The sequence below is a fragment of the Barbatula barbatula genome, assembly GCF_947034865.1.
Source record: "Barbatula barbatula genome assembly, chromosome: 1".
Lineage (NCBI taxonomy): Eukaryota > Metazoa > Chordata > Actinopteri > Cypriniformes > Nemacheilidae > Barbatula > Barbatula barbatula.
The window spans coordinates 2236776-2355789 of NC_136766.1; the positions used below are offsets into that span (position 1 = coordinate 2236776).

Sequence of the window (119014 nt, forward strand, 5' to 3'; positions counted from 1 at the left end):
TAACAATGTAAACAAAGATGGTCACAGATGTACCCGAATAGTGAACCACCTCCACTGTAAACATATGTATTGCGGCATTGTCTACTCTAATACGTCTCCATATGAAAACACATCTTTTTCTCTGCGGCTGTATATCTTAATTATTTTATTTCTTGCTTTTTAATTTGCACGTCGAAGCGTCTTATGTTTTCAATGAGTATAAGCAGCGTTTTAAAAACGTTTAAAACACTTTATTGTGGATGAGAAGAGTTTTTAAAGGTGCACTTTGTAACTTTTTTGCAGTCAAATATCCCAAAACCACAAGGCCAGTGTTTGTTCAGTATATTTGATAATTTGAAAAAGAAATGCTGTTTTAACCAGTGACACGAGCAGTGACTGACAGCGGTTTGTCAATGGCGTCATATCCACGTTTCCAAAGACACGAGATGGAAAGCCTGTAACCTTCAGCAGAATGCAGGATTGGCTGAGGTGCCTCACGTGATTCGTATAAGCCATTTCGCTTTCTCCACACTTTGCTAAGGACTTTGGTATAATTCCCTTTTTACGCATAAGAGGGCATACCATTTGTCATCAGAATAGCACGCATGTACTCTACAGGCACTGGCGAAATCTTGCTTCCTCATTTACAATGTACGCCCCGGTCGCGCATGCGCTTTACATTTCTTGCGGTAATGAGTTTAACCACCAGGTTGCAACAGTGTTCTGGTAGCATCGATTCAAGGTAGAAAACCCGACCCCTGTAGGCCTGGAGAGGTATTGCAATATTTCGTAATGCGCATGCGTCAAAACCTGTGTGTACGCGTATGAGTGGAAAGCAAGTACACTTTGCAATGCTGTGTGTTCGGCTGTACGCGTACGCTCGCGTACACTTAAAAGAAGAAGTGTGCCACAGGCTTAATAAAATAGTCTCTGGCGTTACCCTCGGGTTCTGCTTTTCCTGCCTTAGAAACCATAACAACACAGTCTCATGGACAAATGTGAAAACATTCGTTTGTAGCGTCTATCAAGCAACTATCTTGTTTTGCGCAGTCGTTATGAAGCACAATAATTCTTCACTGTTTGCAACTGGTTCTGTCAACAAAAGACATATGGGTAAACCAAATGACCCAAGAAGAAATAATCGAGGGAGATCAAACTAGGATCAATATAGGTGTGATATTTCCTAGATCAAAACAGCTGCGCAACAAAATTTTAACTAGACAGAGACGTTGATCTCGCATGTGTTTTACTGGACAGGTGAGCAACTGTTTAGATTTACAGACAAAACCCTGACGTATGATTATTATATCGAGCAACGATGTTAGTCTCATTCTTTAAATGTCTTTTTCATACTTTGGCAAAAGTGTCATGTATTTATTTACTAAACAAGCAGTAATCGTGACTAAATAGTAACAGATTAATTGTATGAATTACATCTAATTCGATGTAATGAAATAAAATGTCATCACACGCAACATTTAATAAAACTTTGTTACTTTACATCAACCATAAACGTGATTTCTCATTCACGTCAGATTGATTATAACACCGCATCCCAGCCAAACGTGATGCGATGAGATTCCTGCGATAAGCAATTTCTTTGTCCAGACCGAATGTGAAAAAGGGGCGGGACGCAACAACCAATCACAAAACACAGCCAATCAGAACAGTTTTTGTCTGTCCACGCACCCTCTCACGCCACAGCTGCAGAATGCACATGCAGCGAGACGCGTCCTGTTCTCATGACTTCAGTGATGCCTCACCAGACGCTATGCTAGAACTTCAGAATCTAAAGGTATGTAAGCGATTGCATAAAGCCATCATCATCCATGTTTGATGATTAATATTCATGAGGTGCAGAATTTACATGGAATGAGATTGTTGTGTGGGAGGAGCTGTTAGGTGTGACGTCACAGAAATCCTCGTCACGCAGCCCTGTCGCCGCTGGTTAGGACTAAACCTCTGATTAACATCATCGTGTGTCTCGTGTTTGGTTAGGACGCGGTGTTAGTGGTGGAGTTGAAGACGACAGTTCCCATTATTCCACGCTCCTTCACAGCGTCATCATATCATTTTTAACATATCGGTTTTGATTTAACAAAAAATCCGAATTAGCGCAGACTTTGTCTTTTTCATTAGATTTTTATAAGACTGTACGTGAGAAGAACACAAATAAGCACAGAGTTTAAAAGTAGATGAATCAGGCAGCACATGCAAACAAATATGATGCTTCGGTCTTCTTCGGAAGATCTACCTAACAATGATAAACCTCATCAATCACTTTCTGAACTAAAGGATTCTTCAGCACTGGTTTAATGTTTTATCACAATGGTACAGAGTTTCTTCTGGACGGTCGGACGTGTGTCTGCTGTTATTGTGTATGTAAACATTTCTCGAGCACAGCGTTTGTTTGTTAGTCATATTCAGGCTTTAGTTTTGGTTTGGTTATGAGAACAGTACAAGGTGACATTCATTGTTGACCTGTAAACTGGTTTAAACATATTCCGTATCTGCCTCACTGCTTTTTTTTTGACAAACATGACATTAAGGCATGCCAACAAGATAAAGATCTGTAGTTTTTACAGTTTCTATTCAACTAGAACTTCGAAATGAAAATGCTCTTCTATTCTACGGTGGCCGGATTAGAGAAGTAAATATCATTGCACACACGAGCGCTGACCTTTGCTCATTTGAATTCGCGTCACAGTGGGCGGAGCTCCAGAAATCCTCGGTTTCCGGCGATAAGCAGTACGTGGATGATTTACGGCAGGTGAGCGGAGCTCTAAGGCATGCACGAGCGTCCAGACTTTAATCGCTGGACACGTGATTATCATTCAGTAGAGTGTGCCAGCGCTCGATCTTCTTGTCTTTGTTCTTCAGGCATTCGTACCAGTGTTTCAAACACTCGCCTTTGGCAGTGATACCCAGCTGACATCCACCTGAAATGAATCAGTCATTATCCAAATCAATTAGTTGAAGAAAGTAGTATCATTTCAAGCCTTTTATTTTCAATTACCTATATAATCATTGCATTTGCCCATGTCATAGTCCCATACGGAGATATCCAGAGTCTTTTTGGCCAGTTCTGCGTGTTTAATCTCGTAACTGAATTCCTGCAGTAGAACGAGTTCACAGAGGAGAGCGTGTGAAATGAACGTACATGTTAAATGTGTTTGAATTGAGATTTCAGAGCTTTTCGTCACCGAATCGAAATCAATGTAAAGTTAAAGAGGAAAACTGCATACAAATGTTTCATATTCCTCAGATTCATACCTCATTAAACTCCGGGTTAAGGGTTTTCTTCTTGATCTGTGTCTTGTTCTTTGCTTTCTTCCCCATGTCAGGTTTCAAACATCTGTATCCATAAAAACATTTGATAGATCATAAACTCATGTGTTGTGGATGATTTGCACATTTATTCAGTTGTTCTTCCTCTCGCTTTAATCTGGAGATAAAATATGAGCATCTGACATGAGGCTGTAATGTATTCTTAGATTCAAATGCAAAACTTGTTTTTATTTGATCTCACTGAATCAATGTTACCTCACTGATGTATTTTTGTAGGCTAACCTGGAAGTAAGCACCGTTCTAGCTCGCTCGTAGGCATTTGAAGGATCGCAAACGTGAAGCTCTGTGATTATAAAAGGTTGATGCTGTTCACACGTTTTGTCTATCGAGATAATCTTTGCAAATGAACACATTTGTTACCTTTGAAGTCGAAATAAAATCGGCAGAAGTAAAAGCTAACACGACGCTATGAACAGAGGTCGCTCGATATCAACGTCTCCACCACCAACTCTTTCAAACTTTATTAAACATGTTTTCCCTGGTTAGTCCGTGAATGAATCCGCATCTACGCTTGAAGAGATTTGTGCATCATTGTTTATGAGCTTTACGTGTGATGACGTCTAACGTCCCCGCCAAAGGAAGTAGTCGCTGTTAGCAACTTTTTAACACCATTTTTAAGACAAAATCAGGCTTTTAAAAATCACGAGTTATAACTGGTGTGTTTTATGTCATCAAAAATACGTCATCTCTAAGGTACTCAATTGATTTACTGACACACAGATCATAAATTTATTCAGAGAAGTCCAAATATAAATTAAAAACTAATGTCAATGTAAATCAGGGCTGTCAACGTTAACGCATGCAAAAAAAAACGTATTTAAATAAAATATTTAACGCAATTTGCCTATTTCACAATACAAAGGGAGCGATTCATGTAAAGGCCTTAAAACCATTTAAGCGCTATTTGAAACAGTAGCTTCTAACTGTGGGATGCGGCTCAATGCATCACGACAGCGGTCCACGGTGTATATACAGTCACAGGTTAAAAATCAGTCAGTGAATCTCTTTTCTCTTTCCTGCTTGAATGACTAGAAACACAACATTCTACCAGAAAGCCAGTTTTGTCTAGTAATTTCGTGAGCACAAAATTCAACGTGTTAAATAAAATCCTAAATGAATGCAAAGAGTCATGAAAAAGGGAAGCTCTTAAAGGGGCGGCATTCTTAAACATGTATCCTGTAACTAATGCTCATCAAAGAACCAAAGAAAAGAGGAATCCAATGTGTTTTGTAGCTTTAATTGTGCATTTAATTTAGAATTTACCATTGAGGACTGTGAAGTGTTTGAGAAATTCATTCTGTACCTTTTAGACATGATAGCTCTTAATTATACTGTACTTCAATGTTAAAATAAAGAAAAATCATCAATTTAATAGACACATCCGTTGCAGTACTAATATCAGAATGTCGGCTTTCATTCATAAAATGATAAGGTTAAAGAAATCTATTATTTCTACATTAATTTGGAGATTAAATGTGAAATGATTAGAATGTCGAAGTGCATTATAAACCATTAAAGTTATGTGTGATTAATCAGATTAATTGTTTTATACGATTGACAGCATTAATGTAAAGCAAATATGTGTTATGAATGATGACATATAACAATTGATTGATTCATCAAAGACATGTGTGGATTAAACACAATTGTGCATTGACAATTTTTGCACAAGCTTCTAAAATATGAATTCAAAATCAATTAGAAAGTGATTCTATTAAAATACATTTCATTTAATCAATAAATATTTCAAAAGTATATACAGAGGAATCTGCCAAATGTAGAAATGAAATAAATACATCAACCATTAACCTCAAAATAATAAAATCTATGAAATGTATTCTGTAATAAAAACAATAACAAATGTTGGTTTGATAGAGAGAGACTCACATTTTAACGAAAGGATCCGAGTATCCATTAGCATCCATGGCTGCGAGATGAACGCAGCGTACGACGCCGATGATGAGCCGACTCTGTTGACTGTTGAACATGAGTGATATCAGAATACGACCTCTCTCCTCCGACTCAACTCCATCTTTCCCGGTCTGGACAGAGAAACAAAGTATTGGAGTTCAAAAGCTTAAAATAACAATAAGTGTGAACTCCACAACTGACGGTCATTTAACTGAAATACACCATTCTGCGGAAATGACAACACATCCACCAGTGACAAACACAACTGCTGTTAACGTTATTGTAAATGATGAATGTAAAGTTTTACCTCGTCCTCATAGAGAGACATTCCTCGTGCACCACCGGCCGTGGACGTTCTCTTTGTCTATAGAAAGAGATCTACATTAACATGATTCATACGATTATATATTCAGTGATGGTTGTGTGACTATGTGAAGGAGTCACCTGAACAACTCTCTCCAGACACACGCTAAAGTTCTTCCTCTGATTAAACTTCAGTTTCTTCAGAGCGACCCGCGTTTCTCCGATAAACTCATTGTGGCCAAACTTATCCTCGTCACACACAGATATTCTGCACCAACAAATATAATAACACCGTTTAATACAAGCATCGCTGAACAATGAACGTTACATCAAACACAGCGCTTAAAATGTAGAAATCTGCACTTTTTCAAGAATAAAAAAACTCAAAGAGTAGAATGTTAGAAGAATGTTTTAAGATTGAAGAAAAAATGTAATTGGATGAGTATTGATCATGTGAAGTGTTTGTGATCGTGTTAAATGAAGAAGAATGAAACCTGAGGGTCTTGCGCTGCATGTCTTCATCTGTCAGCCCGTGATACACCAGCGTCTCGTTCCAGGTCGGGTTGCGAGTGTTCCGTAGCGTCTTGGTGCGCAATTTATTTGACTGCATTGACGGAAAAGATAAACTATCATCAATTAACCAGAGTCAAAATGCTGAGGTGTACGTGACATAAAACACTTCAATGTCACATACAAGTTTAAAACAACCCATTCTCATCGATTGCGTATAAATAACAACCTGTTGCAAGATTGGTGTAATATGTGGTGAGGAAGGCGGGACGAGAGCCGTGACGCGGGGCCGGTGGCGTCAGTGATAAGTGCAAGCAACTGTGCGCGCACCAGTCCCGCATCTTATCACAGCTCTCGTCCCGCCTTCCTCACCACAAATACGTACACCAAAGTTACATTTTGCATGCAAATGATATGCCAATATTTGCATATAGTGCATTGCGTTTGGTGCATCATATACTACAATTTTGCAACAGTGTGTAATTTATACACAGATCGATGAGAACAGTTAGGTTTTAAACTATATTCTGCTAATATAAATATCTTACTAAATGTATACATAAATACTTCTCTTTTATCTCTAATATAACAATCAGGGTCATCTCACATTTGCAAATCCAATGACTGATGCTTAGATAATTCAAGTCATTACATCCAATGATAAATGTATTCGAATGTTGGACTTTTATGGCATCACTAAAAGCAACACAGAATGAGCATAACATCACATTTCACATTTGCAAAATGATGACATGAATTAAACAATTCTCACAAAATAACAATGATCTGATTAGTCATAATTTGTTTGTTTATTTACACATAGATGCAGATGTCAGGGTCAGTGTTCGTGAACACAAATGGTGAGATGTGGGTCATGAGAGGATCCAGTCTTAAAGTGACAGAACGCAACAAAAGCACCTAAACTAAAAAGCGCTGTTTGTATCTGTATCTTAACGCCGTGTCTATTTGTTCTATTGTCTTAAGTTGACTCGTTCTTGTTTTAATTCTGACTATTCACGCATGTACTGGGGCTCATTTTATCTATATTAAGCAACCATTTCTAGTATCCCAATTATAAAAAAAAACATTGCACAAACTACCACCACAAAAGTCATTTTCAATGAAAATAAATGACAATAATAGAAACATCCTGGTTTTATACACATGACAGCGTACAGCTCTTACCTTACTGGCACCGGGTAACAGATGAAGCTTCACATACGGGTCTGCCAGTCCATTAGAATCCATTGGCTTTAAACCCTGAAAGAACAAATCAGGAACACGGCAAAGTTGTAATTTGGCATCAGACACACAGGTCATGGCATTGGGAGAGCTTAGACTCTCAGAGAGAAGATGTAAGACGCAAGTCTAAAGTGAACTTGCCTTTCCTCTGATGATGTTACACTGAAGACTGTTGTTCTGTTGATCATACAGTAAAGTGAACTCCAGAGCGCCCAGAGTAGCTGAAACAAACACAATCATTACACATCATATCCACATGCATAAAATAGAAAAAACATCATGTTAATCATGATGCATATGACGGTGTCACTTCATGTATTTCTAAAATCCACATTTGTGGCCGTGAAAAAATATTTTGACTGACTTGATCTTAACGCATAACCCATTTAAACAAATCAAATTAAGAAACCACGACTCTCAAAGGCGCCTCCATTACGTGACATTATGCACTGCGATTGGATGCATTTCCATTGCTGCGTTTCCCCATATGAGAAAGGAAAATTCAGGCTGTGCGAGTGTTTCATCAGGTGTCGTTTGGAGGGGTTTGTGTCTGTAATAACATAACTGAGACTTGTTGAATGCGTCTGTGTGATGTTTCTTTGAGTTATATTTGCGGAAGGCAGAGAGCCGCAACTATAGATGCGTGCATCATCCGCACTCGCGGCGCTTGCTTGTGCATCCAATGTCCAAGCACAAAAACACATAAACCAATGAACAAGTCACATTTTTAATCAATAATTAAGCCAATCAACAATTTTGAAGTGTAATGCACTGCAAAAGCCAAGTGACCTTCCCCAAATGACAGTTTGAGAACCACATAGTGTGAGAGCTGGAGTTGATAATCTTAGTATAGCCAACAGACCGCCAACTATATATGATAAATATTTACAACAAGTTATTACAGAAACAATTGATTAAAGTGCTGCGTCTGATCTTCCTCTTTTGTTGCAGTTTGAGAGCTGGATGCAAGACACAACGAGACTAATGTGCAATTTGATTTTGTTGTTGGTGAATCCCAAATCAAATGTTATTAATTAGACATATGTAGATTTCATATATTATAAAGATTCCCTGCGTGTATTCTGTGGTGGACCGTAGGCTGCAGTATAATAACATTATTCAGTTACACTTGGAGCAGTGATATGAAACTGTAATGTGTTGACAGATCTGGAACTACTTTATAGGTGCGCTTCATGAAAAACATTGGAAACCCCCTTAGAATGTTGGCCAGCCAATCACAAGGAAGCATTCAACAGCCCCCTTGGTATGATCAATTATAACCAAAAAGCTTAGTTTATCATTTTTGTGCGTGCTATACTGTGCCAAATTCATGTTTCTTTAAAAACAACTTCAATTGACTCTGCTATCACAAGTGCTCCTAAAAAAATAAGTTAGGCCGTGTTCAGACTTTTTCAAACGCTCGCGGTTTTTGGTTAAAAATAGCAGCGAACGCCATGACTTGGGAGGCAGCGTAACGGAAGTTATTTGAATGATAAAGAGAGAGCCTATTTGCAAAATCACATAATTAAAAACTACAATACTAATTTCTCGCTAGAAATGCAATCAGAAAATGTTGATTTATTTCTTCGAGCTTGAGCTTTTTCGACCAATAACGTTCCTCGCATGTTGTTATGGAAAAAACGACAGGTCTCTGTCATCGGTTAGCTGTGAAATCTGAGTTTGAAGTTTTCAATTTACAAATACGCTCTGAGCTACAGATAAAGCGCTCAGGACGTTTTTTGAAAACACGCTTCACTCCGTAGGATTATAATGTTCTGACCACACGTCTAATGGACTTTTACGAATCATAAAATACGAGCCAATGTTCTGGTTTGGAGGACATTCTCTCTGTTATTATACCATCGGTTCAAACAGGTCAGTTTTAAGGCATGACAAACATGTTCAATGTCACGTGTATCTGCAGTGAATATTTATTTCAATCAATCACAGATTCATTTGTGTAATGAAGTTTCTCTGCATACACCAGTACAGTCACAGACTCAACCGTGCAAGGAAACTGCTGAAGATTTATTGTTGATGTCTCTCTGGCCTCTTTCTATTATATAAACCCTGGAGAGGGTTTCTCAAATGATTAACCGCCAACAAAACACATTATACTTATTAGTTTACTAGGCGCTTTATCCAAAGTGACTTACAAAAGACGAATGTTACCTCTCAAGAGTAATACTACTATACTGGCAGGATAGTTGACGATCATATGATGAAATGTCTCCAGTGTTCACACTACAAATGCATTCAAATTCAGTGACGATAAACGCCAAACAATGAAAACTCTTGAACCCTACTGTGTATTTCCAAACATACACAAAAACACAACACATGCTGTATTAATATAGCATATACTGGATAATATCATGTAGTGGATTAACACTAAAACTTACATTGAACAGATAACGTCACAACCTTACAGAACTGCGAATAAAAGACTGTGAATAGCTTCTGTCTGCATTCGTTTTGGCGTCAGAATTTCTCCACGAGTTCACATGATGTGAACATTTTCATTTAAATTTACATTTACGCTTTTATCCAAAGTGAGAGTTCAGAGATCAGATGTTGTGAAAGATATGTAAAATACATATCCTCAACACAACTGTAAATGTTTCCAGGTATTCAAGAAACAGTACGCACGAACACATGTTCTTCTCTATATATATATGACGAAAGATATCTCACAGACGCCAGTGCACAAAGAAAAAAACTAGTGAATATCATGAAAGCCAAGTTATTTACAGCTGCAGATTAAAAGCCAGAAACAACTGAGAGAAAATCAACAAATATGACGACTGATGCCATTGATAGGAAATAAATTCTAAAGACTAGAAATGGATTCAATATTTAAAACACTGTCTTACTTGCTTCATCAGAGTCATAGCTGTTGGTTTCCTCCTCCTCGTCCGCCGGTGGAGCGCTCTGATGTTGGTTATGAACAGTGCTCCTCCGCTCCTCCGGCTCAACAGGGGGCGCTCTCTGCTGCACAACATTGGATTGATAGTTTCCTTTCTCTGCATCTGCTTGAGACAAACACAGCATCATTTTATAGTCTTCTAATCTTAGATATAAATAACTATACATATCATTTGATATCAACGATGAAAGCTCATCAGATGAAGAAGAGGCTGAATGTGGGCATTAATAGGTCACATTGCAAGAAATGCAGCCGTTACACCTGCAGATTTAGACGAATTTGAAAAACCAGACTTCAAAGTAACACTGTGCGGTAAATGGTGTGGGCTGTGAATTGTATTAAATAGCAGCTGGTACGCTCTATATTGACGTCCAACTACATCAACAAATCCCACATGAATTCAGTTTTGCTGGACTCCATTAGAAACTGTAAAGGTCTTTGCGTTCAGCTGCACTTTGCCTAGAGGAAAGAAGGGTAATGGACAGCATAAGCAAGACTCGTTTGAAATAGAGAGAGACGAAAATGGTACAAAATATCTCACGATGACTTTTTAACATTTTTAAGTTCTACATTTAGAACAGGGTGTACAGGGATAGGGTGCATAAACTCAAAACACTTAACTGAATTAGCAGTCCGCACAATTTGACATGTTTAATATATAATAAAGTCGCAAAAAAAGCTTTAAATAACAGAAGCGCATTCTATTACAATGGGATTTTTATCTGTAAGGGAAGTTGCTTTATCCTGCGGTGATGTAGTTGCATTAAGATGCCTCATTCAAGCGCTCCAGGCACATAGACGCGCCCGCCATCTTGGAACAGTCCTCGGATGTCACTCACAGTTTGCTAGAATGCCACAACACTGCATGGCTGTGCATTTCAATTAAAGGCCTACTGCAATGCCTTGGAACACGCAGCATTATTTGATACACGAAACATATCGAGTGGCCGGTTCAGATACGTTTAGTTTTCTCAACAGCTTTGCGCGTACGATCGACTGATATGATCAGCTCTGAGCTATATGCAAGTTCGTCATTTTAAATTTATATGCGCAATAAGCACGCTCAAATTGAGAGCGACGTGTTCGTGACACGCATGCAGTGTGATGTGTCGGCGCCACATGGAGATGAAAATATTTCAACTTTCCAAAATGCAGCGAGCACACCGCATGGCATGTGACAAGAACCAACCAATCAGCTTCACCTTTTGTGGACCCAATATAGAAAAGCTGAACGAAGATGGAGGCGCAGATGATCGAAGCATTAATACATCTAATAGCAGAGTTATTGCATGGTACTTTCAGTGTATATAATCCACATAACCTTTGTAAATACCTCCTCGTTTAAACAGCCCATGGTTGCTTAGCAACGGCAGAAGCCGGGAGAGCGTGAGCTTCCAAACGAATGTTTGGCCCCTTACAAAAGGATTAAATTGACACTAATAATTTTCACCTGTGTTCTTTCCATCTGTGGCAATCTAGTTATTCATAACATTATACAAAGCCAAGCATACGGAAACAAAAGACTTGACTGGTGTTTAAAAACGCCAAGAGAAAACAAGAGAAATGCAGATTTGTTTTTACCCGGCTGGGCTGCGGCAGATGTAATGGGTCGGGCTGCATTCACATTCACCATTTTCTTCATCGCTACAGGACTGTTCTGAACACTTCCGTCCGACTCTGATGAACAGCGAGACTGAAGACCCACGGGTTTTAGACCCACGGGCGGTTTCGGAGACATCGGTGGATTTCTTTTTGTCTCTGAACCTATACAACAGCGGTACATAAATAAAAATGAGCAACTTTAGATTCAAATAGATAACTTGTGAGCATATTTGTTTTTTAGCGACAGGATATTTAGTGTAATACAAACTGAACAAAATTATAAACAACTCTTGTTTTTGCCCCATTTTTCATGAGCTTAACTCAAAGATCTAAGACTTTCTATGCACACAAAAGGCATATTTCTCTCAAATATTGTTCACAAATCTGTGCTAGTGAGCACTTCTCCTTTGCCGAGATAATCCATCCACCTCACAGGTGTGGCATATCAAGATGCTGATTGGACTGCACAGGTGTGCCTTAGGCTGGCCACAATAAAAGGCCACTCTAAAATGTACAGCCTTTTCTGTGGGGGGTCCGGGGGGTCCGAAAACCAGTCAGTATCTGGTGTGACCACCATTTGCCTCACGCAGTGCAACACATCTCCTTCACATAGAGCTGATCACGTTGTTGATGTTTGCCTGTGGAATGTTGGTCTACTCCTCTTCAAAGGCTGTGCGAAGTTGCTGGATATTTGCAGGAACTGGAACACGCTGTCGTATACGCCGATCCAGAGCATCCCAAACATGCTCAATGGGAGACATGTCCGGTGAGTGTGCTGGCCATGCAAGAACTGAGATGTTTTCAGCTTCCAGGAATTGTGTACAGATCCTTGCAACATGAGGAGATGGTCGTGGATGAATGGCACAGCAATGGGCCTCAGTATCTCGTCACAGTGTCTCTGCGTATTCAAAATGCCCTCAATGAAATGCACCTGTGTTTATTGTCCATAACAAATGTCTGCCCATACCATAACCCCAACGCCACCATGGGCCACTTGATCCACAGCGTTGACATTAGCAAACCGCTCAACCACACGACACCATACATGCTGTCTGCCATCTGCCCTGTACAGTGAAAACCGGGGTTCATCCGTGAAGAGAACACCCCTCCAAAGTGCCAGAAGCCATCGAATGTGATCATTTGCCCACTCAAGCTGGTTACGGCGATGAACTGCAATCAGGTCGAGATCCAGATGAGGACGACAAGCATGCAGATGAGCTTCCCTGAGACGGTTTCTGACAGTTTGGGCAAAAATAAATTGGTTATGCAAACCAAATTTTGCAGCAGCTGTCCGGGTGGCTGGTCTCAGACGATCTTGGAGGTGAAGATGCTGGATGTTTCTTGTACATACAGAATGTTTAGCCCATGAAAAACTAAAACATTTGTTTATAATTTTGTTCAGTGTAAAAGGAATTGTATACTTATATACAATATATTTGTTTATCATTTCAACCAAACCTTTCTTTATTTTTAAAGTAAGTAATGGATACATGTATTGTATAGTGGAAATGTGCTTGTGGACGGAAAAAAGAAAGCTTGAGGTGGTTTAAAGTCCCCGTGAACCGGAATTTGCGATTTGCGACTTCCGAATGATTAAGAAAAATAGTAAGCATGGCTTTCGTCTTTCTCTAGGATTTGATTGGATGTATAAAAACAGCCGTTGCATTTTGAAATGGAACTGGCAGCAGACTGACAGTTGAAGGGGAGGAAATGACGTAAGTCATCAAGATGGATAGTCATTACAGGACAGAAGTGCATTTTCAGATTTTAACTTTAGATTATGAAGGCACAGACATTTTTTTAAAGAAAACAATAAACGCTGCAATATTTCATGAAAAATAAGGCATTGTAATTTTTTATTTCACTGGGACTTTAAATCTCGGAGCTCTTACTTGTAGCCTTTGACTCTGCATCAGGTGGGTGACTCTCTACTGGACCTGAAGAACATATCATGAAAGTGAAGGATTTGAGGTGGACCAGAACAACAAACAATGATTATAAAAGTGTAAGATGAGTGGCGGTCCAGCTGACCTGCGACCCGTCCTTGAGACTGCTCAACAGCTGGCCGTACAGCAGGGGTCCGTTGAGGACTGGGGTCTTTGGCTCTAGAGATGGGAATGGGTGAGGGTAAGAACTGTTTCGGGAGGCCTTTGAAGAACCAGGCTCCAGATCGTTTCCACACCTTTAATAAAAACGTGAAAAAACCATCAGAGTCGTGAAGTACAGCTAGAGTTTAGTTCTGCGTATGATAATGCTTGCCCACCTCTCTCTGTTCGCTGCAGATCTTGCAGAGCCAGACAGAGCGCGGTCGAGAGTTCGCCTGCACTCCACACTTAGTACACATGTTCTGAGGAGGAGAACATCGTCAATTCTCATCACGCTGGTCCAGGAGCACTTCCCCTTTCTGTTTTTATTTTTTATTTAACTTTTTTAATCCAGTATTAAAGATGTGTGATTCAGCTCTACACCTTCATGTTTACATTTGTTGGCATCAGCTGATCTTTAGCATCTACGGGCTCTTGGCTGTATAATGTTTCTCACCTTCTTGCAGTCCTCGCACACCACAGAGCTCACACCCGGAGTTCCCAGCTGTTCTCCACACAACAGACAGCGTGACACTCCATCACCACACACTGTTTTCTTCATGTTATCCAGACGATTTACCAGACGCCTGCCGATCAAACAAAACACAGACCTTTTCAACTCTGCCCATCACATATGCTGTTAAAACACTGATTATGCTTCATAAGCTGATAACAAGTAAGGTCATGTAAATGCGTGAACGGTTTGCCTTTGACGGGGAAAGCTCATAAACGGAGCAAGCAAATCCAGCTCAATGAAAGAATCGAGTCATGCAGTCGGCGTAGAAACGGTACAATGTAAAACTATTGTTGCATATATGTACTGCGGACATGAGAAGACATATAATCATAACATCATAGAGGCCATCATGGCGGAGATGCAAGATGGCTGCTTTCCTTTGATTTTTTTAAAGTGTTCTTTTAGAAATCAAACTTAATATCTGCCGTCATATCTTTTTTTTATGGAATTATGGTTTTGGATAATAACAAGAAATTTTATCTTGACTCTATTTTAAGACCGGACTTTTATTGGATATATATTTTTGAATGGGCTGTTTGTCCTCTACCAAATTGGAATGGAGACTACAAGGAGAGTGACATAAACAACTTTTACGGACTCTCAGGAAATATGCTTCATGTTTGCCATCTCAAATTAGGCAGAAGCTCCTGGAAAACCACATTTTGTGTCGGAGGAAAGTGGAGTCAGAGGCGGTCAAGGTAAGCAAAGACTGATTCACACTGTTATTGGACACACGCCTCATGGGATACACTATACAGAACTTTTTAATATAATTTAATAGAAGTAAAAACGTCCACAGACATAACTACATATGATCTACTACCAGCGTCGACCCTAGACGTCTGGGGCCCTAAGCAAACCATTGTGGGGCCCTTGTCAGTTAAATTTAGATAAACATAACTGTAAACTATAAGAAATAATATATCAATTAACACTCTTGAATAAAAACTGACAGTTAGAACAATTTAGTATAAAATGTAATTCACATTTTGATTCACATGTAAATAATTTACCTAAAGTAACGCTTGGCTCTGGCACCATCTAGCTGTAGAAAAAAACTTTTACACACAAATGCGGTGTGTTTTACTAACCAAATGAGTGATTTACAAAAATAAAACAGTATAAATATAGTTTACTCAAAAAAGCTAAGCATACGTAAACACATCAATCATAATTTATTTAAGTATTGAAAAGGACATTTCTAAATGAATCCTGTATAGTTGATTCATTGCTCCAGTCGGTTCAAGTCTTCACTGCTCAGTGTTGATGGTTCCATCAGAAAAAAAAACTTTCAAGAAAAGGGGAATATACAGTAGATTGGGTCGATGTGTTCCAAAGAAGGAAGAGAAGCATTTGCATAGTTTATGGCCATTACAGGATGGTCTCCTGTGTATGAAGCTGAGGAAATTTAGATTTTTAATACTCATATCCGGACAGCTCTGCAAATATGCATGCCACTGCAAAGGAAAGCAATAACATATGGCAAACCTCGGATGACTGGAAATGTGCCATAAAACGTTGACAGAAAATGTACCAAAAACATGGGAAAGCTACAAAAATGGAAGAAAGAAACATTGTCCAATGGAGGATCAAACAAGCAAAAAATAAATAGTATGCAAATAATACAATCAAAAATGTAAAGAGCTGAGACAGTGGTGGGATTTCATCGACAATGAGGACAAATAAAACAAGCCCTTGTAAGATTAGACACACAGAAAGCAAGTGGCCCTGATGATACTTCCTTGGCTTCACTGGGACCACGCAGAAGATTTGACACCAGTTAAAGCATCTCCGATCAATACCTGTGGGTGGGAATTTTACCAACTGCATGGAAAGAAGCTTATATATGTCCAGTCCCAAAGGTTGCACGACCAAATGAAAAATCTGAACGGAGACCAATCTCCTTAACTTCCTGCATTGGTAAAATACAAGAGAGGTTTGTGTTGAAGTACCTTATGCCGACAGTTCTGAATGAAGGCAACAATCCGTATGCTTATTTGCCTAAACACAGCTCGACAAATGCTTTGGTTAAGAACATGCACACATGTCTAAGGGAGGCAGATTCTCAACAACCAACTATGTCCGTGGATTATTGGCAGATATGTCAAAAGCTTTTGATCGAGTTGACCATGCAAGGCTTTTTCAGCATTTAATAGCTCTTAACCTCTGTCCACAGCTGTTGTCTTGGTTGTTTAGCTGCACCACAGGAAGCAACAAAGAATGGTTGCAAAGGGTAAAAGCACTTAATGGAAGGTTGTGACATCAGGGGTTCCAAACGGTGGAGTTGTGTCTCCTTATCTGTTTTTACTTCATATGTCAACTTGTGAAGTCATTTTTGGCGATACACTGGATACAGTTTATGCAGGCGATATTGGTATATGACCACGAGAGCTTTCTCTGTTGCAGCACCCAGGTTATGGAACGCACTTCCTCTCTCTGTTAAAGATGCTCCTACATTAACCCGTTTCAAGAAGGTGTTAAAAACACATCTTTTTAAAATTGCTTATGATTAGTATTTTACTGTGTTGTACTGTAATGATTATTTTGTATTACTCTTGTACTTCTTTATTTTACTTGTTTTATTTTCTGTAGTTTGGCCATTCCTTTTGGTATTAGACTGCTCATTGAATGTAAAGTGGATGCTTAGGGTCCCCATCTTTTATACTTTTTAAGGCTCTATGTGCGGTGAATGGATGCATGTTTCATATCTCTACTATTGTTTTTATATCTTATTTTTAATATTATATTTGTATAATTAATTTTCTGCTATAATCCAGTCAATAAACTTCAAACTTCTAGAACATAAAAATACAGCTTTTGAACGATCCTGCAGCATTTTTAATGACAGATTATCGTGGACTTCCATGTAAACACGGTTTTCTGCTCAGCCGATTTATTACTGTGCATGTAAACACGTGGAAACATGTTTCTGATAGATATCCCTTTATTCTGTGCATGTAAATGCACTCATTGATCATTTCTTGTAAGACATTTTTGACATGTTTTGATTGCATAAAAGTTCTGTTTGTGTCTCCTTTATCATTTGTCCTCTTTTGCGTATTCTGTTATATTTCGTCGTCTGCAGTTTATTATTTCTCGTGCCTTTCTAGACCATCTGTTTAACAGAAGGAGTGAACAAAAAAGTAATGTCATTGCATCAAAGTACTGAAGAAAATAAAGACAAATGACAAACCTTGTGCTGTTCAAGATGGAAGTTTGAAGAAACATAAAATAAAATTAGATGTTCTGTTCAAACGTCCTCGAATATTATAACTATTCTTTATTTATTTGCCTTTTTATACCCAGGTGACCTGGTATGATTTGTTTTTACTGAAACTCGAGTCTCCTGAAGCACTACTGCTTAATAAGTTATGACAACACAAGAAAATATTTGTGTCTGTCATCATCTCACCCGATCCTCTCCTGCTCCATCGCCTCCATTTTCTCAGCCCGGGCGATGACGCTGTTGATGATCTCCTTTTCTTCATCGGTGAGCTCAGCACCGGCGCACGGTCCAGACGACACGTGGACACCTTTAGTGGCCATCACAGCATCTGTCATTGTGAGCCGTTCACTGACACCTGTGATGAGAAAGACAACGATAAACATACTGTAAGAACGTGTTGTGTATTATTCAGAAATTGAAATGGTTTGCTACGTATGATAATGATGTTTTATTTAAAGTCTATATTCTTAAAATGTAATCATTTCAATTTCATGGGGTGTCTTCTGGCCCTGTTTTCAGTTTCATTCATTAAAATTCTAAATGATTTCTGCATCAAACCGAGCCGACATTTAACTGATGGGAAAAGAAAGCCACATGTTAACAGACATTTCATTATTTATGGGTTAACGACAGATGTTGAAAAGACATAACAATGTAAAATATCACAAGATTAATAGTTGATCTGTGATGAATCTTAAATAATGTTCACATTTCTGCTCAACATCAGACCGCAGATGGCTTTACATTTATCATCTGGATTGATTTTTGAAAACAGAAGACAGAAAATCTTTGCCGACAAAGTGACTAAGATTAAAAATGACAAGGAAAGATCCTGCTGCATGCGGAAACAAAAAAGAGTCCTGCACAATTTATTGTGCACTTCAGTGATGACATCTTCATTATTTGAATTCTCTTTCAGCCTTAGACACTGACACAACTGGATTTGCTTAGTACTTTTGCGAAAATGATTTAATGTGCTTCACTTTCCTCGAGTAAGGTTTCACTTCTGTCTCGGCGAGCACCAGCACACTGAAGATCTCGACACAGCAGCTGTACGTCTGAAAGCTCCGAGAGCCACGGGATTAATAAAACCAATGAAAGACTGACATACAGAATCACAGCCGCTACAGCTCAACAACACCACACGAGAGACTCAAATCTCTCATGGAAAGAGTCCTTGATAACTTCTGAAGAGCTAGGAAGACATTTTATTTGATAGTTAAACTGTGAATATATGACGGTATAAATGTCATTGTGTAGTACGTTCCTCATACACAAGCGCTTAAAAATCCTATAATAGTTATTAGATTGAAATCTGACTTGGAAAGGGTAAATTCACCAATATCAAAACGTATAAAACATCAAATTCATGTTTGTTCAAACTGAACGTGCACTTTGAAGATATAAACAAGCATCTTGCAAAGTTTCACATCATTGTGAAGTTTCAAATCTGTTCATGAGGATTCAGTCCTGAGGTCAATGCTGAGAAGAACTAATGGATCCTGTACTTTGCGAAATGCCTTTATTTCTTTACCGCATGCCTGTCACTGATGTTTGTCCTCTTGGCCGATGTCTAATACGAGGAGGTGTATAACACCTGGACACAGCTCTCTCTCATCATCCTCGTTCATCTCAATATTGCTAATGTGCAAAAACAGATCCAGAAACATTTTTGGAGCCAATCAACTGTCAGTAAAAGCTGACTAATCACTTCGTCTCATCTTTCCATGATACATTCATAATTAGTAAACCTGTCTCAAGATACAATCTCACTATTCTCGTCACAATGTCTTTCCAAAACACTGCCCCCAGTGGAACAGGACATAATGCTTCTTCTATGGCACAAGGTGTCAGATCTCATTTTTGCAGTTTGCTTAGACTATGTTGTAAGAACTATGACTTGAGGTAAAGCCAATCGTTCATAGTGTCATTTAAACTCCACTGTGCAGCCCAGCAGAATCACAAAACATGAAGGGCTTCTTTTCCGCAACGTCTCTGCGTGTGTGGGGATGCCTTTGAAAGTAAACGTCCATTCATGTTTAGTCGCCATGGAAAACGAACTCCTCTGTGGTCTAGTCAAGTGTTATTGATTCTACACGGAAAAGGTTGGGATGCAGGGATGCTGCGCAACAATGGTCCAGCCCACAGGCGCTCGCGCAACGTATGTGGTTCGAGTGAACGCGCGCCGCATTGACATGACACACCTTACACTTGTCATGTTCTGACCAACAAACCAAAACGCTCTCGTATATTTCCATCTTAAACAACAGATGCACATGCTTCACAGCGCAACGTCATTCGTCCGTGCACGTTTTCATTCATGCGCGTTTATGCTTGCAGAATAAATCCGTACAGAGTTCACCGGTTCATATCTAACGGAGGCTTTACGATTCAACGATTGCGAGCTCACGTTGCACCAGAATCATAAATGAATCCATTTCGTCATAAAGCGTTTGCAATTCAGTCATGCAATTAATCGTTTCACGATCTGTGCGAGACGCAAACGTCCGCCCGCAACATTACAAAGACCTGTCGTTGTTTTACGCGTTAGGCTACAAACCCGGAATATTAATAACACAAGGAGGCAAAAACATTCCTGAGAAAACGTGTGCATGTTCTCACCTGCTGCCAACAGCTCACTGTATGAAGGCGACTGCACACAATGCGGAGTGTTTCAGCGCGCGACTGCGCATACAGAAGAGCGCGACTGCGCACACAGAGGCGCGCGGATCTACCGGAGGAGGCTCGTGGTCGTTATGATCGCTCCCGTCAAATCCACGTCAAGTCTTATTTTTCCTCCCTCGTGCCCGTGATGCTTTGCTGTGGAAACCCCAACGCTGGCCGTCATGGAAAGGACGAAACCCAGCGAATGATGAAAGTTACAATCCGTCTTGGGACTGTTCTTGGAAGATGCCGTCGTTGAAGCCATGGAAACTGTCAGACTTCATCATGAAGGCATTGTTGAATTAATTCACTGAAAAGGCCATTAAAAGCTCTCAGTGGGTTGACGACATAAGTAAAACGTACATCAATATCATTTTAAAGATCTCATAAATTTGCCAGAAAATGTTTATGTCTTATCTGTGAATTAATTGCATTGTGTTTCATTTCAATGAATTGTCCTCTACATTATGAGGCTGAACTGTTTCCCCTTGCATTTCCCCCATTTACATCCCTGATTTATTGACAAACATTAATTATTTGCAGTCATGTTAAAATGTTATCGTAAACAAATGTTAGACGTGAATCAAATTTAAAAAATAAACATTGCCAGGACCCTAATGCTATGGGAAGCAATTGAAACTGCAAATGTCATGAGCTAAGAATATCCTTCTGTATGATGACGAGAGCAATCTTCAGCCAGAGCTTTTGAGTGCCTGAGTAAAAGTGAGTTTTCTGAGAGTTTTGTCCTTCACAGTCTTTCCTGCTTGTTTTACTGTGTGTCCTGTTATATTGGTAATAGAGGGAACAGTGGACCTGCTGAAATAAAGCCTGTGAGTGTTCTGCACATGAGGTTGGCATTTTAATTTCAAACTAAACCTCTGAGGTCTAAACGCCACTGCAGTCCGTCCCTATGGTTACAGGTGTTAGTCACAGATGCTGCAAAAATAGCAAAGGGGCTTGACAGCAGTTATCTGTTCATGCAGACATGTATCCACTCATCACTGTAAGCTGTTGTAAGTGGAGTCACGCCTGCTAATAAATACAGTTAGTGTGTAAAATAAAGAACTAACAATAATCTTACCCGTGAAGACTCTGTCCGTGTTTTTGTTTACAACTTGTTTAAAACAAACGGCCCTCCGTGGTCCGGGATATCATGAAGGGATTTAGACATGCATCTATAGTCTGCTGGGAGCGCTATGCGCATGCTCATCTCTTAATTGCAATCAATTTAATATATATATATATATATATATATATATATATTTATCCTACAGAACCTTATGTCTACTGAAGAACTGATTAGTGTGTCTGTGTTCAGTTTGGCTGCCTGTGCTTGCAACCATTTCACGTCATCGAAAAAGAACATGGCGGCCTTCTTAGGTTAAAATGAGTATTACATTTAGGCTTTTTAAAGAATTGAATTTTTGATGTGTTTCTTACGACAAATGCTAGTAGTGTAAGGCTATTACAACGTATTAAGCCATACATCTCTCTATACCCCCAGTTCCCTTTAAAGTCTTCTCTATTTTGTTTTTTATATATATATAAATTAATAAATATGCGTTGTTTTTGGTTAAACTTCAGTGGCCCTTTGTTTTTCCCACTTTAACCTAATGTTTTTGCATATTTGCGTTGGTGTATTTGCCTTGAATCCTAATCCCTCCTTCACCTCAAGTCTCCATGAGTAGGTGGGGATCCAGTTAATCTCGAGTCGTGACGTTTTAACTCGGTATACAAGTTTTAACACGTAACTCAGTTTCCGTGACTTCAGTGAACGGGCGAATGCGCATGGGCTGTATGTCAATCTATGCACAGGTAATGAACGCGCAGTTTATCCTCAGATTGATGCTGGTTTGCTGATGAAGATTTTTCATTGAAATCACCATTGACCTCTTCGCTACAATGTCACAACATCGCCACTTTATGAGAATCTGGAGTTTATTTCGTACCGGAATTATAATAGTCTTGTGCTATTGCAATACCTCGGTTATTTGCGGGGATAAAACTCAATTTTGCCACAGCATAAAATTGGAACACGGGGGCTTTGAGGTGAGTTTTCTGACCAATCAGCTGGACTCATCGCGTCGCTTTTACTGGAGCAGGTGGACATCAGAGCGAAGCGTTGACGATTGTTTCACAAGTACCGACGCGACTTTGATCGCGCGTTATCTGTCGCTGTGCGGAGAACGCGCGCCGGACGCTGCGGAGAAACTGCTTCAATTCAACTTAAGCTCGATCCTGGAAGACGATAGCTTGTGCAAATTCAATTCTAATCTGTTGAGCGGTTTAGGTTCACAAAAAGACCTAAAGAAAAGACAGCAGGTAGACTTGAGCGTCAAAAGTCGACAGAAACGCGCATTGTTGCTTTTACCGGGAACCCTTTGGTGCGGCAGAGGCACCAGCGCTGACAGCTATGAGCAGCTGGGTAAGTTCTCATTCATAAAAACTGAACATATCATTGCCTAGGGCATTTCATTGCTGAGAGAGGCTGTGTTTTCACAAAATTGTAAGCCATCTAACGTTTAGCCTATATCATTTAAAAAAATCACTTTTACAAAACCTTAATAAATATAAATTAAATAAACAATGCAGCATTAAGAAGATTGTTTACATCGGAATATAAAAATGAACCGTGTTTAACTATATGATCGGTTGAAGTTGTTTGATATGCGTGATATTCATTTTTCCCATTGCTATTTAGGAATGTTCCAGAATGCAGACAGATGCTGCAGACAACACGATCACTGTGAGCACATCATTCGAGCCTTCTCTGTCAACTTTGGTGTCTTCAACCCCACCCTGTTCACTATCTCCCACTGTGACTGTGACCACAGGTGAGCACTGAGAGCTGTGGGCTACATCACATTCCACAGTTCACGTCCTCAGGGGAGACTCATAATAGTCATAACTCATCCTTTTTCTCTGCATCTCTCTCTCGCTCTCTGATGTCGTTTAAGGGCGATTCCAGAATAAAAAAGGAAAAGTATTGTATACAGTTCTGGGATGTTTCTGCTTATACAAATCTGATATGAATGAATGAAGGTTTATTCGGTTACTAAAACATAGGACAAAATATATGTACAGAAAATTTATTACAAACAAAGATGGTAACCGAAAAGGTGTAGGCTGAAGCCGTGGCTTATTGCGCCTACCCTATTTACAAAACAACATCTACCCATCAAATTTAAGCATAAACAATACCTGCATAAACATATAGGTACATATATACTTATGTATATATATATACATACATACATAAACACATTGCTTGCGTTGTTTTAATTAATGCACAACAAACATAAACTTATCTTAGACAATTTTTCTTAAATATCAATATATTTGTCAAAAATTAAGTTTTTAAACTGTTTTTTAAAATAATAAATGGAATTGCTCCTCTTAAGATCAATCGGTGAGACCATTCCACAAGTCGACCCCTTTTATGCAGAAGCATATTTGGGTTTTAACTAATATTGAGCAAACAATGATTGATTCTTGTATGTAATCAAATTTTCTTTGTGTCTTATATTTTCCTTTCTCTATTAGATTTAAACGGTGTCTTCTCGCAGGTAATGACACTATCTCCAACATGGTGGGCTACAGTTTCTTCAACGCTCTTAAAATCCGTTGCTTCGAGTTGAACCAAAGGAAACGATGCACCCAGTTCAACTGGTTTGGAATGTAAGTGTGAAGCAAAAAAGTAAATTTTCAAGTGTTTGAAGCTACTTGCTAGCTACCAAACAGCATCATGTTTGATTTGGTAACAGCAGTGGACAGCACAGTTATCGGTCAAGAAACTGAAACTGTCTTAGACCATTTTATCATCTGACAGAGATACAGTATATTTACATTAGTGATGATGGATGTTAGCTGCTATACTGTGATAGTTTCACAGAGTCACAAGCAGGTAGGTCTTTGAGCAAATTCTCAAGTTGCAGTTCACAAAATTAAACAAGACAAGTCAAGTCTACCGCTCACTCAAGCAAGTCAAGTCGGGTCCTGCTGGGAGAGTCACGGTACTAAGCAGAGTGTTTGTTTTTACAATAGTTTACCAACTTGAATTATGCATATCTAAGATAACATATACATGATTGTCTCTTGTTCTATATATATATATTTTCCCCTTGCAATAGAATGGGACACAGCAGGTGGCATTTGAATCTGTGCAACTGAACTCAAGGTGTTTGGGTCACGTATGCTCCTGCTAATCGAATGTCAAATCTTGATTGTCAAATGGATTTATGGTTGATAGACCTGTCACTCTTCTCTTCTTTGTGCATGCAATGTGAAGATTCTCATTCGTGGCATCAGGGGCTCACCCCTTGTGTATTTATTTGTAGTTGCATTTTTTCCATTTTGTTTGTGTGTTTAAGTAAATTATCATTTTAAAGGCTACAAGACATTCATATATGAGAAGCCACTCATTTTAAACCCAAGTTAAGTCAATGTGAAGTCGCATGACTTTATTATGATTTAAAAGCATTTGGAACATTTACATGGTTTTACCATTTGTCTGTTTGATCTGTTTCTGCAGGTGCACATCATTTCAGGAGGCACCTGTAGCGGTACTGAAAGATTCCACACCGTACAATTCAACAATTGGGAATAATGAAAGCCGTGATATCACTGACCCGTCATGCAAAGAAGAGCTACTGAAATCATCACATAAAAACAAACAAAGAAGTTCTAAATCCAAACAAATGAGGCTGCAGAAGAGCTGTGTTTCAGTCAAACCTGCGAAGCAAGACGCTTTTCAGCTCAGTCAAAAGTCAGTTAAGAAAAGTGATAAAAAGAAGAAAATACAAGCGGCTAAACTTGGAAAAACTGTGCGGTCAAACTCACCCATCACCTTCACACCGTCACCCCAAACTCACACGTCCACGATAAAGCAGAGGACATCTCTGAAAAACAAACTGAAAAGGAAAAACATTGAGAGAAAGCCAAGCGTCACTCCTTCATCTGTATCTGTAAGAAAATCACTCCTGATTCGAAAGACATCTACCACCGCTCCGTCAAAACTAAATCGAGTCTTCAAAGCAAGAAAAACAAGAAAACATCTCACAGCAGAAGTGCAGTAAAATCTAGAAAATCAAAGAAATGTGCCACTAAACACGGCCCTTTTCAGACTTCGAGAGGAGATCATTACCAGCAAAACATCACAGAGGCAAGAATACTTCCAAAAGATGAGACGTCCTCATTCAGTCTAAAACTCCCGTGTGGCACGCTCATGTTCCTCTTTATCAACAGAAGAGTTTTGTAGGTCATGAAATTATATCACTTTTCTTTAAAGAATTAACATTTTCAGGGTTGTTGTCATGTTAAAACAATGTAAGGCAGCACTCTTACACTTCTACCAGAGGTCAAATAATACAAATGCGAAATGCTCCCCTGATTAATCAGATTGTTGTTTAATCTGTTTTATTGTGTCCGGCTGCATGAACAACACAACCGTGTAAGACATGAATTCAGATTCTGGTGGGCTGGATTTGGGCAGCGTTCCTAACAAGAATCGCTGACATGATGTATTTTTAAATTCAATGTTTATGTCTTGCCCAGAATATCTTGGCTCAGTTATGCAACTAATATTCTGATGATTTAAGAGATGGTGCAGTGGAAAGTTTTCATGTTCAAATGCAGCGACTGGACGTCTGCAGTCTTATCTAACAAACTTTTCGTATCTAAACATCCAGTAAATGAGTGCGATGCATCTGTATGGGAGTTTATCCTTACAGATTACTGCTACAGTCATGGAATTTGCATTTTTGTGTGTTTTAAATGACTAACCAAGTACTGATTTCTCAAACAACTGCAGTCTTGAATAAGGTTTGGATTTGCAGACAATGAAAAGATTGCACAAAAAGAGATTATAATGGTAAACATAATTGTGGTCGTTGTTTGTAATATTCACAGAAGCCTTTTTTGAGGATTTCATTTAATAAACACATATTTATAAACCCAGAGACTGTTGAGTGTGTTGATGTTATACGCTGAATGGCATTGTTGGTTTGAATAATTTTTTGATCTGACTTTAGTTTATTCCTCTGATAACCTCACATGCTTAAGGAGCACTGTCAGGATTTCAGGATTCTGAATTCAGAGTATTTTGTTATAAATACATGAATGTAATGAAAGCACATGTTAATTTAGACAAGGCTATTTTCTGAAATATGTTGTTAGATTCAAGTAGTTTCAGATAACATGCAAATGTATACAATTAAAGTATCAGTGTTGATGCACTTTGATATAATTTGATACTTTGTTGGTTTTTTGGTTAATACTTCTTCTCCTTTTGTGTCTTGTAAAAGTGATACTTCACCCAAAAATGACAATTTACATTCAAATGTGTATAAATGTCTTTGTTCTGATAAATATCTGAGAGATATTTGGAAAAATGCTCATAACCCAATTTTGCCCCCCATTGACTCCCATAGTAGGAAAAAATACAATGGTCGTCAAAAGTTCCCCAGAACTGTTTGCTGTCATTCATTCTTCAAAATGTCTTCTTTTGAGTTCAACAGAAAAATAAAAAGAGAAAATATTTTTCCTACTATGAGAGTCAATGGGGGACAAGATCTGTTTATCTTTCTCTGTGTTCGTCAGCATAAAGACACTTATCCTCAGACAGTCTCCATAAAGGTGACTCCGGTTCCTGTTGTGACAACTAACCCCCTATCAACAACACAAGCGCATATTTATACATGCGTGTGAATGTCATTTATGTTGCTGTACATGTACATGCAGACAATTGAACTCGAGGGCAGATTTTTGTGTTCACTGTTATTTACACAGCTTTACACCTGAGACGTGTTTGTCTCTTCCTGTAGCTGGAAGGTAAATTCATTCAAATTAGTGAGTTACTTGACTTCTTGAGATCAAATGATATTTCTTTGTGATCATCACTCAATGTAATGAATAATCTGTCAATGAAGCATACAATTATACTGATCTAGTGATAAAGTCATCTGAGGTTGTGCTATACAAAGGAGGTGGCTTAACACCAAACATGATGTTTGTTAATGCATTAGATAAAAGGTATCAAAGTAGCAAAAAAACGATGTGCCTTTTATGACGTTGTTTAGATCTCTTCTATAAAGATCAGGCTACACCCCCGAAGCAATTTCCAGCTGCTATTGTTTTGTTGGTTTAAATATGATGTATCCGAGACAGAAACTTGGCTCAAGCTGGATTCCTGTAAGTAAAGCGTTCATGCAAAGGTGTCAATCACACGGCAGGTCCAGGGTAAACAGAGAAGTGCCTGAAGACAGATTTAGCTTCAGGACCGGATTCTACCTCAGATCAAAAAGCAACACGGCACAATGCTCGAAATGTGTATAGTTATGGGAATTGATAATGTTAGGGATAGTTCGGGCAAAAATGAAAATTCTTTCAGTTATTCCAAACCTGTATGATTTTCTTCTGCAGAAATGTTTATAATCAAACGACATCCATTGAATGCAAAACCACATTTCTCAAAATATCTTCTTTTGCGTTGTATCGGATGCACAGCCTTTAAACCACATGATCTGTGCTCTCTTAAACGTTTTTAAACATGTTTGACTTTTCTGCATGTTTAAATGAATTGATGTATTTTATTCTTTAATTATTGCATTGTTTTATCATCATTGGCACACCTGTCATCTTTCTGCTATTTTGCATGTAGGCCTAAATGAATCTGCACTGTCTGACTGGAGGCAAGTAATGCAAGGAATGCCACATGGTTTTAGATCATAGAAAGTTCTTGATTATTGTCTGTACACGCTCCAGCTGATATTAATGTGGAAATGTGGAATTTGGCTCTGGTTCATAATCTGACACAAAGTTTATTGCAGTCAACTTCAGTGGGTGGACCGCCAGACAGCCTAATAAACCATTTAACACTTTTGATTATTTTGTTTATATTGAGAATCACATCACACGTGCTATCAGGAACATTTATGTAATTGATCTTTTCTCGCTTTATCCTCTAATATCTTTATTTATCTCTCCCGCCGCATGAAGATCAGCAAACACGTGCTTATTTTAACAACACTAGTGCAGACAAATGGACACACAACAGTAAACAACATGCAGCGAATATTAAAGCATTTGTATCCGTCAGTCTGTTTACTGTTTACTATATGTCTCCAACCTTTCATTTGTGATATTTTATTAACCATAACGTTCTTATCTCCATTTAGCATTAGCATTATTAGTCAGCAGGTAAACATGTGTGACCCTGTGAAAACCCAGACTAACATCTCATAATAGAATTGATTATTATAACAAGCATCAAAGATTAATGTCAAGCACTTTCACTAAGATTTTGGTATTATTCAGTCAATATTGAAGATATTATTATATTTTCAGGATGATATTATGAAGGACTTGTGCTGTGTTTTCACAAGCAGGTTTATATTTTGTTATGAACAATGTTTTAATTGGGAAATTATTCAAAGATAGAAGAAGTTCTGTTATGAAAGAGAAAATGTGACAATGGCACGGAAAGGCTAATTTAGTTTTAATTGATAAATTGCATTTAAATTGCTACATTACATTTGCTGTTTGCATGTTGTCAGTAGTTTTTTTAATTTATTTACAAATATTAATAATCAGACTTCTGAGAACTTTCCCCTAAAACCACAGAGCCTATACATAAATACATATATATCATTTACATATATGAAATAAATGGCCTGATAAAAGATCACATCTTTTACACGGTATATCCCACTGTGCATAACTGATTAAATATTTATTTATTTTCAAAAAACATATTGACCTCCGTTTGGAAGAAAGAAAATATAAAGACCGGATACCTCTGATTTACTGCAAAGCAGAACCCTTTCTTTCTTTCCCTCCTGTGGTCATTTTGTCCACCTCGAGGAACCTTTAATGCAACAGAAAGGCTTTTGCAGCTGTCATTGAGATCGATGTGTGGATGTGTCCGTGTTAAACGAGCCTGTGGCTATGGAAGGCCAATAGGGTCAAAAACGCGCGAATTTTAACACGTCAACAACACGTAAAGTACGTGTACTTTACGCGTACTTTACGTGTACTTTACGCGTGAAAAATTAACGTGTACTTTACGTGTATTTAACACGTACTCAACGTGTTAAATACACGTCAAGTACACGTAAAATACACGTAAACAACGCGTGATTCAGACACCGGTTTCCAGTTTAAACGGGTCAATATCATTGGCTGCCTACGAATTGGGTCAAACCATTTCTGCACACCTGGGGGGTCCTATAGACTCTGTGCTACCAACATTAAACATGCTATGGACACTTCTATTTATTTGTCTTTTCTTGTCTCTTATTTATTATTGTTATGTAGATAAACTAATATGATTGCTGTACAAAATGAAAATGATCTGCTTTTACTCCACTCAAGCCTTTTTCTTAAATAAACACAGTAGTAAAAAAAATTATATATTTGTGTGGGAAAACAGTACAGCAGAGGTACTTAATTAAGATAGTTATAGGATAAAGCACATTGTAGTACATATAGGTCTTTGTAAAACAAGGTGAGCTTTTTGTGCCAACAATTATAACCAGCAGGTGGTGATTGTTAAAACATTTCTGTTTCAGAGATTTTGCACTTAAACACATGTGATATAATTAAAAATTAATTAAAAGACTTTCAGGATTGGGATGAGCGCTTGTACCTAATTTTATGGGTGAATAATAACATGAAAGAGTGACATCTGCGCCCAACAACCAAATCGTATAGTGGTACTGGCAGCTGATAAAGACCAAATATAATTAAAAGTTATTTGAACCTTTATAAGGGTGAAACAAATAAAGAAAAGACACTTTCTGTGTGCATTGATAGAAACTTGGAACTTAGAAACTTAGCATGGAGGTAAATGCACAGAGCTTTTCTTTATTGTATTGAATGTGAACATAAATTACTGTCCCCTTCTTGAGGAAACTGAAGCCTCTACATTCAGTTTCTACAAGAGAAATATAAAAAAAACATCTTTAATTCTTGTATATAAATTAAAGTCAGTCCTATGCTATGAACGAATGCCACGTTCTCAGAATTAAATGACGTATCTAAACTAACATTTGTTTGTAAAACTTTGTCAGGGCCTTTTAAGAACCCTGTGACCCTCTCAGTGCCCTTTTAAGGTGCTGGATTGTTAATTAATGAAACAACATTAAGACGTAACAGGTGGAAAACAGATGTCAGTATGTAAACTCATATAATTAAGCAGCCATATGAACACTATACATATGTATTAATGTAGACTTTACTTCCTCTATTTAGCCATTTAACAAACAATATAAAAATTGGAGTGTCAGTTTGCATTTAAAGTGACAAAGTATATTGATGTCATTGATGGCTGGTCCCAGCTGAATGGTCAACTGAATCATACAATTTTAATACTTTGGGTCATAACCATCCTGACACTGGTTTGAGTGAGGCCACACTAAAGTGGTTCTGTGGTCAAAGCAGAGACCTCTGCAAAAACATCTGCATATGGCTATCTGCCACAAACAGGCCATTAATCGCCCTGTCTTAGTGCAAAAGAGGGAAAATTGTATATAGGGTTTCTTTGCCACAATCCAAGTGTTCTGTTTTGTTCCCATACTTTACCTCTCAAGCACTGACAGAACACAGATCCATGCACTGAGCCAGGCAAGTTGACATCCACGCTTAAGTTGGTCAGCTTAATTCAAGGTTTTTTTTCTAATATTTCGGTCAAATGGATTAAATGAGTGCATACAATGTACCTATGAATACAGAGAGAAGCATTTTTTTTATTTCTGCTCCTAAAACTGCCAGAGCACACTGAACACTGTGAGTGTGTGTTAGAAATCGGTAATGGTGCAATAACATAGTTCTTGGTATGTTTTTGTCTTTAAACCAAACTTTTAGTTCTTTAACCTGCAAAATTTAAATCCTATCAGGCTAATGCAAGTCCCAGAATGTTAATGGATTTTGTCCAAAGGCAGAGAGCAGGCAGTCTCTTTTGACTGTTTGAACGCATTCAACCACATGAGTATCTTTACCACGAACACAATCCGGTCAAATGCAATTAGACTATCTCTTAAATTGGCCAAAAGTGGTTTCATATGTTACCATAGCAAATTGGGGGTCTCTAACTTAAACCCTCTTGCGCTATGTCACGGTGTGTGGACAGAACCCAAACGCAGGCAGCAGAGTTAAATAATAAAAACTTTATTTAAACAAAAAATCCTCGATGGGGAGAACATGAACTAACAAGACAAAAGTGTAACTAAAACTTCCCACATGGGGAACAAAACAAACAAAGTCCTTTGAATAATAAATCAACAAAATCCACAAACTTAGAACAGGAACAAACACGATAATCCATAGACAGGAATAATCCAACAAGGTGACGTGAGGAGGTACGAAAATGACGAAATGACAATGAACCGACAAGGGACAGAGGGAAAACTGGGGCTTGATAAAGGGAAACACTAACAAGGACAGATGACACAGGGAGAGTGGCCACAGGTGACAAGGATGAAACACTAAGGGAAAGCTAACAGGAGGATTGCACGAGGCAGGTGAGGGGACTGAAACACTAAGGGAAGGATGGATCAGGGCTGGAGACAAGACTAACACTAATGGACTGCAAACAGGGAAACAAGGGGGCGGGGCTAAAGGACGAGACACTGGAGAGAGAGCATGGCTTCTTAAACCAAAACAATGCTCTTTCTCCACACAAAACACATGGGACTGACATGATCCTGCCACAAGACTCGAAAACCAAGACAAGGAGAGGCAGGATCATGACAGAGCGCCCGCCTTAAAGAACTCCTCCAGGAGTTCTTCAAGATCACACTAAACATGACAAGACTGACAGACAGGAGGACAGACACCATAAACACAGAACAGAACACACTAGGGGCAGGGCTGACATGACTAGAAAGGGATTGGGGTTGGACAATAAAATAAACATCAATGGGAAGGGGGGAGGCGGAATTGGTGGGAAAAACTTGGGAACATAACTGGGTGGGGACTTAGGAGGGACAGGAACCTGCTTCCTAGAGCTGGGCGGAGGGGTGGGATAGGAAGGCCGGGGCATGGTAGGGATACCTTTCACGGAGTGGGAGGAACTAGAAGGGGTAGGGCATGACAGGACGGCCGTAGTAGGGAACGGCTGGGGCAAGGCTGACTGGGTTGTAGGTTGGAGGGCCGGCTGAGACGGACTGGGTGCAGGAAGGACCACCGGACTTGGGACCACCGGACTTGGGACCACCGGACTTGGGACCACCGGACTTGGGACCACCGGACTTGGGACCACCGGACTTGGGACCACCGGACTTGGGACCACCGGACTGGACGGGACCACCGGACTTGGGACCACCGGACTTGGGACCACCGGACTGGACGGGACCACCGGACTGGACGGGACCACCGGACTGGACGGGACCACCGGACTGGACGGGACCACCGGACTGGACGGGACCACCGGACTGGACGGGACCACCGGACTGGACGGGACCACCGGACTGGACGGGACCACCGGACTGGACGGGACCACCGGACTGGACGGGACCACCGGACTGGACGGGACCACCGGACTGGACGGGACCACCGGACTGGACGGGACCACCGGACTGGACGGGACCACCGGACTGGACGGGACCACCGGACTGGACGGGACCACCGGACTGGACGGGACCACCGGACTGGACGCCTGGGCAGGGCTGGATACCGGCTGCTGGGCTGGACAGGATGGTGCAGCTCTCCTCTGCTTCTTCCTCTTTGACCGGCTCACAGGACGTGTGGCCGGCTGCAGAGTAGCGGTGGGGGACCCCACTATCTCTGTGCTGGATGAGTCGGACGGGGAGTCCCACGACTCCCGCCGTCCACGCCTACCACGGAGGCTAGCTGGTGGTGGAGCAGAGGGTGAGGAGAGGCCCACGGCCCCGATTTGCAGGGTATGGCCCTCGGGGATGGCGGCCAGCGGGGTGGAAAAACTGGGCTGGACTGAGACACTGGGCTCCGGCCGATTCATGGCATACCTGATCAGGTCTGTGAAGCCCAGCGGTCTCAGCATCTGCATCTCCCACCCCGCTAGTGGTTGGTTGAGGCCGCCATTGAACAGGACCATCTGTTCCTGCTCACTGTGGACCATCTCCCCTGCCACCTCAAAGAAGTGGTCCGCGAACTCCAATACATCACAGTGCCCCTGGCGTAAACGGAGGAGGCGACGAGCCTGGGTCGCTCGTCTTGCCTCCATCTTGCCTGCTGGGTTCGAAGTTGGTCGGTTCATTCTGTCACGGTGTGTGGACAGAACCCAAACGCAGGCAGCAGAGTTAAATAATAAAAACTTTATTTAAACAAAAGACCCTCGATGGGGAGAACATGAACTAAAACAAGACAAAAGTGTAAACTAAAACTTCCCACATGGGGAACAAAACAAACAAAGTCCTTTGAATAATAAATCAACAAAATCCACAAACTTAGAACAGGAACAAACACGATAATCCATAGACAGGAATAATCCAACAAGGTGACGTGAGGAGGTACGAAAATGACGAAATGACAATGAACCGACAAGGGACAGAGGGAAAACTGGGGCTTGATAAAGGGAAACACTAACAAGGACAGATGACACAGGGAGAGTGGCCACAGGTGACAAGGATGAAACACTAAGGGAAAGCTAACAGGAGGATTGCACGAGGCAGGTGAGGGGACTGAAACACTAAGGGAAGGATGGATCAGGGCTGGAGACAAGACTAACACTAATGGACTGCAAACAGGGAAACAAGGGGGCGGGGCTAAAGGACGAGACACTGGAGAGAGAGCATGGCTTCTTAAACCAAAACAATGCTCTTTCTCCACACAAAACACATGGGACTGACATGATCCTGCCACAAGACTCGAAAACCAAGACAAGGAGAGGCAGGATCATGACACGCTACAACAGTCCAAAATGTCAAAACTTTTTTGCTCATAAAATTTACCCTGGAATCATTGGCTCTTGACATCATTATCTCTCATTAATAAAGTGTCACACCATCAAGCTGCCATCCTCAGGATCTCAGGGACAATCGCTAGGAGTTATGTGGAGATGTTATCCTTCTGTCTGTTGGACACTAGTCTGCACTTCATACACAAATTATAGTGGTGATATACATTATTTGCCTAATTCTGTACTTATGGTCATTTTGGCAGGGTTAGGATTTAACAGCAGTTTTTCATGTTTGTTTCTGATATTCAACTGAAGCTCACACATATTGTCTTGTCTTTTTTCTTTATAGTTATTCTACATTTTATGTCATTTTTGTCCTGCTTAAACTCAAACTTAATTATCTTACATGTCCCGTAAGGTCAGGGGAGAGCAGGTTGTGCATTCAGCTAAAATTATTTGCACACACAACCTTCAGGTGGATGCTGTATGCGTAGAAACAAAATTTTGAAGTCCACCTTATTGTATCTTACAGTCTTCCTGTAGCGCTGAATCTCTCCCCTACAAGTTGGTAGCATTATCCCACTGCCACAGTTTCTGCAGCTATATTTTTTATTGTAATTTGGAAATAAAACTAAATATTCTTATTGGTTTGTTGACTGTTTTTCTTACAGGTACAACTGTTAAGGTGTTTTTTTTCGTTACAGACTTAACATAACATAGCCTTATATTTATATTTAAGCCTTATCATAACATAGACTATATCTATTTTGAAACCAGTTAATGTATTTATATCATATTTCTATTTGTTGTACATTTGGCCACGGTACCATTTCTCAAGAAATAAAAGCATATCTCAGAAATAAGATTACTTGTAAACATATTCTACTGTTAAAACTATACAGTTGAAAACGTGGAGTAAAGCTGAGCATTGCAGTTTAATTTTTTTGCAGTGATATAAGTGTCTTATATAAATCATGAGTATGACCTGGGATGGGCTATTACAGAAAAAAACATGTGTCAGTATCTTATTTCATTGATATCTATTGTGATTTGATTTCGATCCTGTAATATGGCACTTCTACATTTACATTTACATTTATTCATTTGGCTTCTGTGGTATTTTGGGTGCACCCTACTGGTCATAGCAGCAACTTTATCTCAGTCTTTAAAAGTTTGTTGTTTACCAAAAATCGAAATTCATTACAATGGATTGTATCAGAATTATAAAGAACCACATTTGTAACTTTTTGTTAGAAAACTGAATTTCTAGATAACTTTTATCTTATCTTAATAAACTTAATTTTTACTATACGTGTGGGCTTCACAAGAAAATTACAAATAAACAAAAGGATCTTTCATGGTGGTAGCATGTAGCCTATGAGCAGCAGGCAACCCCCCAAGTGTGCAGAAATGGTTTGACCCAATTCGTAGGCAGCCAATGATATTAGGCTTGTTTGAGATGAACAAAATCTGCGCAGAACCGATCACCGGTGATCACCGTGAGATGCATGACGGTTAGAAAAGTGTCCGAGTTACGTCCGCCTTGCTCTGACCTCATGCTGACGTGTGCCCAAAAACTCTCGCGACAGCGAGGCGGCTGTGTCGGATTGAGCAGTCGAGCGCAGTTGCTCTCCACCGACTGCACTACTCAAAAGCATGATGGGAAACGACTGACTGACGACACAGCTTCGTGCTCATTGGCAGAGAATGTCAGCTGATATTTTTTTCCCCTTAATTCTAAGAAGTCCATTACCTATAGCCTAATACGATTTACTTTTTCTATAGTACTTAGTAATTAGGACATGTTTTATTTTTATTTTCTTGGTTTGAAGTGAAGTCCTGTTTGTTTTTTATTTTCTCTTTATTGAGAGATGTGTATTCTCTTTATACATTGACATTTTTGTACAACATTATTCCATTAAATAAATTAGTCAATCCATCAATACATGCATACATCTAATGTGACTGTTTTACAATTAGGCCTCATGTTTGTGTTTTTATTCGATATCTTTATTTGGATATGTCTGATTCCAGGAGTGCAATAAACAAAACCCACACATGCTCATTTCTTAATTTAGAATGTGTTCATATTATTTTTTAAGAATAATTTGCAGCACACACTTTTCCTAATCATTAAACATGAATTGAAACTTACATTAAGGTGACAAACAATTGTGTAATATATTTATATGGAATATTTGTCATGTAAAAAAGGGATAGTTCACCCAAATAACTTTAATAATAATAAAAACAATTTTCTTTGGTGCTGAATTATCTGCAGTCAGGACTGTTTATTTTTTACTCGACATTAATTTCATTAGATGCAAGTTGCAATACCACTCTAGATCAGATAGATTTATATCCCTACCATTTACTGAATAAGCCATTTTAAGTAATGAGCACTGTTCACCTTCGGTGATTCTCCTCATCATAACCATCTTCGTGTAAAAACAGTGGTATTTCAACTGCATCAACTTCGTCTGCGATAAAGAACGCGAACGCGATCTCTTCCATTGTTGACGTTTGCAGTCCACAACACAGCGAGATTCAGGAAGTGTCCGGCTTGCCTGCACTTTTTTTCACTCCTCCCCTCACTGTAGCCGCCTACTCTCACCTATATTTCAGGCGAGGCAAGGCGCATCTCAAACAAGCCTAACGACCCGTTTAAACTGAAAACCGGCGTCTGAATCATGCGTTGTTTACGTGTATTCTACGTGTACTTGACGTGTATTTAACACGTTGAGTACGTCTTAAATACACGTAAAGTACACGTTAATTTTTCACGCGTAAAGTACACGTAAAGTACACGTACTTAACGTGTTGTTGACGTGTTAAAATTCGCGCGTTTTTGACCCTATTGGCCTTCCATATGTGGCTGGCAGTTTGAAAGCAAACGTGTCGCAAAACAATATTATCATGTATTCTTATAGTGTCCTCCTGTTAACAAATGCAATCTCCACACGTAACAAATGCTGAAAATAAGATTAAACCTGTATGGAAGGCCATTAAGGCAGAAATGTCTTTAGACGTAACGCGTACAGACGCGTTATTGCGCCTAAAGACGTAATTCCGTGTACAGACGTTAGACGCGTCGATGCGTAATTGCGTGTAGACGCGTAAACCCACAACTTCCGCTGTCAAACTAAAAGTCACTTCAAGAAATGTAGCCCTTACCATATTTCATTTTAGCTATTATTATATAAATAATTAAATTTATAATTACTAAACATAGTATTTTGTGGAAAAAACTCTGTTTTGTGTACTAGTCAACCAATATCATATGCTGCATTGAGTTTGCATTTCAAAACATACATTTTAACAAAACATATTATTCACAATGGAAAACTCAGTATGAGTACACTTATAAAACAAGAAGGCATAGGTCAAGCACCAAGAGAACATGATCAAACACAAATAGGGCAAGACTCACAAACCAGCAACGAGGCAATGAATTGCCCTGGCAATGGATTTTTTGACACTTTCGTCACTTTTCTTAAAAATATTTTTTATGTTTAGGGAAATACCAATAGATGTCACACTATACAAGCGAGATGAGAATTATGCTAAGTGACACTTACGCACGCATGTTGTTTGTAGACTTCAGCTCTGCTTTCAATACCGTCATCCCTTCCAAGCTTATCATCAAACTTGGAAACCTAGGCATTAACAACTCTACCTGCAACTGGATTATAGACTTCCTGACGAACAGGCCTCAGCTTATTAGGTTAGGCCCCATCTGCTCCACCACCACCACCCTCAACACTGGTGTACCACAGGGCTGTGTACTGAGCCCCTTTCTCTACTCCCTTTTCACACTCGACTGCAGGCCTGTGAACGGATCTAACTCCTTCATCAAGTTTGCAGACGATACAACAGTGATTGGTCTCATCAGCAACTACGATGAGACTGCATACAGGGAGGAGGTCCGGCACCTGGCCACATGGTGCTCAGACAACAACCTGCTCCTTAACACCTCCAAGACAAACGAGATCATCGTTCAGGAAGGCGAAAGGAGGCACACACGGGTCCACATTAATGGGATGGCTGTTGAACGTGTTTCCAGTTTTAAGTTCCTGTGGACTCGGAGGACCTGTCCTGGACCACCAACACCTCGTGCCTGGTCAAGAAGGCTCACCAGCGTCTCTTCTTTCTGAGGACACTGAAGAAGAACCAACTGTCTTCAACTATCCTGGTGAACTTCTATCGCTTGCCCGCTAGAGAGCATCCTGACCAACTGTGTCACAGTCTGGTACGGGAACTGTTCTGTTGCTGAGCGCAAGGCCCTGCAGTGGGTGGTGAAAACAGCCCAGCGCATCACAGGGACTACACTTTCTCCCATTGAGGACATCCAGAATAAGCGCTGTCTGCGTCGAGCTCACAGCATTCTCAAGGACTCCTTTCACCCCGCTCATAGACTGTTTACTCTCCTGCCTTCCGGTGCCTCCGGACAAGAACCAGCAGACTAAGAAACAGCTTTTTTCCCAGAGCTGTTTCATTATTGAACTCTGCCCCCCACTGATTCCACTACCTCTCTTACCTTTAACTCCAATGCTGCTATAACATTGTTTACATTGCACTACAGGGCTGCATGCATGACTGAACTGTACACACCAGTACTTCATGTATCTGCTCTATCGGACTGTTTACACACACACAGCATCATTTGCACTCTATACTGCTCACTTGCACATCTGAAATATGCTAATTTGCACTAATGGACCACTTTCATAACTGCACTAACTTATCTACTGCACTGTATCTCTATTAACTGCATCTACTCATCTATTGCACTGTAACCTCAATAACTGCATTAACTAATCTCCTGGACTGCAACCTATTATTAACTCTTATACTGCACCGTAACTTTAATAACCGCATTAACTCATCCACTGCACTGTTACTTCAACAACCGCATTAACTCACCTATTGCATTGCAACTTTAACAGCTAATGTCAATAATCTATGCACACTTAAATCACTGCACTATTGTTTAGTCTAAATTATTATCTGTTCATATCCACCTGTACATTAATGTTCATAGTATATAGCCATCTGTATATATTGTTCATAGTATATACCTACTGTCATATTTTCATAGTACATACCTACTGTCATATTTTCATAGAACATACCTACTGTAAAATATTTTTATAGTCCATGCCCACTGTATTATATTCTCTCATATTGTATTCTGTATTTATTCTAACTGTATATCCTGCGCTTGCTAACTGCACTTCTGGTTAGACCTAAAATAATTTCGTTACACTGTACTTGTATATGTGGAATGACAATAAAGTTGAATCTAATCTAATCTAAGTGGGAACACTGTGAGGAGTAGCAGATCACTTGGCTGTTAAGGGGAAAAAACCTCCACATTATCTGACATGCAAAGATGTACACATTCTTGAAAAACGCATCTGCAATTGTTAAGAAAATTTCGCAAAGCCATTGCTTTTCCTTGTCTACTTCTACCGCTTGTATTTTGAAATGCTCTCTTTTTCCTTGTCCTAAAATTACGTTTGCTGACGCATCCGGAACGTATCCGGAACTAGGACCATATGCAATGCCACGCATAAGGGCACGTCACGTTTAAATGCATTATTCATGAATGCCATGTGGCTACGTGAACGATGACGCCACGGCTATATGTTTAATCAATTTTATGCAAATCCTTCCGTTTTGGGGCTTACCATTGGCTAAACCAAAACGTCTGTACGCGAAATTACGTCTTTAGGCGCAATAACGCCTACACGCGTTATAGCGTCTGTACACGTTTCGTTCTAAAGACATTTCTGCCTAAATGGCCTTCCATAAACCTGTCACGCCGGAGAGAAAGGGTTAACGCGGCGCGGCCTCGCATGGGCGTCGTTCATCTGACGCGCACTGATGATGCGTTGTGCTGCTGGTGGCAGCTGAATGTCCGTCGCCGGCTCGGACTCAGATCGGACTCTATCGTACGCCGAATTTGATGTTTGATCGCTGTGATCTGATGTTTGATCATGAGCTCGAGCGCTGTGGATTCTTCACAGTGGCTGTCGGTGAAGGAGGAGACGATCTTCCTGCACGACGGGCTCATTCGGGTCACGGACCTCGCCGAGCTGCCCAGCGAAATCGGAGCCTCTGAACAAGCAGAATGCGAGCAGGAGGTGTGTAATTGTGCTGTTTGTCAAATAAACATGTGCGTTTATTATTTAGACGCGATGTTGTCGATGTGTCATTAAGTATAAACTTGTCTCGAGCGAATCGTTCGTGCGGTTATGTTAACTCGGTTCCGTGACCGGGTCGTGTTCGGGCCAGGACAGTGTCGTTAATTTGCATTTTGTTGGTATTTCTTCAACAAACTGTGTTTGGTTGTTTTAAGCGATGCCGTGACGTTCACCTCAGTTTGTTTACGAGCTCGCGCTGCGTGTTGTCAAACGCGTTATTCGGTCATTTATTCTCGGACAGAACTGCTGGTTAACGGTTAACACATTTGCCTGGGTAATGTTTACGTGTTTATTTGCATGACAACAGGTGTTAATGTTGTTTTGAAAAGCTGGTCAGGTTTTGTGTATATGTTCGACGTGCTAGCATAGCGGCTAGCATGAGGAGTTAAATGTCTGCAGGCTTCACGGTACAATTTGTGATGAAATAACGTTTGTTTAACAGATGACATGCTGTTATCGTTTTTAATTGTAATATGTCCCAAATACTAGACGTTTTGTATGTCAAAAGTACGCGATGGCTTGATATCAACGTTGTAAACATCCGATAGAGGAGTCTAGCCTACACACTGTCCGACATGTACGTATGACCATCACGTTTATGAGTAAAGTTGATCTTTATAAGACTTATTAACCATTTTCAGAAACGTCACTATTTCTTCTCAGTACTGTCTGTACTGTAGGCTTTTTGTTTTCATGTTGAGATTCATTTTATAAACAGTATAGATAGGGCATGTACCTTACAAGTAATACACATCCAAATTGATCTCAACTGAACGAAAATAACTATATTGAATAAAATTGAAACGCAACAAAACTGCTGAGAAACTGAACACATGATCCCTCAGAAGTGTACTGTTTAACTCTGCCTAACAAGACTGCTATCAAGTTCTGCATACAGGTTTATAATAAATGTCATGTGACCGATCCCTCTGGAGCCGTACGAATCCGTCCTGATGTCACTGAATGAATCACAAACGCACGAACAATCCCGAACCCTTCAAAGACAGCGGGCAGACGAACAATCCCGAACCCTTCTAAGACAGCGGGCAGACGAACAATCCCGAACCCTTCTAAGACAGCGGGCAGACGAACAATCCCGAACCCTTCTAAGACAGCGGGCAGACGAACAATCCCGAACCCTTCTAAGACAGCGGGCAGACGAACAATCCCGAACCCTTCTAAGACAGCGGGCAGACGAACAATCCCGAACCCTTCTAAGACAGCGGGCAGACGAACAATCCCGAACCCTTCTAAGACAGCGGGCAGACGAACAATCCCGAACCCTTCTAAGACAGCGGGCAGACGAACAATCCCGAACCCTTCTAAGACAGCGGGCAGACGAACAATCCCGAACCCTTCTAAGACAGCGGGCAGACGAACAATCCCGAACCCTTCTAAGACAGCGGGCAGACGAACAATCCCGAACCCTTCTAAGACAGCGGGCAGACGAACAATCCCGAACCCTTCTAAGACAGCGAGCAGACGAACAATCCCGAACCCTTCTAAGACAGCGGGCAGACGAACAATCCCGAACCCTTCTAAGACAGCGAGCAGACGAACAATCCCGAACCCTTCTAAGACAGCGGGCAGACGAACAATCCCGAACCCTTCTAAGACAGCGGGCAGACGAACAATCCCGAACCCTTCTAAGACAGCGGGCAGACGAACAATCCCGAACCCTTCTAAGACAGCGGGCAGACGAACAATCCCGAACCCTTCTAAGACAGCGGGCAGACGAACAATCCCGAACCCTTCTAAGACAGCGGGCAGACGAACAATCCCGAACCCTTCTAAGACAGCGGGCAGACGAACAATCCCGAACCCTTCTAAGACAGCGGGCAGACGAACAATCCCGAACCCTTCTAAGACAGCGGGCAGACGAACAATCCCGAACCCTTCTAAGACAGCGGGCAGACGAACAATCCCGAACCCTTCTAAGACAGCGGGCAGACGAACAATCCCGAACCCTTCTAAGACAGCGGGCAGACGAACAATCCCGAACCCTTCTAAGACAGCGGGCAGACGAACAATCCCGAACCCTTCAAAGACAGCGGACAGACGAACAATCCCGAACCCTTCTAAGACAGCGGGCAGACGAACAATCCCGAACCCTTCTAAGACAGCGGGCAGACGAACAATCCCGAACCCTTCTAAAACAGCGGGCAGACGAACAATCCCGAACCCTTCTAAGACAGCGGGCAGACGAACAATCCCGAACCCTTCTAAGACAGCGGGCAGACGAACAATCCCGAACCCTTCTAAGACAGCGGGCAGACGAACAATCCCGAACCCTTCTAAGACAGCGGGCAGACGAACAATCCCGAACCCTTCTAAGACAGCGGGCAGACGAACAATCCCGAACCCTTCTAAGACAGCGGGCAGACGAACAATCCCGAACCCTTCTAAGACAGCGGGCAGACCTGTTAATTGTTAGGGCACAATGCTGTTTATGTGGTGAGCAGTTCATCTGTGCAAGTCGTGTCTTTCATTAAAGTCTAATAATGAGCTGGGGATTCTTCTATGATGATGTCAGTTTGATGGATTGGGCAGAGCATCTGTAAACTGACTCCCAGCCAATGAGAGAGAGAGTCACCTTGACTCCAATGGAAGCGTTTCTTCACAGCAATGGCGGTTCATGGACGCACTCAATAGTTCCCTGAAGTTTCTTGTAACGCACGGAGCTGCGACTAAACAGACCAACTGAGGTCAACTTCAAACCCTTGTAAAGTTCTTAACTTGAGTTCTTAACATTGTTTGTTCCTACTCTGGTCCATGGAGTGTCCAACAAGATGTAAAAACACTTGCATTTTCTAATAATAGGCATTTATTGTTACCTTACCTGACTTGAATGATTCGTTTGGCAATTCATCTGCCTAATCCCCTCCTTTCTGTCAGCCTACTCTTATCTGATTGGTCAGATGGTCTAGTCTGCTGTGATTGGTCTACCGCGTGCAGGGCCGGATTATCCAATGGGCATCGTGGTGGGCCCATGATGCCTGGGCGGCCCTGGGGCACGCTTGGGGCCCAAGCGAGGGGAAGCATATTTGACATAAAAGTGATTCTGCTATATTCATTCTGCCATACACGTATGTAATGTGACTAATAAAGCAGAATTTCAAACATAAAATGACATTTATCATTGGACACAAGGACATCATTACAAGCCAAACCCTTAGAGAGAACTTCTTGTTGCACTGTGTGTAGATGCTGGGTGAATCCAATAGGATTAAACAGACGTTAGTAAAACAAATCTTTCCAGTTCTGCAAGACATATTGTATTTTTTTGTATCATGATGTATCGTTGCACCCCTAATATCCCATCGCTCTCATATAATGACATGTAAATTATACGTTGAAACACGTTCATGTAATCAGAATATCCAGATATTTCTACTAGAGAGGTTATGATGCTGTGTGGTGTAGTTATGGCATCTACAGAAGAGGTTGACCGTGCCAACCGGCCAAACCTTGATCTCGTAATCAAGTCCCTGTAATGCAATGAAAGCCATTAACTCAAAAGTGTCCGCTAAAAATCATCTTGTGTTCGGGTCTATCATCATAACATATTACATAGGCTCATATTTTCTTGCGCATTCCTATTAAAAAAAGCATCTACTAATATACATAAGCGAAACCAAACTATAACATTACATTTAAGTATGTGAACTTTGCTTCCCTTCACTGCCTGCAGTCTGATGCATTTGCAATCTGATCTTCTCTCAGATGTGGTTTGTAACTCAGTCAGACCACTGTATCATCCCGCTGTAAATTAGTGGTGATCCAGAGATGCCTGAAGAAAAAGGTACTCGTATAGACTATTTCTATTTATGTTTATTAGTTTAGCAGATTTCTATTCCCTTAATGGCATACAAATGAGGAGAGTTGTGTGGAACAGAATTAATATTAAATCTGATAGAGTTGTGTGCATATAAAACCACAATAGGCTGTGAATTCATTTGTTAAAGATCGCGTTTTTGAACAACTTGACCATACTAGACATGAGAAGCCAGCACGTTTGACAGTGCATGACAAAGCATGATACCCGATCTTTAGATATACAGTTTGCATGTTGCCTACTTGCTCTCCACCCGCATGTCACGATCAAGATTGGGTGTTTTCACACCGTTCACAAAAATGTGAAAGTAACACATGATTTTCATCTCGGTGCTTCAAATTCAGTCTGTGTGCTTCGCTTTAAACAAAACTCTTTGACACAAAGTGTCTGCTAAACAGAAGTCTGAGCTTCAGTTTGATTTTGTGCCTTTTGTCTCTATTGGTCTTAGGGCTGTCAAACGATGAATCGCGATTAATCGCACTGGGAGTAAAAGTTTGTGTTTGTTTACATCATTTATGTCTGTATGTCTGTACACAACATGTATTTGTATGTTTTGTGTTTATAAATACAAAATTAATATGCACAGTACACAGACATCTATTATGTTAACAATCTTTTGTTCTGGATGTGAATAATGGCGATTCATTTTTCGACAGCCTTATTGGTTTAGATCAGTGGTTCTCAACCGGGGGGACGCAGAGCTACTGAAGGAGGGCCGCGCGACTGTTCTCCGATGAGTTCAGAGTGCGTGTGAAGGGAGTGGCGTGTAAATAAAGTGCCCTTTTATAAATTTCTGAACTTGGACGGTTGTTTAAAGCTGTTGACAGTTATTAAAGATGTGAAGCGCTATTTTCCACAGGCAAATTACACCACACTGCGAATAAACCTGTTAAAATCATGAAACACGTTAAAAAGCAGGTGTATGAACTTAAATAGAATTTACTATAAGTCATATTAAATATAATTGTTATTTTATGTTATTCTCGTATTATAATATTATGAATAATAGATCATATAATAATGTAGTGTCATTGTAATGATTATAATATTATTAACATTTATTTAATGTAATATAAAGAAAATAATTCTGCTCAAAATAATTAGTTTTATTCAGATTGGTATTTATTTGGTGGTTATTTGATGGCTTTATGTATGGTGACGGGACGGCACCTCGCTCTAATGTTTATCCAGTGTTTTGTTCAAATATTGTTGCGCACTCAAACAACAAACAACATGTTTGAATTCTGTGCTTCCACAGATCTTGACTTTTGAGACCAAAAACCCAGCGGAACTGTCCGAGCGCCTGCGAGCCGTCTGTGGCAACCAGAGCAATGCCTACGCAAGACTCTTGGAGTACCGTCTCAACGCGCTGCGAGGACTGTGGGGCGCGCAGCGGCAGCTTGCCCTGGAGGAACAACAGGATCATGAGGGGGTTTCAGGGAGTCACGGAGGGGCCGATGACGAGACCATGACCCTGCTGAAACGACAGGGCTTCCTACAACATCACCACCACCCGCCCATGCCCAGTGGCAGCGATCAGGCGCCCTTTACATCGCGGGTCGGTCTCCTTTTGGTCTTTCCGCTTTTGCAGTCGCAAACCCGGCACGACCCTTCGCTGTGTGGCGTCACGGCGGAGGTCCTGCTCACTTGCCTGCGGGACTGCCAGCCGCTCAGCCTCGGCAAGGAACCCGCGGACTGCCTGAACGGCCTGGAGAGATTACTGTGCTCCTGGCTGGAGGGAGGAAGCGATGCAGAGGGTTCTACACAGGGGCACCCGCTGCTCACCCAGCATCAGAGACAGAACGCCGCTGCTGCGCTGGTGGCTCTAGCATGTGCCAGGTACATGCCGCAGAGATTACTTGGTGATACTGCTGAGGAACTGAAGCTTTTTGAAGTGTTTGTTTAGCCAAAAATAAATTTTAAATAACACTGAACTTTTGTGAATGTCTTTGATTGCCTGTGATTGTAGGGGGTCTTTGAAAACATTCATTCACACGGTCCACCTGCTGCAGAAACAGACAGACCTCGGTCAGCTGCCTGTAGCTGATGTTCTCTATAGGTGAGATGTTATGGCATTTTCTCATTTCTGTGACTGTCACGTGTTATATTTTACGTGGTGACCTAATGGAATAACCTTAACATAACATGGCAGAATTTAAGTCTATCGTGTATTTATAGTGTAGCTTCAGGCTTTAATTACAATTTCAGCTGTTCTCTCACAGACTGTTGCTGCTGGAGGGGGGTCCAGGCTCTCCCTCCTGTTTATTAGGAGGAAAACACAGTGTGTCCTGGGGCTTTGAGGACATGTTGCCCACCCCAGAGAGCAGTGCTAGTGGATCCGACAGTAAAGGTGAGGATGAGTGAAAGATACGACAGCGTCCAGATGATGACCAAAAGTGATGACTGGAGGTCATATTTGCACTATATTTTAAACAACCCTCAGGTTTTAACCAACTAAACCATAAAAATATAAGGTGTGTGGTACAAAATAAAGAAAATTTCACTTGGTTGAGGTTATATTTGAATGAGAAAAATAATAATTTGGCAATTAACATCAGTAAATATGGGTTTATTCTTAATATGTAAAACGCATATAACACTATAAAGCAATCGATCAGTTGTTATATTTTGTGTTTTTGACTACAGTTGTTACACCATGTCTCCACCACATGCCGTGTAGACAATAGAAGACATTAGAACCCATTATCAATAAAAATTTTGTCCACACTGACTGGATGCCACGTGACAATCCCAAGCGCGTGTCTTGTCGCGTGTGTCCGGTGAAGACATGGTGTCTTTCTCCTGTATAATCTCAATCACTCAATAAACTTTGCTTGCATGTTGTGTTATTTTTGGCCAAAGCTCCATAAAATCTTCTCAAGGCTGAGCTTTAGTTTACACACCAAACATAAATACTGTATACAACATGCATAAAAATGGGATGAATACGTTCATTTTCCAACATTAGACATGGCATTTGGCCACTACTGTACATGGTTAGATGTAAAAATAATCAATAAATAAAAGCTGTGCTGAAAGGAAACAAAATACACTTAATTCTTCAAACAAGCACACTATTTAGGGACAATACATTTCAGGCTTTTCCACCTACCAAGAGGATTTAGAGTGATTGAAACAACTTTTTCATGAAACAATAGGAAATGTTGGTTAACAATATACTAACATCTAGAAAGATTTTACACACGAGTGCTTGAGCATGACCGACCTGTCCATCTCTTTCTTTCCTTCTCTCGGCTCTCTCTGATTGGCTGTCTCAGACACAGACCTGGGCCGCAGTCTGGCTACAGATGGTTTCTATCTGTACACAACAAACTCTTTTGGAAAGGGCTTAAGCAAGCTGGGCTCTGGGCTGCATGGGACATTGAGGTAACACTAGAGTACGGTACATAACCCCGACTGATCTGTTTACACCTGTCACCTCGTGTTCCTGCTCCTCTCAGTCTCTTCCGTTTCTCCTCTCATTTCTGCTCCGTCAGTCATCTGTCTGTTTGAATTTTGTTTCTTTCCTCTTCCATAATTCCTTTGTAAACTTCTCTCTCAATCTTGCTTTGCAGTTTTGTACATTTACAAAACTGCATCTTATCATGTAAGCGTATGTTTTTTGTTCATGAACAAATCCAGTATCATCTGCATGTGTGCAGTACTTGTTTTGCTAAATATTGTATAAAGCTGTGTGTCATTATTCTTATTCTACAATAAAACAACAGCTTGCTTGACGTTTATTTTCTCTTTTTGTTCTCCCAGGGGATTCGTGTACTGTCGGAATGAGGAACTTGAGGCCGGGTGGGTCGCGCACAGCAGTGGCTGTTTATTGCACCGACCCGCGACCTTTGACACAAAACCTCATCAGCTGTGTCAGGTCATCGACCCTTTCACACTGCAGGTACATCCGGCTCCATGCCTGTTGTACCACTCAAGAACAAAGAGGATAGTGAAACTGTACGATTTTGTCTGTGTCAGATTTCACAGGTGGTAGCGATGCCCCCTCATCATTTCCCAGCGGGCGGCAGTCTGACCACCCTGCGTCTGTGCTCGGACGGCACGTACCTCTACTGGGTTTGGTCACCTGTCGGTCTCAACGAGAAGACTCAGAAAGGTCACTCTGTCTTCATGGATGTCTTCCAGCTGACGGTATGAACCCAACATGATCAAATGTGATTCTATCCTTTGCGGGAACAGCAGAATTTTTTTGAGGAGTCAAAATGGTGGCTTTACCCAGAAAACTAGATGTTTGTAATGCGGTTCCTGTACTAGTTTTATTGTAATTGGATGTTGACTAAAGCGTGTGTTTTCCAGACGGAGTCTGATGCGTGTGTGGCCAGTCCCATACAAGATCGAGTCATCCTCTCGCGGAAGGAAGGCGAGTCGTCCAAGTGTTTGAACGAATTACTTCTGAGTCGCATGTCTCGCTTTCGAGCGTCTCACTCGTCCACGCTTGCGGCGCTCACCGGCACGGCCATCACAAACCCTGTCAAAGAGGAGCAGTCTGGTAATGATGCTGTATGTTGTTTGTGCCTCAGCTGAGCTTTATTTTAGTTATAGTTTGCTTTTTCATCTGCTGTTATCATCATCAAAATGATTCAAAACTCAGTTTGGTTTCTTTTGTGCATCTTCGGTGAGATCAATGTTAGAAATAAAACAACATTTCTTGATTCAAGAAATCTTAGGAAAACTGTTTTATTTGTTGATTTGTATTTGTGTGTTGATTCAGTGGTGAACACCAGCTGTGGTCTGCCTATAAAAACACTGAGGAAGAGTCCCATGTATGTGTGTGGAAGTTATCTGGTGATATTGGGACCTGCTCCGGGTGTTGCTGGTGGTTCTGCCACTCGCTCGCTGTTCGGCGGCTCCAGCGGCCTTTCATCTCTGAAGAGTAAGTCAACTCAGACCTTCACATTTAACGTCACACTTTTTATTTAAGTGTGTTTGTGCTCATGAATAGTTCTCCGATATGCCATGTGGCGTTCACACCGCCAGCGACACCCAGCGATGGAGTGAGGCGATGTCATTCATTTTAATGGAGGCAACACGAATGAAGTGTCCGTTGGCGATAGCAAGTGGGCTCAACTTTTTTGCTCAACTTCATGCGAACGATGATTTTCGGGAGCGACTACCAATAGGAGTAAATCATGAGAGCTCACGTCATCTCGTCAGTTATGGGCAGAGTTTGTTTATAAATGTTACTAGAGCAACCAAAGCTAGGAACGCCTTCTGACAACCTCGTAGCAAGAGACTAGCAACACCTAGCGAGTCGCTGGCAGTGTGAATGCACAGTTAGATGTAGCTGTTTTTCTTTTTCATAACTTGATGCATCACTCCATATGATATTCAATATTTATGCACGATTTATTCGGTTCGTAAGTGGTGACGTTAGGAATACCGTTTCCGGGTCCTAGTATCTATTCATTTCAAGTGGGGCTACAGCTTATACAGCTGTTTATGAGCACTGTTTCCTCACATCCCATATTTAAGCGGAGCATTTATCATCTCACAGTATACACTACAGTCTCCGGGCTTAAAGAATCTCCGATATCAATATTTGAATAAATTATGAAAATGAATCATTGAACAATCAGACTAAACAACCGAATATTCACAGTAAACATTGATGCTCTACAGTGTTTTATATTAAAACCTTTTTACACTTCAACCTCTCCCTCTCTTGTGTTCACTAGTCTTGGCATCTAGTTTAGTCTTTAACTTGGCTGATGGTCAGTTTAGCAACCGTGCAGACCTCATCGACGCTCCAGGAAGTTCTCTGGGCCGAGGAGCTCAGGTGGCAGGACTGGGTAAGAATCTGAATCCGAGCCCACAGCTCTGACTGTATGTCACCTTTAACAAATACAAAATGAGTAAGTGTGAAATCTTTTTGAATGATATTCATTTATGTTGACACGGTTTGTCTTTAGGAGCGTGCTACGATGCTCTCAACAACCTGATCTGGACGTGCTCTGGTGACTACATGGACCAGTGGTGTAACCCTGGCAACCAGGCCTTCCATCATGTGTGCCAGCGACTCGGCGTCAGTCACGTCATCACACAGCCAAAAGGTTTGACTAATTAAATATATCTCGCTGTAGAACGATACTGAATACAGCATGAAAAATTACTCATTTAGCAATGTTTTGGTCAGTTTACCCAGTAACAGGGCAAATACATTTTATATGTGTATCGTGCATATGTGCATTAGTTAATGGATTTGTTATCTAGTGATGTGTAGGGATGCACCGATATGTACATTTTGACCGATAACCGATGTGGCGAAATGATCACGACAGAAAGACAGTATTGTACTGTATTTTAAGCGTGCAACTGAAGGAGTTTAACTACAGGAAGTTATCAGCCTAAATTTTATAATCGTCCGATACCAATAACTTAAAAAATGACCATTTATCGTCCGATACCGTTATGGGCGATAATTTATCGTGCATCCCATTAAGGGATAATGGATTCATTTTGAGATCATTACTTGCTAATTTGACATTTGTGGTCATTTAAGGTGGAGTAAGTGATCGAACATTTTGTGATATTTGGTAGATGACTGTTTGGTGTGTGTGTTGGGAAAAAATGGTGATAAATAAAGCGAGTCATTCTTCTCCTACTATAAGACCTGATCTCCTCGCATGATCTGTATGTTGACAGAGGAGATGATTGACACGTCTGAAGTGATAAACCAGCTCCTCCATCACGTGGGTGCGATGTGTATCCATCAGCTGAACGCGCTGGCGTCCAGCAGCGCTTTACACCTCAACACCTTCATCGGGAAACAGCCCATGGAGTCGTGTCACTTCAGCTCCATCTGTGACGTCATGGAGAAGGCCATGGTGAAGGGAGACACCTGCATCATCCGCTGCATTCTGGTCGTCTTTCAGGTAAATGTCTCTTCAGTGGCCGTTTAATGTGCGGACACAGCTCATTGAGCCGTTGGGAGGTTGATTCTATTGGTTGTATTTTCATAAGCGGTTATTGAATAAAACTCTCCTGTGTTCCTGCAGGTGGTCTTCCAGTTTTTCAATCTGAACTCTGAACAGAACCGTGAGAGCATCAGACGCTCTGGACTCTTGCTCTGGCAGTTACTCATGGCCCCTCTGGATCAGATTCAAGCAGAAATCCAAAGAGAAGTGTGTCTCGCAATCAGGTACAATATTGATATCATTCAGCATTCACAAATGTCATTCATAATTATGTCATCTACATTTGAACAAATTCACTTCAATTCCAGCCTGTCGTAGCGTGTACAGAATCAGCACTGTACTCTTGTCCATTTTTAAGTTAGATGGAGGAAAAATGTTGGGATGTTGCTCTAAGTTCGTTTTCAAATCGTATTATCTTGTTTATTTTTAGAACTGTTGTTTGCAGATTTATCAAATCTGAAGTCTAACCCTAACAAGTGTTTAACATTTTTTCTCATCAGCTCAGGTTTGAGCACCCTATACCAGAGCGAGACAGAACTGAACAATTTACTGAAATTAGTTTTCACTGAAGGTAAATGTTCAAATACACACAGATTACAGATTTCATCTTCAATGTGACCTATGATCTACAGTGACGATATTTGCTTCGCAGGCGAGAGAAACACGGGTTTGTCTCAGTTACGCGACGTGATATTAAACAACCTTTCTAACCAGCTCCAGAAGAACCGCTTCTGTTGTGAAGATGAAGATCACTACAGGTAATGACTTCAGCTGTCATAGTCTTACACACAGCTCAACCCTCCACTTGTGCGTCACCGTATGTTCTTTCCTGCAGACTGAAAGATGAACTGTTGCAGTGTATCCTGAAGACCGTCGTACGAGAATCATGTCTCCTCATCACCAAATGTCAAACCGTTTCTAAAGAAGACCTCCAGAAGCTTCTCTCCACGGTGCCTGTATGTCCCTTCCACATGATTTCATTTTACACTAAATAACCTGACGATAACATTTAAGTTTCTTATAGATCCTATCTTTTGCATGTGTCATCTCTTGCGTTGCACACTAAACAGGTGGCGTCTCCGAGCTTGCTATATTTAATGGCTGTTCAGAATCATTTGCTCAGTAACACAGTCCTGCTCCACCCTGATGATGGAGATGACAGCGACAGCTCTTTACAGGGTGAAACAATGAAGGTACAGGTAAACATAACCTTTAAAACTATCACACAAACACAGAAGCGTCTTTAACACTAAAACTCTTTTGGCCTTTGTTTGTAACAAGAATGAGACAAATACAAATACAAAATTCAATTGTGTGTTGAATGTGTGTGTTGTGTCAGGAGCTGCAGGCGAGTATTCTCTCTTTGGCATCTAAAGTTCTGGTTGGATGCGATGAGGTGCTGGAGACTCTTCAGCAGGTCACGAACGCTCTGATTAACAGCACCATCAGTGATCGTGAGGCCAGGTGTGTGTTCATATGTCACTCACACACGTGTTCACAACATCTCCACGTGTGTGTTTTCTTTACACGGCTCTTGTCGTTCTGTGTTTAGACTGAGAGGACTCGAGCAGGTGACAAAAGCCACGATGTTGGGTCACCTGCTGCCGGTTCTGTTGACGTCACTGATGCACCCCAACCTGCAGACGCTCACGCTAGCGGACGCTCTGATGCCTCAGCTGGTTCAGCTGGTCCTCTACACCAGTCAGGTGTGTGCTTATTACAAATGAGCAGAAAAGCATTTTGTGTTTGTTTAAATAAATATAACAGGACATAGTACTGTGTTTTAAAGAAGAGGTAACACACGCAGTATCTGCCAATCTCATATTAAACTTGAGAAGCTATACAGTTGCATTGCACACAAGGCCGATCACCCGCTTAAATCTGGACGACAGAACCTGGAGCAGTAATTTATCAGCAGATCTTAGGTTTCTTACTGGTTTATATAGAGTAACCATATCTAACAGATACGCTGGTGAGAGGCCGTTCAGGATTTAAGAATATCATTACTAGTAACTTAAAAATCCTATAAATCACCGGCAGCCATTGTAGGTTAAAATTTGGGTTATTCTATCACTTCTCATTCCAGTCAATAATCTGGCAGCTGCATATTGAACTGTAATCTATGTACCACTGACTGAGACAATCCTAAATACAAGGTGTGATAATATGTATTAATGTATTAACATGTTTTACAAGGTTCAAGTCTGAGTAAAAAAAACACCCAAGTTTTTTGGGTCATTGCCAATAAAATACTTTGTATTAAACCAATAACACAAGTTCTTAAATCCTGACACAGACGGCTTTACTACTGAAGACACATTCACCGGTGTTTGTTGAAGATTCCCCTGTTAACCAGACCTCCAAACTACCACCATCACACGACAGGTACAATCATCTTATAAAAGCCAAAAGTCATCTTTGCACACTCATTTTCAGAATGTAAAAAAGGAACATCCATAAAACAAATTACAATTAATTTAAAAGCAAATGTATATTTTATACTGGAAATGCGATTCATTGTTTTCAAAGGAGACATTTTACATTAATTTTGTCGTACCCCAAAATATTCCGTTTTTTATATTTATATAAAAAGATCAATGTTTCTTAAATGCTGTGGATCATGTTTAAAGTTTGCAAATGAAAAAGGTAAATTTGAATGATTCACTTGATACAGAGTAGAGTTACACTGCCTCTTTGCTTCTTTTGTTTTAAAATCACGTTTTTGTTCATTCTTTGCAATATTTACATTTGCGGTATTTCATTTCAAAGCATCTTGTTGCCCTATTGCATGTTTTAAAGTGCATCTATCCATTATCATTCTGGAAAAATAACGGATCACATTTGAACAAACATTGATGAACATTTGATGATTGAACAAATGTGGTTGTCATAAATGTAGTTTCCAGATTCTGGATGAGAGGGAGGAGCCAGGCTTTCTGACCGGCCTGAAGATTCCAGCCCCATGGGCTGCTGGGAAGACGGTAGAAACTCTTCATCCAGTGAGAGATAACTACAAATTTAAAGACACAGTACACATCCCCGGAGCTCGCTGTCTGTATCTGCGCTTTGACCCGCGCTGCTCCTCCCAATACGACTATGACAAGGTTTTTATTTTAATAGTCAAATTCTAGAAACTAAAGGCCGCTGTCATTGTGAAATAAGATACTGAATTATTAACTTTGTTGATCACAGCTGGTGATTTACGCCGGACCCAACACAAACAGCCGCAAAGTGAGCGAGTATGGAGGAAACACGATGGGTTATGGAAGCCGCAGTGTCTTGGGTACCGGCTGGCCCAAAGATCTGGTCAAGGTGAAGAACACGTTTCTGCACACGATCAGATATATACATCTATGAAGCAGTATATTTGTATTGGTGTCATAACATAGTTACCAAAATAATTACACAATGACGTCTGACAAAGTTTCTGTATTAATGATAAATGATGTGTAATGTGCTTCAGGTGGAAGGAGATACGGTGACCTTCTCTTTTGAGATGAGAAGCGGTCGTGAACACAATACTCCAGATAAAGCCATGTGGGGTTTCGGCTGCACGGTCCGAGCACAGGTACACAAGACCACTTCTGTGTATTACTGCTGGAAATCCCATGTGTGCACGGCTAACACCTCTGAAAGTCCCCAGACATCCATTACATCTGGTGTCACATTATTCAGCTTTTGGTCACTGAACGGGTTGTGCTCTAAATGTGTCGTAGGAGTCATCAGAGGACGTTTCCGGCGGTCTTCCGTTCTTGGCTGATCTGGCTCTGGGTTTGTCAGTGCTGGCCTGTGCCATGCTGCGTATCCTCTACAACGGCCCTGACATCACACGAGAGGAGGAGACCTGTCACGACCTCCTGTGCTCCAAACTCCTGCAGAGGTCAGCTGCTCTCCATCACATTCTGAATTCACTTTTATGCGTTCTCTGTGATAGATCCAGCTATACTCTGTCCGTGAATGGTGTAGACCTAAACGAAACGCTTAAAGTCCCAGTGAAATTAAAAATTACAATTCTTATTTTTTTCATTAAATATTGCAGCGTCTATAGTAAATAGCTTATCAATGTGGGTCATTTTCTTTCTCAAGTTAATTTGCCCCCTTATAATCTCCAGTTAAAATCTGAAAATGCCCTGAAATAAATGTTAATTAGATGGCTGGCCGGAGCATCTGTTAACTCCTCCCCTTTAGCTGTCAGTCTGCTGCCAGTTTTATTTTTCAAATCAATGCAACAGCTGTTTTTACACATCCAATCAATTCGCAGCGAAAAACGCAAGCCACACCCACTAATTTTCTCCTTCGAATTTCCTTTTCACTTGGAAATGTTTCACTTTAAATTTGAATAATTGTACTTAATTCTTAATCGCACATTATTTACTGCCAGAACTTCATCTATACAAGATCTAGCAACGTACATTATATTGCAACAGGACATTCTGCAGGTCAAAAAAAGCAATAAAAAAAGTTGGCAGATCTACTTTCAGCAGTGTGTATTTTTGTGTGACAGACCCTCCCTTGATTTAAAAAAACGTGTCTGCATTATAATTTTCTTTTTTATCATTGCCATTACTACATAATAGTGTTTACAGTTATTAAAATCTGTTTTTTTTGTTTGATATGTCAGGTGTCAGTGGCAGGTTGAAGCTAATGGTGCCATATCTCCCGCCCTCACCCCCTCTCCATCTCCACTTCCGTTAACCATCGACGAGGAGCAAGAGTTCACCTACCCATCAGATATCCTCATCCCCCCTCCCGGCCCCGTGCCGGGGACCAGCTGCGAGCTGCCCCGCATACACCTGCCGCTGGGCATTATGGGTCGTCTCAGGGAGCTGTCCGGCAGGGCCCGTCCTCAGTTCCGCCCCAGCATCAAGTAAGCATGCGATAGAGACTCTGATGCAGATTAACGGTCACATGATACAGGTGCTCAGTTGTGTGTGCTGTGGTCAGGGAGGTGATTCGTCCTGATGTCATGGAGGAAGTCATCGTGTCGTGTGTCGTCAAGCATTTGGGTCTGGTGGACGCCCTGCAGTCGCTGGTTAACTTCCAGTACAGAGAAATGCACAGGGAGGAACACGACCTGCTGTGCAAGATCGTGGCTGAGACGTTCAAGAAGATCAACGCCATGGAGAGACAGTTACAGGTGCGAGTTACACTTGTGTGTCTGTGAACGCGTGTGTTTAGTGAAGGTATTGTGGTCATCGCAGATCTGTATTTGTGTCAGACTGTAGCTGAGCTGGAGCAGAAATGGCAGAATGAAGTCGATGAAGCTCATCAGGGAAAACTTGAGAACAACGCACCGTTCTTCCACGACTATCACTTCTATGAGGTAAGAGATGATCATCTGAACAGAACCGATATGAAAATTGTTCCATCGTTTACTCGCCATCACAGATGTACATGAAAATCCGAATCGCGTCGTATTTCCCCACAGAACCAAATGAAGGAGCTGGAGCTTCTGTGTTCTCTGAAGGAGGTCCAGCTGGATTGTATGGACCCGGAGAACGCTGTGACGGCTCTGAGGTACGGTGTGAATCACTGGACTGGATCTGCATGTGTACTGAATGAAGACCTGAAGTGTTGTTGTGTGTTTTATGCAGAGAGAAATTCTTCCATGAGGTGAACGCCACACAGCAGGCCAAAACATCCGTCCCGCTGGCTAAAACGAAGGCGCTCATGAAAAGTCTGATCAACCGTTCCGAGCTGCTGCTCCACGTCACCATAGCACCACAGTGCAAGAGTCTGACCTCCACACCTACATGTGCTCCAGGTGACACATCTGCGCAGACACACACACCTGCGCATACCTGTGCGGACGAACGCCCGCCTGATGGCACTGTTGTGTTCTTTCGCTTACAGCCTGCAAATCAGTATCGGATGCAAAATCCATCCTTCCTGTGACGAAGCAGCCCGTGTTCCTGCGTAGCATGTCTGCACCATCAGATCTGGAGATGATCGCCAACAGTGACGTGGAGTTTACACATGGAGCTCAGAGGTGAAAACTGTTATGAAAACTTTTAGATCTCGTCTTTTTTTGAGTTGCATGTTTTAGGGAAACTTGAATATATCGGAGCTTTGCAAAAGTGTATGACTGTGATCGTTAGTAAATGTCAATCAGTGTCTTTTATCGTACGTTTGTTGTCTCTATAAGGAGGCGTCTTCATCCGTCCAGTCACAGGAGCAGTTCCTTCACGCTTCTCCAGTCTCTGGCCATTGAAGACAGTAAAGACAAGCCCACATACAGCGTTCTGCTGGGTCAGCTCTTCGCTTTCATTGGGACGTCTCCAGATCAGGCTGTGAGTTTCATTCTGTTGAATCTGGTATCATACACTCACAGATCCAGGGTGTACCCTACACGTGTTTTAATAGCGAGCGTCACTGACCGCAGGTGTCCAGCAGCAGTTTTCTGTCGGCCGCTCACACACGGTGGCGTAGAGGTCGCACGCGCAAACAGGCCCTGGTTCACATGAGAGAACTGCTCACCGCTGCCGTCCGTGTTGGAGGAGTCACGCACCTGGTCGGCCCGGTGACCATGGTGCTGCAGGGCGGGCCTAGGTATTGTTGTCTCTTAATCCATTACACAACACTGATGGTCCTGGATTGAACACACAGATGCAGAAATATATATATATATACACAGTTTCAAAGTGATAACATAAAAGAACGTTGCCACGCATGCACGCGTTCATGGACTGCTCGTAACTACAAACTCACAAAGAATAGAGCGCCTGTAGATTATTTATGATATCTAGATGTCAATGTACCATACGGTTTGTTTCAAATGTGATGGAACTAGGACCCATTTAACAACTTGTTTATTTAAACAAATTCAACTAACCGTTAATTTAATACAATTATTATGCAGTAAAATAATAATACAAATGAATATTTACATAAATTAAGTCAAATATAAATAGTTACACTAGCCAAACACAAATCGGAAGTTAACTGTAGTCTCTGGCGCGCACAAAACGTCTATAAATATATATGTTAAAATATTAGTGTGTGTGTGTGTGTGTGTGTGTGTGTGTGTGTGTGTGTAGAATCGAGGAATTGACCTGCGGTGGAATGATGGAGCAGGTTCAAGAGGCTTTTGGAGAGACGATGACATCAGTGGTGACGCTATGTGCCCGGTATCCCATCGCTTGTGCCAACAGCATCGGCCTGCTGTGCACCATCCCGTACACCAGGCAAGTGCTACATCACAGGTCCTTAACACCTGAGGTGTGAACTTACTGTATAAACCCTGTGAAAACAAAATAAAGATGTTTGCTTGGCTTGACCTCCTGCTCACGCTCATATCCTTCAACAAGTAGTTCAAATAAACGTCTAATAAAATAATTTACACTAGGGATGGACTGCTGGGATTTTCTTTGGCCGATACAGTTTTTTTACATACAAGTTTTGACAGATGCCGCTAATTTTTACTTCTGTCATTAAAATTGTATTACTGTTGTGATCATTTTTTAATTATTCAAAAACGGCGTATTTTATTTGAACATGGATTAAACAGGCCAACATTATAAGACAAAAAGATGCTAATGCTAATATGTCAGCGCGTTGTAGTTTTTTTTGTCCTTGTTATTTTAAAATCATGACATTTATGTGTAGGAGTGAAGAACAGTGTCTCGTGCGCAGCGGATTGGTTCAGTTGATGGACAGACTGTGCAGTCTGAGCAGTCAGAGAGAATGCAGCTCCAACGAAAAACAAACAAAAAAACAAAAAGTAGCTACTATGGCCTGGGCCGCGTTTCAGGTGCTGGCCAACCGCTGCATCGAGTGGGAGAAAGTGGAAGGTGAGGAGAGTGTATGTTTAATACACACAACAACAAACATCTTTAACCGTAACTGACAGTCAGGCTTCTGTTAAACAGGTGGCTCAACAGATGCGGTGCATTCTGGGCTTGCACGTCAGGTGTCCAGCTTACTGACCAATCACCTGGCTCGGGCGACGGACTGCTGCGGGAATCAAGCGGCGGGGAATGACGCCCTGCAGGATGTACTCAGTCTACTCAACGATCTGTCCAGGTAAAGCTGCTGTACCCAATTGCATTTTAACAGTATGTGTCTATATACAGTATGTTATTTACTTAATTTATCAAATCTGCTTACAAGGAGTCACATCGGCAAGACCATCCTGAGTCAACCCGCCTGTGTGTCCAAGCTTCTCTCGCTGCTCCTGGATCAGCGGCCGTCGCCCAAACTGGTTCTGATAATCCTGCAGCTTTGTCGCGCCGCTCTGCCGCTTATGAGCGTTGAGGATTGTGGGAATGTGGCGCTCCCGTCCTGGAGCTACTCCACGAATGCCCTGGATGCCGAACAGCAGGATGCCAGTGATCCAGCCTTCCGCATCGCCTCTCTGCTGCTGGCCAAACTGGCAGACTATGTGGTGCCTGGTAAGAGCCATAGTGAATGTGTAGAATCAAGGAATGGTCTCTCAGAAATATATTTGAGTGAAGTAAATGCTTGCCCAGTGCGTTATGGGTATTGGCATGTTTTTTCTTGTTCCATGACTGCAGTCTCAAGGTTTATCTGCACTCTTTTTGCCTCTATTATAAGTATCCCTACCTAAAACTCTGTTGTTTGATATTGGTCACAAAAGCAGTCTCAACAAAATTAGACTTAAACAACTACTAACAAATGTAATTTAATAAATCGCTACTAATAAGCTTTCCTCACAAACATTTAAGTTACTGAGTGCAGCTGTAACATGTTAGAGGAGATCTGGCCCTCCCGCCTGAGTCTGGTTTCTCACAAGTCTTTTTCCAATTTATCTATGATTTGAGTTTGTGTTCCTCAACTATTGAGCTGATATTAGATTAGTTTTGCTTACTAGAATGGTCTTACTCTTTCTATAACGTACTGTATCGTATTTTACTGTTCTCAGTGTTTTTACATTTTGTTTAGTTTTTCTTCGTATAAAGCTGCTTTGAAACAATGGAACATTGTAAAAAGTGTTATACAAATAAAACTGAATGGAATTTTTCACGTCCACGTTTAGGTTGTCAGACTCTGCTGTCCCCCAGCGCCTCTGAGCCGGACACCAGTCTCACCCGTTCCTGTCCCAAGAGCAGTGTGAAGACCGACAGAGACGCCGGTGAGGAGGGCGAGGCGGTGGACGGCAAACTCTCCATTTTCATCCACAAGAGAGAAGATCAGTCATCCCATGAGGTGCTTCAGCCCCTACTGAGGTAGGACCATAGATTCACTTCTACACACGTTCAGCATTTGCTAGAGGTCAGATTTTAACCGCAGTGTTTGTTTGTTTGTGTGACACCTCGCAGCAGTTCAGAGGGACGCCCGTTCCGTCTGGGCACCGGAGCAAACATGGAGAAGGTGGTGAAGATGGATCGCGACATGACGAAGGTCAGCAGAGACTTGTGGCTTCTTAAAATCGTTTATCAGTAATGTAACTGCGTACATACTCTATATGAAAGATTCTGATGTCTTGTGTGTGTTTAGAGCGGCTGTTGTGAGGTCATCACAGAAGAAGCCTCGTCTGCTCTCCGTAAAGCCAATAAATGGGCTCAGTCTGGACTGATAGTGAGTGTTGGACCGCCGGTGGAGAGCAACAGTCAGGAGAACACCGGTGGAGCAACCACAGGTGATAAGAAGAAAACTGCCCAGTCTACAGTGTGCAGAGAGAGGAACGCTGAACTGGCTCGGTAAGACGCACGCAGGAGGTTGTTTGTTCAGGAGAGGCTTCTTTAGCTAACCTCTCGGTCTCTCACACATGCATACAGATCAGATCCGGTGAGGCCTTTCATCAGCGGTCACGTGGCTAACAGCATGGCCGCTGAGGTCATTGCTCTTCTCCACAGTCTCCTGACGGCACCCGAGTCCAACGCGGCTCAGATATGGACCAGCACGGCAGAGAAGGTCCGCAACTGTTTGTCAAAAACGCCATTTCAGTTTCACATGAAGCTTAATGTAGAAATGTAGTCGAGGCTTTCTGTTCTCTCTCTCTCTCTCTCTGTACAGGTGCTGTCCAGGGCTCTGATGTTCATCCCTCAGTTGGGGAAGTATGCCGAGAGTATTCTGGAGAACGGGAACAGCAGTGGCAGGAAGTTGGCTAAGCTGCAGGCTATTGGTCGACAGGCTGTAGCGGCTCTTTGTGCGTTAGGTGGATTCAAAGAAACAATCAAGATCGGTTCGGAAGTCCAGGTAACACACGTATATTTGATTGATTGTTTTGATCTCATTCATCAGTGCTTTAATTAATTTCATTTGTGTGGCAGGTGGTCGGTACAGGTGTATTGGACAGTGTTGGTGTTGTCATATGCATCAATGAGCAGGAAGGCATCGCCACGGTCAAGTTTCCATCCTGCGAGTATCGCCACACGAGTAAAGCATCTGACGTGCTGACGGTACCCATCTCTCGTCTCTGTACACCCCGCTCTGAGGTAAACACATCTCTAATGTTATAAAGTCTTCTGTGATTTACACGCCCATTTACACGACAGTACCTTTGTTTAAAGGCTCTGCCACTACACAAGCTGTCCATCACAGAGAAGGTGGTGCAGGCGGTTCAGTCCATGCTGCTGCCGCAGGAGGGCAGTCTGTCCATCCACACGTCCCTCCCAGCAGCCGGGGACGGGTCCAGTCCCGTGATGGCTGTGGTGCGTCTCCTGGCCGAGATCAGAACCAGGTCTGACTCTATACTGTCTGGTGATGATAAAGCTGTGATTTGTGTATGTAGTGTTAAGTGTATGTTCTGTGTGTGTTTGTGTACATCAGGGCGTGTCTGGTGATGGCTCAGTTATTGGAGGACAGCTCATTCTGTGAGGAGTTTATTCAGCAGTGTCCAGCAGCTGTGGAGGTTCTCAATCTCATCGCTCAAGAGTGCAGCCCAGGTGGGCGCTCACCCGTAGAACTGGTTTCGCAGAGTGATGGAAACGCTAAATGTTTAACTCCTTCATTTGTGGTTTTTATAACGCATGTATTGTGTGTGTAGGAGAGCGTCTGGGTGTAGTGGAGGCTCAGTGCGAGAGGGTTCGAATGCTGTATCGAGACTGCGCACGTCCTCCTCCACCGCCCCTGCAGACTGATCAACGACAGGTCAGTTCAACATCCTCACAGAGCACCAGCGAAAACCAGGAGCAATGTTACGTCGTTTAGCAGCTAAGCATGTTATTTATTCTTGACAAATACTCTGTTTCCGTCTCGCTCTGTCTCTCTGTGTCAATGCAGCCGAAGGAAATCACATGGTGTCCGTCACGCGTCTTCCCGCCTGTACGTGCCTGTATGTTCTCGTCACACTTGACCTCCGTGACCTTCCAGGCAGATCCTAGTGCCGGTGGAGGACTTCCCAGAGGAACCTTCATCTACGGCACCTCACCTGTGCCCGTTCAGGTGTCCGTTGACTCTTTTTGTGTGATTCATACAGTGAGAAACTATCAGGCGAGACTTCCGCTCGTCATCCAACACCAAAAGACGGCCAACTGTATATCTAAACTCTTTCTGTCCTGCATCTGTGTGGCTTCCAGGCTCCTTCCTTTTACTGGGAGATTGAGATCATCTCTTACGGAGACTCTGAGGATGACAGCGGCCCTATAGTTTCTTTTGGGTTTTCTCCAGAGGCAGAGAAGAGAGACGGAGCGTGGACCAATCCCGTGGGCACCTGTCTCTTCCACAAGTACTCGCCTACATTTGTTCACTTTCTCCGTGTCATCTCTTCCGCTTCTGTCCAGAAACATATCTCTCATCACACATTTCTCTCTCTCGTTGTGTTAGTAATGGTAGAGCCGTGCACTATAATGGTTCCAGTTTGCTGCAGTGGAAGAGCGTGAGATTGGATGTAGCTCTGCTTCCTGGTGAGATCATACGTTGACTCGGACCATCTTTATTCGTGTGTTCTGTTTGTGATGCTGCTGACATAATTTCAAATCCTTTTTTTGGCACAGGTGATGTTGCAGGTATAGGTTGGGAGCGTTTGGAGGGAACACCGCCTCCTCCTGGACAGCCACCTAAAGGCAGAGTGTACTTCACCTACTGTGGCCAGCGTCTCTCGCCTTACCTGGAGGACGTAGCCGGAGGCATGTGGCCTGTTGTCCACATTCAGAAAAAGGTTTGAGGAGAAAAAAAAACATGCCTCACAATTTACGTTATCTGGAAAACACACATATTGAAACTTTGGTTCCAGGTCATTATTATATTTCCAGCATTTAAAGACGAGGTTAGTGCTTTTTTAAATATGCTTTAGAAAACTGTCATGCCGAGTACCAAAACAAGCTTGTAGCCAATCAGCAGTAAGGGGCGTGTCTGCTCATGTTGACCGAGGAACGAGAAGGGCTTAGCAGGCATTAGAAAGACTGTAGTCTTTGGATTTTATGTATAAAAGAAGGATGCAAATCAGGCGGGAGCTAGGACCCTTGTTAACATTATAAAGACCTTTCAGCGGAGATGCTTTAGGACCCACGGTACTATGGCGACGGCTTTTAACAGAGCGAAGCTAGCACCCGCAATACTATGGTAAAGGCATACCGAGAAAGATTGTGTAAGACTCACCCCAATGAGATCGCTTTGTTTCGGATCCGTATGTGAGTAACATTGGTTTTGCTGTTTGTCAGAACGAAGATATGCTGTTGTTGTGATATTAGCTGTGTAACAGAGCAGTTTTGAGCATCATTGTTTATTTGGAACCAGTGTCGTCTTCGCTTATTAATTTGCATTATTATTCACTTGGCCTAAGCTATGATAAAGATTTCATGCCTGCGTTGCTCAGCACGTTCGAGGGCGCAGCAATGCAGGGCGGGGCGTGTTCCTTTTGCGTAATAGTGCGTTTGTTGTCGATTTCAATTAAACCATCTTTAATGTATGAAATTAGCTTTTTAATATCATCTACAGACAGACACTGCAAGATAAAATGCTGTCTGACTTTCTTTATTAACTGGAAACAGTGATGATGACGACATCGTATTTTGCAGAATACAAAGATTCATGCCAACTTCGGGTGCCGTTTGTTCGCGTACGCGGAGGGGCAGGCGCACCGCAACGCAGCCGATCTCTGCATGGACCTGTCGGAAGAAATCAGCGCAAACTTCGAGGCTCTGCCGTTCGCCATGGCATCAGACAGCGATAATGACGCCGGCACCAGCGTGGCATCTGACTCGGGTTCTCACGGACCACCTTGTCGTATCGCTTCTGTTGTCACGGCACAACAACGTGAGTCTTAACACAACGGACAGTTCCTTCAAAAACGCACTGTTGCCAGTTGAAACCTTTGGAGATTTCACTGACGATTTCTAAGGCTACAGAAGCAACATGCAGTATCATAAACATGTGATAGCTTTACATGTGGAATAAAAATGTCTTTGCGTATCATCTCGTATTCTCAGAATACAACACCGATGCATCTTGCCACTATAAGGTCGAGCTGAGTTATGAGAATCTGGTGGTGTCTGGACCGAACACTCACCCGCCACCCACTGCTGATGATGACAGTGACGACGAAGATGATGAAGATGTTCCCAGGGTATCTACAGCTTGTGACCTCACCCTCAATGCTCCTCAATACACATTAACAATATTTAATCAAACTCACATGGATATACATGAGGACCACAGACATAATCTAGACACATGATCTTCAAACATAATATACAATATTTATAAAATATACAAATATACCAAGGAGTTTACATTCACATTGATTTAATCCATTTTTCTTGTCGTATGTCTTCATGTGTTCGTTGTTTCTCGCTCTTTGAAGGAGGATCATTATGCTCTTTTAGTGAAAGCCTGGGAAACCAAAGTGTTCCCGACCATCCGTCGACGCTTCAGGAATGAGGCGGAGAGAAAGTCTGGTCTTGATCAGATTAAAGGAGCTCTCCAGCTGGGTGAGCGTCTCATCGCTGAGATTCTCTCTCTCGTTCTCCAACGTCACATGTAGTCGTGTATCTTTAATCATGTTCATCTACACACAGGTATGGTTGACATTGCACGTCAGACTGTGGAGTTCTTGTATGAGGAGAACGGAGGCGTTCCTCGTGATCTTTACCTGCCAACCATTGAGGACATCAAAGATGAGGCCAATAAGTTCACCATTGACAAAGTCCGCAAAGGTGTGTGCGACAGCATGTTTGAAATCAAACCCATGAATTTTTTGGACACAATAAAGCCACGTTTGAAAATCTAGTAATCTTGACATTAATTTTACGTGAAGCTTGAAATATTAAATAAATAGACTGATTAAATGGAGCAGAAAAAGCAAGTCGGATGTAAGTAGAGCAAAACAATCTACAAAAGCATTTTAGTGCCATGTTAAAGCAACACTAGATAACTTGCTCACAGGCTCCCCGTGTGGTTTATAAGCACAATTGTCCGTTACCATTGTCATAAATAATGTTGCTGTATGAACTTCCTCGTGGGCAGCACAATACACATTCATTTGTTTAGTAAGCTGATGAAACCGACGAATGCAGAAACGTCGCTTGAAAAGCATTTCGCACTCTTCCAGGAGAATTCCTCCGATTAACTATTGTTCAAATACTGAATCATTTTAAAGACATTAAGGTGGAAAAACTACAAAACTACAGATTTTTTTTTTAACATACTATTTTCAAGTCAAAATTTCAAGAATAAAGTAATAGCAAAACTTTTACCTAAGCTTTTAATGGGAATTCCTACTTGAAGATGTCCAGTTGGATTCAATTCAGCTTGAACACAAGTGCACAACATTTGGAATGGAGGTAGCAGCTTTACATGAAGGATTTGATGTGTTTATTTTGTTTCATTAGGTCTGACGGTGGGCATCCGCTGTCCTGAAGGGAACAACACCTGCAGCACAGGTGGCACAGCTTTACCCAAGTTTGCCATCCGGGGCATGATAAAGACCTTCGGTTTACATGGAGTCGTGCTGGATGTCGACTCTGTGAGTTTCACTGTCGGTCAACATCAGCGAGATCTGGTGGATTGTAGAACATGAGAAATTCTAATATTCATTTTAGTGATTTTGGGTTGAAGTGTCCCAAACACCTCATACCGCGATATCCAGAAAGGACTTCAGTAAAATAATCAGATGTGTGTGTATTCAGGTGAATGAACTGGTTCAGGTGGAGACGTACCTGCGGAGTGAAGGCGTGTTGGTTCGGTACTGGTACCCCATCGAGATGCTGGAAAGAGCGCCGGCCGGATCCCGCAGGGCTGCAGCCAACGGCCTGGTGTCTCTAGACAGCAGCAACATCCAGGTCCACAGGTAACATGCATCCTGCCGTGCCTCTGTACATTAGAGGGCTTATATCTTAACACACACTTCCATCATCAAGTATTGTGTCTTGTGTGTTTAGGGAACTTCTGCGTTGTGAAAGCGCTCTGGCACGTCTCTACTGTCGCATGGCTTTGCTCAACATCTTTGCCCCCAAGAGTCCTCACACGTTCACACGACTCTTCCACATTCCTGCTGTGCGTGACATCACACTCGAGCACCTGCAGCTCTTGTCCAATCAGCTGCTGGCTCCGCCTCTGCCAGGTGAGGTCATTGAAATAGGTGAGGTCATAGAAATATTTGTTTGATTCAATTGCATCAGTTAATATGTGATGATAATTTACAGTGTCTCTCTCTCTCTGTCTGTGTGTATACAGATGGAAGTATCAGCTGTAAGTCAATCCTGTTGGCTCAGTCTGTTCTTCACGAGCTTCAGGGTCAGAGCTGCACGCCCACCGATCTCTTCTATCAGAGTCAAGGCGGGAGCATCCGCGAGTGGTTGGCGGTGGCCATCAGTCGAGCTCTTCATCAGGGCGAGGACAGCCTTCTGGAGCTCACCAAACAAATCTGCTGCTTTCTGCAGGTACAAGCTCTCACACGTCCAGAGGTTCTCAAAGTGGGCTCTGGGGGTCTGCAGTCTATAACTAGGAGGTCTGCGAAATAATGTGTGACTTTTGTTGAGAGCAGTCTAGTTTATAGGCAGTGAAAAATGTCAATTTTGTTTGAATGTGAGGTTGTATAAGCCCTCGTCTAGCAATCCCAATGCTACAAATAAACATCTAAAATGTTCTTTATTTGTTAGTTTTCTGAGAAACGTCAAGGATATTAATATAAACCATATGCACCACAGCCGTTACAATTACTGGGGAGGAATGCAAAGCTCAATAGGGTCCCGCTCTTGTCCCGCCTTCCAGTAAAACAAGCCAATCATGGATCAGTAAAGACTGACGATAATTTGGGCCGGGCTCTCGTGAGGCAAATAGTCAGCCTGTGCGCAGGCGCAGCAGATGAGGCGACCTCGATAAAGGGGATTTTTAGAGCAATTTAAGTTTACCAAACCAAAGTTATGATAGAGTTCACGTCATGTTTAATGTAGATAGGACTGAGGACCCCAGAGGGATTGCAAACATGGCCGCCGAGTGGCACGACTTCTGTAAACGGATGTTGGAAACATAGAAATGAATCTTTCCTAATACAAAGGATGCGTGTCCTCCGGAAGCAAAGCACTCGTGCGTTGACGTTTTGCGTTCGGTTCAAAAACATGCAGGAATGGAAAAATAAAGTGCAGGACTTAGTTGATGTCAAAAGTGTGGGCTTTTGCTGTACATTATAAGCTTCTAGTTTTTATTTTACTCAACTTGGATTAGCTGTTTTATTGATATCTGTGAGTTGTAGAGCTCTTCGGATAACATAAACAATGCTGGTTCAACACTGGTCCAGAACAACTCCCTGCTGCAGTTCTTTAAAGGCACAGTTCAGGCAAAAATACAAATTCTGTCATCATTTACTCACCATCGAGTTCTGTTGAACACCAAGAAAGATATTTGGAAGAATGGTTGTAACCAAACAGTTCTTGGCCACCATTGACTAACACAGTAGGAAAAATAACAATTGTAGTCAAAAGTGTACGTTCTTCAAAATAAATTATTTTGTGTTCAACAGTACAATGAAATTCATAAAAACATTTCTCCTGCTATAGTCAGTGGTGGCCAAGAACACTACACAAACCTTTGAAAGAAATACAACCAACAGAATATTTTTTTAATTGATTGATTTAACAACCATCTTTAAGATTTAACTATACTGTATATGTAAGATAAATAATTATAATAAAAACCAGACTTGCTTCTGGACCAGTGTTTAAGTGGTCTATAAATAAGAAAGATATTCATACTAAATGAATGGTGGTAAATTTGTCCGTTAGTCAGCTGATTTTGTGTTTGTTTCTACGTTCAGAGCGCTCCTGAGCAGTTCACACTGGAAGAGTTTCCCATCAGCGAATCAAAGGTCAGCATGGACGTCAACTTCCCCGGCGCCGCCTTCGTGGTCGTCTCATGTAAAGAGAGTCAGCTCGGCTGTCGAAAAGAGTGAGGACATATCATTTAAATTCCACTGAAGTCAGCTCTGAAACAACTTCAGGAAAAAGTGATACATGCACAATAAATCAGAAGTTTGATAAAGTCCCTGTGAACTAGAAGTTGCGATCGTTTATACATCCGTATTTTGACGCATTTCTGAATGAAATAGAATGTTAAATGAGGAAAATAGTGGGCGTGGCTTCCAACTTTCCCTGTGATTTGATTGGATCTGATTGCATTTGAATTGGATCTCCAGCAGACTGAGAGTTGTAGGGGAGGAGTTAACAGAGGCTCCGCCCAAGCCGTCAAACTTGTGTCATTACAGGTCGGAAGTACATTTGCAGATTTTAATTTAATATTATGAGGGCACAAAAATTAAGAAGAGAATGACCCACATTGATAAACTATTTACCAGAAACGCTGCAATATTTCATGAAAAAATAGGCACTGTGATTTTTTATTTCACTGGGACTTTAAAAGCAGCCCAGGACATCTTTAAGACATACAGTATTTATATTAATGTGAAGTAAAATTGCTATAGTTTTTAGCCGCATCATCTTTCTGATGAAGCCTCTGAGTGATGTCGCTGTACAAAGTGATGCGATTGATAATCAGTCTGGGGTGAGATGTTTGGATCAGGTTATATTGTCATGTGTAAACTCTGCTGTTCCTCTCAGTTCTTCTCTGTATAAGGCTCCGTGGGCTCGTGTCATGGTGTATGGACTCGGTCATAAGGTGCGGCGAAACGGTCAGCTGAATCTAATGGAAGCGGTGTGTTACCCACTGGACGCCTCTCCATCAAACACAGGACTCACACTTCCTCCCACAGCCAACCAGTACCCCAGCATCATCATCCCTGCTGACCGAGTACACGTCAAACTGGGTACGTCTAAGAAACATCATCATCCTTATTGTCCACATGAGAAATGATGATATATCTCTTTGTGTGTCACAGGTGTGTCTCCTCCTCCCGGCGCGGTGCTGGTGTTACACTCTCTACCTCTTGAGTTTCCATTGGCTATGGCGTTTGCCGAGCAGCTGCTGACCTACAGCATCGGAGAGGCCAGCGATCACTCTGAAGACGAGCTGGACACCGTGCCCACCTCTGTGCTCCTGCAGGTCGTCGAGTTGTTTGGTAAGAGTTGCATTCTCGTCTTCACTTTGACGTGAAATGACCCGTCGATACGGTTGCTTTCACACGCTATTGTTCTTTATAAGGTGGGCTTCTGTGGACCACCGATCTCGCTCCCTGTATCAAGGAGCTGATCTTCCACCTGCTGGCGGAGCTTCTTCGCAAGGTCCACGCCTTCGAGCGTTGCAAAAGCCCCTCTGGGTTGTCCAGCCCTGTCACGCTGCTTCTGAACCCCTGTCTGACAGTGCTCGTGGTTCTCCAGACGGAACTGCGGAAGCTTTACGATCATGAGACGCAGAGCTGGGGGGCGGTCGCCGGTTCCTGCACTTCTTCCGCGGGTGGTGGCGGAGCGCTGGCGCTGGTTGGGGAGCGAAGCCGCTTCTCCACTTACTTTCACGCACTAATGGAGATTTGCCTGGCGGTGGCCGAGGTGACTCTTCCTCTGAGCGCCGGGCCGGGGGCGTCTGCGGTGGGAGCTCCAACGTCAACAAGCACTGCCAACTTTAGCGACTCCTCATCTTCTTCTTCCTCCTCCCCGGGACAGACGCCGCAGAGTCCGAGTTTGCTTTCGAAGCGCAAGAAGGTGAAGCTGAAGCGCGAGCGGGCGGCAATCACAGGCAAACATGGGTCCGCTAACGGCGCGAGGGCCTCCGACGGGGACGGCGCATTGCTGAGCATGAGCGGAGGGAAGCCGGAGGACATGCTGTGGTTCCACCGAGGCTTGACTTTACTCTTGATTCTGCGACATCTGGCTAACAAAGACCCGCAAGGGTTGGGCGTCACCGGAGACGCCGTCACAGATGCCTGCCAAGCGCTAGTGGGATCCACGGCTCACAGTCGCTTGTTGGTGCTCTCGGGCATCCCGACTCACCTGGAGGAGGCAGTGGTGCGGAAGGCCATCCGAAGGGCCTGTAACGCTCACGGCGGTCTCTTCAAAGATGAGATTTTCATTCCGGTTCAGGAGGAGGAACCTAAAAAACCTCCGGTCGTCACTCAGGATGTGAGGAAAGATCTTGCCCCGAACAGCAACAGCGCCACACCAGCGATGAGCACCTCGCCTTCCACCAGCAGGATCTCTAGAGGGGCCGGTGAGCTGCCGCTGGATCAGGAGACGGTCACTCCGTCACAGCCTCTGGATCCTCACACCGTCTCCAGTCAGGAGAGTCTAGACGTGTCTCTCTGCAGCACAGGAAGTCAAGGGAGTCTCGGCAGCTTGGGAGAGCAGCTGGATAACGGCGCCACGTCCGTCGCAGATGGAGGATCCGTGTATACAGTCACCTCTACAGACAACAGTGCCAGCATGTCGCGACCCATCAAAGGTTACGCTGTCATAGAGGTGAGTTTATGCAGCAGTACCACAAGACACGGCTTGCGTTTCTAGCATGGCAGACCACTCAAACCCAAAGATTTTTGACAAATGCTAATTGAAAACATTAGTTATGTTCGTACTGAAATAGATTTTGTTGGTTTGAAGGTAAGAGCGCGGGCTCAGGTGGAGAAGATCCGTGCCAGTCTTTTCAACAGCAGCGATCTCATTGGCCTTTCCAATCTGGAGAGGGAGGAGGAGCTAATGGAGATGACCAATGAGGAGATCCTGACCGTATCAAGTGTCAATCAAAGTCTATTCGACACTCAAGGAAGCTCTGCCCTGGAGGAATATTTCCTCGAGAAGTCGATCAGAGGTGAGCCGAGCTCTTTTTGTTTCACCTTCGCGGTTTCGTTTGACCTTTCATCGTCTGGTTCTGAGATGTTTTCTCTGCTGGTTTTGTAGGTGACAAACTGATTCCCAGGGCGCGTGACGTGCTCACCGATGTCTTTAAAAGCTGTGTATACGCCGAGCAAATGCTGAGCACCGCGCCCACAAAACCAGTGAAAGTGTCAGACATTTATCTGAGCAAAGAGCAGATCAACTCCGCGAGCCCCGGTAACCTCCTGCATGTGTTCTTCACGCACGTACGGCCGCCAAAGAAAGTGCTGGAGGATCAACTCGCACAGGTGACCGTTCAGAACACTCCATTCTGTAATACTATTACAGTTCGTCTCTCTAGTGTTTGTAAACCTGAATGTGACTCTTTGTGGGTGATTCTCACGAAACCACTGAAACAACATGTTAGTAAAGATTTGAATTATAAAACACACAATTTGGTTACACGAAAAAGCTATTGTTCTCTACCTCGGACAAAATATCATTTTGACATAGGAAACTATATAAAAACATAAATAATTTATAAGAATGATAACTTTATATGTTTAATATCTGCTGAAATTCTCATAACTGTAACCGTCCCGGTTTGTCTGAGTTCATTATATGTTGTAATTTAAACAGCTATGAGAGCGACAGTTTTAAATGGTTACGGTAATCAGATTTTTTTAAGCCTTTTTGTAAACTTTTTTTATTATTGTGTTAAACTGTCAGTAAAAGTTTTAAATTCGTGGCCTTTAAACGTGTCATATCCCGTTTTAAATGTATAAAGAGGGAAATTGTCGATGTGAGTGTTTTTAAGAAAATCATGTTTGACATCTTGAAACCAAGATATGGTGAGAATCACCCTTGTTAGGTGGAACACAAAAGAAGATATTTTAAGAAACGTACAATGAAAGTCAATGAGGTTCAGTGTTGTTTAGTTCAGTCATTGAATATGTTTTTTGTGCTCTGAAGAAGAATAAAAGTGGTTTGCAATGACGTGTGTGTGTGTATCCACAATGCAGTGTTTATCCACACAGTGAGCGTGTGTTTGATTTAAATCTGAAATCAAATCTTGTTTATTGTGCTGGTAGATTCTGCGTAAATATGGAACCGTGAAGCCCAACAAGAACAAACACAGCAAGGCGGGCAAAGAACAGCACCAGGGTAAAGTGGTCAGTACCAAGAGACCCATCACCAAACCCCCAACCAAAGAGAAATCCATGCTGAACAGTGTTCGGTGAGTCTCGCCCTACACACGCTGGTCACATGCAAGCGCAATCCAACTTCAATGTATCACAATTATTTTCACGTAGCATTTTAATTTAAAAAAAGATTTTGTTCATTTGTATGAAATGTTTCTTCAGAACTGTATTAAGTGAGAAAAAAACTGTCCTGAAGCCCAAATCTCCCGAGAAGACCAAACCTGATGAGAAAGATCCAGAAAAATCTCCTGCCAAAAAGCTAGAAGGTACTAGTTTCTCTTCTGATCGGTTCTTGCATTGAAAGCTTCTTGCTGTAGACTGATCTCGTTATGTTTGATAATGTTTTTAATAGTGCCAGAAGAGAAGTTCTTGACACTGGAGGGTTTACACAAGTTTACACTCGATCGAGCCAAACAGGACATCCGCAGTGTTTGGAGAGGCATCCTGGCGTGTGGTTACGATCTGCACTTTGAAAGGTTTGTACCTCCATACGAATCCAAACGCACGATCAGAACTGCAGTATATTGACAATTTTAATTGAATAACATCACTTTTCAATTATGTTGTTATTGCGTTTCCTGGCCGATTAATCTTGAAAGATCACAGTTTTCACTCTGTTACTGCCGAGTTGTTAAGAAGAGAAGAGCTTTGAGTTTTCAGCGTGAAGATGCTGATGGTCTTTTTGATTCAGATGCACGTGTATCGACTCGCGTCACGCTCAGAAAGCCAGCAGAAAATGGACCTTTGAGATGGATTTTGCTCTGGTGCAGTTTGTGAACCGTCTCTGTCGGCATCTGGCCATCATTCCCGCACGTCTGCATCCTCACGAAGTTTACTTGGACGCCAAAGACGTAGCTGACCCTCAGGTCACGTGTTTGTTAGGTGAGTCTGTCTGGATGCTGGGTTTGTGTCGTGTGATGTTCGTGATACAGGTGTGATGAAAGCGTCTCTGGTCTCGCAGGTGTGCCGGTGGAGAGTCTGAGACTCCGATTCGCTCTGTTACAGTCTCTCAACAGCACGCTGGAGAGCTTCTTTCTGCCTCTGGTTGAGCTCAGACAAACACAAAACTATCAAAACAGCATCGCCATGCTTCTGTGTGAGGCCAAAGGTCAGTCTCTCACCACACACACACCTTTTCTTTATAGTTTTCTAGTATGTCACTTGGTTGTTTTCGTATTTGCAGGTCTTACTTTTTATGACACCAAAGTGACGGTCATGAACCGGGTTCTGAACGCGACCGTTCAGCGGACCGCAGACCACGCGGCTCCTGAGATCACCCTAGACCCGCTGGAGATAGTTGGAGGTACGTGATCGTGGCGTCCTTCACACAAACACCGTACAAGCTGCGAGTTCCTCATGTTTATGCGTGCGTCTGCGCAGGTGAGACACGTGCCGCAGAAAACACGTACTTCTGTCAGGCGGCGCGGCAGCTGTCCTGTGTGCCCTCGTCTCAGCTGTGCGTCAGGATCGCCAGCGGCGGAGACCCCACGTACGCCTTCAACATCCGCTTCACCGGAGAGGAAGTCCACGGCACCAGTCAGTGTCGCACGCTGTCGTCCTTTCTCTCGCGTGAATTCGTGTGCTTGTGTTATATGTGCTGTGTTTGTCCTTAGGCGGATCCTTCAGACACTTTCTGTGGCAGGTGTGTAAGGAGCTGCAGAGTTCTGCCCTGTCACTGCTGCTGCCCTGTCCCAGCGCTGCCGCCAACCGCAACAAGGTGAGAAAACATCCCTTCACACATCGCGATCATCTCTTCCGCTGTTCATGCTCACGTCAGCTTCGATGTTGGTTTCATTCAGGGGAAGTTCATCTTGACCCCGTGTCCCATCACTTACGCCGAGGAGCAGCTCTTGCACTTCTTCGGTCAACTGCTGGGCATTGCCATCCGGGCGGATGTTCCTCTACCTCTGGATCTGCTGGGATCTTTCTGGAAAGGTCTAGTCGGTGAAGCGCCGGACCCAGAAACGGACTTTCAAGAAGCTGATTTGCTCACCTACAACTACTTCAAGAAGTTTGAAAATGTAAGAGATTTCAAATATCGTCTCTTGTCCTTCCAAACCTTGTACGTCCGGTTGGCTCTTTTTCAGGAAATACACGACACAAAACCCAGTGACATACAAATATATCTTGAAATATGGAGATACAAGGACAGGACTGATATATGTCTGTTGATACCTCTCACCTCTGTGTTTTATTTGTCAGCTGGCGGATGAGGCGGAGCTGGAGGCGCTCTGTGCTGAGGTGTCGTCTCAGGGTCACGTGAACGAGAGTCCCGATTCACCGGCTCGCCCCTGCTGCACCTTCACCTACATCACCATGACTGGAGAGGAGGTGGAGCTGTGCCAGGGCGGCCGTGACATCGCTGTCAGGTAAGAGCCAATCGTCTGCTTGTACGGTCGTGTTCATCAAAACTAGGGTTGCACGGTTAATCGGATTTTGATCGTGATAAATTGATTGAGCATAAACGTTGTGATATTAATGTTTTAGAAACAAGCACAAAACTCTTGATAACTTCAGAAAATCTTCACTGTCAGACTGAAAGCTTTTATATTTTCAACTTGACAGGAAATAAAACAGACAAACATGACAGGGGACCAATACTAATGATTTATCAAAAAATAAACAAGTAATCAAAAATGGAGTAGCAAGGTTTCATTCTGAAGGTCACAAAAGTAGTTAAGATGACAGCGTGCTTTGAAATACGGTTTTGAAACAGTTCAATAGCACATATTCATTGGTTGTAAAGAATAACGAAACAATGATGATGATTATTTTACCCACAATCGTGCAGCCCTGATCATAACACACATGATTGAGTTTATGTTTGCTCTTAATGAACATCCCCTTTGCACGTGTGCTTTTATGTTCAGCTGGGAGAATAAAGACATGTACGTGCGGGCGGTGCGTGACTTGCGTCTGCGAGAGCTGCAGAATGTTGAGTGTATGTCTGCTGTACGAGCCGGACTGGGCTCCATCATCCCGCTTCAGCTTCTAACCTTACTGAGCCCTGCTGAGATGGAGCTGCGCACCTGCGGCCTGCCCGACATTAACCTGGAGTTCCTAAAGGTCAAACACTCACGCTCCTTTCAAAAACCCAAACACTGTTTCTGAACGACTCCTGTATCACTATAACTCTTGTGGTTGTTGTAGGCTCACACCATGTATCAGGTGGGTCTGATGGAGACGGATCAGCACATCGAGTTCTTCTGGGCGGCTCTGGAAATGTTCACCCAGGAGGAGCTCAGCAAGTTCATTAAGTTCGCTTGCAACCAGGAGCGCATTCCCTTCACCTGTCCCTGCAAAGACGGAGGTCCGGACACCGCTCACGTGCCCCCCTACCCCATGAAGATCGCCCCGCCTGATGGAGCAGTAGGTACGTCACCTCTGCCGTGTAGAGAACTCTCACATACTGTATGACATGCAAACACCGCAGGCGTCAGTATAATGTTTTTGTGCACTGCAGGTTTGCCGGATCTGCGTTATATCCGCGTGGAGACCTGCATGTTCATGGTGAAGCTGCCGCAGTACTCGTCCCTCGACGTGATGCTGGAGAAGCTCCGCTACGCCATCCATTACCGCGAAGACCCTCTGAGTGGATAAACCCCTCGTGATCTGAGACTCCATCACCACGCGACCTTAAGCCATGTGTCACTCAACAGAACAGAAACGGACGTGAACAGACAAACCAACTTGCCTTCACACGGACGGGTTTGACTGGAAGACATTTTTATAAAGCACGTACATATAAATGATGAAAGATGTGAAGCTTCACCTGATTTACTCTCTCGCTGAACAGCAGCTGTTTTCTTCTCAGTGTGTCTCGGCCGTGACGATTGATGCATCTTCATCCAGGCGGAAGCTGGTTTTAGCTTTATAAAGGAATATAAAGGAATGGATCTCGCTGCTTGAGAAGTTTGAATATACATCTGAGTGAATCTCACCAAACCCAAACGAGCCGTTGATGCTTTGAGTTTCGGTCCAGGAGCTCAAACGACGCATGTGGTCCAGTATACATAACCAGACGGCTTAAGGCATAAATATCCGCGTGTGATGTTAAAGGTGTGCACATATATAGTTCAGGTGTGTAAGCGAGTCAATAACAGGCTGTAGACATATAAAACACAGAAGAGATGTTTGCTCGGAGCTGAATGTGATGTCTGTTCTCTTTAGTTTCGGGTGCTGTTCTGTTTGTGAATCTCAGTTGCCAAACTTTCAACCCTTGAATCTGTTTTTGGTTGCCAACGACATTACCGCCATACGTGTGGTTCTGCAGTCCTGCTTTATTGCTGACATCAAATGATTTTGCACGCAGTTCTACTCGCTGCATGAATATTTCCATCAATGTCACGGTCAGCAAATTTCACTTTTGTCTCCTTAAAACATCTAGATTTCACCCCCCCAAATAAAAGATTTAGTTTGAGCTTTTTAAGCATTCTTTGTTTCCACAGTTCTACATTTGGATGTTCTTTATAGGACTATGTTGTAAATCAGTTGTTATATTTCTGGTGAATGAGTTGAGTCATGTGAAGCCATCCTTACAAACACACCAGATGATACTATACATCATCCACTGCAGTACTTTCAGAAGATCAACGTGTGCGTGTGTTTGTGTGTGTGCATGCGTGTGTGTGCTCTGGTCAGCTGCTGCTATCACAGATAGTCCTATATTTCTCGCTATCGGGCAAAGAGTCGGACACATCGATGTGAAAAACATCCGCACAAGGAGCCGAATGCAGTGAAATACATGTTGTACATTTACTTGATGATATTTATTACAGTTATTTATGATTGCATTAATATGAGTGTTATCTCTGAGCATCTGCTGTGTGAATGAATATACAGAAATGATGATAAACTGACTTTATCTGTCATCATAATAAATTATTGATGTATAACACAACCGGGTCTTGATCTGTGTTTATCTTAATAATGAGCTACACTATAAACTATTTACATTGTATTATATTTGTAACAAAATGTTGCCAACCAAAATGTAGTTAAATATAATACTGATCAAATAAACCGTTTTATTTATGTTTTATTTTAAACATTCTTCAGTTTGTTCTGTAACTATAACACATGTTCTTTAAATACAAGATAAACATCCACAACAGTTTATTTCTGAAGAAGGAGAAACCGTGTCTATTCAAGAACAGCCTTGCAAATAAAATGATTTGGAGTAACATCTTACAATAAGTTATAATTGAATATAAAGAGTACATTTCGATGAACTATACCATTACTTTTCCTTTGTTGCTTTAATCTAAAATATAGTTGTAAATCATTTACATCATCATTATGTGTCTCTGTTTTTATTTAGCCTACTATAAATAACATTATTATTATCATATTCATTGTACTTTCCAGAGCACAAGTTTCATTATTTTCTGTTTTCTATTTAAATACAATTGTTAATTTTGTCATCATAATTCATTTATCAGAGACTCGAAAGGAGAAATGTGACGTTTATGCATTTTGAAAGAAAAGAAAACCAATAAAACCGATTAGATTATTATTTTCCTTTATTTTCCAGTTACCCCTAAATGTAAAGAGGTTCACTTGAAAATGTTGATTCATATATATATCCTGTAAGATCATTCTTCAGCTTCAAATGTAAAGGTCGGAGACTCTACTGTTTGTCAATGAGCTTGTAAAAGCCAATAGTGATGTTTCAACGGTGGAACTTTTATTTTGTCAGTGTAGTTTGATGCATTTGTTTCTGGACTGATGCAACAAAAATTACCTGCAAGATTTACGTCATCTTTGAAAAATATAAAATTTGGTTTATTAATTAAAAACAAAGCGACATCTGTTGTTGTGAATTATATACTTCTATTGAAATGTTATATTCATAAATAAAGTTTTTAATTGTTATTTTAATTGTTTTCTTTCTTTCCTTTTATATGTGGGAATGTATGTTGTTTAATTGACTATTGATTGTAAAGTCTGAATATTGTTGTTGTCTTTTGATGATTTAGTGAAAGTTTCAGCACCGGAACCTTTGTGTTCGGAGGATGTTTCCGGGGACTCATGTGTTTCGCGCGTCAGTGTGTTTCCGGGGGATTGTCATGATGGCGATGACTTTGAGCAGAGGATGTTTTTCAGGAATATTAAGAGTTTTTCACACCTCGGGGGCACATTTATCCCACTCCACACCTGCACGTGTGTATGATTTATACTCGCGATGATTGTTTATTCAGTGTTCTGTTTAAACGGATAAGAGTGAATTATTATGTCGCGTTGTGAAGTGTGCATGTTCGGTTCAAGGGATTCATATAAACTAAAGATCGACACCACAGGATGTCATATACTGTAACCATATGTGGCGCACGCACCATTAAAGTTCTCACATTTTATAAAGATATTTCACTGTCATATTGTTTTTATATTGTATGTTTTTTTCATGTAGTTGTGTTTCATGTGCATATGTTTATTGAGTAGGGTAGTCACGATTCGATTTTAGTCACGATTCGATTTTAGTCACGATGCGATTTCAGTCACGATTCTGACGTCACGATTCGATTTTAGTCACGATTCTGATGTCACAATGCGATTTTAGTCACAATTCTGACGTCACGATTCGATTTTAGTCACAATTCTGACGTCACGATTCGATTTTAGTCACAATTCTGACGTCACGATTCGATTTTAGTCACAATTCTGACGTCACGATTCAATTTTAGTCACAATTCTGACGTCACGATTCAATTTTAGTCACAATTCTGACGTCACGATTTGATTTTAGTCACAATTCTGACGTCACGATTCGATTTTAGTCACAATTCTGACGTCACGATTCGATTTTAGTCACAATTCTGACGTCGCGATTCGATTTTAGTCACAATTCTGATGTCAAGATGCGATTTTAGTCACGATTCTGACGTCGCGATTCGATTTTAGTCACGATTCTGATGTCACGATTCGATTTTAGTCACAGTTCTGATGTCAAGATGCGATTTTAGTCACGATTCTGACGTCACGATTCGATTTTAGTCACGATTCTGATGTCACAATGCGATTTTAGTCACAATTCTGACGCCATGATTCGATTTTAGTCACGATTCTGATGTCAAGATGCGATTTTAGTCACAATTCTGACGTCACGATTCGATTTTAGTCACGATTCTGACGTCGCGATTCGATTTTAGTCACGATTCTGACGTCACGATTCGATTTTAGTCACGATTCTGATGTCAAGATGCGATTTTAGTCACAATTCTGACGTCGCGATTCGATTTTAGTCACGATTCTGATGTCACGATTCGATTTTAGTCACGGTTCTGATGTCAAGATGCGATTTTAGTCACGATGCGATTTCAGTCACGATTCTGACGTCACGATTCGATTTTAGTCACGATTCAGATCTCACAATGCGATTTTAGTCACAATTCTGACGTCACGATTCGATTTTAGTCACAATTCTGACGTCACGATTCGATTTTAGTCACGATTCAGATCTCACAATGCGATTTTAGTCACAATTCTGACGTCACGATTCGATTTTAGTCACAATTCTGACGTCACGATTCGATTTTAGTCACAATTCTGACGTCACGATTCGATTTTAGTCACGATTCTGACGTCACGATTCGATTTTAGTCACGATTCTGACGTCACGATTCGATTTTAGTCACAATTCTGACGTCACGATTCAATTTTAGTCACAATTCTGACGTCACGATTTGATTTTAGTCACAATTCTGACGTCACGATTCGATTTTAGTCACGATTCTGACGTCACGATTCGATTTTAGTCACAATTCTGACGTCACGATTCAATTTTAGTCACAATTCTGACGTCACGATTCAATTTTAGTCACAATTCTGACGTCACGATTCAATTTTAGTCACAATTCTGACGTCACGATTCGATTTTAGTCACAATTCTGACGTCACGATTCGATTTTAGTCACAATTCTGACGTCACGATTTGATTTTAGTCACAATTCTGACGTCACGATTCGATTTTAGTCACAATTCTGACGTCACGATTCGATTTTAGTCACAATTCTGACGTCGCGATTCGATTTTAGTCACGATTCTGATGTCAAGATGCGATTTTAGTCACGATTCTGACGTCGCGATTCGATTTTAGTCACGATTCTGATGTCACGATTCGATTTTAGTCACAGTTCTGATGTCAAGATGCGATTTTAGTCACGATTCTGACGTCACGATTCGATTTTAGTCACGATTCTGATGTCACAATGCGATTTTAGTCACAATTCTGACGCCATGATTCGATTTTAGTCACGATTCTGATGTCAAGATGCGATTTTAGTCACAATTCTGACGTCACGATTCGATTTTAGTCACGATTCTGATGTCAAGATGCGATTTTAGTCACGATTCTGACGTCGCGATTCGATTTTAGTCACGATTCTGATGTCACGATTCGATTTTAGTCACGGTTCTGATGTCAAGATGCGATTTTAGTCACGATGCGATTTCAGTCACGATTCTGACGTCACGATTCGATTTTAGTCACGATTCAGATCTCACAATGCGATTTTAGTCACAATTCTGACGTCACGATTCGATTTTAGTCACAATTCTGACGTCACGATTCGATTTTAGTCACGATTCAGATCTCACAATGCGATTTTAGTCACAATTCTGACGTCACGATTCGATTTTAGTCACAATTCTGACGTCACGATTCGATTTTAGTCACGATTCGATTTTAGTCACGATGCGATTCCAGTCACGATTCTGACGTCACGATTCGATTTTAGTCACGATTCTGATGTCACAATGCGATTTTAGTCACAATTCTGACGTCACGATTCGATTTTAGTCACAATTCTGACGTCACGATTCGATTTTAGTCACAATTCTGACGTCACGATTCGATTTTAGTCACAATTCTGACGTCACGATTCAATTTTAGTCACAATTCTGACGTCACGATTCAATTTTAGTCACAATTCTGACGTCACGATTTGATTTTAGTCACAATTCTGACGTCACGATTCGATTTTAGTCACAATTCTGACGTCACGATTCGATTTTAGTCACAATTCTGACGTCACGATTCGATTTTAGTCACAATTCTGACGTCGCGATTCCATTTTAGTCACAATTCTGATGTCAAGATGCGATTTTAGTCACGATTCTGACGTCGCGATTCGATTTTAGTCACGATTCTGATGTCACGATTCGATTTTAGTCACAGTTCTGATGTCAAGATGCGATTTTAGTCACGATTCTGACGTCACGATTCGATTTTAGTCACGATTCTGATGTCACAATGCGATTTTAGTCACAATTCTGACGCCATGATTCGATTTTAGTCACGATTCTGATGTCAAGATGCGATTTTAGTCACAATTCTGACGTCACGATTCGATTTTAGTCACGATTCTGATGTCAAGATGCGATTTTAGTCACGATTCTGACGTCGCGATTCGATTTTAGTCACGATTCTGATGTCACGATTCGATTTTAGTCACGGTTCTGATGTCAAGATGCGATTTTAGTCACGATGCGATTTCAGTCACGATTCTGACGTCACGATTCGATTTTAGTCACAATTCTGACGTCACGATTCGATTTTAGTCACAATTCTGACGTCACGATTCGATTTTAGTCACGATTCAGATCTCACAATGCGATTTTAGTCACAATTCTGACGTCACGATTCGATTTTAGTCACAATTCTGACGTCACGATTCGATTTTAGTCACGATTCAGATCTCACAATGCGATTTTAGTCACAATTCTGACGTCACGATTCGATTTTAGTCACAATTCTGACGTCACGATTCGATTTTAGTCACAATTCTGACGTCACGATTCGATTTTAGTCACAATTCTGACGTCACGATTCGATTTTAGTCACGATTCTGACGTCACGATTCGATTTTAGTCACAATTCTGACGTCACGATTCAATTTTAGTCACAATTCTGACGTCACGATTTGATTTTAGTCACAATTCTGACGTCACGATTCGATTTTAGTCACGATTCTGACGTCACGATTCGATTTTAGTCACAATTCTGACGTCACGATTCAATTTTAGTCACAATTCTGACGTCACGATTCAATTTTAGTCACAATTCTGACGTCACGATTCAATTTTAGTCACAATTCTGACGTCACGATTCAATTTTAGTCACAATTCTGACGTCACGATTCGATTTTAGTCACAATTCTGACGTCACGATTCGATTTTAGTCACAATTCTGACGTCACGATTCGATTTTAGTCACAATTCTGACGTCACGATTCGATTTTAGTCACGATTCTGATGTCAAGATGCGATTTTAGTCACGATTCTGACGTCGCGATTCGATTTTAGTCACGATTCTGATGTCACGATTCGATTTTAGTCACAGTTCTGATGTCAAGATGCGATTTTAGTCACGATTCTGACGTCACGATTCGATTTTAGTCACGATTCTGATGTCACAATGCGATTTTAGTCACAATTCTGACGCCATGATTCGATTTTAGTCACGATTCTGATGTCAAGATGCGATTTTAGTCACAATTCTGACGTCACGATTCGATTTTAGTCACGATTCTGATGTCAAGATGCGATTTTAGTCACGATTCTGACGTCGCGATTCGATTTTAGTCACGATTCTGATGTCACGATTCGATTTTAGTCACGGTTCTGATGTCAAGATGCGATTTTAGTCACGATGCGATTTCAGTCACGATTCTGACGTCACGATTCGATTTTAGTCACGATTCAGATCTCACAATGCGATTTTAGTCACAATTCTGACGTCACGATTCGATTTTAGTCACAATTCTGACGTCACGATTCGATTTTAGTCACGATTCAGATCTCACAATGCGATTTTAGTCACAATTCTGACGTCACGATTCGATTTTAGTCACAATTCTGACGTCACGATTCGATTTTAGTCACAATTCTGACGTCGCGATTCGATTTTAGTCACAATTCTGACGTCACGATTCGATTTTAGTCACGATTCTGACGTCACGATTCGATTTTAGTCACAATTCTGACGTCACGATTCAATTTTAGTCACAATTCTGACGTCACGATTTGATTTTAGTCACAATTCTGACGTCACGATTCGATTTTAGTCACGATTCTGACGTCACGATTCGATTTTAGTCACAATTCTGACGTCACGATTCAATTTTAGTCACAATTCTGACGTCACGATTCAATTTTAGTCACAATTCTGACGTCACGATTCAATTTTAGTCACAATTCTGACGTCACGATTCGATTTTAGTCACAATTCTGACGTCACGATTCGATTTTAGTCACGATTCTGACGTCGCGATTCGATTTTAGTCACGATTCTGATGTCACGATTCGATTTTAGTCACGGTTCTGATGTCAAGATGCGATTTTAGTCACGATGCGATTTCAGTCACGATTCTGACGTCACGATTCGATTTTAGTCACGATTCAGATCTCACAATGCGATTTTAGTCACAATTCTGACGTCACGATTCGATTTTAGTCACAATTCTGACGTCACGATTCGATTTTAGTCACAATTCTGACGTCACGATTCGATTTTAGTCACAATTCTGACGTCACGATTCGATTTTAGTCACAATTCTGACGTCACGATTCGATTTTAGTCACAATTCTGACGTCACGATTCGATTTTAGTCACAATTCTGACGTCACGATTCGATTTTAGTCACGATTCTGACGTCACGATTCGATTTTAGTCACAATTCTGACGTCACGATTCAATTTTAGTCACAATTCTGACGTCACGATTTGATTTTAGTCACAATTCTGACGTCACGATTCGATTTTAGTCACGATTCTGACGTCACGATTCGATTTTAGTCACAATTCTGACGTCACGATTCAATTTTAGTCACAATTCTGACGTCACGATTCAATTTTAGTCACAATTCTGACGTCACGATTCAATTTTAGTCACAATTCTGACGTCACGATTCGATTTTAGTCACAATTCTGACGTCACGATTCGATTTTAGTCACGATTCTGACGTCGCGATTCGATTTTAGTCACGATTCTGATGTCACGATTCGATTTTAGTCACGGTTCTGATGTCAAGATGCGATTTTAGTCACGATGCGATTTCAGTCACGATTCTGACGTCACGATTCGATTTTAGTCACGATTCAGATCTCACAATGCGATTTTAGTCACAATTCTGACGTCACGATTCGATTTTAGTCACAATTCTGACGTCACGATTCGATTTTAGTCACAATTCTGACGTCACGATTCGATTTTAGTCACAATTCTGACGTCACGATTCGATTTTAGTCACAATTCTGACGTCACGATTCGATTTTAGTCACAATTCTGACGTCACGATTCGATTTTAGTCACAATTCTGACGTCACGATTCGATTTTAGTCACGATTCTGATGTCAAGATGCGATTTTAGTCACGATTCTGACGTCGCGATTCGATTTTAGTCACGATTCTGACGTCACGATTCAATTTTAGTCACAATTCTGACGTCACGATTTGATTTTAGTCACAATTCTGACGTCACGATTCGATTTTAGTCACAATTCTGACGTCACGATTCGATTTTAGTCACGATTCTGATGTCAAGATGCGATTTTAGTCACGATTCTGACGTCGCGATTCGATTTTAGTCACGATTCTGACGCCACGATTCGATTTTAGTCACGATTCTGATGTCAAGATGCGATTTTAGTCACGATTCTGACGTCACGATTCGATTTTAGTCACGATTCTGACGTCAAGATGCGATTTTAGTCACAATTCTGACGTCACGATTCGATTTTAGTCACAATTCTGATGTCACAATGCGATTTTAGTCACAATTCTGACCCCACGATTCGATTTTAGTCACGATTCTGATGTCACGATGCGATTTTAGTCACAATTCTGACGTCACGATTCGATTTTAGTCACGATTCTGACCCCACGATTCGATTTTAGTCACGATTCTGATGTCACAATGCGATTTTAGTCACAATTCTGACCCCACGATTCGATTTTAGTCACGATTCTGATGTCAAGATGCGATTTTAGTCACAATTCTGACGTCACGATTCGATTTTAGTCACGATTCTGATGTCAAGATGCGATTTTAGTCACGATTCTGACGTCGCGATTCGATTTTAGTCACGATTCTGATGTCACAATGCGATTTTAGTCACAATTCTGACGCCACGATTCGATTTTAGTCACAATTCTGACGTCACGATTCGATTTTAGTCACAATTCTGACGTCACGATTCGATTTTAGTCACAATTCTGACGTCACGATTCGATTTTAGTCACAATTCTGACTTCACGATTCGATTTTAGTCACAATTCTGACGTCACGATTCGATTTTAGTCACAATTCTGACGTCACGATTCGATTTTAGTAACAATTCTGACGTCACGATTCGATTTTAGTCACAATTCTGACGTCACGATTCGATTTTAGTCACAATTCTGACGTCACGATTCGATTTTAGTCACAATTCTGACGTCACGATTCGATTTTAGTCACAATTCTGACGTCACGATTCGATTTTAGTCACAATTCTGACGTCACGATTCGATTTTAGTCACAATTCTGACGTCACGATTCGATTTTAGTCACAATTCTGACGTCACGATTCGATTTTAGTCACAATTCTGACGTCACGATTCGATTTTTGTCACGGTTCTGATGTCAAGATGCGATTTTAGTCACAATTCTGACGTCACGATTCGATTTTAGTCACGGTTCTGACGTCACGATTCAATTTTAGTCACGGTTCTGATGTCACGATGCTATTTGTTGAGGCAAATTAAAAATATCAGCTTATCCACATTTACCAAGTTTACAGCAAAATATTTAACGTCTCAACCGATTTGAATCGTCACATATTATAATCGATTTTCGACCATTACATCCCTATTATCAAGTGTTCACGCTGGATTAAAACGTGACTCTACACTGCGTATCGTGCCAATGAAGTCACCCACTGCTATATTTCCACAGGCTGTTTGGTTCCTACATTAGCATGCCGTCAAAACTCATCAAGCGTCACAAATCCTGCAAGGTAAACATCTAATATTTCATTCTCTCTTAATAATTTACCCGAAAAAATCATTAGTGTGTGTTTACTTGCATCATAATTCCCCTGTCACACTGAATTCATGTTTTGATGCTTTGGTTGGAGTCCTAATGTCGTGTCATTTGTTGTCAGTTTTGTTCCACACACATCTTTATCAAGACCACCGTGGCCAGAACTACCAGCGTTTGATCCTGAAGATCAAGAGAAGAAGCATCGAGGTGTGCGCGCACGCGTGTGATCCTCATAAATAAACCCAATAGATTTGTGGTCCACCTAAGGAAGATTGAGCTTATAAATCAAACTAAATGATGTTTATATATAAATGTAAAATGGCGTGAGGTTGATGCAATATACAGTTTTGTACAGTGTAAAAATCATTCCATCTTTGGAAAGTTGTGTATGAACAAATATCAAAAGTGCTTCGCTAGAGGATTTGAAAGGAACTGATGTGTTTTTGATAAACGTCATGTGTGGATTGTTATTCCAGCGGCTGTGCAGAAGGTAAACGGCCTCATTCAGAGCGGAGAATACGGACGTTTGTTTGCCGTTGTTCAGTTTGCCGGCCGTCAGTGGAAAGTCACCAATGAAGATTTAATCCTCATTGAAAATCACATTGATGTTGAGTGCGGAGAGAAAATCAGACTGGAGAAGGTTTGTGCATTCGGCAAAGCGATCAATTCTTATGTAAGCGTGTGTGAGCGAGGTTCAGCTCGTGTGTCGGGTCACTAACGCTTCTGTCTGCAGGTGCTGTTGGTCGGAGGGAATGATTTCACTCTCATTGGAAAGCCACTTCTTGGGTCAGATGCTTGTTTTTACTCATAACATGTCACCGCTAAAGCCGCGTTGATTTCATGTTTTAATGCTTGAGAAACCTACAGTGAACATGGGAGAACAAACTCGTGCGGATATGTTTTCTAAACAAACATTTGGTTTAACAGAGAACCTTTTTTAGCTCAATGACATTATTTGATTGTTACGACGTGATAATCTTGTGTGTTCTTCTGACCCGCAGCGGTGATCTGGTGAGAGTTCAGGCCACGGTTATAGAGAAGACCGAATCGTGGCCGATGGTACACATGAGATTCTGGAAGAGACATCGATTTCAAAAAAAGAGAAGTATGTGTGTTGACATTACATTTGCAGTCATGTTATTTTAGTGCTTTCATTATTCCCTTGTATTTTGTTTTTGCAGTCATTATTCAGCCTCAGACTGTGTTGAGGATTAACACCATTGACATCTTGCCAAGCCTGACGTAACCTGTTATTTATCTGCCAGTATCACTTCTGTAACCTGATTTTTAAGGTTTGAGACCCTGTATATAAACTTTTCAAATTGATCTTTCTTTAAGAAATGTGACATCTTTACACAGACAAATGTTGGCTGCTGTTTATAATAGCTCATGTTTATTTCAAAATAAAAGTTTTTTGTGTAAACTGTTTTTTGTATCATGCCTGTATGTCTTTACTTGTTTACTTTACTTAGTTTATGATATATTGTCGATATATTTGAGTTTTTCCATTTCCAGAATTAAAGTTTTATATTTGAAACCAAGCTCAACAGCAATAAGTGATCACAATCGTACAGAAAGAAACAAGCATCTTTTGGGAAAGAATATATTTATTTGCCGTATTTTAAGATGTTCTCAAACAAACATGATCCCTGTTGAAAAAGCCTTTCACGAGCACACACAACAATTTGTGCTTTCTTCAGGTATGAAGCCCAAAACTCATTTTTACAAGAAAGAAATACTTCATGGGTTTATCTAAACGATTAAAGCAAGTGTCAAGCTCTGTTGATCTAACACACAACACACAGAAGTGAAGAATGAAAGGCTTCTCTCACCATCAGAGTGACGTCCACAGAACCTCTGGGTTTTATTCATATTTCTATTGTATTTATGAACGGGAACTAATACTGATTTCCCTTTAGTAGTGTTGTGATATTCTACACTAACATTTGAATCTGTTCAGAGATTATATACACGTATGTATATAAGACATAATGTTGCCCTTTTATCTGAATGATCATGATGCTCTTGACAGGCAGATTTCGGGAAGTGATTCTGTGAAACGTCACAGGACATTGAGAGACGGATCTCAATGAGTTTGTGTGGTATTTTAAAGTCAGTGTGTGTTTTTGTGCTATGAAAAAATAGAAGAGAAGAAGCGTTTCTCTCTAAGCCTGAAGCGCACACAGAGCCATAACACGCAAGCAACGGCAAAGACCTGATAAAAATAATCTCTCGAATCACCAAAAATCCTCAGCATACAGGAAAATAATTTCATTTTTCACCGTCGTTTCTTTCGAGCATCATCTATCAGCAGTCGTCTCAGATCTCTCGGCTCGGTCCGTATTAATGTTAGTCTTTCATTATACGCTATATTTCTCATGTTGATGTGGTGTTGGTGTTGTTCTGTACACATGACTGAAGAGAGGAGATCAACATTACTCCAGATAGATGTCTTCTGTTGGACACGAAACCTCCACAAACTCTTTGTAGTATGAGTGAAAGGCTCTTCTGTTAAACACCACAGATGATGGCAACATTATTAAAACATCAATAAACCAACATGAGAACAGAAGAATGCATGAAATCAGAAATGAATAGAAGAGTTACCTGACAGATTGTGCCAGAGGTTTTGTGGAGTTTGCAGACACAAACACGTGACACGCAAATCTTTCATCAGCCGGGTGTTTGGTGATAAAACCAAAATATCTGTAGACATTTCAGAGGTTTAAGTGCAAACGTATACAGACTAGACTAATAATACAGCACAATATTGAAAATACTGCCAATAATTCTTGACAACATATCAAAATAATTGTTCACGTTTCTCTGAATTCACAAAAGCTAACGTTACATATACTACTTTATTTTAACAATTTGAGCATATTTTAATAAAAACAAAAAGATAAATACAACTTATATATATATATATATATATATTCACCAAAGATGATCTAACCAGATTGTGTTTCAAATTTGATGTAATGAAAAATGAGGGTTCTGTGATTCGTTTAACCGCAGTACCCCCAGTGGCCAGTAGGCGTCTTGTCTTAGTGACAAATGGTCAAGTGACATTTCATTTAACACTTTTACTACTTTTGTCTTTTTCAAAACTTGAAAAGGAATTTGAAAACTATTGACTCCAACCGTACTTGAAAGGTTGTCACTGACAGTATACTGCGTTATCAAAGTTGACAAGCACTTTTTAAAACTTTTTGATATTTGCAAAACTCCATGACAAACAGAAAGGGGGACAAAAAATAATGATTCATAGCAAATCAAAATCCTAAAATATAGAGATACAAGATTTCAGAAGAACATATGAAAGTTAGCAGCATTCAATGTTAAATTCAACATAACATAAGATAACAGGTTTTAAGCGTTTATGTGATTATTGCGATGTTCAAATTGTGAAATAATAAGACCATACTTTCTGTTTTTGGGATGATATCCACAGAATGAGATGTTTTTCAGATGGAAGAAGTGACTGTATTGGGAGCCCTGTGGAAACATGTTTATAAAAGAATCAGATGCATACACAGCGACACAATCAAACATTTAATGAAAATGGCGACTTGCGGGTTTGCGTTCTTACACTTTGAAAGTGATCGTGTGCAGTGAGCTTGAGTCCTTTCACGCTGACCTCCAGACTGCAGGATGATGGAGGATTATAGTGAAGCGTCAGTCGTCTGTTCACAGCAATCTGAAATCAATCATACTGCTTCTTTAACAAGTTCAGCTAAACTCTACACGACATAGTTTCACCATGAACTCATGTCAAGTGTCATCATTTAATAATCTTGACTTTATTACATAAATCGCTGCATATGGATGCTGACCCAACCGCAGGGTCTGACATATTTCATATAATCAGATTAACAGATGATCGATCAGAGCAATGATTTTCAACCAGAGAGATCGTCAGGTGTGCCGCGGGAAATGATCTGATATCACCTAATTAACCATTGTCGGGTGTCTGTGCTGTAATAAAGTGTAACAGATAATGTAATACTCTTCGATTTCAGTGGGTGGCAGCAGAGAGCGATGCCTGTAAAGACAATAGTTAGTGCTGCACGACACGTGACAGTTTGGGATCTCAGCAAGACGAGCAAGTGACAGTGATGGAGAAGGGAAAATGCAAATGCCGAACAGGGCCCAGATGAAGGCCCTAGTATGAGTGGTCAAAAGAAAAAAGACAAGACGGTGAGCTCGAGGCAATACAGCGAAAGCTATCTTTCATTTGGATTTACTCTCACCGGGGATGCGACAGCACCGACGCCGCTGTGTTTGCTGTGTGGTGAGAAGCTATCCAATAGCGCCATGGTGCCAAGCAAGCTTAAACGCCATCTCCAAACGAAACACCCTTCCGTTCAAAACAAGCCGATGGACTATTTTGTACGCTTACGTACAAACAATGAGAAACAGGCAACTATTTTACAAAAAGCACAAAGTTAAACGAGAGAGCCCTCAAAGCTAGCTACCTTGTTGCTGAACTCATAGCTAAATCAAAAAAGTCCCACACTGTGGCAGAAACATTAACACTGCCAGCTTGTAAAGCCATTGTAAATGAGATGCTCGGCCCTGACGCGGCCAAAGAGATAGCTAAAGTGCCTCTCTCAGATACCACAATTGCCAGACGTCTTGATGACATGTCTGCGGACATCGAAACTGTTGTTTTGGAAAAGATGCCCATCAGTAAGAAATTTGCCTTGTAACTTGATGAGTCGACGGATATTAGTGGACATTGTCAGCTCTTGGCCAACGTGCGTTTTGTGGATGGAGAAACCATTAGAGAAAACTTCCTAATTTGCAAGGCACTGCCAGAAAAATCATCAGGAGAGGAAATATTTCGGGTCACGTCGGAATATCTTGACAAAAGCGGGCTTACGTGGGAAAACTGCAAAGGTTTCTGCACTGATGGAGCCGCAGCCATGGTCGGGCGCATCAAAGGCTTCGTAAGTAGGGTCAAAGAAAGAAACCCAGATGTTATTGTTACGCACTGTTTTTTGCACCGTGAGGCCCTCGTTGCAAAGACCTTACCAGCAGATCTAGCTCCTGTGTTGGATGATGTTGTGCGCATAGTGAACTTTGTGAAGACGCGACCTTTGAAATGTCGCTTATTTGCGTCTTTGTGTGAGGAAATGGGAGCGGAACATAAGGTCTTATTGCTCCACACGGAGGTCCGGTGGCTGTCGCGCGGCAAAGTGCTGGCTCGTGTGTATGAGCTGCGAGAGGAACTTCAAGTATTTCTGACAAACGAGACGTCCGATTACTCAAAGCTGCTTGCAAGTGATGAGTGGTGTGCAAAGCTGGCATACCTGGCTGATATATTTCATCATCTGAATGAACTGAACACACGGATGCAAGGCCGAAATGAAAACCTGCTTACAAGCACTGATAAAATGAACGGATTCTGTTTAAAGGTGCAGCTCTGGCAACAACATGTGCAGCGTGGCAACCTTGAGATGTTCCCGCTCACCGAGAAACGTCATGATGGCAACACTGCTGTAATGGGCGAGGTGATTGGCACACATTTGAAAACTCTCGAGGAGAAGTTGTCATTATATTTCTCTTCAGCCTTCACAGAATGCCTTGACTGGGCTAGGGACCCATACAGCTCAGCATCCGTTGGTGGAAAGGACATGACTTTAAAGGAGCAAGAGGAACTCATTGAACTGAAACAAGATCGTGGTTTGCTGATCTTCCTTTGGACAGTTTTTGGTTATCTGTTGCCAAGGAGTTCCCCATTCTGGCCAACAAAGCTATTTTGACATTGCTCCCGTTTTCAACCACATATCTATGTGAGCTGAGCTTCTCAAGCTTGACTGCGATCAAAACGAAAAACAGAGAGCGACTGAGAGCTGTTGAGGAAGAGCTTCGTGTGTGTCTTTCTACCATTCCTGCCAGGATATCCATTTTGTGTTCATCGAAACAGGCCCAGGTTTCACACTAAGTGAGTAAAAATACATTTAGAAACTATATTGTTAACTATATGTATTGTATGTACTGTGTTAGAGTGTCATTTTGGTCGGTGGTGTGCCCCAGAATTTTGTAAGTGTAAAAAATGTGCCGCGGCTCAAAAAAGGTTGAAAATCACTGGATGAGAGGATGATGCTGGACTGACGGAAGATAACGGACGAGAGATCACCCGAAATAAAATAATTTGACTTGCAGTGTATGAACACAAAAACACATTTCTCGAAATATCGTCTTTTGTGTTCTACAGAAGAACGGGTCAAAGATCGTCTTTAATATTGTTTGACAAACCTTCTGCATGGCAGCACACAGCACGTCATTGCCTTTGTGATGAAGCACCTGAACAGATCCAAGAAACTTCAGTCTGAACTCATCCGTCCATTCAGAACCTGCACCTGAAGACATAAACCGTAACAAAATATTAAAGGATGTCAAATAATCCCCCCACAAACAAATGTTGCTGTTTGTGCTTCACATATCACACATGTCTGTATGATACCCGATCATCTTTCTTTCTTCTTAAACGTTGTGCATGAACACATGTAAATGAATAATTGACTCAGCTCACGATGCCATGCGAGTCACGATACTCATCTCACCATACGATACATTTACACTTTATTTTGACCAATTAGAAGCGAATTACTTCGCAAATGAAAATTTCTTTGCAAAATGAAAATATATTTGAAGTCAAATAACAAAACGAAACTGCTATTTTTTAAAGAACCAAAAATAAAAAGTTAAAGTATCAAATAACATCTCAACCGGCTTGAATCATCACATATTATAATCAATTTTCAACAAGCCTACGGTGAATCGTTACAACCCTATGAAATGGTCATAGCAACATGAAAAGATGCTAGTTGCCATGGCAACAAGATGTGCGGGCATGTGAGAAGACGAGAGGAGAATCTCTCATCCGTCAGTCATGTGTCGTACTCTTTAAGCCGACTTCAGGCTCTTTGAAGACCTCGCTGGCGTAATATGCAGGAAAGATTCCTCGCTGTCCCGTTCTCATGTTAAAACCCTCAAACCAGAAGTCTTCATCCTCCACCAGCACCAGCAGAGGGTCATTGACATCCATCTCAAGCTCATCTTCATGACGGGGAACAAACCTGACCCACGCAAAAGATCATGAGATCACCAAAACAAACACAATCCTGCTGTACCACAATACCAAATATTGATTTAAGCATCTCTTTTTGTTTGTGTTTACCTGTAAACAGCTCTGTGTGTTTGCACTCGTTCCTCGCCATTAATAATGCAGGAAAACAGACCGAAGGATTCTGTACCTACAACAGACATTAAACACAAAACTCAATACAGAAATATTAACCAGCTTATGATTCAAAGTATTTCACGTCGACCCAGAGGAAAAAAACATGGTTCTCTGTTGTGTTTCATTTAAGTATTGAGATGTTTCTCCTAAAAAGGTGTAATTGGTGAAAAACACATGACAAGTCTGGAGGTGTCAATTGAACGTAGATTGAAGAGGTCGAATAATCTGGACTTGATGAGAAATGTTTGAGATCGTCATTAATATTGACTTTTGATTTCAGACTCGACAAATCTTGACAAACAAAGTTTGTGACATATCAGACGAGTCTAGAAGAAATGATTGAGATATTAAAGAGATCTTCGTGTTAATATCACCCTGAGATCATTTAAAACTGCGTCACCCACTTTGTCTTTACTTTTACTAAAATAAACTACAATTATATTTTCATCTACACAAACGAATGTGCGTGCTCCAATTCACTCAAGTGCACACGACACGTACTGGATGAGCGTGAGCAGCCGTTCCTGAACACGTTGACGAACTTCCGAGAAAACGTGCCGTCGGGTGTGGAGCTCTCTGACGGGCAGGTGGAAACTTCATTGCGTTGTCTCCCCTCGTCATCATCGTCCTCCTCGTACTCTCTGTCGTATGTAGATGACACGCAGTTGTCGTAGACCGTGGCCGTGTCGCTGTCATCGCTGTAACCATGGTAACAGTCCCTCAGACTGACCAGCTCCAGCCGATCGTGTTCATCCACCACCAGAGTGTACTTCACCGAATCGTAAGACAGCCCGTTCGTGTCCGAGTTGCTCAGTGTCCCCAACAGACTCTCGTGAGGGGCCTCACCTGCACCGCAGTCTCTGTAACACAGGTCTTCCGCTCCGGTGACCTCATCTCCGCCGCAGACGACCAAGGCCTCCACACACGAGGAATAAGGAGGCGGTTGGAGCTGGTCCTCGTGGTCTTTGAATGAGGAGATGATCTGCTCGTGGAACGGGGACTGGTAGGGCGGCGGAGCTTCGCTGTCGGAACTGAGGGGCCGGAGAGGGAGCACTGGGGGTCTCTCGGGCTCCGGGGCCTCGGCGCAGCGCTGTACCGGGGTCAGATAGATCTCTTCGGTCGGCTCCAGACGCACGTGGGTGTGGTAACGGATCCGCTCGCAGGTGCTCATTTCTCTGCGGGTCACGGTTCTGCAGGGTTGAGTGTGGGGGGCTTTGGAGGGTCCGTCGCCCGGCGGCTGGTCTGTCGATGTCCCGCAGTCCTTCATTTGTGTCCGAGCGGCACCGCTGGCCTGTTGGATCTTCTCGTCGTCACTGAGACACACGTGCTCACGCGAGGTGGTCCGTTCACCTGAAACGACACAAAATCACACACGTGAGGATCTCAAATGAAACTTTCCAGCACCACCTGTACAGATTTCGAGAGTTGCACGCGCACAAATGTTCTTGTTTTGTCCTCTGATGGCATTACACATAGTTTCATTTGGGCTAAAACACGAATTAAATTCTAAATGTTCAATGCTACTCAATGGTAAGTTAATAAAATGCTGAATGAAACATTTAAAATACTTCATAACTTTGCAATACATAAAAGTCTAAATCAAAAATGTTAAACTAACGTACACAAAGCTAGTAGACGTGTGTTTACAGCGCCACCTGCTGGACAAAATGTTCTTAAAGTGAAAAACTGGTATATGAATTTATTGTAAAGTCACATTTATTTTTCTAGATATATATTTATTATATAAGACAATATATCCTTTTTTTTATTTCTATTTCATGGTCACTGTTTGGTCAAATATTTCTTGATTATTTCAACATTTACTGTTGTGAAGTCCAGTAAGACCGTCATGAGAATTTGGTGACAGCTCTGCTGAACAAAAGTTATAAAATCAAATGAATATATTTTAAGACTAGATTTAGATTTAGAAATATAGGCAATAAATGGTTAATATAATAGAAAATATTATTCCTAAATTCAGGAAGAACTTACCCCATTACTTTATTTTATTTAGTACATGTATAAATTGATCAAACACTATGACTCTAATACTTATTTATTCATTTAGCAGATGCTTTTAACCAAGCAACAGACCAAACGTTTGCTAAATATATCTAATTTCTCTGTTACGGACGCAGATGAGCAGACTAAAAATAAAAGCATGTTTTGAGATGTAAGCAGGTTTTGTAGATGACTGAGCTGAATCAGATGCACATGACTGTAGTTGGCAGCGCTGCACGACTCTTTTGTTACTGACACAACAGAAGGATTCTCTCTGTCAGTCCATATAACCAAATAACATCATTCAGCACCAGTTCTTTATTTTATCATAAACAAAGAGATCATCATCATCAAAATCATCATCATCTGTGAAAAAAGCTGAAAAAACAACCTATTTTAAGCGTTGATGACGACGTCTGAGAGATTTTCTCCTGCCAGCTGAACTTCTTCGCCAGCGAGTTGTTGTTTAAAGTGTCCTGTGGATGAGATGCAACACACAATGAACGGTTGATAATCTCTGGTTTGAGGGCTGTGAGGGGCTCTGGATGCTCTGAGAGATTCAAGTTAAACAAAACACTTTACTTTCACACAGAACCGAGCAAAGGTTTGTGTGTGTGGCATTTAAAGGGGAAAGACTACTCCCTCCAACACTTCCTAAACTTTCTCTCTCTCTCTCTCTCTCTATTTATTTGTATGTATAGTGAGCCCAGAAATACAGAACTACGAGCATTTAAACCCCCTCATCATCATCATCATCATGTACCTGTGAGCGTGGAATCTGTGGGAACAGGTTGAGAGTGGTTGGTCTTTTGGGACGGTAGGTCTCCATGGCGACAGGATGAGCAGACTCCACAGCAGGTGCCTTGCGGTCATGTGAGCACGTCGCTCTCTGACTCCTGTCGGATGGTTCAGTGTGATGTGAGGAGTGCATTTCTGCCCCGTCCCGACCTGCCGCGCCTCCCATCTTATCTTCACCACTACTGGCTGCCTGCGTCATGTGATCCTGCTGGGATTGGAGAGATCAGCTGTCAGTCAAAAGCAGGAGGCCACAGACCTCCCCATCAGAGAGGGCGATGACATCAGACCGCTCCATTATCTGTCCTAACAAAGGCTATTCATGAGTGCGGTTTAACTCGTTGCATTACAATGAGACGCACACATACAGCTTCAGATGAATGAAAACAACATTCCCATAAGAAGGAAAAATCACTTTCGTAGCTTAATGGAGAGCGGAAACCTTTTGCCCCGGAGAAAAAGACTCAGAAATCTGACAAATGTCATTAGAGTTTCAGAAGAGATGTCAACATTGAGCTCAGATTCGTCCAGTCTGCTTTGGAAAGTCAATATTATCGAAAGATCTCAATATGAACTTCTCATCACATTTTATTTCACCTGTACAATCTACATTCATTTACACCTCCAGACTCATCACGTGTTTCAACTTTTACACTCTCATCTGTTGCTTGTTTGATCCTGTTGTAGGTTATACATCTGAGACTAAATTGATAAACAACGAGAGCTCTGTCAAATCTCCTGAGCTATGGAAGAGCTCATCAGAGCAATGGCATTATCAATGGTTTATCTAATGTATTCCTAACACGGTATCCTTCAAGCATGTTTTTTTCAGATGAATTTGGCACCGCTTTAGATTACGGCCCGCGATGTATTAAACAGGATTTTCAGTGTGACTAATTGTAACAATAATGTACCTCTACAGTACATACAGCACATATACGTAGGTAAAGGGGAATAAAATGCGGAGTTTGTGGAAAAGTATATTGTAAGTATTCTAAAACTAAGGAGTAACTGTAGTAATATAACGTGGTATGAATGGCCTGCAGTATGCTACACAACAATCTTAGCGTGAACATACACTACATCAAAATTAACCCATAAATAAGCTACTGTGGATATTAATTAATTAATGTTGATATTGAATAAGCGTTCTTATTTTATTATCATAGCAAACATGAAATAAGGGGAAAATATGTGTTTAGTTTTTGCGTGAGCAAAACAGCATGAATGAAGTCCGCAGACTGTCTGTCAACTGTAAATTTGGAGTTTGGACTTTAGGATTCATTTTTATTTGATTGATTTTATGATTGTTGGTCACTATGAGTCATTTTGATGAGTTTAATGTGTAAAATGTGCAAAACTATGATCAAAAGTTCAAGAGCGGTTTGATTTGGATGTTTACATGGCATGCAGTTCCCTCATGAATATATTTAGCCATTGTCCTTACTCTTACCCCTTTATACTCCAAACTTTATATATTGTTCTTCTACAGACATGTACTGTAGATTTACATTATTGTTACAAGTTACGCTGTTAATACTGTTTAATTATGCGGTACATTGCGGGCCGTAATCTAAAGCGTTATCGTGAATTTCATGGTATGTCCATAAAAGGATGACACAGAGTCATAAAACAGCACTAATGGGTGAATGTTTGAACTTAAGCATCATCCAAAAACCAGAGAACAGCAGAAATAGGATTTAAGGTCAATCTGTTGAAATGATGTGAGCATATGTGTGATGAGCCAACACGGTCTCATGGGAATTCGTGAAATTGTCATGAAATGTAAATCTGTTCATTCGTGTTCATCAACCAACACCTTCCCTCAAACCCTAAAATCACAGCCGCAAAGGCTAATTTGGCTAAAAATGCTAGTTTCAGAAGGTGGCAAAGAAATGATAAATGGCTCCCATCACCCCGCCTCTAAATCTAACGTCTCAGGGGAAAAGTCATATCATAACAAAACATACGAATGAGATCGTAGGAAATAGGAATTTACACGAATGAGCCATTTTGTTAATTAATTCCCATTAGATTGCGTTGATATATATTTATACATATGAAAGTGACCTATTTGTCAGTTATGGAGAACCATACCTGAAATGTGGCCTCATCCAGTGAGTAGTGAACACACGCACAGCAAGTCGTGAACACATGTACACCCGGAGCAGTGGGCAGCTATCACTGCAGCGCCGGGGAGCAAGTAGGGGTAAGGTGCCTTGCTCAAGGGCACCTCAGTCGTTACCTGCCGGCCCTGAGGATCCACCTGGTCACGAGTCCGACTCTCTAACCATTAGGCCACGACTGCCTCAAATATGAAAGATATTGCGTAAGTACTTTTGATGGAAAGTCGTGCTGACTGACAAGAGAAAAAGGGGGAAATACGTGTTGATGAACACGAATGAATAGATTACGGTTCGTGACAATTTCACGAATTCCTGTGAGACTGAAAAACAGAAATCTAGAATGTGTAAAGAAATACTCTTTATCCTCTTTAAACCTGTTGATATGCATGACATATCCCTTATTGCTCCCTGAATTCTTTGTAATTCACTTTGGATTAAAGCGTCTACTAAACGACTAAACTACTAAATTACTAAATGACTAAACTACTAAACTACTAAACTACTAAATGACTAAACAACTAAATTACTAAACGACTAAACTACTAAATTACTAAATGACTAAACTACTAAACTACTAAATGACTAAACAACTAAATTACTAAATGACTAAACTACTAAACGACTAAACAACTAAATTACTAAATTACTAAACTACTACTAAATGACTAAACAACTAAACTACTAAACGACTAAATGACTAAACAACTAAATTACTAAACAACTAAACGACTAAACTACTAAATTACTAAATGACTAAACAACTAAATTACTAAATTACTAAACAACTAAACTACTAAACGACTAAATTACTAAACAACTAAATTACTAAACGACTAAATGACTAAACTAAACTACTAAACAACTAAACGACTAAACTACTAAATTACTAAATGACTAAACAACTAAATTACTAAATGACTAAACTACTAAACGACTAAATGACTAAACAACTAAATTACTAAACGACTAAACGACTAAACTACTAAATTACTAAACTACTAAATGACTAAACAACTAAATTACTAAATGACTAAACTACTAAAAGACTAAATGACTAAACAACTAAACTACTAAACAACTAAATGACTAAACAACTAAATTACTAAATTACTAAACTACTACTAAATGACTAAACAACTAAACTACTAAACGACTAAATGACTAAACAACTAAATTACTAAACAACTAAACGACTAAACTACTAAATTACTAAATTACTAAACAACTAAACTACTAAACGACTAAATGACTAAACAACTAAATTACTAAACGACTAAATGACTAAACTAAACTACTAAACAACTAAACGACTAAACTACTAAATTACTAAATTAATAAACAACTAAATTACTAAACAACTAAACGACAAAACTACTAAACTACTAAATGACTAAACTACTAAATTACTAAATGACTAAACTACTAAATTACTAAACTACTAAATTACTAAACGACTAAATGACTAAATGACTAAACTACTAAATGACTAAATGACTAAACGACTAAATTACTAAATTACTAAATTACTAAATGACTAAACTACTAAACGACTAAACAACTAAATTACTAAATTACTAAACTACTAAACGACTAAATGACTAAACAACTAAACTACTAAACGACTAAATGACTAAACAACTAAATTACTAAATTACTAAATGACTAAACTACTAAATGACTAAACGACTAAATTACTAAATTACTAAATTACTAAACTACTAAACGACTAAACAACTAAATTACTAAATTACTAAACTACTAAACGACTAAATGACTAAACAACTAAACTACTAAACGACTAAATGACTAAACAACTAAATGACTAAACAACTAAACTACTAAATTACTAAATGACTAAACAACTAAATTACTAAATGACTAAACAACTAAACTACTAAACTACTAAACGACTAAATGACTAAACAACTAAATTACTAAACGACTAAATGACTAAACAACTAAATTACTAAACGACTAAACGACTAAACTACTAAATTACTAAACGACTAAATTACTAAATTACTGAACTACTAAACAACTAAACAACTAAATTACTAAATTACTAAACTACTAAACGACTAAATGACTAAACAACTAAACTACTAAACGACTAAACAACTAAATTACTAAACGACTAAACTACTAAATTACTAAATGACTAAACAACTAAATGACTAAATGACTAAACGACTAAATTACTAAATTACTAAATGACTAAACTACTAAACAACTAAATTACTAAATTACTAAACGACTAAATAACTAAATTACTAAATTACTAAATGACTAAACGACTAAATGACTAAACAACTAAATTGCTAAATGACTAAACCACTAAACGACTAAATGACTAAACAACTAAATTACTAAACGACTAAACGACTAAACTACTAAATTACTAAATTACTAAACTACTAAATGACTAAACGACTAAATGTTAATATCCCATCAACTGGCAGGAAATACCTGTTTTGAAGTGCAGGACTTTTAACTATAAATAAATGCAACAAACTGAGGACTTTTAACGCTTGCTTTATTAATCAGAGAAGAGAAACAAACTCTGTCGACCATTTAAAATAAATAACAAAACAAACATTGCAAAACAAACATTAGACGGTGTGTGTTCACCAGACCGATAAGGCCTATGACAACAAGTATCGCTTTAGCGATTCGAAAGCTCAACTGTCCACCTGCTCTCGCGATACTTGATTATATATGCAGATCGATCTGAGTAGCGTCACACAAAGTCAAGCACGCTTATATTTCCAAGTTCTGTTTGGTGTTGATAAAGGGGAAAAGGTTTGTTGATGTGCTGAAGCCCAGAAGTACATAACTGCATATGTTTATGAGCGCTAAGAAGAATGATGGTAAATGTGTTCAAAAGTCAAGAAAAAAGAAGAATTCATAATAAAAGTCCATGAGGAAGGGTTGGATATATGAGCAGCTGTTGAGGTTAGATTGAACATATTCAAGCATGATATTTCCTCACCTTGATCTCAGAGGCGTTATAGCTGGACCTGAGGACAAATTCATCTCTGATTTCTGTGATTTCAGACAAATCTGCATCTTCAAATTCCTCCAAACCTATGTCATGTGTCAGCCTACGAAAACAAACAAAACTGCTCTCATGAATCAGGCAAAACAATGAGAAAAACAAGATGAGATCTCTATGAACTTTATGTGGTCTGAATGACCTTTATGCATCAAACACACACTTTAACATCAGCTTCTCACCGTAACACACATGTAAAATCATCTCACCATTTCTCCCACTGCTCCTCTGACCATTCCTCCTTTCCATCACTGTTGGAGTCCATGCTGTGAGCAGTGCAGCGGAGAATTACAATGTTGACAGATGCTCAAAGCATTCTTCATATTTCTTCCACTTCAGCTACACGCTTCAGATGCAGTTCACACGACACCGGCGCATGCGACACATTCATATTCTCCATTTACTGTAATTATCCAGAATTGTGACGTAGATTGTTGTCCTCCGCAGGCAAACGCTGGATCTCTCTCTCCCTCTCTGCTCATTTATGCCTTCATCCACATTGCAACAGGATTTGCATCACACGTCCAAGAAATAATGTGTGATGTGAATTTTTATTAAGGCACCTGAGCAGAGAGATGCTGCTGAACCACGATGCTGTTTATTCATAATTCATCACGCAGTCCAGCCAATGGCAGTCGTGTTGTCAGCATCCACCATCCCCCAGCATCTCTCTCTCTCTCTCTCTCTCTCTCTCTCAGCTCTCGAGGGCACTCTGGTGGATTGTATTGTATATGTGTGGTTACGGGCCTATGAATCTATCCATTCTCCTCCTTCAAGGGCACAGTGGAGAAAATACATAAGGAAAGATAAATATCAAACACAGTTTGTTCTAACGAATAAATCTGCACATTGCATATGAGATGCTAGTGTGCAAGACATTACAAACCGACAGGCTAATGCTGCATGTTGTGCATGAGATCTTATAGATTTTACGAGGAACAGTCAGGGTTTAGAGATGCGTTTGTGATATTACAGTATTTCACAATTGCTAAAAAATCTAAACCCCATTCTCTGAACCCAATGCTCGGTGGCCTAAACCCATTTGTAGAATGAGTCACTTCGTAGGCAAAACCTTAAACAAGTTCAGATAGTTAAGACACTGTTTGCAAATCTCACCCACTCTTTTTGCAAAACTCTAAACAGATTCTTCCTCACTGAAACACATTTTGCACTGTGTTGCAAAATGGTAAATACATGTGACAAAAGTTAAAAACACCTACAACACAGCTGTCATTGTTTACACACAACAACTCAAAATTGTTCACACTTGTTTCTAATGATGTGATCAAATCAGTTGTCTAGAATATAAGCCAGTACAGGTACATTGAGTGTTGATACCACAATGGATGGAAACAATGTGAGAGGAAGAGTTTGTGTAAGAGGTGGTGGACGAGGAGGAAGAGTACAAGGACAACAAAGAGCAACATGAATAATAGTAATTTCAGATCAAATCCGGGCAACTGTGATAGACCATGTTCTTGTTCATGGAATGACAATAAGGGAAGGAGGACAAAGAGTACAACCCAATTTGTCCAGATTCTCTGTGGCCACCATAATCAGGACATTGAGAGAAGAGAACAGGTAAATGTATTGTTTCTCTAATTTGTGCGACTGAAAGTTTACTGTATACATTTGATATAGTACATCAGTTTATCAATAGAAAGGGGAGTAGGGAAAAAAGAATAAAAGATTTACAATACATTTCACATATGAATATGATGTCCATTACTATTGTTTCTGTATGTATACATTTGTGATAGCATTTTCCCTTTTGTAGAATTGCAAGTCGACCATATGAGGGTGGAAGGACTCCTTGGTTCTCCCAACAGCAAGAGGCTCTTATTGTTGATATGGTCCGTCAAAACAATCTCATCCGACTGCGTGAAATACAGCAAAGACTTGTAGAAGACAATGTAAACTTGGAAGGTATCAACAGTGTCAGCCTTTCCCGTGTCCTCCATCGCAACAGGGTAAGCATGAAGCAAGTGTACAGAGTTCCCTTCGAGCGCAATTCAGAAAGGGTCAAAGATCTACGATATCTGTATGTGCAAGTAAGTGTACACTTTCAGCACTGATGCTTACAGTACAAGTTTGTAGCCTACAGTTACAGGTTTTTTTGGACGATTTTCAAAACACTAAACACAATTAGCACAACCACACAACCTATTAGCAAAACACTAGAGATCTTTTGCATAATTAAAAACTCTGAACTATAAAAACTATACACTTCTGTTTAAAAAACACACTTTGTTACATTACTATAATCTGTTTGCACGAGTTACACTCTGCTGTGATAAACCTAAAACACTTTTAGCACTTCTACTTGCAGACTACAGAAACTCATTTATTTCTCAACACGCCCAAAATGTTGACATGGAGATTCATAATACTGTAACAAAATGTCACTTTACGTATTGAACTGTAAGTTTACTGTAAAAAAAACTAGACATTGTCTCTTTGCCTAGCTTGATCTGGCCAGAGAATTTCATCAACATCACAGGCAATGTTGTCATTAGCAAGACACCTTGGAAAGAAACGTCTTGAATGACGAATCAATCCTTGCATTACTGATACCTCCATCTGGTCACAGACCTCCTCCATGGCTTGAATGAGGGGTACCTCAGCCTGAAGACGGAGATCATATACCTTCCACCGCCATGCCGAGAAAACTCTTCTATAGGGTTGAGGAATGGGTATGGTGGAAGATATAGGATGGTGAAATGTGGATGTTGCTGAAACCAGTTCTGAACCAGAGCAGAGCGGTGGAAAGATACATTGTCCCAGACAACATTGTATTGCATATGATCGATTTGATTTGCTGCTGTTATGTTGTGCAATTGGTCCAAGAATGTAAGTATGAGTGCTGTGTTGTAAGGGCCCATATGGGCATGACGGTAGAGGACCCCATTGTGTGTAATGGCTGCACAGAGTGTTATATTACCCCCACGTTGCCCTGGGACATTGACTATAGCCCTGTGGCCAATGATGTTTCTTCCCCTCCTTCGTGTTCTCTTCAGGTTGAACCCAGCCTCATCTACGTAAATGAACTCATGCTGGATCTCCTCTCCATCCATTCGTAAAACTCCCTGAAGAACAGTGTCTGGCAAAATTGTGAAGTTCAGTGTAGATCTATTATACATATTACAGTACAGTAAAAGATTATGAGAGAGTATGCAAGATCACACTGCTAAAGTGAATACATACCTCTGCATAATCATGCCGCAGTCGTTTCACCCTTTCGGAATTGCGCTCGAAAGGCACTCGATAAATTTGCTTCATTTGAATATGTTTTTTTGTAGGATGCGTGCCAATGTTGGTGTTGAGACCTGATGGATATTGTAGAAACTGGCGTGGTTTTTGACAATGTTAGCTTGGAGCTGATTGAGTGTTATAGCATTGTTGGCCCAAACCATGTTTAATATCTCCCTCTCTTGCTGTTCTGTGAACATAGGAGGCCTTCCCCCTTGTCGTTCCTGACCCTCAAAAAGCAGTATACAATAGTAAAGTCATTTCACAGGAAAAGGTAACAGAAGTGCATAGAATACAGTACTATACGCAGTTACTGAAACTGTGCAGATGTTTTTGATATGATGATATTTTTACAATACCTATGTTACAGTCGAAATGTATCACACTTGCCACTGTGTATCGGCTTAGATTTGACTGTACTCGCAGTGCAGCCTCCCTCAGCGTCAGGCCGTGGTTGACAACGTGGTCAACCAGTGTTGAGTGGATCTCATTTGTCAGATTCGGTCCTCTTTGAGCACCTTCTTGTCTTCCTCTTCCTCTACCTCTACCTCCAGGATGGCCTCCATCTCTTCCTCTGTTGATTCCTCTTCTGTTTATTCCTCTTCCTCCTCTTCCTCCTCTTCCTCCCCTTCCGCCTCTTCCTCCTCGTTCTCGTTCTCCTCGTTCTCCTCGTTCTCCTCTTTCTCTGACTCTTTCCATTGTGCTTGAAGACCGATGAACTCACCTGCTGCTTTTTATAGTGCTTATACACCTGATTGGTGTGTCTACAATTAAGTGTTTGGACACCTGGTGACTGTGTTGAACCAATTGGTTGGACGGTGTGGTAATTTGACAGTCAGTGCTTTGGTATTGCAAGGAAGTGACTTCATGATAGATTTTTGTGTGTAATGTATGTTTAGAGTTTTGCAACAAGGTTGACAATGTGCTTATAGTTGTGCAAATATAGGCTGATGTATTGCTTCTTGAATGTAAGGTTTTGCTTATAGTGTACTATTTTTAATTTTAGTGATGTCCTATACCGTTACTGTAACTGCACTATACTGTAGTGTATATAAATCAGGAGTGCATATACATATGTACATACACTTTTGCAGAAATATGTCTTTCTGTAACACTTACAATACGATTTATTTATCTCTTTTATATATAGAGGGTGTTTGAAATGGATTCCATGGAAAGGCCCCATGAATATATTTTTGTAGATGAAGGAGGGTTCAATCTGGCGAAGAGGATAAGGAGAGGCTGGAACATAATTGGCCAACGTGCCATTGTGGAAGTCCCTGGCCAGCGCGGTGGCAATGTCATCCTATGTGCAGCCATAAGCAATGGGGGGGTTCTCCACCATCATGCAACCCTGGGGCCATATAACACGGACCATCTTCTTACATTTCTGGGTGGTCTTCAGGATGTTTTGTTTGAACGTGAGCAGGATCATCAGCAGGCAGTACATCCTGTCTTAAGTTGTGGTTTGGGACAATGTCAGCTTTCACCGTGGTGTGGTTCAACATCAACCAGCCGTTCGTGAATGTTCCACCATACAGCCCTTTCCTCAACCCAAAAGAAGAGTTTTTCCCTGCGTGGCGATGGAAGGTCTATGACCGTAACCCATATTCAAGGATAAATCTTTTACAGGCAATGGAATTGGCCTGTGATGACATAGGTGTGGAGTGTTGTCAAGGCTGGATTCGGCACACGAGAGGGTTCTGAGGAAGGTACAACATCGCATGTGATGTGGACGAAGTCCTCTGGCCGGACCCAGCACGAAGAGGCAGAATGAGTCTCTTATTGACAATAAAAGCTGAGGAAACAGTAAAAATGCCCCCCAAAACTTGTAAATTCTGCTATAGACTTGCTGTGTCAAATCATAACCGCTAGAGGCCAGTGTTGCTCTCTCTTTACAGTACCATGTTGCCCTTTTGAACATTTAGCCTGTGCAAAGTTTTAAAAGCTTAATATTACAATTTGTCATACAGAAGAACTATAAAAAAGGAAAGCTATGATTCTCAAATGCGACTTTCAGATCTTTAAAATGTTAATGGAAGGTTTAGATCTTTCATCTTTATCAACTGCTTTATAGTGTTATATTGCACATTTTCCTAAAATAGGATTTTAATTTCTGTCAAATAAGCATCATTCAGAAAATAATGATTTCATACACTTACATCATGTTCTGATAGAGAAACAGATGGTGTTTGAACAGTTCTCATCCTGTGGATGTTATTCACATCTTTTCATAGCAGTGTTGCGTCCTTCATAAAAACAGATGGCCTCTGAATGCGAGATTCATTCAGAAAGTCTTGCAAGCATCACACAACAGACTGTGTTCAACTTTCTCAAAGAAAAACTTTCAATGATTATCATTGTCATGATCGTGGCGGGAACATGGACAGAGGTCCCAAGTGCAGACAGCGGGTAAGGGGTTAACAAAGGATTTTTAATCAGAAAACAAAAACCGGGAGGGACTAAAATAACAGGACAAGGGTATGAACATGAAGGGTAACAGGAATAGAGACTGGACTACACCGGACTTACACACACACACAATGAACCAGCACAAGACAGAAGACACAGGGGCATTAAGTAAGGGAACCAATCAAGAGGGACGGTTGCGGGGCATGAGGAGACGAGAGGGCGTGAATAGAGACAAGACCGGAGAGAGCTTATGGCAAGCCATAAGGACCACAATCGCCTCTCTCCACATTAAACACCAGGTTCTGTCATGATCCTGCCACAAGAACAAGAGAAACCTCATGACAATCACTGAGTTGATACGACACGAGTCATTTAATACTCTGATGGGTTCTGTTTAATACAAATGTAGAGACCGACCTTGTGGATTTGAATAAATAACAAGTGTCCTTAATGCAAATGGAAGGAAAATGAAAGTCTGATTAAAATTTAAATGGAAACTGAATATTGAGTTTGAGAAAATCCAAAATCATAATTTCAGAAGTGCAGGATGGTGATCCACCATTAATGATGGTGACGATTAATTCAGCAATGATTTTCTGAGGAATCAGAGATTTAAAAATGGTCTGCTGTTAAACCCGATGTAGATATTCCACAGAAACCACAGCAAGTCCCTCAGAAATGTCAGATATTTAGTGCATTCCTTCGCTGGCAAAAGTCAAGTATTTCTGTTAACAGATCAACCATCTTATGATCTAAATGCATTGATCAATTTTGCTTTAAATGTCCATATCTATCATGAGAAACAAGTAAAAATCTTGCTGTTTTTTTTTTGCATAACCCCGTTTATTTTAAAGCAGGATTTCTAGACTTAACCAAAGCTGATGTTTTGAGAGATATAAAATTTGTGTTTCGATATTAACTGTCAGGTGAGAAGACAAAGAATGTTTTGGTTAAAGCAAAAGAGAACAGTCAACCGCTTTGAACTGACACACCCACACAAGTCTCTTATTTGCGTCTCTGTTGTTTGTGATGTCACAACGTTTCTGGACTCATGACATCATTCTCATGATTGGTTGATAAAACCCTGTGTGTGTGTGGAATTGAATGGATGTGGATGTGCCACTGACACGAATGGAAATGCAAATGAAAAGCTCTTCTCATAATCCTGTCTGAAGAAAACTGAATTCCCATCGTCTCGTGTGTTGTTTTTTAAAGCAATGTTAGGTTTTCTGGGGTCTACTGTATGTCAGGAGAAAGTTTTTCTTCTCTTTAGTTTGTAAACTCTCTGGCCTCGTTGTCCTTTTAACGGCGAAACTTCCTCTTTCACAGCGGGAGGTTTTGACATTATATTCATGTTCATCTGTCGCTGCCTGTCCGGCAGCTGTGAAACGGCATTAAATAAAGACCACAAACATTTGCCCTCTTGTGTGTCAAGGACAAAGAGAAACAATCTCCTCCTTACATGCTGCTTTACAAGTAAAGAGAAAAAGTTGCTTTGCTGGCAACTCTTGGATGACACACACACACGTACACTCTTAAAAATAAAGGTGATGCCACAGAAGAACCATTCACCCAAAGGATCTTTACATGACTTTTTATCATCTAAAGAACACTTTTCTCCACAAAAATCCTTCTTCAAAGGTTCTTCAGATGATAAAGGTTCTTCTATGACATCAAATAACCTTTAAAGCACCTTTTTCTAAGAGTGTCTGTGCAGTGTCCCTCACTATTTGCTTAAATGAACTTCAGGTGTATTTATAAGTATACTTCATGCAGTAAGTATAGTAATATCATTAGTATTTGGGACTAAACAGCCCCACTTATTACTTAATAAGATGCATACTTTCTTAGTTTAGCAGTAGTACACTTAAGTACAGAACTATGTTTGGATTTGTACTGCTACTACAGAACTTCTATACTTGTAGGGCATTTGTTTTACTTTAAGAAAGTGTACACTTTGAAGTATACTCTCAGTAAAATAAAGTTTTCTTTACTTCAAGTGTAAGTGTACTTACAGTTCATATTTAGATATTCTTTTTGCACAGTATGTGTTCTCGGTTTTTATTTTTTAAATTAGTATAAAAATTATCTACTTGAAATAAACCTTTAAGTGCATTTCTATCATCAACGTGTGTAAAGAAGTGCTTCACACATTTTGTTTACTGTAAAGTATTCCACCTCAAAGCTGAACTTGTTACTATATAAAGTCCAACATGTACATTTATAAGAAAGTATGTAAAAGTGTTTTTTTATAGGCTTTCCAATCAAAAGAGTCATACTTCATTATACTTTTATATAGAGTGTATAACCATCAAAAGATGAATGTGCTCGACTTTTCTGTCCAAGTCGAGTATTTGTGTCATCTCAGGCATATTTCTGAGAAGTATACAAAGTAGATTAAAAGTATGCTTTATTTGTTAAGTTTAAATAAAGTTTAATAGCACACATTTTGAGCAATTTTGATGCTAAAGTGGGGAGAATGGAGGCATCCTGGTATCATTTTTGGTGTTTTCCCCCAACATGTTTTCATCTTTCAGACAGATTTCAGGTCAGCGTGTGCCGGTGTGGGACAGACAGCGAGCAGAAAATAATGAGGTGAGTTTCTCCTTATGTCACTCCTCTGTTTTCTGCCGTCTGTAAGGAGCGCTTGGGACTCTGTCGACATGTAACGGCCAATTAAAAAGCGCCCTGAGGCGGGATATTGTAACCGTGCGGCTGAGAGGGGTTTTTATGCCATGCGGTCTGGATTTGAATGTGGACAGTTTGTGAATAATCCATCTGAAATAACTGCAGTCCTCAGCACTCACACACTTTCTGTGTCTGTCAGTCACTTCATGTGTTTGGATTTCCTCAAGCTTATTCTTTACACATGAAGAGTGCGCATACTTAAGAAAACTCATGTTTATTTCAGTGAGTACCACACGTTTAGATTCAAATGATCTTGAGCATTAATGTTATGTTCCTTGTTCGCCCATTAAATGAAACAAATCACACTTATCATATGGGTTTTGAGGTTTGTGAAGGTTTTATAGTTACACATATCTGTTCTATAAGAGATGTGTCCTCAAGCTTAAATCATGTCTGGTGTATTTGAGTCAATGAATTTCCAAGATAAGACAGGGTGCTGATGAAGGGCTAAAGCCCAAAACACTTTTTCGCACCTTCATGGCACTTTTTATATACACTTGGCCTCTGAATAGTAAAAAACTTTTACCTGCTTGTTTAGCCAATCTTGGACATGTGCGGATCTGTTTTTACTCCAAGATTATCATAGAGAATTCACTCAAAAACCTAAAAAACATGCGTCCCAGGTGCCCTTAATATTCATGTTAGCTTTAAGGAAAAAAAAAGAACGTCACAAAAGTCAGTGTATACGACTTAATGCCTTTTACAGAATACCACTGTAAAATAAATGGTTGGTTTTGAATTAATTTAACTTAAATATGAGTCTACTCAACGATGGGCTGGTTGCACAAGATGGCGCCGCTGAGCTTTTGAGTCGCAGACTAATTCGTGTAAAACTATTGAGTTTCGACTATCCAGGCTAAATGAAGTGCTCAGCAATGTTAAGGGGATCTTTCATACCGCTTATATATAACTTTCTACTTTTTTATGTAAAAAACACACATATTTGACGTTCGAAAATCCTTCTTTTACCATAAAGTGTCGTAAGACCGGAAAATGGATACAAATAGAAAAATTAAGAATTAAATATTTTTTAAAACATCAATATCGAAACGTTTTCTTCATGTTTTTGCATTTAACCTGAATAAAGCAAACTATTTCAAAATTGTCAAAATGTCAGTGTTAAGAACACTTAAAAATGACTTTGGTCACAGAATGACTAAGAATATCTAGATATGGAGATTGTTTAATATATAAAATGTAAAATCACGTGTAGTGTGTTGGTGGTTTGAATGGAACAGCTGTTTGATGGGAATATTGACACAGCTGTTAGTTCCACCCTACAAATGGCTCACGGGTTTACAAGAACATATCAATCATCTGCTGTTTAGCTTGTGATCTGTAATTAATGCTATTCAGATCTTCTGACTCTTCTGCAATACTCTTCAGCAAACGCAAGCTTTAAGCACCGTATACATAAAGCGTGTTTGAACTCGGATGAACATATTGATTTGAGTGAATTCTACCGTTCATTGTTCACTGTGTCTTCACAGACATGCTTCAACATGAGCTTTCATTGTGAGACAGAACAGATGAACACAATAAATACATCTGACTCTGTAAGCACGTGTTTACTTTATTCTTTTTAACAGCACACACTTTATATTTGTTTAATTTATACTCTTGGCTTATATTTGCTCTTTCAATTTGTCACTTAGAAGCATTTTTAGCTCATTCAATGGAAAGAAAAAGCACAGATGAGATCTCTTTAATAGTTTCTCCTTGGAGATTAAATGGTGAAGAGTTGGAAACTTTTGCTCAAGTCTCACCTGCGTTTTTGTCTCTGTCATTAGAGTTTCAGAAGAGAATTTAACAATGTCACAAGCTGAGCTCAGATTTGTCAAGTCTGCAACCAAAGTCAATATTATTGAAGATCTCACTATGAACTCATCACATTTACTCAAATCCAGATTATAAGACCTCTACAATCTTGATCAATTTAGTTTACTAAATGGTGCTGTATAGCACTAAAAGTGGTTCGTAATGATATGGGAACCACTTTAAGTGCTATATAGAACCATATCTTGGTGCTTCAGTGGTTCTTCAGCGGTTCTTCGGGATGACTGAAGTGCTATATAGAACCATATCTTGGTGCTTCTTTGGGATGACTGAAGTGCTATATAGAACCATATCTTGGTGCTTCTTTGGGATGACTGAAGTGCTATATAGAACCATATCTTGGTGCTTCTTTGGGATGACTGAAGTGCTATATAGAACCATATCTTGGTGCTTCTTTGGGATGACTGAAGTGCTATATAGAACCATATCTTGGTGCTTCTTTGGGATGACTGAAGTGCTATATAGAACTATATCTTGGTGCTTCTTTGGGATGACTGAAGTGCTATATAGAACCATATCTTGGTGCTTCTTTGGGATGACTGAAGTGCTATATAGAACCATATCTTGGTGCTTCTTTGGGATGACTGAAGTGCTATATAGAACCATATCTTGGTGCTTCTTTGGGATGACTGAAGTGCTATATAGAACCATATCTTGGTGCTTCAGTGGTTCTTCAGCAGTTCTTTGGAATGACTGAAGTGCTATATAGAACCATATCTTGGTGCTTCAGTGGTTCTTCAGCGGTTCTTCGGGATGACTGTGCTATATAGAACCATATCTTGGTGCTTCTTTGGGATGACTGAAGTGCTATATAGAACCATATCTTGGTGCTTCAGTGGTTCTTCAGCGGTTCTTTGGGATGACTGAAGTGCTATATAGAACCATATCTTGGTGCTTCTTTGGGATGACTGAAGTGCTATATAGAACCATATCTTGGTGCTTCTTTGGGATGACTGAAGTGCTATATAGAACCATATCTTGGTGCTTCTTTGGGATGACTGAAGTGCTATATAGAACCATATCTTGGTGCTTCAGTGGTTCTTCAGCGGTTCTTTGGGATGACTGAAGTGCTATATAGAACCATATCTTGGTGCTTCAGTGGTTGTTCAGCGGTTCTTCGGGATGACTGAAGTGCTATATAGAACCATATCTTGGTGCTTCTTTGGGATGACTGAAGTGCTATATAGAACCATATCTTGGTGCTTCAGTGGTTCTTCAGCGGTTCTTCGGGATGACTGAAGTGCTATATAGAACCATATCTTGGTGCTTCTTTGGGATGACTGAAGTGCTATATAGAACCATATCTTGGTGCTTCTTTGGGATGACTGAAGTGCTATATAGAACCATATCTTGGTGCTTCTTTGGGATGACTGAAGTGCTATATAGAACCATATCTTGGTGCTTCTTTGGGATGACTGAAGTGCTATATAGAACCATATCTTGGTGCTTCTTTGGGATGACTGAAGTGCTATATAGAACCATATCTTGGTGCTTCAGTGGTTCTTCAGCGGTTCTTTGGGATGACTGAAGTGCTATATAGAACCATATCTTGGTGCTTCAGTGGTTGTTCAGCGGTTCTTCAGGGTTGACTGAAGTGCTATATAGAACCATATCTTGGTGCTTCTTTGGGATGACTGAAGTGCTATATAGAACCATATCTTGGTGCTTCAGTGGTTCTTCAGCGGTTCTTCGGGATGACTGAAGTGCTATATAGAACCATATCTTGGTGCTTCTTTGGGATGACTGAAGTGCTATATAGAACCATATCTTGGTGCTTCTTTGGGATGACTGAAGTGCTATATAGAACCATATCTTGGTGCTTCTTTGGGATGACTGAAGTGCTATATAGAACCAAATTTTGGTGCTTCAGTGGTTCTTCAGCGGTTCTTCGGGATAACAGTACTATATAGAAAGCTGAAGAACCATATAGCCCTGTTTCCATATAAAGAACCTGTTAAGCCCCTGTATGGTTCTTCAGCGGTTATATAAAGCACATCAGACATCACAAAGAACCTCTGAAGAACCACTAGACCACCAAGATCCATTTCTATAGCACTAAAAGTGTTTCCACATATGATTATGAGCCAAGAACCACTTTTAGTGCTATATAGCACCATTTATTGTATTATTTTGTACAATCTATATTCATTTTACACCTTCATACTCTTCATGTGTTTTTTTAACATTTACACTCTAATTTATTTGAGCAATTTTAGGAGAAACATTTGAGACATTTAGTCATTTACACAACTGAAAACTACACCAAATCTCCTTCTGATGAGCAATAACATTTTCCTCTGGGAATTTCCAAAGATATAAATAAACAGTAAATCCAAGATGCAGGACGATGTCTGTGAGATGATGATTCAATAGTGAAATCATGTTTTAACCTGTTATGCATGTGTGCTGTTTGTTTGCTGTTTATTATCTCAGCAGCACACTCATTCTAGGGTAATAAAAACATAACGCTTCATCACGCAAGGTCTTTATACACCTCTAAACACAAAGTTATGTATATCATATTGCATTTCTGTATATACAGAATTTTGCATCTCTCAAAAAACTACACATGGGTCCATTAAGCATAAAAGTCATGTTGTGTCTCAATTGTTGTCAATAATATTGACCTGTACAGTATGTTTAAGAAATGATTTCATGTGACTGAAGGTTTGAGATCATACAGTAACTCAGTTCACATTTCGCCGTCAGGTAAGGACTCAATATATAAGCCTAAAGGTGTATAGCAGTTGAGGAATTCATATCCTGGGCTCATATTTGCCCCGTGAGCCTGAGGCAGGACCTGAATGACTCATGTATGATCTAAAGGTCTTCATGAATGGGTTGCTTTACAACACAAGAGTTCAAAGATTTTAGACAAAGAGCAGGTGCTGGAATATCTCACAGCCTCTAGCTGTATTTACACAACCATGAGCTCTTCATACCGCCAATGAATCTTCAGAAAGACGAACATTGTAAGAAATTATTAGTTTTTTTGTTTGTTCAACTCAGTGGCGTTGCTAGGCCCTTTTTAGAGGAGCTAAATCCCCCTTAAAGTTCTAGTTTAGGCCCCCTTATATAACGTGAGTAATTATGTAATCTGTACAAGTATTCGAGATGGCTTTGTAGTCCCCTTTGCAACTCTTATTATGAAAACGGCGGCAGGCTACGTTATTTAGCGCATTCTTCAGGTCATAGCAGGACTGAACTTCATAAGCAGAGTACAAGGTGACATCTGCATCTTTGCCATTCTTTGCTATGAATGCAGCTTCCATTATATGATGAGGGAGCGATTCAAGACCTTTCCCATCCTCTGTAAAACGTTTTGTCTGCATTCACCCCTCATCACACTGTTAACTAGTTGTTTACGTCACCTCTAGCTAAATGAAATCACTCCACACCAATGACGGCATGCTTTAGAAAACTGTGTTATTTATTGTTCTGAGTTCCAAAGAAACAAAAGTGTACCTAGAAGCTCTTTTTTAGTGTTTCAGAGTGTAACTTGTCTTCATTCTGCATATTTTCTCTGAATGATTTATTTTAGTAATGTACAGTATGTGGTGCTAAGAGAGTGGCTATGTATTATATATTTATATATCTCCTCATTGGAGGCTGAGCCCCCCAAATATTGAAAACCTATAATCGCCCGTGGTTCAACTTAGAAATGGTCGCCTTCAAAATGTACATTTATTAAACTTAAAAATATTAGTGAATTTCTCGTTGAGTTTACTGAACTTGTTGCTTTGACTAATATTTTGAAGCTGAATTACCTAAACATTTTAAGGCAACCAGGTAACTTATTTTTTAAAGTTGAAGCAATTTTTTATTTGCAGTGTATGATTCATGTTTGTCTTTTCACACTGAAGTGTACATTTGGGGTGGGATTGAAGTGCAAGCTGCTTTCTTTTAAAAGCGTTTTTAATCATTTGGCATAAACTTGAATGTAATTAATTCAATCACAAATAATTAAAGACAAATTTGTGTATTTTGATTAAGATGCCTGAATAAGGACTATCAATATATGTCTCTTTTGCTTCATATTGCTCTTTTTTGTGAACAAAATAAAAACTTATAAGACTTTTAATTATTAATAATATTAAGATACGCATGTGTGACTTGTAAAAATACTTTTATAATTCCCTATTAAAGTTCTTAAATCTTATTCTATGGCCAAATAGTTTCTCATGGACTTAAAGAGAGCTACATACGGTAAAACTAATTAATGTTCTTAAACAAAAGCATGAACTCTGTGTCTGTAATATTCTCACATTCCTCAACATTTTCAGTTTAGAGTTTGAAGCTTCATGTACCAATGAAACATGGAAAAGCTTATAATAATTACACATTGTTTAAAATCTGAATCATTGGAGGATTCTAGTAACAAACCTATATTTTTCAGATTGAACATAAATTATTGGATGGCTTAATGTTAAATTTGGCATATGATTGCATTAGAAACATTCCTGCCAGCTGGCAAGATACCACTGTACCAAAACTGCCTCAAAGGAGCGCCAGCTACAGTAGCTAGATTTCACAAAATATACAGGATTGAATTACATCAGGACATTGTTCTCGCTTCAAAACTATGATAGCAAGAGTCTCTCTCTCTCTCTCTCTCTCTCTCTCTCTCTCTCTCTCTCTCTCTCTCTATGTCTCTCTCTCTCTCTATGTCTCTCTCTCTCTCTATGTCTCTCCCTCTGTCTCTCTCTCTCTCTCTCTCTGTGTCTCTCTCTCTCACTCTTTCGCTCTCTCTCTGGCTTGTCTTTTACTGTGCTCTCTCCCTTGGTTTGTGGTTAAATCTCATCATAGAGGCTTTGGGTGGAGATGACAGAAAACCCTGCAGGGTCAGAAATGTACTTCTTGTTTCTTTTTTACTCGGTAGTTAGCAGTATTGAAACTGTGTATAACCTACTAAAATTAAAAATGATATGCTTCTATTTAGTTTGTGGTAACGAATTAAGTTTGAATGTTTTTACAGTTTCTCAGTTCTCTGGTAATCTAATAGTTGGGCTACAGATTTAACTTTCTTGAACCAATATTCTCACAGAACATCTCTATAAGACAAATCATTTGTGTACTAGCTTCTATATTAATCAATTGAAACATATGCACTGGAAACATACGGATGTCATATTTCTGAAAATGATGCTTTTGAAAGAATAATGAATGGTGTTTTAATTTATGATTTTTTAAAAAGTGAATTAGCAGTTTTAGCTAGTCTGTAGATGTCTGCTATATACTGTATACATTTTCAACATTCAGAATGTGAATTTGTACATGGTAAAGTATGTTAACGCAACACAAATCATTTATGTAGTGCCAACATAAAGGGATTAAGTTACATAACTGAACATAAAAAAATCAAAACAATAATGATAATATAATGGTGCACTATCAGTTTAAATGAAAACATAAAGAAGTGACATGACAATACAAGCCTGTGCCTATTTCTTAGTGATAAAATGAGCACATATGGAAAATGTTCAAAACAATAAAGTTGGATCCAACATACACGGAAACATTAATGAACCAGTATACTGAGGAGAGGGCGCAGTGAAGTATTATGCCGTTGTTTTATCCTGTAGGGGCAACACAGTCCAGTTTTACAATGGCTAACAATAGCGCTGATCTAGTTTCCAGTATATTTGTGTTGAATTCTTACGGTTTCCCAGTTGGCCTTTAGGGTTTCAGACACTGCGGCTACTCAGGTTGCAGAGTTACTTGGTAGGTCAAAGCGAGAAGAAAAAGACGAAAATGTTCATTCTAAGAGGCCACATCAGTTACCTGAATTTAGAAGAGACCCATTATTAGCTATGGTAACATCACAGAAAAAACTGGACCAACAGAGCTTGACACAAACATTGAATGGAGTGTATTAAAATAACAGCAGAGAAGCGACCGAGATAGAAAATACATGAGATAAAGAAGGATTGCTCATGCAAACCACCAAAAGCATTATTTGGCTTATCGGTCAACCGAAAAACAGCTCAGTCAGCGTGAAATTGACCATATTTACTTCACACATCGTCCTGTTATTACGGTGACGATTCGTTCATTCATGTCATTCCAAAGAAAAACATGTTGGTATTTCTAATCTTTGACCAAAACGCTCCATTCTCATGGATTTTCATCATACACACTGTTTTATGCAGTGCTGCTTTAATCAGTCAACCACTACATGAAACTTGAGTAGCAAACAAAATAAATTAAACTACTACACATTACATTTACACATTTGGCAGACACTATAATTCAAAGCAACAGTGCCTTCAAGCAATACATTATAATCAGTGTGGGTTGCCATTTCTAAAATAATCCATCTTTTTTCTGTAAACTACACTACCACTACTACATGCCCAGACCTGACAAATGCTGTGATGATAGAGCAGGACAAAGGACGTGGCGACTCTATAAAACTTCAGCAGCTATTAGATTATTAATGATAATTAATGATGATCTATTTTTATCATTTTGTCTTGTTGTGCAAGCACTGTCGAGCTTGTGCAGAGGCTGCAGTTTTTGCCAGAGGGGATCTGGAATCCCCTGGTCAGGCCTGGTTTCCTTCTGAGGTTTTTCTCATCCGATGGAGTTTTGGGTTCCTCTCCACCGTTTGCATACTGTTTTGCACTGTTTGTCTGGCCGGGGGGGCTGCTAGAATATTATAGTCTTATTTAATTAACACTGCATATAGGAATTTATAGTCCATCTGATATCTGACCTGTGTTTTGACTTGTATAACCTTATATGTTTTGCTTATAGTCAATGTTTTCTTGTGCAGCTGCTTTGAAAATTGTAAAAAGCTCTAAATAAATAAAGCTGACCTTACTACTGTACGTCTATAGTTAATTCACGGTAACCATGGTTTTTGTAGAAAAAAATAAAAGCATGGACTTTTGGGCACTTAACCCATGTCTTTTGGACTAAAATAAAATAAAAATGCTCTAGAGTAATTTTTTGGCAAACTTGACATTGATATTAAAACTAAATCATATCCGTCTCAACTTTATATTCCGTTACACATTCTGTTTCCGGGCAGATTTACGACGACAGTGATTGAAAGGTAAAAGTTGAACGCGTCGGTGAAGTCATTCAACTATTGACGTCCCCATATTTGACTTGGATCTGC

At 40.8% G+C, this 119014-nt stretch overlaps 5 protein-coding genes across 6 annotated transcripts; 3 read left to right on the forward strand and 2 right to left on the reverse strand.

Annotated features, from left to right (window-relative positions):
* Positions 1–2787: 2787 nt before the first annotated feature.
* On the reverse strand, positions 2788–17983 carry rph3ab (rabphilin 3A homolog (mouse), b; the record flags this gene model as incomplete). Its single annotated transcript, XM_079470760.1, has 15 exons — positions 2788–2918; positions 2996–3092; positions 3253–3334; positions 5215–5369; positions 5546–5602; positions 5683–5809; positions 6036–6145; positions 7237–7311; positions 7435–7514; positions 10167–10322; positions 11801–11983; positions 13808–14003; positions 14085–14168; positions 14363–14492; positions 17835–17983. 15 exons carry the CDS (start codon positions 17981–17983, stop codon positions 2788–2790), a joined length of 1812 nt encoding a protein of 603 aa, XP_079326886.1.
* A 4092-nt stretch (positions 17984–22075) lies between these two features.
* LOC306902224 (group 3 secretory phospholipase A2) lies at positions 22076–26266 on the forward strand. The gene is made up of 4 exons (XM_079470616.1): positions 22076–22737; positions 23014–23146; positions 23856–23990; positions 24844–26266. The coding sequence occupies exons 1-4, from the start codon at positions 22215–22217 to the stop codon at positions 25385–25387; spliced, it is 1335 nt and encodes a 444-aa protein (XP_079326742.1). The 5' UTR covers positions 22076–22214; the 3' UTR covers positions 25388–26266.
* A 13777-nt stretch (positions 26267–40043) lies between these two features.
* hectd4 (HECT domain E3 ubiquitin protein ligase 4) lies at positions 40044–77503 on the forward strand. 2 transcript variants are annotated; one of them, XM_079453125.1, is made up of 76 exons: positions 40044–40331; positions 45485–46065; positions 46196–46285; positions 46449–46576; positions 47505–47613; positions 47992–48130; positions 48208–48378; positions 48544–48736; positions 48959–49120; positions 49923–50036; positions 50157–50297; positions 50890–51119; positions 51243–51385; positions 51662–51732; positions 51814–51919; positions 51997–52117; positions 52232–52360; positions 52501–52625; positions 52714–52867; positions 53458–53546; positions 54061–54265; positions 54354–54473; positions 54625–54729; positions 54878–55041; positions 55783–56028; positions 56106–56298; positions 56380–56484; positions 56590–56678; positions 56756–56925; positions 57015–57150; positions 57307–57451; positions 57544–57710; positions 58199–58345; positions 58767–58951; positions 59030–59183; positions 59271–59551; positions 60157–60346; positions 60440–60521; positions 60618–60820; positions 60899–61034; positions 61137–61319; positions 61394–61558; positions 61634–61803; positions 61893–62008; positions 62110–62213; positions 62346–62507; positions 62642–62790; positions 62889–62968; positions 63059–63222; positions 64082–64319; positions 64493–64629; positions 64867–64993; positions 65081–65218; positions 65894–66027; positions 66191–66351; positions 66443–66624; positions 66738–66943; positions 68317–68447; positions 69116–69321; positions 69394–69573; positions 69657–70906; positions 71045–71252; positions 71342–71565; positions 72349–72494; positions 72622–72725; positions 72812–72935; positions 73151–73341; positions 73421–73567; positions 73643–73762; positions 73840–73995; positions 74073–74176; positions 74259–74480; positions 74662–74828; positions 75330–75525; positions 75610–75832; positions 75923–77503. In XM_079453125.1, the coding sequence occupies exons 1-76, from the start codon at positions 40185–40187 to the stop codon at positions 76057–76059; spliced, it is 13218 nt and encodes a 4405-aa protein (XP_079309251.1). In that variant the 5' UTR covers positions 40044–40184; the 3' UTR covers positions 76060–77503. The 2 variants fall into 2 exon arrangements, with proteins under 2 accessions (XP_079309251.1, XP_079309252.1); XM_079453126.1 differs by having other exon boundaries at positions 57310–57451.
* A 950-nt stretch (positions 77504–78453) lies between these two features.
* mrpl21 (mitochondrial ribosomal protein L21) lies at positions 78454–87908 on the forward strand. The gene is made up of 7 exons (XM_079451150.1): positions 78454–78621; positions 86394–86454; positions 86602–86687; positions 86957–87120; positions 87214–87266; positions 87482–87585; positions 87662–87908. The coding sequence occupies exons 1-7, from the start codon at positions 78474–78476 to the stop codon at positions 87724–87726; spliced, it is 681 nt and encodes a 226-aa protein (XP_079307276.1). The 5' UTR covers positions 78454–78473; the 3' UTR covers positions 87727–87908.
* A 165-nt stretch (positions 87909–88073) lies between these two features.
* mapk8ip1b (mitogen-activated protein kinase 8 interacting protein 1b) lies at positions 88074–102384 on the reverse strand. Its single transcript, XM_079468245.1, has 12 exons — positions 101916–102384; positions 101644–101755; positions 96497–96739; positions 96125–96209; positions 94234–95082; positions 93670–93745; positions 93393–93568; positions 92745–92848; positions 90073–90180; positions 89908–89978; positions 89088–89186; positions 88074–88988 (listed from the first exon to the last, which is right to left on the reverse strand). The coding sequence occupies exons 1-12, from the start codon at positions 101969–101971 to the stop codon at positions 88916–88918; spliced, it is 2052 nt and encodes a 683-aa protein (XP_079324371.1). The 5' UTR covers positions 101972–102384; the 3' UTR covers positions 88074–88915.
* Between the last annotated feature and the right edge of the window lie 16630 nt (positions 102385–119014).

Excerpts from the sequence above, each read along its gene's own strand:
- hectd4 (XM_079453125.1), top strand. The coding sequence starts at position 40,185 with ATGAGCTCGAGCGCTGTGGATTCTTCACAGTGGCTGTCGGTGAAGGAG. Across the intron at positions 64,994-65,080 it reads TAAAGGAGCTCTCCAGCTGG|GTATGGTTGACATTGCACGT; the intron begins GTGAGCGTCTCA and ends ATCTACACACAG. Across the intron at positions 72,495-72,621 it reads TCCATGCTGAACAGTGTTCG|AACTGTATTAAGTGAGAAAA; the intron begins GTGAGTCTCGCC and ends ATGTTTCTTCAG.
- mapk8ip1b (XM_079468245.1), bottom strand. The coding sequence starts at position 101,971 with ATGGACTCCAACAGTGATGGAAAGGAGGAATGGTCAGAGGAGCAGTGG. Across the intron at positions 90,181-92,744 it reads TGTGTGCTGCCATGCAGAAG|ATTGCTGTGAACAGACGACT; the intron begins GTTTGTCAAACA and ends GATTGATTTCAG. Across the intron at positions 89,187-89,907 it reads TATCATCCCAAAAACAGAAA|ATATTTTGGTTTTATCACCA; the intron begins GTATGGTCTTAT and ends AAATGTCTACAG.
- mrpl21 (XM_079451150.1), top strand. The coding sequence starts at position 78,474 with ATGTTTCCGGGGACTCATGTGTTTCGCGCGTCAGTGTGTTTCCGGGGG. Across the intron at positions 78,622-86,393 it reads ATCCCACTCCACACCTGCAC|GCTGTTTGGTTCCTACATTA; the intron begins GTGTGTATGATT and ends ATATTTCCACAG. Across the intron at positions 87,586-87,661 it reads TCGATTTCAAAAAAAGAGAA|TCATTATTCAGCCTCAGACT; the intron begins GTATGTGTGTTG and ends TTGTTTTTGCAG.
- LOC306902224 (XM_079470616.1), top strand. The coding sequence starts at position 22,215 with ATGTCACAACATCGCCACTTTATGAGAATCTGGAGTTTATTTCGTACC. Across the intron at positions 23,147-23,855 it reads CACTGTGACTGTGACCACAG|ATTTAAACGGTGTCTTCTCG; the intron begins GTGAGCACTGAG and ends TTTCTCTATTAG. Across the intron at positions 23,991-24,843 it reads CAGTTCAACTGGTTTGGAAT|GTGCACATCATTTCAGGAGG; the intron begins GTAAGTGTGAAG and ends CTGTTTCTGCAG.